A 133,597-nucleotide genomic window follows, 5' to 3' on the forward strand; every position below is an offset into this window, starting at 1 on the left:
CTGCGCGGGGGGGCCGGGGGGGCGGGGGCCGGGGAGGCACTGGGGGGGCGCCGGTATGGCCGGGGTGCACGGCGGGGGGGCCGGGATCACCGGGGGTAGGGGTGTCCCGGGTGCACGGGCAGCAGAGAGGCGGGGAGAGGCCGCGGGGGGCCGGGGGACCTGGGGCGCCCCGGGGGACCGACCGGGGGACGCCCCGGGGGACCGACCGGGGCGCACCGGGGGGGCTGCAGCCGGCCCCGGAGCCCGCACCCCGCCGCCCCGCCCGGGTCCGGCAGGCGAGCCCCCCCGCCGCGCCGTCCGCACCGCAGCCCCCCGCCAGCCCGGGCCCGCCGCCCGGCCCGCCACCCGCCGACCCCGGCAACGCAACTCACCGACGGGCCGGCGACCGCGACGAGGACCGGCACCTGCCGCGCCCGCTCCGCCGAGCCGCGCCGCCGCCTCCCGCCCGGCGAAGTTTCGCTTTTCCACCGAGCCGCCAAGTTTCGTTTCTGGGACGTCACCGCCGCCGCCCCCCGCCCGGCCCGGCCCACCCCATCCCGCCGCGGCGGGGCCGGCAGCGGCTCGGGCCGCCTTCCCCCGGGGTCCCGCCCTGCCGCGGCTGCCGGAGCCGGGCGGGGGTCCCCGTCCCCCCCCGCCGGGGGCCCGGGCGTCTGCAGGCGGCAGCGCCCCGCGAGAGCGGGCCGGGCCGCCGGGCGTCCTGCCGGGCACCGCTGCCGGCGGGCGGGAGCGGGCGCTGTGCCCTCCCCGGGCCGCCCAAACCTCGCCCGGGTCCCCTGCAGCGGCGGCCCTCCGGCAGCCCAGCGCGGGCGGGAGGGCTCGGGAGAGGCTGTCCATTGACCTGGTGGCCAGTTCCAGCCCAGAGCTGGTCGCCCGCGGCCCGCTGCCGCTGCCCGGGGCTGGCGGGGCCGTCCCGGTGGGACCGGGCCTGGAGCTCTGCCCCTTCCCTTCCTCCCGAGCCCGGGTTCAGCCGCCCCGCATCTCCGGCAAAGCCCCTCTTTTTTTCTGCCTTTGGCTGGGGGGGGGGGGGCATACCAACGCCCCACCGCCGCCTCGATCGTTCTTGTTCCCATCTGGTCTCCGAGCTGCTGCAGTAGCAGCCACAAACCGCTCCCCAGGCTGCTGGAGTGGGGCTGTGTCAGCGCTGGGGGCGGCCGTGGGGGGTTTCACCCCTCCGGTTGAATGCAGGTGCCACCCGGACAGGGCAGGGACGCAGGACGGGGCCTGCCGGCAGCGGTGGGGAGGGCCAGTGCGTTGGGGGAAAATACATCGTGCTGGATCCAACAGTCAAAAGCGGGGACGCTGCTGTCGCCCCGGCCCCAGATCCAACTGGGACCAAGCCGGAGACAGGCTCCCAGCACCTGATCTTCACCAGCGCTCACACACTCGCTCGCACACACCAGGTTTGAGCACACGCACTATTTACGCACAACCGGCCCTTTTTACCCCGTACCCCTCTCCTTGCCCACTCTTGCTGCTCCCAGCGTCCCCGGGCAGGGGTTTACCTGAGTCCTGTCCTGCCGCTGCCTCGCTGAGCTGCTCTCCGGGCATGCAGAGCAGCTTTCACAGCACAACCCAATGCAGCGCAGGGCTGTAGACGACATCAAGAGAAATGGGTCGAATCTGCTCCATCTCTGCACTTGGGCACTCCTTGTCTGGGGAGGCAGATGGACGGGCAGAGAGGGCACATGTGCCCTTCCAATTCTGCAAATACTTCTCTGCTGCCGGTGCAGTGAGGAACTCTCCGCCCAGCGCTGCTCCGCTGCAGAAATGCTCCTCCAGCCTCCGGCGGCAGGACCTGTCGGCCCTCGCAGATTTGTGGCTCCCAGGCACCTCTGCCGCCTCTGCAAAACCTGGGAAACCTTTAGCAGGAGGAGCTGTGCCAGAGCACACCTTCCGGCACTGAGCAACCAGGCAGCCCGAGTCTGGTTTCAGTTTCTTTTCCTTGGTTTGCTCAGCCGTGCCCAGAAATTAGAGTTTAATTTTTCCCTCCCGCACAAAAGAAAAAAGCTTTCCCCAAAGGAAGGCAGAGATCACACTGACTCATTTGCAATTACTGCTTTATTATACCCTCCTTACAGGGGTGTCAGCCAAGGGCAGTCCAGGAAAACAGCTTTCCCCTGAACCCTGACCCCCCAGCCCTGCTGCCTGACAGCACTGTTGCTTTTTGCACCCATTTCACAGCAAGGCAAGCACAAGCTGGTGTCACTGTACCTGGCAGGAGTCAGGCAAGGGGCTGCACCCACGGGGGGAGCGCCCAGCCTGCCCGATGGCAGCATTTGGCAGAACACCCCACAAACCAAGAGAGATCTGTAAGGAGTAAAATCACTGATGTTTTTCATCTCCCAGCAGCCTGAGGTTGAGAGCTGCAGCATGCCCTTGGGCTTGGAGGGCAGCGCCAGCATTCTTGAAACTCACTTTGACATGAGCACACTCTGTGCTGGAGTTCAGCATGTCCCAGAATAAGAAAAGTCTCCAGAATTAAAACAGTTGATTTAAAAAAGACATCAGCTTCGAGGATGGGGAAGGCCTGGAGGAGGGATGGCTTCTTCCTGATGACCGTGATAGGGAATGGTTTTGCCCCACTAACCCCTTCCACGGACCACCCGTCCTTGGCCTTGCTCTGCCCTCCCCTGCGCGGGACATGGGGACGACAGGCATCCCACCAGCCGCCCAGGAGGCAGGACAGGGGCAGGCGGCTCCCGTGGAGGGTGTTGGTCGGATGTCACCGGGGTGTCACAGCCACCGCTCTGCATGGCACAGGACGTACAGCCCCGGTGCAATCGGAGGTGAGGAGATGGCAAGGCGATGCTGCCCCTGAGGAGGTCCCAGGCGGCCCCTCGACTCACTGGATGAGCCCCGCGGGCAGCAGCGAGCTCTCGCTGGTGCTGGTGAAGGGGGCTGCCCTGCCGTCCCCCGGCTCCGCTCCTCCGCACCGCTCTGAGCCAGGAAGGGGGAGAAGCAGGACAGAGAGTTAAGCCACGGCTCGCCACGAATCCCCGAGGCCGGGATGACCCTGCTCTCAGGAGGGGCTCCTGCTCGCCTTCCCGGGAGCCGGGCCCCTGCAGCCCCCCGCACTGCAGCTTTGGGGCCTGACGAAGGTCAGACTCCCGGGCTCGTCTTCCAGAGCCCCGCTCAGCAGCGGCCTGGGGGACCCCAGCCCCGGGAGAGCACCCGGGGCAGCCCAGATCCTCACCTGCCTCCTCCCGGCTGGGGAAATGCTGGAATCCTTCTAAGTCTGCAGACAGCAGGACTTGGAGAACAGGGTCCTGAGGGCAGAGAAAGCTCGTCTGGGGAAGCCTGCCGCTGGCTGCTTCCCATCTCTCCGGGGCTGGGAGCCCCCCAGCCAGCCCAGGATGGAGGATGCAGCCCTTCCCCACCACCCCGCATCCCGCAGCTGGACTCAGATGCTGCAGCCTCCACCTCTTTGAGATGAAGGCCCTTGAGATAATGAAGGTGCTACCAGAAGAGGCAGCAGCATCCTCGTGGCACGTGCCAGCAGCCGGTGCAGACAGCGCAGGGAAGGCAGCTGGGCTGAGCCCATGGGCGCAGAGCCTCCCCGGGGGAGCAGAGCCGACGCCAGGCGCGGGGAGAGGCAGCAGGACCCGGCACGGGGCCGGCCGAGGCTGCGTCCCACGTACCTGCAGGCTGCAGAAGGCCAGTGAGAGGCCGTGCTTGCGCAGCTCCTGCAGCAGCTCTGCCAGCCCCACCACCACCGTGTAATCGATGCTGCTGATGTGGCGACAGTCCAGGATGACGGAGCGTGGTGGAGATTCTGCTGGACGAAGAGCATACGGTCATGTCCCTGACGAGTGCAGAAATGACCAGCCCAGGGGACAGAGCCCTTAGAGCCAGAGCCGTGGCTGGAAGGGGTGAGACAGCCTCGGGAGAGCAGCAGCGGCCAGGGGCTGGTCCCTGCCGCAGGGAAGCTGTGCTGGCCCTGCTTGCACCCGCAGCCTGCAGGCCTGGGCAGCACTTGCCACCCCTCCAGCTGTGATCCAGGTGGGCACCGGGCTAGAGCCGGGTCCCCAGGACAAGCCAGCGGGCTGGGGAGCACCGTACCTGCCAAGGCGCGGCTGCACACGGCGTCCCGGAGGCACTCGATGGCTGGGAAGTGCAGGGGGCTCCCTGGCTGCACGAGGAGCATGTCCCCCTCCGACACCTGTACAAGACCCCGGAGGAGGGGGATGAGTTGCGGGCAGCTCGGGGCTGTGACCTTCCCCAGGCAGGGACAACTGCCCGTGTGACAAAGCAAAGCACTGTCCTTCCTGCTGGCAGGGGACACGCAGGAGCCCCCGTCCCTCAGGGAATCTCCCCTCCTGCACACACCCCAAGCATCAGCAGGAACAGGGACACCACTGCCTCCCTCTCCTGCTCTCAGCTCCTCGTGCTCCTTGAAAGGGGTCCCGGCAGGCTGGGGACATGGGATAGGGCGGGAGCAGGTCAGAAACATCCTGCATCCCAATGCCTCGCTGTCCTCGGGGAGCCCTCTCCCAGGTCCCCGCTCCCTGGCAAGCCCGGCTGGTCCTGCCACATCCAAGGCGAGGTGTGAAGCCCACCTTTATTGGGGGCCTGGCAATGGAGTAGAGGAGGAGAATCCCCGAGACCAGCACCCCGGCCACGATGCCGTACTGGACCTCCCAGAAGCAGAGCAGGAACGTCACGCAGAGGGGCACAAAGTCCAGCCCTGCAAGAGAGATGACGCAGGCTCAGCTGCACCTTATCCTTGTACCACAGGGCCCTCCGGGACAGTGCCTGCTCTGCACGCAGAGCCGGGTTGCATCGCGGGATCGACCGCCCCTGGCTCGTGCCCTCACTCTTAACCCGCCAGAGAGTCCTGAAGATCCCAGCATCAAACATGGGGACCACAGCCGAGATGATGACGGCGGCCAGCGCCGCTTTGGGGATGTAGTAGAAGAGTGAGGTGAGGTACGCCAGCGAGAGCAGGACCAGGGCGCCTGTGGGAGATGGGGAGCACCTGAGCCATGCAGCCCCCGATGCCCAGGGTGCCGGGGGAAGCGGGTGCTGGGCACGGCAGCCTGCAGAGCAGCCCACAGTGGGGTCGGGGGCTCTACCTGTGACGAGCCCTCCCGCGGGGGTGCAGACGCCCGATTGTGCGTTCACTGCTGTCCTGAAATGCAAAGCAATACGCTGTCCCAGGCTGCGCTGGGGCTGGCCGGGGCTGGCAGCTGCCCCCACCCGCTGCCCAGAGGCCCCACCCAGGAAAACCACCCACCCCATCAGACCCCACCGGGGAGAAACACAAGGAAGTCTGCTGCTCCCAGCCTGCGGCGGGACCGCAGAGCACACGAGATGGGAGGGAAGGTCACCGCAGGACCCATGCGTAGCCCAGCAGCCAAGGTGGGCAGCTGGAGACCAGGACATGAGCTCAGGGACCCACCGGGGTCTGCACAACCTTCCGCCCAAGACCTTGCAGAGCCCCCTCACCACACAGCCCCAGCGAGCGTCCTGCGGGCTTGGGGCTCCGCTCCCCCTCCTGCTACCCACCGGCCAAAGCTGCCCGTGATGGGATACGATGAGACGAAGGAGCCCAGGATGTTGGCGCAGCCTGCAGTGGGGAAGGAGAGAGGCTGCGGATGCAGCAGCTATGGGAGGCACTGCCCGGGGCCACGAGACTGGTCTGTGCCCCTGTCGTCACCTCCTCCACCCCCAGGCTGGTACCCGGGGCTGGATCGGAGCCCGTCCAGGTCCAGCTGTGTGAGCTGCGCTCAGGCTGCTCTGGAAATTGCTAAGCTGTGAGAAAGGCTGGGGGACACCATGCAAGATGAGAAAGGTAAAACTTCAGGAAGAGGTAGGACTGCTGAGATGGGGATCTCTGGTAGCTCAGGGGCTGTGGGACACACAGCGGTGCTCGGGACGGATCCCCACCCCCTGCCCTCCCGCTCCAAGCGCCCTCTTACCTATAGCCAGCAGCTCCTGGTTGGGGTCAATCCTGTAATCGTTCTGCGAGGCTGAAAGGAGACGAGCGGCATTGCCCTGAGCTTCCCACAGGCACGACCCGCCATGCGCGCAGAGTGAGGCCAGCAGCACCTGGGACAGCCGTGGGACCCTGTCCCGGCACCCCCCGTCCCAGCACGCCCCGAGCAGCCCAAGACAATGCTCAGCTCCTGTGCAAACTCCAACCATGCACAATGCAGGACCCCCCCCAGCCCACTCCCCCGTCAGGCGTGGGGCAGCTGCCTGGCCAGGGGAGGGGGTCAGCAGCACCCCACGGGACCCCTCCTGACAGCCCACACTAGGAACCGGGCTCAGCACTGGCAGCCCAGTCCACCCCACTGCCCCCGTGGGAACAGCAACATCCCCAGCACCCCAAGCCCCCTGCAGAGACCCCTCCTGCGAGCGCAGGCGCAGGATCCTGGCGCAGCCGTACCAAAAGCCTTGGCAATCGCAACAGTCTCCAGCAGGCCCATGAGCGGGACCACGGCCAGCCCGACCCCCATGTCCTGGGAGGGAAGGACACGGTGAGTGTTGCCACTGAGGGACGAGGGTCGCCCTGCAGCTGAGTGCTCCTCCCGCTGCGCGGGGAGCCAGCAAACGCAGGAGTAAGGAGACAGCAGCCCGCGGGGAGCCCAGCCTCCTCCAGCCAGCCTGGCACCCACCTCCACCATGCTCCGGAAGGGTATGGTGCCGTTGGGTGCAGCCATGGAGAAGCGCGGCAGCCGGAACGCGGGGAGGCCCCGGGGGATGCTGCCAGTGAGCGTGAGTGGCTGGGAGCCCATCACCTGGAAGGAGTAAGCAACCAGGCCGGCAAACAGGACTACGAGGGCGTTGCGTGCTGCGGCAGAGAAAGGAACCGTGAAAACCTGCCCGGAGCCCAGGGCAGCAGGAGGGACGGCAGGAGGTGGGTACCCGGGCTGCCGAGGTCTTCCAAGCCTTAGGAAGGGGCATGCACAGCAGCAGGGCCATCCTTGGGACTTCGTCCTCCCCGACCCACCTCCAGGTCTCAGCTCCTGCCGACCTGGGCTTTACCTGTTTCGGGCTGTCTCTTCCCCGCCCAGAAGAGACGAGACTCTGGTAGGGGAGAGGGCAGGGGCTGGCCAACGCACCGGTGGCAGAGGTCCAGACGATCAGGTAGCTGACCCTGGCAGCCAGCGGCTCCGCACGGGCAGCTTGGGGCAGGCGGCTCTTCATCGCCTGGAGTCCTGCCAGCGCGGCCAGGCAGGCCAGCCCCAGGACCGCGTCCCCAGCCCTGCAACAGGCACATCAGTACCAGCCCAAACACGCTGCGGGGCACGGGGAGAGCTACCGCAAAGCCCCGTGGGAGGAAGAGCGTGTGCCCAGGCACACGCTGCAGCTCTGCAGGGAGGTTGCATAGCTCGCAGGGGCACTGCCGGCACCTCCACGCCCCTGGCAAAATGCGTCACCTCCCTGGGGGGACAGCAGGCGAGGGAGGAGGGGCTGTCCCCCAGTCAGCGGTATGATGCTAATGGGTTTGCGTGCTCTTCATAAGAGGGAAGCAGGACCCCTGCGACAGGCAGGATCCGTGCAGGGGGATCTGCCTCCTCCCCCTCCGCTGCTGCCCCTCACAGCTGGGCAGGGAGGTCTTCTGCCAGCCACGATGAAGCTGACCCCGTGCGGCACGGTGCTGTGTGTGAAACCCAGGCTGCGGCACAGACCCTGAGCCACGGGCGCAGCTAACGGGAGCGGGCGGGGGGCACGGGGATGCCTGAGCTCCCTCTTTGACTGTCAATAATTGGAGGAGGACTTATGACACAGACAGTCCCAAGGATGTGCCTTTGGGCTGGCAAATCCTGGTGTACCTAAGTGGGAGCGGGAAAGAGGACAAGTGTCCCCCATCCTTCCCCTTTAGCAGCTTGGGAGCCCGCACGCTCCCTCATCTTCAAATTTCCAGCTCAAATGGAAATGGCTGAGAACAAGCACTTGTGTCACAGCGCTGGGCAGGGACCGAGAAATCGGTCCAAGGTGTGACCAAAAAGATGGGGAGTGAAGCAGCAGAGCCCGAGACCCCGCAGCTGCAGGGGGACGGAGCAGGGCAGGCGCAGGGACGGTGCTGACCTGGTCTCCCCGATCCTCCGCAGCGTCTCATACACCTGCAGGAAAAACTGCCGAGGGATCCCCTGCAGCCCCAGGATGTTCTGTGCAGGAAGACAAAGCCTGGTGAAAGCCCGGCACAACCCAAGCTGCCTGGTGCCACAGAGGGACTGCCAGGAGCACCGGGGCTCAGCCCTGCCCAGGGCCCTGGCACACGCATGGTGCCGGCGCTGCTGGTGGGAGAGCTGCTCAGCGACCACCCTGTGCTCCCGCATGCACTCCAGGACGGCCCTTTCCCTGCACGGCTCCCTGCGGGCAGGGCTCACAGATGCCCTGATTTTTTCCCCGTTCCCAGGCCCCAAGATGCCTCTACCCCACCTTGCACACACGACTGCACAGCTCCCGCGGTGGGGTTCAGTTTGGGGCCCCAGCCCAGCCCGCGCAGCCCTGCCTTCCCCTCGCACCCTGCCGGGAGCAGCAGCAAGGGCCCGGCGCCTTCGCAGCAGCCCCCCGCTGCAACCGCAGGCATTAGCCAACACGGGCCCGCTGGTTCCTCGCACAGCCTGACACCAGCTGCCGGAGTCTCTGATTTTGGTTAACCACAAAGGAAGCACTGCAGCCCCAGAAGAGCCGGAGGGTCTCAAGTCCCTGAGGCCAGCGAGGGACCGGCGGAGCTGCAAACCCACCACGCCTCGCATTGCTGCAAACCCACCCTGCCGCGAGAATCACCCGGCACCTCCTGCAAGTGACCAAATCAAATGTCCTGGTTTTACTGGTGCCCTGAATGCCACCGGCTGGTCACAGGCAGAGGGTGCATGCGGCTTGGTCTGCTCAGAGCAGAAGACTCCAGGACCGACCAGAACCGCTGGCAGGGGGGACCCGTGCCCCCTTTGCAGCTCCTTCCTCTCACACCGAGCACACTGCCCAGCCCGGTACTACATATACTGGCTCTGCAGCACAGCTGGCTCCAGGAGAGAGTCAGCAAGGTGGCCGGAGCAGACCAGCAGACCCTACCTTGACCTGGTTGAAGCTAATGGTGATGGAAGCAGCCGATGTAAATCCCTTAATGACTGGGCAGGAAACGAAGTCCAGAAGGAAACCTGCATGGGACAGGCGGCAGTAAGCACGCTGCTGGCCCCGACGGGGAGCACAGGATGTTTGCGTGCACACAGAGCTGGACAACCCCAGTGTCTCAGGGAGGAGGGGAACAATGACACGATGTACAGCGATAGCCTAAAACTACAACCACACAAGGCAAGAGCATCTCACCGAGGTGCAGGAGCCCCATGGCCAGCTGGATGCAGCCGGAGAGGAAGGTGAGCAGGATGGCATAGACAGGCTCGTGGAACGCGTAAGAGGAGACAAGCAGCGACATGATGGCTGTGGGACCCAGCGTCACGTCCTTGGCGGTGCCCAGGAAGCAGTAGACAAAGCAGCCCATGAAGGAAGAATAGAGGCCGTACTGCACGGGGACGAAAGCAGCACTGTCACAACGCTGGGAGCCAGGAAATGCCAGACTCCTCCAGGACCAGGGGGGCTGGGCTGCCCTCGGGTCCCTCCGGCGCCCGCAGCCGGCCCGGAGCAAACACACGGCCTCTGCGGCTTCCAGCCCCGGAAAAGGGGCGACTGCACCGGGCCAGCCCGGCCGCCGGCCGTCCAGCCCTCCCCGCCACACCGGCGGGCCGCGGGCCGGGAGCGGGTGTCCCCGGGCACCCACGGCCGCGGGGCGCTGCCACCCACCTGCGGCGGCAGCCCGGCCACCTCGGCGTAGGCCAGCGCCTGCGGCACGGCGGTCAGCCCCACCGTCAGGCCGGCGAGCAGGTCGAGCTGCAGCCAGGCCGGAGAATAGCGCGGCAGCCAGCGCAGGACGGGCAGCCTCGCCCGCGCCGCCGGGCACGGGCAGCTCTGCCCGCGCTGCCGGGGCCCCGGCATGGCCGCGACGGCGTCCCCCCGCCCGCGCCTCCCCGACACGCCGCGGGGCCCGGCGCTGCCCGCTCGCCGGCGGGGAAGAGGGACGGCGGGCTGGCAGCCGCCCCGGGAGGCGGCAGGACGCCCCGCGGAGCGGGCCGGGGCGAAGCGGTGCCGGGGGGGCGGCTCCGCCGGGGCTGCGCGGGAGCCGCCGGGGCCGCCCCGTTCCCTGCCGCGGGGCCGGCGGCGCCCGGCGCGTCCGGCGGCTCCGCCCGGGCCGGATCTCAGCCGCCGGGGCCGCCTCATGTGACCGGGGCGGAGGAGGAGCCGGGGCGGCCGGAGGAGCCGCCGAGCGCCGCCGCTGCCATGCGGCCCTGGGCGCTGGCGCTGCTGCTGGGCGCGCTGCGCACCGGCGGGGCCCCGGCCCCGGCCCCGGCCCGCAACGTGCTGCTCCTCCTGGGTGAGTGCGGCCGCCGGCCCGGCGGAGCCCCGGGACCCGGCCCGGCCCCGCGCCCGCCGCCCCCAGCCCTGGGACCGGCCCCGCGGCGGGGTACCCCTGTCCCGGGCTCAGCTCTCCCGTGGGCAGGGCCGGGACGGCCCCGGGGGTCCCGGAGCAGCCCCTCTGCTGGGACGGTCACGGCGGCAGCGGCCCCGGCCCGGGTGGTCCTCAGCCCGGGGATGCTCCCCGCGCCGCGACTGTCCCCTGGGCTTCCCCCCGCGCGCGGCTGGGGACACGCCGGGGGTCAGGCCCTCACCCTGCACCCCTCCCGCCGCAGCAGATGACGGCGGCTTTGAGAGCGGCGCCTACAACAACTCAGCCATCCGCACGCCCAACCTGGACGCGCTGGCCCGGCGCAGCGTGGTCTTCCAGAACGCCTTCACCCCCGTCAGCAGCTGCTCCCCCAGCCGGGCCAGCATCCTGACCGGCTTACCCCAGGTAGGGGCACCCGCACGCGCCGGGGTGGGGGCTGCCAGCCCGCGGCGGGCACTCGGAGATGACCAGAGCCGGCGTGCTTACAGCATGGTCACCGGACCCGGCAATCCCCCCATGCCCACTGAGCCACTCTCCCCCCTGCGACCTGCTTGCCCTGCTGGGTGCACGGCTGGCCTTGTTTTGGGGCCAGGCTGGCAGGCATCAACCAACCGTGTTGTCTTCCCCCGCCTGCAGCACCAGAATGGGATGTATGGGCTGCACCAGGACGTCCACCACTTCAACTCCTTTGACAGCGTGCGGAGCCTGCCCCGGCTACTCAGCCAAGCACGCGTCCGGACAGGTAGGGAGCCCAGGGCAAGCGACATGGCCAGGGAAATACCTCCTTCATGCACTGAGAGCTTGACGGCTCACCCACCTGCAAGCTAGACAGCACCGACTGGACCCATGCCCATGCTCGGCGCTGACGCCTGGGTTTCACTTTGCTTCCTCCCGCCGCTGCTCCTCTGCCATCCTCCTTACACCTCACTTTCACTTCTGTTCCTCATCCTGCTCCTTCCTGGTTCCCAGGTTTGCTCAAGGCTCGTGCTTGACCCAGACTTCCACCCAGGCCACTCAGCTGCTCTAGCGCTTACCCACACCCGTGACCTGGGGCAGTGTGGTCCCCGGGTGGGTCCCATTTTCTGACCAGATGTGGAAGTGCCTCTGCAACCAGCAGAAGTGACTGGAGAAGCTGGCAGCATCTTCCCCTCTCAGCAGCGTTTGCTGAGCGCAGCCCGTGCTGGAGCAGATGAGCTGCATCAGCCCCCAGGGAGGAGAAAGCAGCAGCAGCCAGCGTCCTGCCGCTCCTGGCACACCGCGTGTCTGCGTTCTTGCAGGGATAATTGGGAAGAAGCATGTCGGGCCCGAGGCTGTCTACCCCTTCGACTTCGCCTACACAGAGGAGAACAGTTCGGTCTTGCAGGTTGGGAGAAACATCACTCGAATCAAAGCCCTCGTCCGGCAGTTCCTGCAGAGCCAGGACGAGAGGTGAGACAGACCCCGCGCCCCTGGGGCAGGCTGCGAGGGGCACGGCAGAGGAGAGGGAAACCGGCCTTGCTGAAGACGTGTCTCCATGTCCCAGTTGGTCACAAATAGGAAGGGACACCTTGTCTCTGGGTCACCCCATATCCAAAAGCCCAGGTTAGGTGGGAGTCCTCCTGCCGACCCCAGCTCACCCCTGCACAGCCCAGGGAAGGTCTCGGGGGGCGAGGGCAGTCCTTTGCTACACCACCTCCACCATCTCCATCTCTAGGCCTTTCTTCCTCTACGTCGCCTTCCACGACCCCCACCGCTGCGGGCACTCCCAGCCCCAATACGGGGCCTTCTGTGAGAAATTCGGCAATGGAGAGAGCGGCATGGGCTGGATCCCAGACTGGAAACCACAGCTCTACCGCCCGGAGCAAGTGCAGGTGGGAGCCTGCAGGGCTGCATGGGGCTCTATGGGGCTATATGGGGCTATATGGGGCTGTGTGGGGCCATATGGGGACTGCACACAACAGCAGCCTCCGCCAGAGCCAGAGCGGCTGCAGGCTAACGCCCACCTCAGTCACTGCTGTCAGCGTTATGGGCGAGAGCTGGCGAAGGCCACCCTGGCGTACCCACGACCTCCTTCCCCGGGGCTGCCACGTGCCACTTTCCCTTTCTCCGTTTAGGTCCCCTACTTTGTTCCAGACACGCCGGCTGCCCGGGCGGACCTGGCAGCCCAGTACACAACCATTGGGCGCATGGACCAAGGTAGGAGCCGCGGGGGCCAGGCAGGTGCCAGTGAGCACTGCGGTCCCTCCCTCCCTCCCTCAGCTCTGCCACTCCCTCCGCAGGGATCGGGCTGGTCCTGGAGGAGCTGCGGGGTGCCGGCTTCCACAACAGCACGCTGGTGATCTACACCTCCGACAACGGCATCCCCTTCCCCAGCGGCAGGACCAACCTCTACCGGTCAGGCACCGCCGAGCCCCTGCTGATCTCCTCCCCCGAGCACACCGAGCGCTGGGGGCAGGTCAGCCAGGCCTTCGCCTCCCTCCTAGGTAAGAGCCCGTGCCCCCCAGGAGGGAGCAGAGATGTGCCAGGGAGCTGTGAGCTGGTTCCCACCCTCTCCACGCTGAAACCCAGGGTCCTGTCCCAGAGGACAGCCCGCGGCCCTCGGCATTGGCGTGGCCGGCCCTGGGAAGGGAGAGGAGGGACGATGGAGCAGCAGGGTCCCCTGCAGGGACATCATCCCGCGGCTCAGCTCTGCAGCTCAGCCCGGGACTACCCGCAGCCCACACAGCAGCAGACCCCGGGGACCTTTCTGCCCCTCTCCAGGGCTAAGTTTCCTCCCACAGGTGCCAGCCCCTCTTCTTGCCCTTCTCTTCCCCTCCAGATCTGACGCCGACCATTTTGGACTGGTTCTCCATCCCCTACCCTTCTTACAGCATCTTTGGCAGGAAGCGGGTGCAGCTCACCGGAAAGTCTCTCCTGCCAGCACTGGAGTCGGAGCAGCCCTGGGCCACCGCCTTCAGCAGCCAGAGCCACCACGAGGTGACCATGTACTACCCCATGCGAGCCATCCAGCACCAGCAGTTCCGCCTCATTCACAACCTCAACTACAAGATGCCCTTTCCCATCGACCAGGACTTCTACATCTCGCCCACTTTCCAAGACCTGCTCAACCGCACCAGGGCCAGGCAGCCAACCCACTGGAACAAGACCCTGCACCAGTACTACTACCGGGACCGCTGGGAGCTCTTTGACTGCAGCCGTGACCCCACCGAGAGCCAGAACCTGGCCCCCGACCCCCGCTACGCCGCTGTCTTCCAGCTGCTTCGCGCGCAGCTCTTGAAGTGGCAGTGGGACACGGGTGACCCCTGGGTGTGTGCCCCCGACGCTGTCCTGGAGGAGAAACTGAGTCCCCAGTGCCGGCCGCTGCACAACGAGCTGTGAGCCTCGGCTCTGCCTGGCGTCCCCCATTGCCACGGGACAGCCATGCGCTGCCTGTCGGGCATGAGGAGGGCGGAGCAGGATCCCGGCTGGGCCAGTCCCCAATTCCTGGGTGACACCCCGAGGCTCTGCTGTCTGTATTGCAAACGCCGCCTGGCCCTGGAGCATTCAGGGATCCTCTGTTCTCGGCCGGAGGAGCCACAGGGCCAAGCTGCTCCTCAATAAAGCCTCTGGAGGAGAGGTTTCCATTTTTAGCTGGAGCTGAGCACATCCCTGCCAGCTCCCGGCACTGCGGTCTCCGTGCAGCCCTGCCTGCTGCCAGCCCTGCTGCGGGGGGGGGGCGGCTGCACACCCCTGGGGGAAAACGGGCCGGTGGGTACCAGCAAGGAGGCAGCAGGCGTACGGTTTAATTCAGCAAAAGGTACAAAGCACCCAGAGTCGCTGAGGTGCGCAGGCCCAGGGGTGACGGCGTCCGCTCCCTCCCTGCACGGCTGAGGCTCGACCAGAGCTGCGCGGTGGGGGCTGGGGCCGGGGCCCCCGGAGGGCAGCAGTCCCCCAGTCAGGCCAAGGGGCTCCACGGCACGGCTGGGGGTCCCCAACGCTCTGGGAAACAGGGTGAAGCCTGCAAGGGGCGGGGACAGTCCCATTGGAGACCCCCAAGCAGGGACAAAGCTGGGGGGTCCCGGCCAGGGCGGGGGACAGCTGAGCCAGGGCTCAGCAGCACTTTCAGGACAGGCACCGGCAGAGAGGGGCACAGACACAGCCTGGGGCTGCTCCCAGCAAACAGCAACTTTATTCACAGCACTGCTCCCTCGCCCCCCTGCACAAATCCCCCTCCCCAAAAACACAGCCAGGAGACTCCCTGCAGTCCCTCGACAGGTTACCAGTTCACGTTAACAGGTTCGCAGTCTCAGAAGGCACTTGGGTGTTTTTTTCCCCGTTTTGGAGGCAATGAGGCTTTCCCCGTCCCCAGGGGTTGTGCAAGCCCCCCACCCCAATGCAAGTCCAGTGCACACATCTCCGATGAACTCACGTTAGCCAGAAAGGAAGGCAAAGCCCAGGAGCCGCGTTGCATGGGAAGAGCAGCAGCTCTGGTTTTACAAAGGACAGGACAGATTCGGCCCCAGAGCCGGAGGGAGCAGCAGCATCTCTCCCCGCTGAGCGGGCTCAGAACCAAGCGATCACAAACTGCTCCCACATCGGCAGCGACACAGGGACTCTCAGCACCTGACGGGGAGAAGGAAGGGTCAGCACGGTGAGAACCGGCTGGGATAGAGCCTAGGAGGTGTCAGAGCCGACGAGGATGTCCTGCCCCACTGGGGTGCGTGCAGAGATGCAGCCTGGCACAGCCCCAGTCCCACAGACCCCCCGGGAAGGGTGCTCATGGCAGACAGCCCCAGGAGCAGAGCCGTGCCACTGCTCCTCGCAGAGCTCCAGTCCCGTCACCACACATCCTTTCCATCCTCCATCTCCCCACCCTTGCCCCCTTGCATGGCCTAATCCTGCCCCGGTGCCAGGGCAGCGACCCAGCCCATGCTGGGCAGCCCTTTACACTCTTTGGTGTCAACAAAGCCAGTACCGTGCCGTCACCGGTGCCAAACCCTGCCAGCCCCTCGGCTGAGCCCCAGGTCCCTTCCCAGCCACCGGCCGGCAGCTCCCCCCCACCGCCGCCCCCTCCCACGGCGGGGACGTGCACTTGCCTGGGTGTCGCTGCGGTAGGAGAAGTCGCCCACAAGGACACCGTTGGCCAGGACTTGCCGGGGAGGGCTGGTGACGCCCAGTACGGTCACAGCCTCCAGCAGCACCCCATCGAGGTGGGCGCTCGCCTGCAGGAGCTGGCTGAGGACGGCGCCCTGTGGGGACAGGGGGGCCATCACCCGACGCTCCCGGGTCCCAGCCACCCCCACGCACCCAGGGCTTCTCGGTGTGCCCTGCCCAACGCGCTGCCCGTCTGCAGGGCACTGAGCCCGGGGGGACGGGCGCTCTGCCGTCACCGGAGAGTGGCAAAGCCATTTATCAGAGGGATGGGACTGGAGAGCATCCACTGCCGTGCAGCACTGCAGGTGCAAGAAGAGAGCAGCCAGCTCCCTGGCACAGCCTTTCCCCTCCTAAGGGGGCTCCTGGGGGGTTACAGTCCCCATGGGACCCACCACCCCATCAGCACACAATGCTGTAGTCGCTCGCTCTGGCACTTTTGGCACAACACAGCTTGGCTGCACCAAGGCACGGTGCTGCCCGTGACCGCATGTGCCCCAGGGGCACCAGGACCTGTGCATGGCAGCGAACACCCGTGCCCGGATGCCCCCACCAGCAGCCCCCCCTCGCTCACGTGTGTGGCCAGGAAGAGGATCTCGGTGTAGTCCCCCTTCTCAAAGGTCTGCCAGCTCTCCCCGTCATCCCAGAACAGGTCTCCCCTGGCGAAGCCGTCCGGCGTCAGTGCCACGACCAAGGCCATCCCCTTCTTGCGGGACTCGGCAGTGCTGAATGCAGGCTCCTGGGGCGCAGGGTCAGGCACAGCTCCGAGCGCTGCCGGAGTCACTTTCCCCCAGCCCCAGCCGAGCACCGCAGGCTCGAGGTTCATTTGGCAACGTCCAGTCTGCCGGTGACCGCGCTGCAGCCCTCTGCCCTGCCCCACCCAGGGCAGGGGCTGGTCAGACAGGTCACCGCGGTGTCACTGCAGCGCGGAGGGGGCTCACCTGCAGAGGCAGGATGTACCCTGCGCGGACGTGGACGTTAATGGTGTCCAAGGGAGCTGGCAAGAGGATCCACTGCCCTTTGCTATGGATGGTGGAGTCCTAAACGGCAATAAAAAGAGGCAGGAGCAGGCGTAGGGCACAGCGTGCCCAAGGGGGTCTCAGCCCAGCGCCGCGGCCCTTGAACCGCTGCAAGCAAAGGCAGGTGAGGCACAAGTCCTGAACACAGCCCTGGGGGGCCGGTACCAGTGGTGGGGTGCAGGAACGCGTGCAGGGCCCCACAGTGAAGCCCCCGCGCAGCCGCACGAGAGCCCTGCGGTGCGGTGGGGGAGCACCCACCCCCGCGAGGCTGTACCACGTCCCCGCCGGGAAGTAGCCGCTGACTTTGGTCTTTCCTGCCTCCAGCACGGGTGTGACGAGCAGCCCCCCGCCCCACATGAGCTGGCGGTCCACAGCCCAGGTGTTGGGGTCCTTGGGGAACCTGGGGAAGGATGGGGAGGGGCAGTGCAGCACCAGGGAGACCCTGCACCCACCTCCCACTGAGCCCAGCAGGGACCGGCACCCATCGGCCCCGGCCGGGCTGGCACTCACTCGAGGAAGAGGGGCCGTGCCACCGTCTCCCCGGCGGAGTGAGCCCGGTGGAAGAGGGTGTAGAGGAAGGGCAGGAGGGAGTAGCGAAGGCGGAGGGCGTTCCTCATGGCGGCCTGGGCAGCCGGGCTGAAGGCGTACGGCTCCTGCGGCTGCAGGGGAGAAGCCAAAGGGGGATGCTCAGACCGCACGGGGAGGAACAGTGGGCACCTTTTGGGTATGCGGGATTGACTCCCCGTGGCACAAGCCCAGCACCAGCAGCACGCAGCCCCACAGCTGCACCAGCCGCCTTCCCACACAGGCAGGGCAGCCCCTCGCACAGCCCCAGAGCACCCACCCTGCCCCGTCCACCCAGCCACCCCGCTGCCCGGCGGGGCGAGGGCTCCCGGTGCTCACCCGGGCGCCGTGGTCATTGTGATTCCTCATGAAGGGGTAGAAGGCACCCAGTTGGGTCCAGCGCACGCACAGCTCCTCGGACGTGTCACCCACGAAGCCGCAGATGTCGGCACCCACCAGCGGCACCCCGAAGAGGTTGAAGAGCAGCACCTCTGTGGAGGGGGCACAGAGGGCATCGGGGCTCCGCGGCACCTTGGGCAGGAGCCCAGGGAGAATCCGCCAGCTGCGAGGGAGGTGCAGGGGGGAAGCGGGGGTGGATGCGACCCCAGTGCCCCGCAGCCTACCTGGTACGGAGTAATACAGCTGCTCCCAGTCGCTGCCAACGTCCCCTGTCCAGTGCCCCGCGTAGCGCCCATGCCCAGCGAACGTGGAGCGTGAGATGACGAAGGGGCGCTTGCCCCGGACCCTCAGCAGCGCGCTGCGGGCAGGACAGGGTCAGCTCAGCACCGCCCAGCCAGGGAAGGGGCTCAGCCCCCCGCCAGCAGCTCCTGGCAGCAGCACAGAGCTGGCACATGCCAGGGCAGACTCCCAGTGCCATCTCACGCATGGGGCAGGTGACATGGGACAGTGCTCAGGACACAATCCCCCAGCACAGGAGCCAGCATGGACACACTGCACCAGCTCCAGCCCAAGGGCTGCTTCCAGCCCCCTCCAGTGCCAGGCTGGCAGCAGCAGGCAGAGCACTGGAATATAAACCAAACCCTTGCCCACCCACCGAATGCCCCCCATGTGCAAACTGCCCACGCCGCAGCACGGGGAGGGGTCTCTCCCCTGGGATGTGCATCCTCTGGGACAGCAGGAGCTGCAGCAGGAGCCCCAGGCTTACTCGTGGGAGGCGATGGCCTCGGTCAGCCCGTACAGGCTGTGCAGGTTGTAGTGGGAGGACAGGTACTGCTGGCTGGAGGCACAGATGGTCCCAGCTTGGAGGCGTCCCCCGAACACACCTGCACGGGAGAGGCGGTGGTGAGGGCGAGCTCGGAGCCCACTCGGCTGGGACCGGAGCATCCCCCGGGCTCCTCCCAGGGCTCCCCACGCACCCGGGCAGAGGCCGGTACTCGCTCCCTGTACCTGGCACATAGGGGGGCTGCTCCAGGCTGTTCTTGGGGCAGCCATCCTGGGAGCCCTCCACGAAGTTCGACGGCTCGTTCATGTCCTGGGGAGGGGAGGGAATGGATGTCCTCACTGCCACGCCGGCGCCCAGCAGAGGGGCAGGGCAGCAGCCAGGGGCCACAGCCGACAGCTTTGCTGGGGCCACTCACAATCCACATGCCATCGAAGGGCACTTCGTCGTGGAAGTCCTTCACCATGTCGTGCCACCACTCGTGAGTCTCTGGGTTGGTGAAGTCCGGGAAGGCCGTCGGGCCCGGCCAGACCTGCAGGAGGGAGGCAGCAACAGGCAAAGCCCCACTGTCCCCGGCCCCGCTGCACCCCACAGCCCCTGCATGCCACCCGCTTTGCACCACGGCCATCCCCTGAGTGTTTCCCTCTGGCTCTTGAGGTCCTGCTCCCCCGGCCCCGCTCAAGCCCCCTCCCACGGGGACCGGGGCTGCTCCCTGCACGCACCTTCCCGATCAGGGTCTGCCCCGTGGCGTTTCGGATGAACACCCCTCGCTTCAGTCCCTCATCATAGGGCTTGTAGGTGCCGGGAGGTCCAGAGCTGCTGATCCCGGGATCCTGGTGGGGCACAAAGCCAGGGCGTCACCAGCAAGGGCAGGGAACAGCCTCCCCCTCCTTCCTCGGAGGAAGCTCCATCACCGCCCTTGGGGGCAGCCAGAAACCCCGGCACCAGCCCACCCGTGCATGGCCGGGGGTGTCACTCACCACAATCATGATGTACCTCAGCCCGCGGCAGTGGAAGTCCCGCACCATCTCCGGATAGTCCTTAAAGCTTTTCTTGTTGAAGGTGAAATCCCTCTTGGCATCCATGTAATCCAGGTCGTTCCACTGCACGTCCTGTGGACGGTGGCACCGGTGCTCGGGGAGGAGCAGGGACCCCCGCACGCCGCCGTGGGACCCCCACCCCACCGGGGCTCACCATCAGCCCCCCACAGCCGCTTTCCGGCAGAGGCTCTGGGGAGCAGCCAAGACCTACCAGGGGGAAGCGGGCTGCCGTCATGTTGGCCACGACCTGCCGGGTGATGTCGGTGGAGGAGTAGCCCCAGCGGCAGAGGTGGAAGCCCAGGCCCCAGTATGGGGGCATGAAGGGGAACCCTGGAAGCCGGAAGGGTGGGTGCTTGCCAGGAGGACGCAGGGATGACCCAGCATCACGATCCCCCGCAGTCCCGCTCTGCCATGCTGCGCAGCTCACGGCATCCCGGCAAAGCCGTGCCGGGAGCACCCGTGCACCCCCACCCGTGGCTCGGCCCTACCGACAACGTCCAGGTACTGCCGCACCACGCTCTTGGGGTCGGGGCCCAGGAAGACGTAGAAGTCCAGGATCCCACCCGTCGTGCGCCAGGTCAGGGCCGGGCTGGGCTGCAGGAGCACGTCTGGGGAAGCACAAGCACCAGAAGAACAAGCTGAGGACGGGGACGGCGGCCAAGCCCGCGCCCACTGCCTCCGTGGGACTCACCCATCGCGTTGCTGTTCAGCAGAAAGACACCATGGGCCAAACCGCCGTCTTCCATCCCCAGATAGAAAGGGTGGGAGCCGTAAAGGTTGACCTGGGGCTGGAGCAGAGCACAGCGCGGTGCCGACGAGGCTCTGCCGGAGACCCCAGCGCAGCACCCACCTGCCTTGCCCCTCACAACCAGGCAGGAACATCATCATGGCTCGGGGTGCAAACCCAGGGCTTGCGGACCCAAACACCGCACACGTTGGCAGAGCTCTGCCCCGAGCGAGAGCCCTGGACTGCTGCGGGGGAAAGCAGCTCCCAAGCAGCGCAGAGCAAAGTCCCAGGGGGGGACAAAGCCTGACCTGGGGACAACGGTCCCGTGGGCTTGCCTGGGGCTGAGGCCAGGTCCCAGAGCTCAACCTGCACGGACACCTTTCCCCAGCCCCAGACAAGACGTAAGAGGCCACGGCGCTGCCCCTGCAAGCACAGATGAGCCGTCTCCCTTCCCCTCAGCCCCACTCCGTACCACAGGCGCCATGTCCCGATTCCAGAGGGTGACCCTGGTCCACGCCGTGTCGAGGACCAGTGGCGTCAGGTGCTCCCCCAGCCCAGAAATGAAATGGGAGGGCAAGGAGGTGGAGATCTGCAGGAACTGGTCTGCGAAGAAGAGGGGCGCGACGGTGGTGTTCAGCCTGCCGGAGAGAAAGGGAGACTCCGGCAAACAGCCCCGGCGGTGCCCAGCAGCCGGGGAGGAGGGAGGCATGGAGCTGGAGGACCACCAGCCCTGGGGAGGGACACGGGTGCTCGTCGCCAGGTGAAACAGAACCAGGTTTCGGCTGAGCTCTGGGATTCCTGCTTCCCTTCCCAGGCACCGAGCTGCAGAGGGGGTCAAGGCAGACCCCCGCAGCCGCCGACTGCCACCCTGCTCCCACCACCCGCGTCCCCCGCCGCACCCCCGCTCCCATCCCGCACGTGGCCGGGCCGCTGCCAGGTCCCGCGTCCCGACCGCGTCCCTTTGGGAAGGCGGGGGGAGCCTCCCCCCGGCTCGGGGCAGGCCGGGCACTTACAGGACCTGCCCGCCGCGCTGCCGGTAGACGACGAGGCCGAAGGGATCCTGGTTGACCTGCACCCCGTAGAGCGTGGAGGCGGCTCGGCCGCTCACCCGCGGCGTGGCCAGGGGCACCTCGTAGCGCTGCCGGGCCGGGTCCCGCAGCTGCGGGGCAGAGAGGCGGGGTCGGGCCGGGCTGCCGGGGCGGGGGCCGGGGCGGGGGCCGGGGCGGGGGCCGGGGCCGGGGCGCACCGTGAAGCGCAGGCGGGTGGGGGTCTCCAGCGCCACGTCCAGCCGGAGGCTGCCCACGTCCCCCGGCAGGAAGCTGGCGGCGACGCGGCGGAGCCGGGCGGTGTAGCCGCTGGCGGTGGCCGTCAGGTTCTCCGCCCGGTAGCTGCGGTAGCCGCGGGGGAAGAAGCACCAGGGCGGGCCGGGGCCGGGGCCGGGGCCGGCGGGCGCGTAGCAGCAGCCCCGCGCCTCGCAGCCCGCCCGCGACAGCAGCCGCTCGGGGCCGCAGTCGAAGCGGCCGCCCGCGGGCACCTCGCAGCCGGCGGCCCCGGGGCTGCGCGCCGCAGCGGGGACCAGCAGCGCCAGCAGCGCGGCGGCGGCGACCCGCACCCCCGGCATGGCCCCGGCCTGGCCCCGCCGCCCCGGCCTGGCCCCGCCGCCCCGGCCTCCCAGCAGGCGCGGCGGGCCCGGCCCACGTCAGGCCGCCGCCTGCGAGGCGGGCCCGGCCCCGGGCGCCGCCCCGGCCCCGCGCGGGCGCCCGCCCCTTCCCGGAGCCGCCCCGGCCCCCGCTCGGGTGTCGCTGCTGGCCGGAGGTTCGGCGCCTGCCCGCAGCCCCTGCGGCCGGGCCGGGGGAGCAGGGCCGGGGCGCCTGAGGGCCCTGCCTTTGGCAGCGAGGGGGAAAGGTAAAAAGAAGCAAAGAAAAAAATCTGCAACGCTACATCTTTGATAAATACCACACCGCACACCTTTACATTTATTCACTTGCAAAGCCTGCGGCCTCTAGAACAAGAACAGAGGGTTAGATGTGTTTTGTCCCTGTCACTGGCAGGCGAACTGCGAGCCGAGCCTGGATTCCAGGCACTGGCTGAGCCACTGGAGAGCCCTGTGGTGCTGAGGATGTTCCTGCCGGACCTGGTGGACGATGGCCTCGATGGCACGGAGCCGGTCCCACAGTTTCTGCTGCTCGTTTCTCCAGGCTTGTTCAGTGCGGCACAGGGGAGTGTACCTCCCTTCCTTCAGCGCCTGCAGATGCTTCTGGCGTGTCTGGTAGGCCACAATCTCCAAAAGGTTCTGAGAAAAGCAACAACGGAAATTGCTTTGATGGCAGACTGCACACAGAACAGAAGTAGGAAACGGAGGTGGTTCCTGTCGCAGGTACCATAACCATCACATTTTGAAGTGGAAGGGCTTCTTAGGGAGGATACCGCTATGCGGTCGCCACTGTAACAGCCAAACAGCATCCCCATTCTGTGTGCTGTAGAGGTACAGTCACGTCACAGAATTCCATAAATCAGAGAAATACCCATGCATACAAGGCAACCCTTGACAGGACAGAGATTCACCAACTTCAAAACGTCATAGGACGTCATTCACAACCTTCAGCTGCCTCTCAGATTTGTAAGATACTTATGAGTAGCCAGCTAGCGCTCACAAAGGATATTTGTTACTAGATATTTTCAAGACACAAACGATGTCCTTCAGGCTGACGTTTCCAGGTGAATGCTGCCTCGCTAAAGGTGCATCTCCAGCATCAGCTCAGGACCACTATAAGCCCTCAAAGTGTGCTCAGTTAACTGAAAGTGTTGCTAAAATTACACGCCGAGCACACCCACTTCAGGATGGCGGTGAGAGAGAGACAAGGAGCTGGCAACAGAAGAAAGCAGCAGGTTCTATTTGGCTCGTCTGCTGCAAGGAAGCAGATGTGCTCACCCATCGTTTCTTGTTCCGAAGACTTTCTGCGTCTGCACGCAGGCCATCGGACTCAGCCTGCAGCCCGCGCAATTCTTGCTGCTTTTCCGAGAAGGTGGCACTAAGGGACGCCCGGCTGCTCTCCAGCTCCAGGATGGTTTTGTTGCAGTCTTGAGCCTTCTAGTAAACAGAAGAGAAGGAAACGGCAGATTCCAGTTCTTTAGTTCACCTGCATTCCCAGCCATCCTCCCAGAACTCTCAAATTTTCTTTTATTATATTTTTTAATGAGTTTCCAAAGCCTGCGCCTGTGCAGTGCTGTACCTGCGCAGGTGCAGGGTCTGCGTACCGACAGCCCGTGTCTCTGCGCCAAGCGCGCGGGTGCTCATTACAAGGCAAATGCAGCCGACGTGAACTCTTCCAGCCCTGCTTTACTTGCTCACCTTCTGGGTTTCGCTGATCTTCTTAATCAGCTCCTGTTTCTTGCGGTGGAAGTCGCTCTTGGTGATACGTTTCTTATCCGTTTTGTTCTGACCCTCTCCACGAATCGCTATCACCTCTCTACGAGAAACAGATGCCTCCATATCACGAATCATCTTCTCCTGCTGCTTCATCAGCTGGCCATAGCGGACCTGCCATTTGTCAGGATACAGACCAGGCTGAAAATAATGAATGTTTACCAATGGCACCTAACTGAAGTCTTCTGTGTGGCACATCCCATCAACATAAACCAGATACACGTGACACATGAGCCCTGGCAAGCCAAATTTGTGCTAAATCCAAACCTGGCTTGCCCTGTGTGGATCTGGAAGGCAGAGGGCTGGATTATCAACTCGTCTAAAGTAATCTTCAAAATGTTTCACTGGAACTCATTAGCAATAGCAAGAGCAGAAGAGCAGAAGTATCCCAAGAATGAAAGGGAAGAGTTGCTTCGCCAGAAGATAGAGGACTTCCCTAACCAATGATTAAGTTGATGCAATATTTAGCAATCATCACTTCTTTGCTTATAAATTGGGGTCACAGAATAAGGTGGCAGACACATTTTAAATAGATTTCTCAGGTACATCTAGATTCTGCTGCAGCCCATTACGTAGCATGCACAAGGAACGCATAAAGTGAATGCATGCTGGATGTATTGAATTCAGTCTAGCTGCAGGGTTGTAAGATTTCCAACACTGCTATGGCCTTGAAGATGCTACTTCTCCAGCCTGTGTCTCATCTCCTGCCTCATCTTTCAGCAACTCCAAAGCTGAATATGTCGCGTGCAGCTTCCCCTCCTCAGTCCTCTTCCCCAGTGGCTTACTTGCATCCTATGAATCTCCCTTCTCATGGCTTGGATTTCGCCTTGTCCTGCCTCAGAATCCACCGCTGCACGCATCTCTCTTGTCAGCTGGATCTTCTTCTCCCACAGCATGATTTGATGCCTTCAGTGACAGAAAGGGAAAGCAGCGCCTTTGTAAACAACAGAGAGGACGCTCTCTCTGTGCATCAGTGGCAGCACACACCCGAGATCGATTCTGAACACGGAGCTGCATGGTTCAGCAGAAACTAAGAATTTGCATGCAGGACATACAAACGGGCAGCAACAGAGCAGCATGTAATCAGACAGAAAGCTCCACAATTTAGAAAATGGCATGGCGTCTGTAAAAATAAGCAAGCCCAGACTGACAGGGGGATGATGGACCCCAATTAATTGCCCAGTGCGGCACACTCGCTCTGAGTTACTGGCAGAGGAGATAGCATGCAGAATCTTCCCATACAGATCGTGGCAACGTCCAGCACAAGCACACTAGAATTGTTAAAGCCAACGTTCTCCCAGCTTTTGCTGGTTCCAGACACAGCTAAAGCACCTTTCAGTTTCTGCGTTTCAAAAATCATTAAACTCTCTTTCATCTTCCCCAAGGACAGAAGCACGTTTGCTGGTGCTGGTTCAGTTTGATGACTGGAGAAGAAAGGTAACATGGACACACATACAAAAGTTCAAAGACTGTGGCACAAAGCAAGAATCTCTCTGGTACCTACTCTGCTTCTACCAGGCTGTTCAGGAGTCTTTCCTTCTCCTCAGTCAATTGACTGTGCTTCTCCTGCATCTCAACTGATTCTTTTTCTGCTGCCTAGATTTGGGAAGCATAAAACAATAAAACATTGTCAGACCAAGAAAGACTTGCAGGATCATTGTTTGCCTCTGATCTGCATGGGAGGCTGAGGCCTGGAAATGAGATGTCAAGTCTCTGTACCTTGAGAGAGCGTACAAACTCATTCTCTGTGATAATGTTGCCATGCTGCAGCTCCTCAAAGCTGTTGTTGTTCTTGTTGATCAACACATTCAACTTTATCAAGTCATTTGACATGTTCCTCATGTGACGTTCGATGTCTTTCTGTTCTTTTGTTTCCTGCTGAATTTCATCTACAGGTGAACAGGAGAAAGTCTTAAAATTCCCAGGAGCACTGGGTTGAATACAGGCAAGGTGTGACAAACTGCTATTAGACCAGACAACACTGCATGCAGAGCCACCTGCGTCCCACAACTCAGCCAAAACGTTTTTCCACAAGCCCAAAAATCAGGTAAGGTTTTAAGGAGACTACTGTAGAAGAGTTGGTTTTGGCCAAGGAAAGCGCTATCATTGGTGGAGCCATTTACTTACCAACTACTTGTAGACTTTATTTAGGAAGTGTAACACATGACATGGTAACTTAGGGTTCGACTGTGTCAGTTAAGACAGCAGGATCAATCGTTACAGGAAATAACGACATGCAAAACAGCAAAAGGTGCCTGACTTTTAGCCCCCAAGGATAGTACTGGGACCATTTGCATTATTGCTTATACATAACATATATAGGAGCACTGAGGGCATTCTTTGGTGAAGGTCTAGCGTTACCCATCTGTAAGCCTTCACTCCCTTTTTTGTCCATTCACGGATTAACGTTTTAAGAAAGAATTAGGGAATTACTTACTTTCAGTGCGTACTTTCTTCTGCTGCATTATTGTGATCTGTTTCTTTAACATATCCAAGGAGGCTATTTGTTCCTCCCGTTCGTGTGTTAACTTGACCAGCTCTTTCTGCTGATTGAGCCAGTACTTCTCTAGTGTCATCACCTCAGAATTATATTCTTCTATCTGCTTGGTCAGCTTGTTGATCTCAATTTCCAGTGGTCCCAATTCTTGCCCCTATACGAGGGCAAGGTTTGAGATTAACTGGGCAGAAGCTGTTGGAGCTCTTGTTTACAGCATCATTGCAGAAGGCTGGTCCAACTGCTGAGATGCCTACTAAATACTTCAACTATACTGTTATTTTTTCAGTTAGTTACCTTCTGCCTCCATTTCCCATGAGTTGGATGGGATTAATAATTCCTGACTTCGCAGGAATAAATGCAACAGAAGCCCGAAAGGTTCTCGGGCTTTGTGGCGAGAGGGCCTCCTAAGCTCTTACAACAGGTACATCCAGACACTCAAAATTTTGCGAAACGTATGCCACAGTAATAATTTTCACATTGGTGTCCGTAAAGGTCTTGCAGCTCACCGTGCTAGGGACAGATCTGAGCATCATCTGAATGGGGACAACCATGAAGTGACTTAAGTCACTCTGCCTGTTCCACTCTGGTCTTGTCAGGCTTTGCAGATTTTATAATGAGATCCTATTTACTCCCAGAGTATTGATGTCATTCAACATTTTCATCAGGTGTAGATAACTCCCTGCAGAAATCTGTGCCAGGCACACCCTCATTTCACAATTCCCTAATGCCAGCTCCTCTTCGTGTGCATTAAGAACTGTCTGAAAACGTAAACATTTACATTAACTAGTGCAGCTTTTAAATCACCATACTGATGTCTGAAAGTTTTAACTATCCAGCACTTAGGCAGTTACATTTATCAAGGGCATCTGTGGTCACCACAAAGAATAAAATCGAGTTTGGGATTGAAACGTCAATGTACATACCCCCTGCTGAGAAAGAATCATCTCCAACCTCTTGTTGTACCGGCTGATGACCCCTCGCTTGTTCTCAATCAGGAGACTGCACTTTGCAATCTCACTTTCACTGTGGCTGATCAGATCATGGACATTTTTTATTTCCTTGTCCAGCTCACAAAGTGTTTTTTGGAGAATCATCAGCCTGCAGTTGGTATGAGTTGCACTCAGAATAACCTGGGCCGTATCATTCTCAACCTTGGAAAAATGCAGCTCCTAGGAGTATCAACAGACAGAAAACAAATTACTGTCACCAACAGCAACTCATTGATTTGTAATGCCCACTTATCAAAGCACAGGAATCAGGGGATTTAGATTCTACTCGCAGGTCTGTACTACAAGCTGTAAGCAAGATACTTACCCTCTCTGTACCTTTGTTTCTCCATCTATTGACAGGCGATAGCAACATTTACCTCTGCCATAGGCTGTTGAAAAGCATTAAGGAGCCTAAAGATCCCAAAACCCTTTAAGAGACGACGCTTGCCACTTCTGCAATTATTTTCCCTGCCTGTATATCTCTGATTACCTGGCTGACAGTAGTAGGACATTACTTTATGGTACCTTCTCCACCATACCTGACAAACATGTGCCTCGCCTAACAACAACCGTACTAGCTAGAAAGCGCAGCTACGCCTTTTGTTTGAGTGCAGTATGGATGCAGCCAGGTAACTTTTGAAGAGCCTGTCTGTTACTTCTGCACAGCCTGGACCACACTGCGAGAGGTTGCAATTTGGTCTGTTCCAAGTACGTAGTCTCTGCACTGTATTCTACTGCGCAACACAGATGCTAATAGGAGTCAGTGCGGAGTATCCACTTGTTTGTGTATCTGTCGGAAAGGGGGGTGGAGGGGCCTTTCTCACAGCGAAAGCCAACCCTGGCAGTCCTCCAGTTACTTAAGATATGCACCTGATTTAAAAAACCCAGGGGCAGGCTGAAGTAACCCGTGGAAATACAGAGGTGTGAGCCCGTTGTGTTAGTGCCCGCCCACACAACTCGACACGATAAATACTATGCTGAATCTTCTAGTTTTTCTATCTGTGCCAGTTACACACTCCCAAAGAGAGCAACTTAATCGTGCCATGAAGAACTGTGGGTCTGGTTTGACTGTTCCTTGGACTGTAATGCTGATTTGGAAACTGAGAGTATGCCTGCATCACCTTCCGCAATGCAGCATAGAGATATAAGTCAGTTTAATGTGAAGTATAGAAGTACCACATATCCACTGTCTTCCCGCAATGCATAAGAACTTGAACCACTTTATAGTAAACACTCCCAGGATTCATCATTCTGCCCCATTTTTTAAGAAAAGAATGGTGTATTATGTGTCAGGCCTTTTTGGCCAAACTCTCTCACATACACAAGATCAGTAAGATGCAATAAGATCACTGGAAGAACTAAATTGAAGTTGCAAACCCAGCAGAGCTTCAATTGCAGACATAAAAAACAAAATGGAGACACTGACAAAACACACTTGAGAAACACTGCTCTAGGCTGTTTCCTTCCCCTGCCCTCCCAAATGGAAGAGATACCATACCAGGTCCGTTTTTCTCCTATGAAGTTTTGCAGCCAGCTGTGAGAAGTGCTTTGTGGCTTTGCTGGACATCATCTGGTCCTGAACCTTTGCCATGATTTCATTCTCCATCTGCTCTTTGGCATCTGTCCCTTTCTCTATATCCTTACTGATGGACAGCAACTCATTCAGACGAGCAGCTTGATCCTGAAAGGTAGGGAAGAGAGACAGGATCACTACAACTGTTTGGGCAAGGATATTAAATATCCGTGACCAATTCAAAAGCATTCTTCTTCCAAGTAACTCTTCTCACCGTCTTGGTCCTGTTGAGGGCCTGCTCTGTCTCATGGAGAATGCGAGTATAGGTGCCAGATTCAACCTTCAAGGCCTCCTGCCTCGAAAGGCACTGGGCAATCAGCTTCTTTGTTGTGTTGGCATCGTTCTGTGAACGGCTCAGGGTGCTGACAAGCAACTCATTCTTCTCCTCCTCCTTCCTGATCGACTTTCTACAGCCATAGATGTCCATTTCTAGAGACTTGAGGTCATGTCTGTACTTGCTGGAGAGGCAGAGAGGATGGAAAACCATCCCAGGGATTGATTCGTGTGCTGAACGGTCTTCTACAAATTCCTCTTTTCAAACATGCTATTGCAGCAACAACTAGCCAAGAAGGAAGATCTTTTTAAAGGCTAGTCTGCTGTGACAGTGCAGAGTCATCAGAAGATGGATGGAGACATTAAGATTTAAAAGGAAATGTATGTAGGAAAATTAATTCCTTCTTTCAGTCCTGTCCCCACCCCCCCATTCTTACCCGGATGCCACCACATAAAAGCACATTGTTTGTTCTCAGAGAATCAGTCAAGCTTTAAGACTCCAGACCAAAGAAACACTTCCTTTGGCAACAATAGGAAGGTTTTACAGAAGATTTCTAAAGGCATCGCAAAACCCTAACTGAAAGTGATAGATAAATCCTTCTTGCTGTCTAGCTCTTTGGATTCAGAGATGTTGCAAAGGCGAAGGAACTCTTTTAAAGGAATAAAATATCAATAGAAAAACTCTAAACAGCTTTAAAAAACACACACATATCAAGGGAGAGTTGTGTTCTGGATAAAGCAAATAGTAACAAAGAACTGTATTTCTTATCCTTTAACCTTACTATGTGCTCCAGAGCAGTGAACTTGTACTGCCTGACATATACTGCACATACAGTAATAAACCTGACAGAAGACATACTGCCCCTTTTAGAATCCCTCCTGTCCAAATTATTTGAGGTCTCTCCTGGGACTGCTTTCAGGTACCATACCTCAACAACTCCTGTGTGGCGATATAGGCCTCATTTCTTTGCTTCATTCCAGCCAAGCTGCGATTCCAGTGGTTCATCAATTGCTTTTTCTCCATGTTAATAGCCTGTACCTCCATACAAGCCTAAGGAAGAGAAAATTGGTAGACAGGATGAATCTATACTGTGTTGAAAAACCAAATTTATGTTACAATGCAGTATTTTTCTTCTGTTCGTAATATGCTGGGCAGGAATAGCTTCAACTAATATGCATCTGGTTTACTGTCACACCAGACCACAGAGCATAGACCTCCAAGAAAAAAAAATGCTGAGAAGGTGGGGGAGGAAGTGATTTACAGGCAATTCTTAAGGACAAAGGGGAAGAAAAAAAGAAAAGAAAGAAAAAAAAGAAGTCTTCATTCCTCCAAACAGGAACAAACCATACAACTCTGGCCTACACTGTACATATCACGTGAGCATGAGCCAAAGCGGTCAGTCCTTCCAGAAGGAAATATTAACCAGAAGCAAAAAAAGCACCCTCCTACCTCATTTACTGCTTGCCGAGTTACTTTTGTGTCCTCTGCCTGAGCCACAAACTGAGCTTCAAACAGAGCAATCTGTTCTTGGAGTTCATAGGCTTTTCTTGTTAAGCGGTCTACTAGAAGATCCTACAGAGTCAGAGCCAAACAGTTCAGGAAGAGCAATATAATCTCAGTCCTAACCAACTATATTCTAGAAGAATAACATAGGCTAGAAAAGGGATTAAACTGGCAACTGGATTAGATTTGGTTCCTACTGAAACTTTTCCATTCATATACAAATGACTCATGAATGCAGCAGTGACAACTTTCAAGAGAACGAAACCTTCTTTGCTGATTTTTTATTATTTTTATTATTCCATTTGCAGTAGTAAATTGATACTTCAGATCTGAAGCAGCATTCATTCTTGTCAGCATGGATTATATCGTGCCACCTTTCCAGCAGCTAGGAATCTTAATACTTTATGTTTTGAAATCCTTTGTTAAAAAACATATAAATCCATTTGATTTCAACTGTTTGCATGCAATTCTGCATTAATGATCATTAGTCTGTGTCCTGCTGCAAGCAGAAGGCAGCAGAGGGAGCTCCAGCACACCAACCAGCCCAGTTCATTTTCAAAGTTCGCTTTTCGTTGTAAAACTCATGGTGACTCGGAGTAATTCTCGAGACTTGAACCTATGATACCTCTTTACTAAATATGTTTCTGTCCCTCTGCTTGAGTGAAGAGTGATTTACTGTTATAAGGCTTGTCAAAAACCTTTGGGCAGCACATGCCACTATCCTGGTGATGGGGATTCTTCTCATTTTTAGAAAAGTCTATGGGTTGGGGTTTATTTTTTTCAATTATTTGGGAAAAATATCCCCACAGATCTTCCGTGATTCAGTCACTATAGCCTTCCTTCTGACAAGGTAGCACCCCCTCCAAGACTCACCACTAACTGTCATCGCTATTTATTTCTTTATTTTAAAGCAGTTATACTTGATACCTGTTTTTTCTTTTCCACTTCAGCCTGAACCTTCTCTGCCTCAGCCTTCTTCGTCGACTGTTTCATTAGTAAAATATTATGACGCATATCCTGGTCCATATTCTGCATGTAGTAGAGATGCAAGGCCAGGTTTTCAACCTGGGTCTGCATTGCAGAAACTGGGGAGGCAGGAGGAAAAATATTTACAGAAAAGTACGTTTGTAGGACAGACTAAACAGAGATAAAAGGGAAAGAAATACAGAAGCACCCAAAGCCAAACCCGCACACATACCAGCTAAATCAGCCCTCCCCAAAATGAGAATTTACATCAGCTTAGAAGTATAGCTCCACAAACGAAGCTAAAAATCTTGGTAAGCGATTCCTTGATTCCCAGCACACGGAATCCCAGAAAAATCAAAGAAGGGGCCTAAGGAGGCTGTGAATCCACTCCTCTGCCCCAAAACAGAACTGTCTCTTTCTCAGTCTGTTGAATGCTTCTCTAATTTTTTTCAATAACCTGCAAAAACTTTGTAGGCAATTTATTTTAATGTTCAGCTATCCTTGCCATTGCAATTGTTTTACTGTTTCCTACCCAAATGCCTGCAACACACAAAGAATGAGTCAAGTCCATTTCTTTGGCTGGAATGGGCCGCCACACGCATAGTGCTCTCATACTTCTGGACACCCCTAATGACCTACGACCTTTGCGATCTCATCACGCCCTTACAGAGACAAGGGCAAACATAACAGAGTGCTGGGAATTTTCCTCCTGCTAAGTCACAGAGCAGCTGACCTGCCAGAAACAGTTTTAGTCCTAAAGATCTTCTTAGGAGTACAACGTAGCAACGTGGTCTTAGAAACAATAGAAATTATATGGCAACCAGGAATATCTGTGAAATTTTTCAATGAGTGCATTATACCTGATGAATTTTACTGTATTTTTCAATCTCTTGCTTGACTTATATTCAAATTAATTTCTCCACATACTACTAGAATTAGGAAATATTGCAAGGACTGCCTCAGTCACCTTTCTTGCGTTCATCATCCGTGTTCCGACATGCTTCCTTGTAAGTACGCCTGAGAGCCTCCAGTTCCTCTTCCAGCTGCCGACGCGCTGTGGCCGTCTGAGCACGGCGGTCATGGCTCTTCTCCAGTTCCATCTGCAGATGGGCCAGCTGCTGCTGCGCTCCGTAAAGAACCACCCCGAGCTCTTCTCTCTGTACTTTGCCCTTCTTCACTGCTGTCCTCTGCAAACACAAGAGGAAATCAGCTATCTGACTTCAGCTTGGGCAGGGATGGGCTGCTGTGGGAAGGCAAAGAAAGAATGCTGTATACCAGTTCCTGAAGCTCTAGGTTCACTTTTTCTATCTGCTTGGTAAGGTAGCTCTTCAGGGCAGCCTGGAATCGTCTCATCAGAGGCTGTAAAGAAGTATGATGTTGATAAACTTTAACACACTTTTGTAAATAAATTATGACAAAACCTTACTGCTATTCCCACATCATATTTTCTGCCATAGACATTCTTGTTTTAGCTACACTCACTGTAACAAGTGAGAAGAGTTATATCGTGGGTATTTGTTGACATCAGAAAGTGACTACTGAGAATATTTGAAAGTCGGGAACATACAAGAAGAGCTACATGTGAGAACCCATCCACTCACTCTGGCTGCAAGTACTTCTCTTTCAGGAGTACTGAAGAGCACCAGATTTGCCCACTACATTGCTCACTTCTGAACCTGCAACTTTGGGGTTAGTATTGAGGGAGTAGACACATTCAGGAGTTAGTACTTTTGCAAAAGCTATTGTTAAACATGTAGTTTTAGCATACAGCTAAGCCACTGCTTACAATTTACCTCGCACGTTTCACACAAATAAAAATATCAAGTCTGCAAAGAAGAATCACAAGATTTCAGGACTTCTCACATGTTCTGGATCCAAGACAACCAGTTCTGTTTCTTCTACGGCTTTCTCACTTCTTCCGCTTATTTCGTTTTCCTCAGCTCCACACTGCTGGCATTCCTTTTCCCATCTTTGGCCACCATGCTCACTAGTAAGCTGACCGAATTGCTCAAAGGCAGACTCTGAATAGAGAGAAACAGGTTCTCCAATGTCACCTGGACCCCAACCCCCAAAAAAAGAAAAAGATAAATACTTAGATTTCATAGTACTATGCCTCCAGATGGATTAACAATGATCAGAAAGGGAGAAAACTAGAAACCGTGCTTGATAGATGGTATCGAGTATTGTAGTGTTACTAAGGAACTGAATGATACCTGACTCTACACAGCTGTTCCACTCCACTGACAACACAGATGCCTGTGGAGGAGCTCCTGAAGGAAGGGAAGGGTTTCCTCTGTCTGTTATCAGCTGCTCCATTTCACCCAATTCAGGAGGCCAACTGCCTAATTCCACTTTGGACGAGAAAGTCTCAGGAGATTTTTCCTGAAACATAAAATCCATCCTTTTCAATCTAACTCTATTTGCCCCTAAAAATCCGCTTATTTTTGTCATCATGAGACATGAACAATGCAGACAAAGAATCAAGAAGAGGTCCTTGTTCTAAAATCAGCACACAGATATATTGGCAAAGCTGTGTCACTCTGGATAAAAAACCTAATACTTTACACATATATAGCACAACAAAGGAACCTCTCCAGTTTTGTCAGCGTTTTTGTTTACTTCGCGCTTGACCAATTAGCTTTTCTCTGTTCCAGTTCTGATTGGTTTTGTGTTTGCAGCAATAAAACTGCACCAGGAGAATTTGAAGTTACAAATACTGGTCATGCGTTCTGTGAATAAAATTATATATATTATTATAGTGTCTCACTTCTGCAGAACTAACGAACTCTGCAGCTCCATAGACTCCTCTTTCTGCTGGGGGAAACATCTCTTCTCGGTCCTCCAGAGGAACAGACTCTTCCTCTTCGTTGTCGTTCCCGTTCTCTGCCTCTATGGCCTAGCATACAACACAGGCGAAAAGCAGAACAGCAGCATTATAAGGAGTTGATTACCTTGTTTAATGTTAATGCTACAGCATTTTAACAACTGCTTTTTGTCACAGGGCACAGCAGTTTAATTTAGGAGTTCAATCTCATTTGCAAAAATGGTCACCTGGCAAAAATTCTACACACCACTTTTAATTTCACATGCGTTTCTACCTCACATCTACTTAAAAAAAAAGCCCTTAGGGATTCATTAAAGAAGGTCTTCCAGCTTGCACTACATGGAGCCAAATTATTCTCTTCTTTCTTTCTTTTTAAAGAGACACTGTTTTATCCCATATCATTATTTGCCAAATTCAAGTATTGCGCAGTACCAACGGAAGAGGAAAACTTGTCACCAACAAACCTCAAAAAAAGAGCCTGAATATGTGCACCTGTGAAATGTGGATAACTTCCTTTTTAAAGTGTCTACAGCAGCAACGTGCTAAGAGCTGACTGAGAAACACCTACTTGGAGATGCTGCCGATACACAGGACAGTAACTAAATTTACTGTCTAGTGGCTTTTTTTTTTTATGCAGGGCAAGACTGCAATAATTGCCCACTTGTTTTACTTCTGCCTATCAAAACTGCCTCTGTGAAGGCATCGCTCTGTAAGGAACGCATGGGAACACGCTGCCCTGTGAAGGTTTCAAAGGAAATCACCTCCATAGCGAGATGGGACGGAACTCTGATTACATCCCGCTCAGCGGAGCCGAATCCCCCCCCAGATCCCTCTGCTGCGGCACCGGGGGCTCCTCCGTGGGGCTGGGGCCGGCCTGCGCCTGCAACCGGAGCGTCCCGCAGGAGGGAGAGAGAAAGAAAGAGACAGAGAGAGAGAGAGTGAGTACCAGCGCCGCCGTTTGCAGGCCGCCCCTCCGCCGCGGGGCTGGGCACGGGCACGGGCACGGGCACGACCGGGGGGCCGGGCGGTGTCGGGCCGCGGCCCAGCCCCGCACTCACCCACCGGCGGCTGCACCATCTTCCCGTTGCCAGGCGACGCGACAACACCGGGTCACGTGAGCGCTGCGGACCGCACCACCTCAACCCGCGAGGGGGTACTCGGGCCGCTCCACCTCAGCCCGGGGCGGGGGGGGGGCGGTGGGACGCGGGCCGCACTACCTCAGCCCGCCGCTGCCCGCCGTATCCCAGCGAGGCCCGCGGCGCCCCGACCGCCATGGCCGCGCCAGCCCCGGTGCGGGGCAGCAGGTAAGGGCGCCGGGGGCCGGGCGGGGCGAGGCCGGGTGTGCCGTGCCGTGCCGGGGGGTCCCTCTTTGCCCTTCCCTCGCGGAGGCGGCCCCGCCTGAGGCGGCTGCCGGGCAGCCCCTGGTCACGCCGGGGGCGGGGCGGGGCCGCCGGGCGGGCACACCCCCGCCGGGCCGGGCCGGGCCGGGCGGAGCGGGGCGGCGGCAGCGGCGCCCGCGCGGGGCCCGGCGGGGGCGCGGGGGACGGCGGTTCGGAGCCCGCCCGGGGCCGGTCCGGGCCGTGCAGCCGCCGGAAGTTTCCCCGGGCTCGTCTTTGCCGGTAAAAGCGCCGGGGCCGCGCGGGGCTTCGCTCGCCGCGGGCGCGTTGAGCGGCGGGTAGCGCCGGCTCCGTGCGGCCGGGCCGGGGCCGTGCTTCTGGGCTGCGGTGGGCGGCAGCGGCTGCCCGAGCCCACCCGGGTCCCGGGGCCGGCTGCTCGTCACGCGTGTCTCTCCCCGCGGGTTGGTGCCCGGGGACGAGGCACCCGGGTATCCCGCCCGGCAGCCTGGCGGTGCATCCATGTTGGTATCCCACTCTTTGTCCTCCCTGCCTGCGCTCCCCGCCGCCCGCCGGGGTCCCCCGCGGGAGCCCCGCGCTGCGTGGGGGGTCGCGGAGGGGGCGGGCGGGGCGCTGCCCGCCGCCTTCGGAGCCCCCGGGGCGGTCGGTGTGCTGCGGGGCCGGGGCGGGCGGGAAGCGGCGTGCGAAACACTTCGCGAACTTTACCTTCTGCTCTTTCGGAGTGGCTCCGTACAACAAATTTTTATCATCTCCTTCCTTTTGGGGAGGCGGTCTTCCCTCAAATGACCCCAATATCTTCCTCTTCGTTTGCTGAGTTCCGTTACCAGCGGAGACGTGAAGATGGATGGTCGGGATCCTTGGCAATTATTTGATGCATGGCCTTCAGGCGCCACAGGGCAGGGGTTACGTGTTGATATATTGCTCTCCGTGTTGCTGAGGCTCTGTAAAATAACTCTGCTTCTTTCTCTCCGAGGTCTGCCCGGCTTTTCGGTTCTTGGACTGGTAACTTCTCTTGCAAAGGTATTATGTTCTTAGTTGCCACTCTGCATAGGAAGTAATAAAAATGAAAGATCTTTGAACAGAAAACAGTAGAAATGTTAACACCAGGACAGCTCAGAGTAAAGATACCGGGCTTGCTGCTTCTTTTGTAGAAGCCGCCTTCAAGTTTGTAGGCTTAGAGGAGCTTGTGTCATTCTGGTGATAACTTGGCTAAAAGCAGGGAAGTCTCTGGAAGCTGCTTCTCCGACCCTGCGTTGGGTTTGCTGAATACCCGGGTTTATTCTGCAGGTCTCGCTGTGTGGTTGGCGAAAAGCTGGAGAGCCGGGATGGGGCAGAGCGTCGAGTCCTCTGTCCTGCTGGCCAGAGGGAGGGGGCATGGCCCTGCCTGTGGCAGGGTGAAAAGGAGACTGTTTCAAAGTGTCGGAGCATGGCAGAACCATGCGGTCTGATGTCTGTTGTATTAAGAAAAGGCTTCGCAATTAGTTCATCAGTTCAGCTGTGAAACCAGGCTCCTGGCATTTTTTAGCTGCTGCTATTTAGGGATCTAGTACTGCGAGGGATCTAGTATTACGAGTCCACAGCTACAGGACGTTGGAAATAAAAAGCCATAAAAGTGTTACCTATCACACAAGGACTGTAGTTAAGTAATATGAAATGATGTTTAACCTTGGGATGGAGGGACATACGGCACAAATAATTTCTCAGCGCTAAAGCGTATGTTGCAGTTTGACTTTTAGTGCTGGAGGGGTGGTAAGCTTTTTATTTGCTTTTTTATGCCTAAGCAGGTGTGGCTGGGAGCAGCAGGCAGCCTCTGATGATAGCATTTCGTTTCCCTTTTCATCTCTGAGTCACAAACTTGCAGTATTTAGTCAGCTGTCCCTTTTTTACCTTCTCAGCTGAGATGCGTCTGAGCAAAATCTGTTCCACTGAAGTGACTGGAATTGGAGTTGTGCGAGTGTCAGGATCTCAGCCGTCGCTGGTGACTGCTGTGACTTCTCCTTTGCTCTGTACTCCACGTGCCACTGCTGCACGAGCAGGTCGGGAATGAAAGACTTTTTGGTGACCTACATAATTCTCCCCATGAAATGGGATGACTTCAGAATGGCTCCCTATGGTAAACTTTTTTTCCTTGATTTGGCTAGGTCATCTTAAATAGCTCCAGCTAATAGCTAGTAGTTTTAAAAGCTTTTTTTTTTTCCCCTAATGTAGAGGTATTGCAATACAAAGGGAAGGTCGTTACAAGGGCTCTCATGTATACATAGAGAAGTGTAGATCAAGTGAGTGACTAGCTGAGAGTTGCACAGAAAATCCAGTCAGAGGACTGGAAAGAAGCTGCGAGTCCTGACTCCCGGGCTCCTGTACTCCGTCTCCGGTCGCTCTGCCTTCCAGCACGCTGTAACCTCTGCTTGAGCTACCTGAGATGCAAACCCGGCATTTGCCCTTCCCAGGGGGAGGAGGAGGCTGGGACTTCTGCCGTGTTTGAAACTTCCCCGGTTCAGTGACTCCGTACTCCTTAAATATGTAAAATCAAATTTAAGTTATTAAGGGCAAAAAAGAAAAAAAGCCTGTTGTGTTTTTCTTACTTATGGCATTTCATGCTTAAATTTGGTGCCGATGTTTGACAGCTCGTGTTTCTCCTCCGTGCCCAGACACACTGTAGGACTCACGTTTCGCTTCAAGAGCCCTGTAGCTTGGCTTATTTTCCTTGTAAAGCTATTAAACTCTTGCACAGCAAATTTGCCCTTGGAGCCCCAAGACCCACTGCCAGGCACAAAGTGCTCAGCAGTGTGACTTGTTGGCTGCAGCCGACCCCAAAGCGCAGGCTGTCATATGCCTCTATAGGGTAAACTTATTTGCGAGAGAAGCCTTGTTCTCTCGCGTGCCCGTGAACCGCTCTGGTGTGAGCGTGTGCTGCACGGACGGGGAGTAATGTGCTGGAGCCTGCGTCAGCCCGTGCAGGAGCCCTCCATTGCCCTCCTTTGCCGGAATACAGGAATCTTGTGCAACCGGAGGCAGCAACATTTGGTCTGGCAGCATCTGCCAAGGTGATGGTGCGATCTGCCAAGCCAAACAGGATTTTGTTGTTTATCGGTTTGTGAGAAGGGGAAGGGCATTTCTCAGGGAGGCGAGCAGCCGGTGTTATTTGAGATGCTGCTGGCTGGAACTGGTCAGGCTCTTGTGAAGAGGCTCCTGGGGTGATTTCAGGAGTTGGCTCCCCAGCACGTTTCTGAGCTCTCGTGTAGCTGAGAAGTGCTGGCATTGACTGGGAGAGCAGCCAGGGGCTGCGTGAACAGACTTGGTAGCTGTAGCAAAGATTTTTAGTGGCGACAGTTGATGTGTGGGAGAAGAAAATGTATGTGTGCTTAATAAATATTGGCACTCAGCAAGAGCTTATCAGCTAATTCAGTGCTGCAGCTCCTGGAGAGCTAGGATGTCTCTGCCACATTGAAAAGAATCCCTTCAGATCAGGGGATAAATAGAAAATTAATATGAAAAATACGTTTTTTTAATGGTACTAATTTAATGCTGACTTAGCTGTAGGACGGTTCCCGCCTGCCTTCCCAAGCCCACACAAGAGGCAGCAGCAATACCTGCTTCTCCTCGCGACCCAGGCCCCGTGGACTGTGTGTGCAGATATTGCCCCACACAGAAGAGGGCTGAGAATGAGCAAACCCTGCAGATTTGGTCTCTTTGTTACTTGCTGGTTTGTGTTGCGTGAACTCCTGTCTTCTGGGAAGGAGAGGCACATTCACAAGCTGTGTTTCAGAGACCTTTGGGGTTGTATGAGTAGACTGGATGACTTTCAGAGGTCCAGTCCATCACCTGGCCCTAGCTGGGACCGACTGCCTATCTGTTTCTGCGGCCTGTCTTTGAAACCCCCCAGTGATGGAAATGGCCTCTTCAGGTTGCCCTATTCTGGTATATCTGCTGTTAGAATGACCAAACTCTATGTTCCTTGCCACAGTTCAATCACCCTACTACTTCTCCTGTCCTCCATAGACAGCTCTTCCTTTTTTTGGAGGTGTCAATTCACAGGTATGAAGACTTTTAATACATTTCCCCTTCTTTAATCTTCCCTTGGCAATCTCTTTCCAGATCACTCTTGTCACTCTCCTTGAAACTGCCCAGTGACTTGCATCTGTTTTTCTTTAATGCTGGAACCAAAACTACACAGAATTCCCTAGCCTGGGACAATGGTGAAAGGATTAATTTGAGTCTTGCTGATGATGTTTGTACATCCCAGTATATTTGGCTGTTTGCAGCATTGTAGTGGACTCTGATCTCTGATGCATAGCTCTTCTGCAAGACAAATGCAACAGACTAATTTTCTATGCTGGCAGGACATCATATTCTTCACCTCCGGTCTTTTGTTGTTGTTCTTCCCTCTTCCCAACCTGCGTATGCCTGTGCGTACCTGCAGCGCCGTCCACCTGCACATCAAGGCAGTGCTGAAGCGACAGGTGTTCTGCAGGATCAAAGGGATATTTCCCTTTAAATTCCTCCTGCTTTCCAGGGAGCAGCTTTTGATCTTTTACCTGTTGCTTTCTTCTTTCTGTGCTAGGTAAAAGCTAATTAAATGTCACCACTGTTGGCAGAGAAGTCCTGCACCTCTGCCTGCGTTCCTGAGAGCCCCTGGAGAGCTGCAGTAAGACATCACACAAGCTCTGGTTTCATACGTGCATCTCCATCTGCTGTCCTTAGTAGGAAAAGCTCACTTGTGTTTTCTGAGGAAGCATTCCCCGGTACCAGGTTCCTCCTTTGCGTATGCAGGTTTTGCGCTTCTAGAGTTCCGATGAAATAGCTGACATAGCTGAAGGCCTGGGTGTCCAGGCTGGTTTCAGTCTTGACAGAAACGGGGCAAACCTGAGCAGGCTGTACTGCCTACAAAACATTGTGGTAACAGATGACCCTCTTCAGATGTGCTGGAGGCTGAGGGGCTCTGATGCTGTAGAGATTGCTCCACGTCACCGCTCCGGACTCCCTCAACACTGTGTTGAAACCGTGTGTTGAAACTTGGTGGTGGGAAGGAGGAATTGCAGCAGAGGTTATTGTCTGTATTCTTGCAGGGTGCAATGAGAGGAAAGGTGACTTGCTCTTTAAATATGGTTGAGGCAAGTTACTTTCTCCAAGATACAACCCAGAGCCTGAAACAGTACTGTGGCTTTTGGCAGTCTGGACTAGAACAAGCATATGGCTCCATTGGTGTTTGGTTTTTTTGGGCTGAGACGTGAAGATACATGTTGTGTTTGGTGCTATAAGGAGACTTGGGTGCAAAGGACTTGCAAAGTAATTCTCTTATCCTAAACACTTGCTGGGCACCGTACATAGCAGGGTTGAGGCTTCTCCATCGAGTTCCAGCAGAGCCTGAAATGCAGAAACTGCTTATGCTGTGATTCAAATTGACAAATCTAGCAACTGCCAGTTAAACCAATAGTTTTGTCCTTTAATGAAGGCTCTGTCAACTGCTTGGCAATCTCATTTGCAATCTTCTGTATGTACAAATCTGTCAGAATCAGGACAGCTATTTTTCTTCCCTGCAGCTTTCACTCCGCTCTTCGGGAAGCGCTGGTTTCTGTTTGCCCTCTGCCTTCTCGCATCCTCATTTATCTGGAGATACTGTTAAAACCCTGTTTAAAGAAATCGGAGCTATTCAGTGTTTGATGATACTTGCTTTAGGCCCCTAAGTGTTTCCTCCATACAGTGCCCCTGATAGTACAAGTCAGGGCCTGTCTGCTTTTCTCTTTATTTCTGGCTACCCCTGTTGCGTGCTCTGCGGACCGTGGTGTGGCACTTGTCACGAGGAACACGCTGAGCTGATCTCTCCACGTGCTGCCCCTGGACTTGGCACCGTTGCAATGTGTGGTGCGTGCCAGGTCGGACTGGCCTGTTCACGAGCAAGTAAGGCTGTGTAAATACAAAGGAACAGAAGTCGATGTTTCCTCTCCTTGTGTACTTTTGGCAGACCAGAAACTGCTGTGCCTCTGATGGTCTGCTTCCCAGCTAGGGATGGCAGCAGTGGGTAGAGTCAGCTCTGTTATATTGTGTTGGGCTATCTCTGGGATTGCTTTGTGCCAGACCCACCATCAAGTCATCTTCCTGATCTGTCTGCTAAATAGTTTATAGCTTGGGTGACCCTTCTGGATTCACTGTAGAGCTCATCAGCAGCCCCGATGAGGACCACGTCTCGTTTTGAGTACAGTGCTTACTTGGTGATTGGTTGGGGACCATACTCACAGTTAGCTAAAGTTACCTGTTGAGAGAGGAAATGTTTGCCTTGACTTGGCATGCCATATGCGGCTATCGGAGTCTGCCCACTCTGTTGAACATGGGTCTCTTGCCACTTATCTCTGAAAAAGCTCTATATAACCAGCACTGCTTAAAAAACAAACCAAAACCCGAGCGCAAAACCCTCAAATGCACAGCAGGATTATGCCAAAAATTGGTAAGCACAAGATGAACTTGTTTTGATCAATGTTTTTTTGGAGATTGGTGGTTACTGAGGATGAAGCGGCAGCCCTTGTTTGATGTCGTGGTCTCAGCAGTTTTTCTGTGCTGAAGGAAGCCTCCAGGGTCTACTCTGACTCTCTTTGCCATCCCCAGGACAGTGATACATCGGGCAGCTCTGCATCGCTGAGCTGTTCCCTTAATGGGCAATATTCAGTGACAACCGTTACTTTTCTGTTTCCTGCTCGCAGTAACTATTGAAACGTGTGGGTTTTGCTGCCTTCATATTTCTTTGTTGCACAGAAAACCATCCCGGGATTCTGTACTTCAGCATCTTTAAAACACAGAGTTGATGTTACAGATCCAGAGCATATGGAGGCTCTTCCTTGAGTTGTAGGACTGATGCAGCAGTTGATGGGAGACCTCTTCCTTCTCAGACAGTGGTAGGCACATGCTGTGCTGTCGTTATATTTATTCTAATACTATTCTTTCCTCCTTCTTGGCAGATCTTCTGAATTTGGCTCCTGATTAAATCTGACAGATAATGGAAACATTTCCTTGGCGATGTCTCTGGGGCGACTCCTCCGACGTGCCTCTTCAAAAGCTTCCGACCTCCTGACCTTGAATCCTGGTAGTGGCAGCAGTTCATCTTCCATATTTGATGGGGAGATTATCTACTCTAAGAACAATGTCTGCGTCCACCCACCTGAGCTGCTACAAGGCATCGGGGAGCATCATCCAGGTGATAGGGTGTTGCAGACACTGCTCACTCACTCTTTTTTTCCTCTCCTGGGGTGTGTGTTAGTATCAGAGTCTACATCTTGGGCTCTAAAGAATGAAGAGGTGCCAGTGGGGGACAGGGCAAGGCAGTCTTAGGGAAGACTAAGGAAAGCTATCCACAAGCTGATCCATAGGCTCTCTTTTTAGTAGGAAAATTGATGATATTTCTCCTTTCTCTTCTGGTTTAGTGTGGATTTACCTGTTTCAGTAAGTCCTTTGTATTACCAGAAGATGGACAGTTGTCATTTGAGGACAATAACTTCTGTTGCTCTTTCAAATACGTGTATTGTTCAGGAAAGCCAGGTATCGTCTTGTAACTGTCGTTGCTAGAGTGGCCTCAACAACCATCGGTAAAGGGAAAAGAAAACCTGATTGTGGCTGCATGCACTGGAGTAAATGAAGATAAATACTGGCCTGTGCCTCTATTCTCGTCTGTTACTGCACTCTTTCATGTTTTCATCAAAGAGAGCCGTGGCTACTGGCTTAGCTTCACAAAACTAATTATTCTGTGAACATTGACCCACGCTTCCCTTTTTGTGTGTGTGACTTTTTTTCTGTTGGCTTTCCATGAAAATTGTAGCCCTCTAGCTACACTAAGGTAAATATTCTTCAGAAAGAAATGTTTAGCTGGCACTTGAAATTGTTTAACTAACAAACAGTAGAAGTTTTTCATGTAGCAACATACTTCAGAATTTACTCTTGATTAGCAATCAGTCCAGGAAGTTGAAGTAATTGCATGTCATTTCTATGTCCGCTTAGGCCAGAGGGAATTTAGACGATTCAAAAGCCATATGCAGGCTTGAAATTATTTGTAAATACTGAATAATGTTGAGCACTCCACAATTCATTTGGCATAATTCTCTTGTGGTAAATAAAAGGGTTTGTTTTGCCCATATGTAATGGTGGTGAAGCAGGGGGAGATGGGGAGGGGCAAACTTCAGGCTTATGCAGTTTCCTTGGAATAAACTGTGTCGTAACTGATTGCTCCTTTGCTCTCTCGAAGGCTATTTGTGCTTGTACATGGAGAAGGATGAGCTACTTGGAACCACGCTTATCCTTGCCTGGGTGCCGAACTCCCGCATTCAGAGGCAGGATGAAGAAGCCCTGCGCTATATCACTCCTGAGAGCTCCCCTGTCCGTAAAGCTCCCCGCAAACGCGGCCGCCACACTCAGGGCTTCGCCATTGTCCGGCAGGCTTCCCCCACTGAGCAGAGAGGGGCAGTGATCCTGAAAGGAGAAGACATCTTGACTGTCTCACAGCTTGTGAAAGATGTGGCTTACATCAGCTCCCCCTCTTTGGAAGGGGAGAAGCTCTCCCAGAGCTGCCCCGCGGCAGACAGCACCCACCAGTCCCCCCAGCCTGCCCGCAGTGACTCAGGAATCCTATCAACAATCAGTTCTCAGGAGGAGCAGAACAGGTCGGAGCTGTCGGTGGAGGGGACGGAGGAAGGTCTGGACTGCAGGCCAGAGCCGGGGGAGGACGAGGGCTCCTTGGAGCTGTCTGCTGATGACGTGAGCAGGGACAGTACTTTTGACTCTGATTCTGATGCCTTCTCTTCCCCCTTCTGCCTCTCTCCCATTAGCGAAGCCCTCGGGAAAAGCAGTAGTTCTGTGTTTCTGGATAACGAAAGCAGGTGAGTGCATCCTTTTCTCTAGTTTCTGGGCAAATAGCTGGGGTGCTGGCTGCTGAGCTTGGAGATGCTGAAGGAAACCGAGAAGCATCATGGTGGCATTGAGCTGAATATCCTGTCTTGCTTCAGACACCTGTATAATTTACAGGAAATTGTTTGCCAGCCAGTCCTGCTTCTGCTCAGTGAACCCTGGCCCCGAACATTCAGGGGGGTATATGTACAGTCTTTCAGGTGAACTGTCTTGAGCCCTGGAAGCAGCATTACTAAATTAAAAAGGTCCTTTGTTAGTCTAATTGGCTCTGCTGAGGAGATGTGCTAGTTACTTCTTGTGGAGAGCCACATCAAAGTGTCTGTCTGACTTCCTCTGAGCCATGGGTGCCTTTCTGCAAGGCACCATGTTGACATGAAGTCTGCAGGTATGAGCTTGTTTTGCTGGTGTTCAGAACGTGGTCCCACTTAAGACATATAAATAGTAATTCTTACATGTCTGACCTGGATAATTTAGTCAACACTGGTGTATCTAAATGTCAACGCTTCTCAGTGGCATCTGCGGTAAACTCTACGTAGGGGGAAGAGAGCGCCTTGGCAAAGGAATGATGAACAGTCGGATGCCTCTATCACTTACTGTATTGAGATGCAATGTTTCTGGTGTTCTGGTCTGTGCTCTGTGCGGTGTATCGCTCATTTCCATCTTGGGGAGGATGGGTGTGCTGCGTTCACGAAGCACCGTGGGGCTGATTTTAAGGATATAGCTCAACTTTGAAACTACACCTGAAACTAGGAAAAACTAGTTCTCCTTTTGTGTGTCAGCAATGCACAGACTACATTAAGACTTGACATTTGAAGAGATTTTGCCTCTTTATTTTATGGGCTAATCCCAAGCCCAGAGAATGCCAGTAAGGACAAGGTTTATGAAGGAAGTATTCTAATTGATTCAACTCTCTCCGGATATTTTAAAACGCTTCAGTGTGGTGATCTCAGACTTTGTATCAGCTTTGCATTTGATATGTGTCCTAGCAGTATGCTTCCAATTAACTGCACGCCCACAGGGTTTTCTGGGCTTGAGCTCTGCAGCAGCTGGGTGGGCAGCGGTTAAAGCAGTGCCTTGGCCAGGCCAGCGCGGCTGTCCCGTCCCATGTCCCGTCCCATGTCCCGTCCCATGTCCCGTCCCATGTCCCGTCCCATGTCCCGTCCCATGTCCCGTCCCATGTCCCGTCCCACCGCAGCTCTCCTCTGGCTGCAGAGCGGCATTGCAAAGCAGCCGCGGGGTGCCCAGGATGGGCCTTTGGTTTCCAAATTGTGTTGACCGTCAGTTTGACAGTGTTGCTTTTAGCTCTCTAAATACGATGCCTGACAGTCTTTTTTGACAACTGTTAATAGGAATGTGGACAGCTTTGGAAATGCCATGAATGTCATGAAACACACCTTGAAAAAATTTTACAGAGAGGCCTTTGCATGATTAAATATCATTCCTAATAACTGACTTTATTTTGATGGTTCCTAGGCTTTTTGTCCCATTCGGATTGTATTCTAGCACTGGGGTTGAAACTTTAGCTGCATACACTTTCAGAGAATGTCGTGTTGGTTTAGAAATTTCTTGGCCTTGACTTAAAAAAAAAAAAACAAAACAAAACAAAAAAAACCAAACAAACCCCACAGAAATCCCCCCAAAGCCTCTGTTTAAGGTGTGTAATTTTTTTTTCCTTGAAGCAGCACTGACAATCTGTGCGTTTGACCTGTCACTCTGAAAAAAGTGATGTTTTGGGGGGGTTTAAAAGCTTTTTTTTTCTTAAACAAATTATAATTAAAATGCTTCTGTGAACATTTCCGAGTTCCAATGGTAAGATTCTGAAAGGAAAAATGTTCCGGTCTTTTAGGATGTGTGGGGAAGCTGTGGCCTCAGCTGTGCCCCGCTTCACCCGCACACCCTGCGTACACGGTCCTTATCCCCGCCTTGGTGGTTAGAAGCAGGAGTGGCAAGGGACGCGTTCAGAATAATGTCCTCACTGCTGAAAACCAGGGGATTGAACTCATGCTGGGGAAACCCCGGTCCTCGGCCTGGGCCGCAATGCCGTGTGCTGTCCGAGGCGTGCAGCAGTCTCGCAGAGCTTTTGCAACCGACAGCGCGCAGCTGGTGCAGAAGGGTGCCGGCGCAGTGCCGGGAGCACGGCAAGCGGGCAAGGAACCTTGTGGTTTAACTGTTCTGCAACACTTGGTGCTCTGAGCTGCTAATAGCGTCAGGGAAGGAAGACAGTGCCGTTTATTGCATCTGCGCTACCTCGCTGGTGAATTCGTGCAGCGTTTCCCCGCTGTTGCGCAGCCTGGCTCGGGCGAGCCCTCTGCCGGCTTCCCTCGCCTGCCGCCGGCCCCCGGACAGCCCCGCCAGCGCAGAGACCGGCTTTGCAAACACGCTGTCATGGTCCTGCTGGACCTTTCTTTTATTATTTTTTTTTTTAACTCCTCTGGCACCAGCCTGGAAGCCTCGTACAGTGTATGCGGCACTCATAATTTGCAGCAGATTAATAAAACAGACCTTTCATTGTTTGGGACTCCAGACTTGAAAGGCTTTTATCCACTGTGTCCATTTTTTTTATGCCAATTTGTTCTTCCTTGTAGAGCCCCCTTGCATGATATCTGCAGGATCTTACAAACTGTTTGAGTCGGAGATTTTGCGAAGAATACTTTGCAGAAGTCTCATCGAAAAGCGTTCTTTTATTTCCTGCGTTCGTCCCAATGTTTTGGGGGGTGGGGGATGCTGTTTCAGAAGTCACTACAAGCATGAGAACAGCTTCCTTCTTTCTTAAGTTTTTTTTTTTTTTTCTTTTCTGCTGGCTGCTTCCCATCTGAGCCAGAATTGGAGTGCGAACAAAGTTTGTGCTGCTGGCAGATTGTTTCAACTCTTCTCCCTCCCTACCCCCCGGTCACCACCTCCTCCCTGCAAAGAGGAACGAATGTTTCTGGTTATTTCCCTCTGCACTGGGGAGTTGTTGTAAAGACAACTCTGCTTTTCCCCATGATTGTTTCAGAAGCTGAAGCAATGCGTTGCATGGGTGTTGCAGTCCAGCCACCTTTCTTTCCGTGCCATTAGATATCGTCAGAAACAGAAAAATGTGTCATTGTGGAGGAATTAGGCCATACATGTAGACTTGGATCAGATGAGATCAGGGTGGGTAACTTCCATGGCCCAGCAAGCTGCTTGCCAAAATATCCATATGACTAGGAGCCGTAAGTCCCGTATGGCTCTCAGAGCATCCTCTGAGAAGGTGGCCTGGCCGCCCGGGCAGCTGGCAGCCAACAAATACACAGCGGTGTGTGCGGGACAGGGAGGAAGAAGGGAGGTAGGCTTGGGAGCGTTTCAGTTGCACGACGAGTCAGTCATTTTAAGTCAACAACTCGCCTTGTAGAACATAAGGAAATAAAAATTTATCCATTGTGTTTTGGGTTTTTTCCCTCTTTGCTTCTCAGTTTGACAGGCTGCCAGGGATCCCATGCAGCGATCGATGCTTTCCTCCCATTTACACAGTTCCTCAGGCTAGGAGCTATGGGAGTGTCCCATCACCAGCATACACATTCTTGCTTCTCTTTTTAGACGAGCCTGGCACTTCTTCTGCATAGTGCACTCTTCTCTCGTGGAAAGGTGGCTTTGCTCTCTTGGGTTTTGTGTCCTTGTTAACTTTGGGGGCCGCTTTCTGCTCATAGTACGTGGTTCCTGCAGGGAGGTAGCTAACGTGGGAAATGCCTGCATTGATCGCGGCTTTGTCATTGACCGCACTTCTGTAGGAAAGGAGGGATACTGGAAATAAAATCGTTCCATTCTGTTCCTTTTCTCCCCGTCACCATTGCTTGCTGTCTCTCAGGAAACGTTTGCCTTGTGGTCCGAAAGGCACTGATTCAGGACAACTGTACTCTGTACCCAGCTCTGCCTTGTTGCTGCCCTGCTAAATTACTCAGCTTCCATTTTCCCCATCAGTAAAGTGAAACTAAAAGCCTTTTGTTACATCCTGGCGACCAAATAGCATCTGACATCTATATAATGTCTTTCAACAGATGCTTCTGAAGTTACTTTAACTGACCATGACATCAGATCTATACCAATCAGCTACAGAAGCACTTAGTGCTCTGTAAGTTGGGTTGTTGGGGTTTTTTGGGCCGTGCCAGAGTGATCCCTGGTTAACAGCAGCTTTCCCTAGCAATGGGTGGTAGGGCTGCTAAAGGCTTTTCGCTTCGGTATTAAACTGCAGTTGCTGTTACCTGATGAGCACCATACAAAAACGCTGCAGAGGACAAATAAATGCTGGCATGGGTTTCTTCGCTAACTTCAGGTTGGGATGTAGATCGATACAGTCAGAATTTGGACCAAGAAGCCTCACTGGTGGAATTGTACGAGAAGAGCTTGGGGCAACATCTGGCCAGAGGCTGGAGCTCTGCAAACGGTCGCGCAGGTGATGGAACAGATGCCAGCTCATGCTTCCACAGCACTTGCTTTAAAGGACAAGCAGAAGCGATGTGACCAATGCGGTCACGGATATCGATGCAAGAAGGAAACGTCTTTCATAAGAAGGTGGTAATTTTAGCAACCAGTAATAAAAATAATGAAACATTTTCAAAATGGAGCTAAAGGATGGTACAGTTCTCATGTTCTTCAGCAGACATGAATTCACGTAACAGAACTATTACAGGCGGTCTAGGCAAAGCACATAACACAAGGAAAAACTCCTTTGGCGTCGCAGTTGATGCAATTTTTACAGATGTGTTGCACATCCTGTTGTTAAGCCTCTTCCCAGGGAGCTAATCAGTAAATTACCTTCTCACGAGGGAGCGGAGGCGCAGCGTTACGGACGGTGGCAGCAGCTGCAGGAGCGGGTGGTAACAGAGCGTACGGTGTTGCATCATGTTGTTTTGGCAGCTCACCTGAAAGGCTTGGTGCTGTTCAGACCTCTGCAGAATAAACAGGAGGCAAAATTATAGGGGAAATGAGCTGAAATTAGTGTGAACTGGCAGGAGCTCTGGAGTCATCAAGAGGTTGGGAATTCATCGCTGTTGTAACAGAAGTGATTATATTCTTAGAACCAGGGGAATTGGTCACAGACTTCCAAATCGCCTGTAACTTCTTGCAGCATCTTGTGTCATGCTATCTTACTTTTGATGATTTCAGCCTTGGGAGTGAGTGCATGGGGTGCCTCGGCGCTTCTGCTTCAGGCTCCAATTCCCCAGGACCTTGCCTGAACTAGCGCGATTTATGATGTAAGACGCTGAAGCACCTAATTCCATTCATACCCAAACCCATGTCCAGGAAAAAAAAATATCCCCAAATCCTTCTTCCATCAGAAGGGATGGTCCTTTTTCCCTTCTCTTGGAGTCATGGGGTAGGTGTAACCTTCGTCTAAGACAGTACTTTCAGGTGCTGTGCACGGAGCCGGGAACTGGGAAGGGGAGCTGGCCTTAAGCTGTTTGCCGTCAGCAATGCTGTGTCATCAATTAAAGTTGTTACCGGCTGCAAAGCTGAGAAGGTTGGATGGATCCAAGAGATTGCGGAGGCATACGGCTCTATCTTGCTTTACATAAATATTTGAACAGCAAGAACGTTAATTATAGCAGGTTTGTTTTTTTCCCTCCGTTGGTTCACTGCCAGATTTCCGTGGAAGAAAATAGTGACAGCTAACTTGAGATCAGGAATTGCAGTTAGCGGGATGGCGAAGCTCTTCATTTGGGATTTCGGGGGAGGGACAGTCAGTGCGGAGAGCAGGCGATGCCCAAGAAAGACCCCACGGCCACGCAAACGGGAGCGGTGGGGGAGCAGAGAGGAACCGCTTTGCCCCCCCGGGTTTCTGGGGCGCCAGGCCTTGTTCGGGTTTGCCTACGAGGAGGGGGATGCTCTGAACTCCCGCTTCGGACGCGGCTCCGCTCTCGCAGCGCCCGCGGAAAGGGGCCGTGGGGCCGTGGGGCCGTGGGGCCGTGAGCGCGGGGCCGGGCCGTGGGCGCGGCGCGGCCGCCAGGGGGCGGGCTCCGCCCAGCGGCGCGGCCCGGCGCTCCCCGGCCCCGGCGGCCGCTCGCCCCCCGCCCCGGCCCGGCACCCCCGGCCCTGCTGCCCGCCCGGCCCTGCGGCGAGCAGCCGTTCCCCTCTGGGCTGGTGAAGCTGAGGGCCCGTCTCCTCCCGGTCCTGCCTCGGGAGAGCGGCGTCGGGGAGCGCTTCGCCCGAGGGCGCAGGTCGAGCGCTGGACGCCTCAGGCTGAGGGGCGGCGGCTCCGTAGCAGTGTCCTTCGCGTGCGTCGTTGCGGTGAAGGAGAATTCTTCACAGAAAATGACGGCGTGGGCTTGTCCTAGAGAAGCAGAGCGGCCCGCGGGGAGCGCGGGGCTCCTCTGCCCCAGCGGGCAGCGGCCCGGGTGCGGGGCGGGCGGCCCGGCCTGGTCTGGCCTGGCCCGGCTGCCCGGGGCGGGGGTGCCGGTGGCGCGACGGTGGCCCTTTTCCCCGGGAGGCGTTGCGGAGGAGCGCCTTTCCCCCCGATAGTCTTGCATTTCTGCTGTTCCTTATTTATACCGTCGTAACGCCCAGAAATCCTAATTGAGAGCGGAGATAAATGGTGCTGGCAGGTATCCATAGCTTTGTGAGGGAAGAATTGCGCTAACGGGATCAAAATAAAGAGCATGTCCCCTCTAAGAAGCACAACAGTATATGCAAATAAATCTGCATAGTCTCTGTCCTCTTGGCTCGGTCCTCCCAATTATAACAGCATTTAGCGTTTACAATGACTCTGAAACATGCTTTTAGTCAGCTCTCCTTTTTCCTCTCCCTTTTCTGCTACTTGAAGAAAGCTCTCCCCTTGGGAAATCCGCATTGTATTGTGGAAACAGTGAAATTCTCTCTGGGTGGTGTTGGCTCTGCTAGTACTGGGTCAGCAGCAGTGCAGAGTCCGGGGAGTTGGTTAACTTTGCCTGTCAGTGAAAAGTCCCCCTGAAATTCCCAATTCATTGCTTAGAGCCAAGGATATAAGAACAAAGGTAATCTTCAGGGCTTTCAAGGGACCAGGGTTTTGAAGGCTTGATTGTAATTAGCATAATTAGTGTAGATTTTTATTTTTGCATGGGTAGAACTGAAAGAAAAAAGCAAAATAATCCACTGATTTTAAATATAAAATAAACACTGGTAAGAAAGGTCCCCTTTTCCAGTCTGGAATAGGCTGAAAAGCAAACATTCTTTTTCGGGCTTTGCTGAGAAATCACTTTTTCCGTCTAAGGAATTTTTTTTTTTTTTTTCAGTGTTGCATTTCGATTGATTTATTAATGAGCTAAAGCCTAGGCATGAGGTGCCCCTTCTCTGTATGGACTGTAAAAATTTGCCATTCAGCTTTTTGAATATTTTCCTTCCTTAAAATGAAGGTAACATTTGCATCACTGAGCAGTGTACGCTCGGCTCTAAATGATTTGTTGTGTTTGGCTTCTCGGGAGCTATGTGTATTTTATTCATAATCCTCGAACTGCTAACTCTGCCCCCACGGCCTTGCTGCAACAAGAAGCCCCAGAGAAAAACCTTCCTTGGGTTTTACCTAAGTAGCCTACACCTGCCTGGAAGTCTCATCTGGGACAAACAGATTGCTTGTCTTTTAACTGAAGGGATATGTGTATCACGTTCCAGACTTTGATTGGGTAAAACAGATTAAAACGCACATTAATTCACTACAAAGTTTTGATTCTGCCCCCCCTTCCCATTTACATTCAAAAAAACTAACGCAAGACTTCTGGGTTTGTTTTGTTTTCCTTTTGGTTTAATTCACAGCAGTTGAGGGGAACCCTTCAGAGGTGAGCGGGGCTGTTTTTCTAATGCCCCCTCTTGCTGGCTAAAATCGCTCGGCCCTTCAGGCCGCGAGGACTTGGAGGAATGAATTAGGAGCAACAAAGCCCCCAGTGTAGTGAGGCTTCTCGCTCGGCTGCCGCCCTCCTCGGCGGAGCAGGGCAGGAAGGCAGCACCCAGTGCTGCCGCAGAGGTGGGTCACCCTGGGGCGCCGGCCGCTCTGCCGCACAGGTTGGCTTTTGTCCGCCGAGATTTGGGGTGAGGCAGCGGCGGCAGAGGTGGACGCTGCCTGTCTGCCGGCGCTGGGTTGTTGCACGTGCTCTGGGAAGGCAGTCAGGGTGCTGTAAAAGCAGATTGCAATAGCCCCGTAAAGCATAACAAATTGTTTTGATCTTTATTTCTCAAGGACAAACCAATTACGCCTATCAGAAGGCAAAGCTGCATAATCGGGTTTCCTTGAGTCCCTCGTTCCGTTGTGTTAAAACGTTTTATTTGTCGGGCTTGTGTTGGCAGAGTTGATGTTCATTCAGAGCCCCGTCCCTGATCACGAACTCGCTGCTACAGTCCAAGGTCAGAGGGTGAGTGTAGAAGTTGCTGCCCTCCCCGCGGCGTGTGCCAGTGAGGTGGCTGACGCGTAGATGGCTGGTAACCACAAACCCTCTTCGGTTCTTTTCCTGTACAGGGGGTGGGAGGGATTCCAGCGCTTTTAAGATGTAAATAGCTTGTTCTTTGAATATCGTTAATAACATTAACAATATGAAGAGTGACTAACAATAATATGCTGACTTTTAGAAGCGCTGTTGAATCTGCTTCCTGCTGCCGAGCATGAAAGGATACCATTATTTTTCATAACCTTTTATTTTCCCTTTACGGCAAGCTAAGCAAAGCAAGTTTGTCAGAGGCAGAACGCTCCTAATTTGGTCTCCAGTGACCTCTGCAGCCGTGATTGGCAGTCTGGTGTCAGGACGGAACTTGTGCCTGTGAGATAGAAATGAGCAGAACAAATGCCGTAGGACAGCTTGAGTTCCCTGGAGGACACAGGCTAAAAAAGGTGAAAGAAGTGCAATTACAGGAGGTTTTCAGCACAGAAAGTTAATTAGCTACTAAATAGCATTTAGTGCAGTTCAGTGTGGGGAAATTTATGTTTTGAAAGCAAACAGATCAATGGAAAGCCTGTGGAACAAGCTTTTGGAAAGTCCACGATGACGTTGTGTACTTTGTACTGTAACATCCTGGACAGTTGTTCGCAGGTTTTCCCCAACAAATGGGAAGAATTGTTGGATTTGTTTCCACGCGTGTGCGCAGACATACAGATGCGCTTCCACATGAGGATGTTTTGACATTTAATTTCAGAAATTCTGGTTAGGCTTTCATCCAGACTATCTAACACCTTTTTCCCCTATTCACCAAGGTCAGTGTAAATCCAATTCTGTTCCAGCTCTCTGAGGCAAAGGAACTTCAAGTTCCAAATATTTTCAGCCAAAGGGTGGATTTAACACAGTTCTTAACCTAGTTACCTGTCTGTGCTGATCAGATGCGAGTAGCTGGTGCAACCGCAGCGTTTCACTGTCAATGTCTGGCTCTGCGTGGCCACCCTCCTCTGGAAGCTGGTGCCATCCCACGATGTCCTTCAGTCCTTCTCTGCAGTGCCACTGGCAGCGACCGGGAGGATTTCAACACTTTTTTTTTAATCCCAAATTACCAAACTGTTTTCTTTTGCACTTCTTCTGTGTATTGCTGAAGTCGGCATGTTTCACAATTCATAATATATGAATATTGTCAAGGATGCTTTTTTTATCAGACAATAGATTGGGTTCCAGCTGCCCGATGCTACCTCACTTTGTACAGTCACTGCACTAAATTTTTAGGCATTTCAGGATAGCTTTGAACTTTTATTGATAGAATACTTATTTGAAGCTATCTGTCTTAGATGTTTTAGGCAGCTGATGCTGCCATGAGCAGTTTCACCTTGCTGGAAGGAAGAGGAACCTAGAAGGTCAGTGCCTGTGGGGAATAGTGGAGAAACAGAGAAATGCTAACCCCTGGGGAGGAAAAGGGGCATGTAATTCCCATTACATGGATGCTCATACATTATGATGATACTTATTGTCTGTAAGTGATGCTTCACAAGCCGGCGTGGAAGAATAGCTCGGGCTGTAAGGAAAGCTGTTATTAGCAAAGGCGTGCTTTAGTACAATGGTGATGGAGAGCCAACTGAGGAGGGTTTGGCTCTTGCAAGAGGCTCTCTGGTGCGCCCTGACAGCTTAGGTAACTGCCACATCATGGCTGTAATCTTCAGGCCCTTTCCCTCTTATAATTACATTTGTCACATCATGTCATAAAATGAGTTATTAGATCTTTGTTGCTGAAATAGTCTTCCCATGTAATTGGTGCAGGTGTCTGCCCTGGCTCTATAACAGAAATAATAATTGGTTTTATCTCTCTTTATGCTGTAGGTGTGTACAAATGCTTTGACTGAACAGTAAGTCAGGTCCCATTACTATATTACTGCATGTTGAAAGTCTCACTTGCCGAGTGGCCGACCTCCTCGATCGGGCGTGCGAGAGAGTTCCCGTGCAGTGGGAGGGGGGCGGTGGCTGCTTTACGCAAGGGCTTGCTTTCTGAGGGGCTACAAAAGCTCGAGGAATGTAGATATGGGTGATTGCTGTGGTTGATTGTTGAGTGGAGAAAATACATTACCACCTGGTCTTGCTCACCAGCAAGAATGAGATGTATTTTGAGACAAAAGAGTTGACAAAAGAGCTTCAGAAAGGGGAAAAGGCTTACGTGGAGTCACAAATATGTCCGTGGGTTTCCTGCCTTAGGTTTTGCTAATCCTCCTTATTCTTTTTTCCTTGTCCCTTTTATTCCCGTGGACCATGGCACTTGTTCTCTTGTTTTGCGGAGCAGTGCTGTGTACTAGCTGGTGCTCTGTTTTTCCTGGATCCCGCAACCCAAAGTCTCTCTGGAATGTTCCTCCAGCTATTTGCCTTGCAGTGCTTCAGCTCCCTGCTTTTGCAGGGCACTCTGGTATAAATCCCTCATCTAACAGATACAATGGTCTGACTTTGAGAAATAATAAGTTGGAGAATTCTTCCCTTGCATCTGTGTATCTTGTGTGCATATTTAGAGGACTATCCAAAATCCACAAAATTAGCATTGATCATGTTGTACTTGTTGTTACTTAAGTACAGAATGATATCAATATTAAAATTATTTTTAAAAGTAGTCCAACAGATTAGAATATTTTAATTTTTTTTTCAATGAATACATACAGGAAAAAGTAATTTTAAACACAATGAAGTTTTTTTCTTAATTTTCACAATGACTAAGTATGCACTAATGTATGAGGTGGTACTCTGTCTGCATCTGTACTGTGTATGAATGTATGTGTTTATCGACCTCTCCGAAGGGCATGGGGCGCACAGATGTCTCTTTCACATTTCATCTTCTACATCAGTAAAAACATTGAAAATTCCCTGGGCTGCACACTCTGAGGCACCGTGCTTACACTCGCTGGCATTCTGCTGTCCAGAATGGGTAAATCCACTTACACACGTTGCTTCAGATTGCTTCCGTGTATGTTGGATGCGTGTACAAGCTTGTAACTAGTGGCTAAATGTGAACTGTAAACATTTGTCTTGAAGAAGCATTTCCAGAAAATATAACATTGCCAGCACCTTTGTGACGGGGCTCTCCAGCATCTGAGTTTTAGTGTAGTCAGATACTGTATCTGACGCAGATCTTGGTTACGTAGCATAAGTAACTGCAACTGGCAGTAGCGTTCTGCATTTAGAAGCTACACGATTCGTGGGATCAAAGCAAGCCTGCCCAGCTCTACTGGTAACTATCGTTTCTTGGCAGTCGTCTCTCTGCCACTGGTTGTTTGAGATGATGCTCTTGAAGAATGGGCACGTTGGTCTCTATGATGAGGGAACCGCAGGACAATGATCCTCGCAGCCAACGCGTCTTCCAGCCCTTTGTCGTACTGACTAGTTCATCTTTGCAAGAGTTTTAGAAAATTGGTGGCCTCTGCTTAGTCTTCGAGCTAGTTTGAGTCATCTCTTCCAGGAAAATCCTGTGTAACCAGCTGTGGCTGTTATGAAGTGTTGCTCCATAAATACCAGCTGCTTACAGCAAGCAGTCCAGCACAAGTATCTCATACCAGGACTCCTATTACTTTTGCATTAACATGAGATACTGAATGTTTTAGAAAGTGTTATATTTTGCAGCTTTATCAGAAAGTAACGCTTGATTTTTCACAAAGGCCGGTACAATTTTCATGGAAAAATTCACAAGGTGCAGGTGATGGTGTATAGCTGCGCTTGAGACTGGAAGTATCCCCATGTCTAACCTAGAAAAACTGCTGTCGTTCCTCTCTGAGTGAGTTTGGGTATGTCGTTATGATCCCTTCTCACATGGCGATGTTGCCATGTCACTTCTAAGACCTCAACCTCCACATGGCTTGAGTCTAAGTTTTGCTTTGATGCTTTCTTTCAGAAAAATGGACCAGCAGAACTTCATGAAGAGAGTAGCGAAGCCGCTCTTTTAGCTGAAAGTAAAACAGACTTGGTCTCATCTACATAATGCTGCAGGACTAGAGAAGGGGGCTCGGGGATTTATTTCCCATGCGTGTGGGCGCTAAGGTTTTGAGTCATGCATTTGAACTGGGCGGCTTGCAGGGGCTCGGTTAAAAATTTAACCCACAACTAACTGGGATGTCCGGAGACCTGTCCATTGGAATGCAATGACCTGAACCATGGGTAGATGCTGCAAAGAAGGCTCGTCCCTGTGGAAGAGGCACTGTAGCCAGGCTTGGAAAGCATACTGATGTGGTGTGCTGCAGATGCATGCTGAGTGTGTGATTTTCAGCGTTCAGTGCCTACATTGTTAGATAAGCGGATTAGAAAACATTGCATAAAGTGGCATTGCAGGGGGCTGTCTTTATACCTGCTACTTGCCTTGTTTTGCAAACCCTGATTTCACAGCGGAACCCATTCAGAGCTTGCGCTGAGATTGTTCACACGTATTGGCCTTTTTAAGAATCAAGGGGTCACAGTTTCAGATTCACTTAATTCTCAAAGCAGTGATATTTTTCTTTTGGGATCAGGGCTGGTGATGGGAAGTGTTTTTTTCTAATCTAAACTCAGTTTATTCTTGAAGATAAATATCTGGGGCACAGTGAGCTCCTAGCTTATTGGAAAACGTTTGGGTTCACTTTCTCTACTTTGCGGTGTGTTAAAGAGCTTGTGTCATTTCCCACTCCGTAACTCTCTGAAGTTTCAAGTTTGCAAGTGGAAACCATTTGTCTGAAGTTCATACACACGAATCCAGGCTTGCCAGGTCCACTTGCGAAGGCATAATGGGAAGCTCGAGTTCAGGGGAAATATCTTTGGATCTTACTGGTCACAGAGGGAATTTGCCAGGTGAGATCCCTAGTCCATACTGCTGTCTGAATGCGCTCGCTCTTCCTGTCCCCGGCCGGGCGCAGAGCAGCTGAGCTGTGTGCTGAGGAGGTTGCTCGAGCTGTGAGGCAAGAAGTCTCTTCCTTGGGAAGTTACCCGCCGAGTGCTGCTGGAGCTGCTGAAGCAGCCTGGCGAGCAGCTGTGCTTCTGCAGTCATGTTTTTTCAATGGCCCAATGCTTTCCATCCCAAGGGGTCATCAGTCCCGGAGGCATAATGGTTGAAGGGATCCTGCAGCTTAGGGCTCTGTGGGGTGGGCTGGAGGGCAGGCAAGTGCCTGCTGGGCTGGCGGGATCCCCGGGCTGGTCCTTGTGCTGCGCCGAAGGAGCAGGGGACGGGCCGTTCCTCGGAGCAGTCTGGGCTGTTCCCACTCCAGGGTTCTTAATTTCGCCTTCTCAAAAGTCAGTATTTTGAGGAATGGTTTTCGCTCTCCCCGGTTCTATGTGGAATTCAGGAACAGACCAAAAATAGGATTGTTTTTTGGGATGGTAGGGAATTAATTTAAATAAAAACAATTCAGTCTCTTATGTGGGCTGTCGGTTATTGACTCCTTAGACCTGCACGGAATTCCAATTTCAGACCTCTGTCAAAGGATTTTTAACTTGGAGCATTTGTGGTTATTGCACGTAACTGTAGTCTTCCTCGGCTGATGTCTTGTGGGGCTTTCTTCCTCCACACTCTTGTCTGCAGGGACACGTGTGACAATCGCATGACCTGCTCCACCAGCTCTGCCTCCAGCCTCGACACCAGTGCCCAGTTCCAGGAGAATAATGGGCAAACGCCGAGCACCAGATGGGACGAACAGCAGAAAGTATTTGCCCTCGAGCAGGTCTGTGGTGTCTTTAGAGTGGACCTGGGACAAATGAGATCCCTTCGCCTCTTCTTTAGGTAATGTAATATTGTGTGCGATATTTGTGTGTGCTCCGGATCAGTGCGCACTGGGCTCTGGAGGCAGATGGCTTCTGCAGTCCTCCTTGGAAGTCTTTCCCTAGTGGGTGTCTCCAGGAAAGCAAGTGTCAGCTTTCCCCAGGAGAGCCTCTGAATTACAGTTATGGAGCCTAAAGCATTTTTTTCCCAAGTAAGGTAAAGGTTGCTCTTAGCTATCATACCAAAAATGTTTAAAATAACCTGGAGGTGTGGAAAACATCTCTTTATCTATGGTACCTTCTCCCTTGCCTGCCCCTCACCGGGGCTCCTCTAGGGTCTTGCTGCTCTTAGTCTCTTCAGTTATCTTCCAAATTATTACAAAAATTACTAAAAAAATTTTTACTCTCTCTTTTTGCTCTCACTCCCTGCTTCTTTAGACAATGCTCTGTGCGACCAAGTCAGCTTATTGCTAGGACCTGACTTTGTGTACTGCCTTAATGTTGCTGGGGCAGACTTCTTGGGTTTTTTTCTCCAGGGAAGACAAAATTTAACTCCTTCACGTGATAGAAAGGTAAAAGCATGCCGTTACCAGGCACGAGTGGCACTTCTTGGAGGAAATGAGGGTTACTGTGGGCTTGTCCAGAGCTGTAAGATAACTTCTGTGATGTGTTTTAAGGGACAACTTGATGCTGCGCTTCTTCGTAATTTGCTGTCCTCTCTCTCATCTGATGTTCCCCCTTCCTACTGGGCCCCTCCTTATCCTGGGTGATAAATGCAGGTTATTCTCCCCTGTTGTTTTGTCCCACAGCGATGAGGCATGCACCTGTGGACAGCTGGTTGTCGCGAGCAGGGAGAGCCAGTACAAGATCTTCCATTTTCACCATGGTGGCCTGGATAAACTGTCCGAGGTGTTTCAGCAATGGAAATACTGCACAGAGACCCATCTCAAGGACCAGGTACCTGAGCAAGGCTCATCGAGCAAAGAGGGGTTTTCCAGCCAACATTTCACGGTTTTTAGTCAGGGGAGCGCATTGGAGAAACGATGCTGTGAGTTCACATCACTAAGTCAGGCAGAAAGCTACAATGTGTTGGACGTTGTTTAGGATGCAACTGCGAGTCGGACACGAGGTCTCTGTTGTACTTGCTTATCCCCATCCATTCCTGTTCTGCCTGTGGAATATGGGGGAAGATAATCCAGAAGACTTGCTTAGGTAGTTATTTTGCTAGACCCGGCAGGTCAGCACTATGCTTTAGGCATGGAAGGTGGCTGGGAAATCTGCAGTGGTAGGTCTGAAATTCTGTCAGAGGCTTTCATCCATTTTGTGAAGTGTAGCACACTGCATTGGAAAATGTTTTGACAAGGCATCTTGCCATATTTTGTTCAATCTACATACAAATGTGATAAGAGCTCTTTAATTATCTGTTTAAGATACTGTATGTGCTTATTAGAAACAGTGATTTTTAAATTTCCATCCTTCCCACAGAGCCCCCTGCTGCTTTTCTTATTATGGTCGCATGGGCTCACTTTTTGCATTGAACAACCTTTGATTTTTAAATTAAATGTCAGCTGCAGTCTTGCACTGGGATCATGAGTGCCCTTAGAGAGCCTGGCAGTGCAGTTCCCTGCTTGCCTAACAGCAATCCCTTTGTATATGGCCAATCATATGTAATTTATTGCAGGCATTCCTGGCAGGGTGAAGTTTTGCTGTAAGCAGCATTAATTCAGTTTCAGGTCAGGGATAAGATTGGGGGAGGAATGGAAACAATTTTTTTTTAAGATGAAGCTGTTTTGTGGTACTCAGATTTTTAATTATTCTAATCACTCTTGCTATTGTAACGGTTGGAATTTAAAAAAAAAAACCTCCCCAAGTGCAGCGCCTCAGTGCTTAATCCTACGCGAACCATGCAAAAAGGCTTTCCTGCTCTGAAAATTGCTGGGTTTCGTACTCTGCTGCTATCTCTGGCTCCTACCTCCAGTTTTTTGTTTTGTTTTCCCCCATTCAGCAGCTTACTGATGAGAAAACATGTATGCAGTTCTCCATCCGCCGTCCCAAGCTGCCCTCCTCGGAAACCCACCCGGAGGAGAACACGTACAAGCGTCTTGATGTGTCTGCCTGGCTCCATCACCTGAATGAATCCGGACAGGTGGAAGAGGAGTACAAGCTGCAGAAGGTGAGAGGGGTGGCTGCTGCAGTTTTGGTCTGTTCTCTCCTGCCGTGGAGTGCGAGTCCCCAGGTGGAAGCTGGAAGAGTTTGCTTTCGTGCGGGGGGCAAGAAATGGGCGTTTGAGAGTATAAAAACTGGCGTATAGTGTTTGGCTGGACGTCTTGCTGGGACTGCAGATGAGACTGCTACAGGCAGGATGGTAGAGCATCTCTCTGACAGAGGAGAGCGAGCTGTCCAGCTTCTGCTGCCGGTTGGAATTAGGAAAGCAAAGTGTCCAGTGCTAGACGTGTTTGCAAAACGCAGTGTGAACAAATCAAAGAAAGAAAAATTGAGATTACTGTATGAAATAATGCAGGGCTTGCGGGGGAGCACTGGGTCCAAGTCCTGAGAGAGAAGTTTGCAGTGAAATGCAGTGTCTCCAAGATTGGGGATTAAGCCGTGACATGAGAACGACACGTTAATCATAGAGCCTCTCCAGGGGGGGTTATTGACATTGAAATGAGCCCGATTTGTGTCTCGTCTGGGAATAGAAGGCCAGCACTTTCCCTCTAAACATGTGCAAATTGCAGGAGCTTGAATCAAGGCGTCACTTGTCAGGAAAGAACTGCAAAGCCACCAAAGCATAGTAGCGGGCAGTTTCTTGTTGCTGTTTTTGGGAATGTTAAAACTGTACCAGTCATAACTTTTGCTCCTTCTTGCAGGCCATTTTCTTTGGTGGGATTGATATTTCCATCCGTGGGGAGGTGTGGCCCTTCCTGCTGCACTACTACAGCTACGAGTCCACCTCTGAAGAGAGGGAGGCACTGAGACTGCAGAAGAGGAAAGAATACTTTGAGATCCAGGAGAAAAGGTAACAGACCAGCTTCATCCTCTGCTGCTCATCTCTCCTCAGGACTGACGTCGCAGTAAAACCGCTGGTGACGTACAGCGTCTCTGCCTCCTTCGCTTCAAGAGAAGCTGATTGGAGTAGAGAAGCAAGCGAGATGGTAAAGGAGGTGCATCAGGCACAGCTGGCCTCTTGAGGGTCTGGAGCTAATACCACATAGCTCAAATATTGTCTTACTTGGGGTCTTGAAACAGGCTCATCAGTACCACGTAGGGACACTTATCTCACAGGCAAAACTACAAGCTTAGCATGCTTGGTTTAGAACACTGAAGGTGAAAATGGGATCTTATATTTCTTTATAAATGTATCCAGATGTAAAAATAGGCAAGAAGAAGGGATATCTAATTCAAGGAAATTATTACTGCAAGAACTGTATGCTGTAAACCAGATGTGGGTACATTTAAGCTGGAGAGGGACAGTAGTATTATTAATTAGGGGACAATCAAGACAGAGTGGTGAGTTTTGGTTTGCTACTCACAAGAAGCAGTGGAGAGCAGCGTCCGACTGCTTCTGAAGTGGAGTTTATCACAGAAAACACATCACATCATCCCATTTATAACCCAGGAGGCTCCTTAGTAATCCGTTTGGACGGAAAATCTGCTGTTCAGAACAGACCTGCTTGTCTGTTATTCGGGTGATGAGACAACTCTGTACAGGAATAGTTTGTCTCTGAAAGCTAAAGCTGAAATAAGGCTTTTTGTTCCTCATGGCAATCACATTCCTCTCTTGGCAATGCACTCCTCTTGCTGCTCAATTTTCAGGCTTTCGATGACTTCAGATGAACAGAAGGATTTTTGGCGTAAAGTACAGTTCACGGTAGATAAAGACGTCGTGAGGACTGACCGCAGCAATCAGTTTTTTCGAGGGGAGGACAACCCAAATGTGGAAACCATGAGGTGAAGTGTCTGATTCTAGTGTCCCAAACAACGTGAATGTATAGAAAACTCGGTAAGCCCCCCTGGCCCAGGCTGCCTAGGTCACTGCCTTGGGAATGCTGAAGAGCACCGTGCGTACGGTGATGGGTACCAAGTGATGCAAAAACAAAGACTTCTTCCCCAGTGCTTTCACTGCTGCTTTAGCCATTTACTTCTTGATATAATAACCCTGCTCCCATCACCTAGCTTCCCTGCAGACGTAGGCATACAAGAGGTGTGAGCTTTTTGTGGCTATGGGAGGGTCATGGCTGCTGCAGCAGGGTTGTAGGAAGTTGCTTGGGTCTGTGGTTCTCCTGATGGGGTGGAGGACAAGCACACCAGAGTCTGCTTCAAGGGTGTGTGACTTGTAAATGCGTGCCTACAAAACAGTTGGATTTCATCTAACAGTATGGCTTGGAGCCTCATGGATGTGCAGGCATCATCCCGCCTTTCCCGTGGGCCCTTCATTTCTGTCCTCTTAGTCTTTTTAAATTCTCATTGTCTTTTTATGTTTTGGTGTCTGTGTATGCAAAACCTTCTCCTGGAGTTTATTTCGCTGGACGGATGTTTGCACCAGGGTTTATCTGTATGTGTTAAAAGCACCTTACAGTAGGGTCGTGTGTCTTTGTACCTGAGATGAACGGTGTTGCTTGTTCCTACTGCACTGCTCCCAGTGGGCTGGCCTTTGGTTGGAAGACAGGAGCCTAAGGAGTTCTGTTCAAATCCGTTGTCCTAGGCTGCTGTATGCTATTCAGAGTTCTTGTTGCCCGTCCAGGAGCCTCTCTGGATCGATGCAAAATGTTGTAAACCCCAAAAATAAGGAGAGTTCCAGTAAGGTATAGTGTTAGTGTATCTTTGTTATGCTTCTAGATATAGTTCTTTTAGGGGAAGCGATTCTGTGGGATGCAACATGCTGCATAGGTGCTCAAAAGTTCACAAGCCTCTGGGTGCAATTGCACGTTAATCTTTTAGATGGCAGGAGTGATCTGTTGCTCTTCTGCACTTTGCCTGACTCAGCCTGTACGGTGGGAGTTGGGGTAGAAGGGAAAGGGCGCTGCGCCCAGCTGTGATCCGCCCTCTCCATGTCTCACCTCTCCATTTGCATCTCTTCTCCAGGAGGATCTTGCTGAACTATGCAGTATTTAACCCAACAATTGGATACTCCCAGGGGATGTCTGACCTGGTTGCCCCACTCCTGGCAGAGGTCCTAGATGAGTCGGATACTTTCTGGTGCTTTGTAGGATTGATGCAGAACACGATCTTCATCAGTTCACCCCGGGATGAGGATATGGAGAAACAGCTGGTGAGGCTGACTGCTGCGCTCCCTTTAGCCCTGTCTTTAGCTTCTCCTCTCCCCAGTCAGGTTAGAAGAATGCCATAGAGCAGTTACCTGGGCTGTTGGGTCCCAGCATGCCGAATCACACTCCAAAGCCACAAAATACCCGATGGATAAAATTGGTCCTGGGTGATTTGGGCACTCCAGAGGCAGTTATAGCCAATAAATTTTCAGGGTAAAGTTACCTTGGCTATGGCTAAAGGGTGCTGATTCAAGGAATCTTTTATGATCAGATGTATTTAGGATGCTGCTTGCTTTGTCTTTGCACTTCTCTCAGGCAGTGAAGACTCACTGGTTTGTTTTTGTCCTGATTCTGGGGCATTTGGTGTGAATGAGACAGGGGAGTTCATTGAGCTGCAGCCCTCTTTGTGGTTTTTTTTTTTAAGGTCTTAGTATTTTTAATAGATTTTTTTTAATTATCTCCAAATGAAAAGCCTTATATATGTGACAGAGTTTCTTAAAATAAGGTGATCTTGTTTAAAAATGGGAACTTTTTAGTTTTTAACGTGAATGTTAGTTATTTTCTGGTTAAGATCCTGAAAAATCCATTCTAAACCTGAACAATCCTGTCCAGGTCACGATGGCACCAACTTAAAGAGGTAAACTTGTGGTGGAAACCCCATGGGAGGCTGCTGGTGAGGTGCAGTTAGTTAATGTACAGATTTATGCACTGTAATGTGCCTGTATAGTCAGGCTTTCCAAAATCACTTCCATATTGCTCGGCCTGTACTGAAATGAAATATTGCCAGAGATAGCGATGTCCTTTCTTTTCTCTAGTTTTTAAGGCTCTAGCTGCTTTCCTCAGCCTGAATCTCTCCCCTTCTTTATTTTCACAATGTAGCTGTCATGGGATTTTCTTTTCACCCTCCGTCTTTCTGTGTGAAATAGCTGCCATGGCCTGTGAGCTCTGGCCTTTAATGATAGATCCAAGTGTGCTCCTGGCTGTGCTGTAATAAACAGGCTGTAAAGCCGGAGCTTTTTTGCGAGAGAAGAGAAGCGTGGCCAGCTCTGTGGGAGCCCAGGTCTGGCACATGGCGGGGGGCTCCCCGGGATGGTGGGTGAGGGCAGCGCAAGTCCTTTTGCACAAGGCGGTGGCTCAGCTGAGAGCATCTTTTCCAGATGTACCTGCGGGAGCTGCTACGGCTCATGCACCCACGCTTCTACCAACACCTTGCTTCCTTGGGAGAGGATGGCCTGCAGATGCTTTTCTGTCACCGTTGGATCCTCCTCTGTTTTAAACGTGAATTTCCAGATGCTGAGGCTTTGCGCATGTGGGAAGCGTGCTGGGCTCACTATCAGGTCAGACATCTGGAGATGGGCACAGCGCGCACTGGGCAGCAGTGTGTTCTTTGCTGGATCCTCACCAATCCAGCAAGTGTTGCAGAATTTCCTTAAAGGCTCTTAGTAGCACAGTATCCAAAATAAGTAGGTGTTACAGAGGGTCTGTAACTATCAAAGAGATTTATCTGTGTAGCAGGAGGATAGAAGCCTGCTTCTCGTGCCTGAGGATGTCTGGGTTTCAAAAAGAGGTTTTTCAGAAAGTGCTGAACATCCACTTCTGAAGTTCAGACTTCTCTTACACAGCTGGAAAATGTCTTCCCAAAAATCACTCGTCTGCTTTGAAAGCTGTGGCCCAAACCTTGCTGCCATGCTCTAAAGGCAAGAGACTTTGACTCAGCTGTGGTTCAGAATTCACCAATAACTCCCTTTCTGAATATCACTAGGCAAAACTGGAAGGAGCACAAAATCTCTGCTAAGAACGTGCTTGTGGAGGGTGGGGAGGTTAAGTCAGACCTCTGCCTCCACCTGCTGTACTCCAGCCCCTGTTTTCTCATTGCAGACTGACTATTTCCACCTCTTTATCTGTGTGGCTATTGTGGTGATTTATGGGGATGATGTCATTGAACAACAGCTGGCCACTGACCAGATGCTGCTGCATTTCGGCAACCTGGCTATGCACATGAACGGAGAGCTTGTACTCAGGAAGGTAAATGCCTGTGTGCTGATGTGGCTGAGTCTCAGGTGCAAGAGATGAGTCAGAAGACTGAAAAAATCAGGGACTGATGCTTCATCTTCTGCATCTCCTGTATCCCCCTGCTTGTCTGGAGCCTGGGAGGGTAGGATGCTGCCGTTTGCCTGGAAACAAGTTTTGCAGAAATAAGAGGTAGTTGTAGAGTGCTTAGGAGGTAACAGTGTGGTTGGGGTAACCCTTGCGCATGTTCAGGGGGAACGGCAGACAGAGCTGTTTGTCTTCATGCCACAGTCCCCAGTCCATCTCGGGCTGGGAGCGACTGCAGGCCGTGGGACGTGCTACAGCCTGCGGCAGCTCCTGCGACCTGGCAGTGTCCCCAGTGCCTCGCTTAACCTGCAGGTTTGTGTCCAGGAGGGATGCTCCTTTGCTGAAGCTTTGACTCTTCTAAGGTAGCCAAACAGGAGGATGGGACAGGAGGGTACCCCTGCTCTCCATGTTCGTCCCCTGGTGAGGAGTGAATGACTTTGTCTCTCTCTCCCCTCTAGGCAAGGAGTCTGCTCTATCAGTTCCACCTGTTACCCCGCATCCCCTGCAGCCTGCATGACCTGTGCAAGCTGTGTGGGACAGGAATGTGGGACAGTGGCTTCATCCCCGCTGTGGAGTGCTCAGGCCATCACCCAGCGTCCGAGAGCTGTCCGTATGGGGGACTGGCGGAAGCGTCTTCTCCTAAACCAGGAAGCGAAGGCAAGAGAGGCTTGAAAACACGGGACGTCTTTGCTTTCCGGAAATAGCTGTAGAGGAACAGGGTGTGACAGCGGAAGAGGGAAGGGCGGGAAGGATGTGCATAGGAAAAAATGTTGAAGACAAGAATGGAGGGATAACTTGTCAAGACTCCTGAGAAGACCAAAAGGTGGAGAATGGATGAGGAATGAAATCACTCTACAGGGAAAGCAAATTCCAGTGCACTGGTGGTGGATCCTGAACGAAATGCATCAAACCAGGAACACTGTTTGCATGTGTTTGGATTTGATTTTGTTAGAAACATGAAGCTTTTCTAGGTCTTAACAAAGACTTTTTATTCTGCCTCTGGGATTGGACTGGTTAGCAACCAGAACTTTGTTAACTTGCTGATGAGAAATGAGAACACTAAAGAGAGCCAAGTACAACCAGCAGCGTTTGTGGGTCAGGTGGAAGGAGCAGAGCTGTGGCAAGACCTCTCTCTGCGATGTCCCTTCATCCAGAGCATACCACACACGCGCACTTTCTGCTTCAACCAAAACGCGCAGCTTGGTGGCTTCTCTCTAAAGCCATAAAGACCGTTTTAATTATAATCTGCCAAAAATAAAACTGCAGACTACTGGGATTGCAGGGAAGGTGTCTGCTTTGTTGGCAAGGAAGAACTGGTCACCTAAAGGTCTTGTCTCTCGCCTTTTCTTTTTTTTATATGGTATACTGCCTGGCATGATTTTTTTTCCATTTGTACAGAAAGTGTACAGCCGCAGGTCTTAAAGCACTGCTCTTCTGTAGTCAGGGTATTTCATAGACACCTTTCAAAGTTTACTTCTTCATGACATTACAGCAAAGCTGTTTCTTTATGCTGACAACTACAGACTTTAGACACTTGTTTATGGGAGTCTGTTGTTCCCAGTATGTTTTCCAATGCGTCTCCTTTGGCTCTTCTCAGTTACTGAATATTTGCTGTCCATACCTACCTTTGCCATAGACTGTAACACACACACTCCAAGAGGGCTGTAGGCTCTTCAGCTGGTGCCAGTAGTGCACCCTCTTCCCTATCCCAAAGTGAAAATGAAACTTGGTTTGTTGCAGCCATTTTTGCTGAGCTCCGTCCCTGATAAAGGTTTCCCTTAAAGTATTTTTGAAAGGACAGCATGTCTTTCCTCTTGTCTTCTATAAAATTTGCCAACTAGAAGTAGGGCTGGGGCCTTGAGCACAGCCGTGTTGTCAAATATCCTTCCCAAATTCAGTGGCATCTAAAGGTGTGTCCTGAGCCAGCATTTGTGCCAAACAGAGCCGGGGGAATGGTTTCCTTGGAAGAATTAAAAAGGAGATGAGGTGACAGTGGGCTGTACTGGCTTTGCTGCATCCCTCTGCATGGCGTATGAAGTCTTGCAGCCTTTCCTGGTTGTCTTGCTCCCTCTCACTTCAACCACACTGCTTCTCTTACACAACTGTGTCTTGGTCTGGTGGGGTGCGAAGTCCATGCTCACTTTTCAGCTTTGCCTGTCAGGCATGTTTGTCCCGTTAGCAGCACGTGTGAAAAACCCCGTACCCTCATGCGTAGTGCTGCAGCACATTCCTGCATCTGACAAGCAGGTTTCTCAAAAAATCTTGTTGCGAGGTCTTACCCACAGCCTGTTGTGGGGCCCACGTGCTGCATACCTGCTGGGAAGGGAGGTGGGCAACTGGGTTGCTTTGTGTGAAACCAACGCACACCAAGTCCACGCTGTGTTCATAAGGGGAAGAAGACTTGACCCTATGCAGGCATCACGCCAAAGAGTGGCTGTTGTGTGGCAGAAGGACAGTTTGGCTCCTGATCTGCATGCCTTTAATTCAGAGAATGAAAACCTTCCCCTTGATGAGAGCAATGGTGAAACCTACTGCAGTATCGCACACCTCCAGAACAGCCCGGCTTTGAGAAGTACCGAGGCCGCAAGGCTGCAGGTGCGTGCTGGGGTTGTAGGAGGTGGCACCTCGCATAAGGGCTGGTGGCTGCTTTGCTGTGAAGCAGGGAGTTCTTTGAGATCTATGATGTTTCAGTGAATAATAAAAGTTTGTGTGAGGCATTTGTGTGGTACGTTGCTGTACAGGCTGGGTGCTGTACCTTATAGTCGGGGGACAGCACTTGGCTAGACACCGTCCCCTCAGCTTGAGCCACTCCTTTTGCAGCTGTACAAAGAGACGTGTTGGGTGTTGGGTGCAGGGTCTGCGTTGCTCTCCCCAGGCTCCGCTGCCTTCAGCCTGGGACATGCGGCAGAACTCGATGTATTCACCTAGATGCAAGCTCTGAGTGGCGGTGGCTGAATTAGGGTCAGAAAAGCCACACGTAAGGAAATGCCAGAAGCATCTTCCTGCAGAGCGGCTTGGTGGCACGCGGGCAGGCGCCAGCTCCCCATGGGGACAGCAGGAGCCAGGCACCGCCAGCTGCCGCCTGCCTCCTCGCGCGGGACGGGCATCACCGCGAGCCCTTCGCACCGCTGTGCCTCATCTACCAGCGCCAAGGCAGCCGGCTGCCTCCCCGGGAGCACTGCGTGAGGAGCAGCCGGCACGTGGGCAGCTCTGCCGGGCTCTGCGCGCCGGGCACGGGGCGGGCAGACCCCACCTGGGCTCCTGGGCTGCTTGCAGCGGGCTGGGAGGCACCAGCAAACACCGCCCAGAAGATCTGGAGCTGGTTTTGCTGCAGCAGTCATTCCCAGCCAGTAAAAAACAATAGGAAGAGATGAAGTAGATAATTTTGAGCATTATTTTTCCACTATTAAAATGTCATTCAGCAATGTGGAAATCACTCAGGATTTGTTTAGTTAAAGACCCTGCTCTGCGGTTTTCCAGCATGTGGAAAAAGCTGTTTTTTCTCTTTGAAGTGGTGCTCAGCTGGTGGGAGCGCATCGCCGGGACCAGCGTGCCTGCCGCCCCTCGGCCAGCTCTCCTCTGCCTGCTGTCCCCTGCGGGTCCCACGGCCAGCGGGAGATTTCAGGTGTCTTTCTACTGCAGCAGCCCTTGTGCTCACCATGGGGAGCTCCCCGAGCTCCCATCGTACACTGACCCCCGCTTTGCAGTAGTCAAAGAAATAAAGAGGCAGAGCTGAGAACCTGGCTGCTCCCCGTTTACCAGCCACGGTCATGTCCCGCGTGACTTGATTCCAGTCTCAGCCTGTTCATTAACTCCCAATGCCATTATTAAATTCGCACTGGCTATCCACAAACTTCCGAGCTTGTTTTGGGTGGAAGGTCCGGGGACAGGAGAGTGTGTGGAGCCAACCTGGAGCCTTCGTGCAGCAGCTGGGATAGGGTCAGGAGCAACCTTGGGATTCTTCTGCAGTGAAAGAAAGCCAACAAGTCGAGCAATGGACAGGGCAGCGGGTTTCCGAGGTCCTTCTGACCTGTCCCCAAGATCCCCTTTTCCTTTGTGACACTCTTTGCCATCTGAAAAAAACAAAGGAACAAAAAAAGAAGCAAGGCTTCTGGCCCCTGCAAAGGAGTGAAGTGGATCCTAGAAACAATGACCCTCATGTGGCTTCTCTCCTGAATCGCTGCCCTGTTCATTGAATTAGCTGCAGCTGAGCAGCCAAAAATAGACCCTTGCAAAGGTAAATAGTCAGCATAAGCCTCTTTAGACTCAGCCTTGAGCTGACACATCCTTCTGCCTCCTGGTGCCGGGGGGAAGGGGAGCAGGGTGAGCAGGAAAAAAGGAAAACTGAGTCCTCGCTCCTGGCAGCGGTAACGCTACGCTTCGTCATCCCGGCGGGGAACCTGATCGCCTGCATCTGGAAAGCCGAGGAGAGCGGCGTGAGCCGCGCAGCCCAACACCTCCCGCGATGGGGACTGGGCCATGCCAGCCGCGTCCCGTCCCAGGATGCCTGGGCTGCTGTTGGGCACGGGGGAGAGGGGAGCGTTGTCCGCACCGTCCCAGAATGGGAGGAGGCAGCCAGCCGCCCCGCGCATGGGCGCATGGCAGGGATCGATGAAACGGCTTCATTTGTCGCCGGCATTAAGCATTAACCACGCAGGCGGCCGAGGCCCCTGGAGCGGCGCCGGGCGCGGAGCGGCGATGTTCAGCCAAACTGCTCTGGAATCTCCTGCGCTGGGAGAAAATTTGCGTTTGTGAACTGGAGCAGAGAGGCAGCTGGGTTAGCTCGGTCTCGCTTCCCGGGCACGGGGTGTGTTTGGACATGGCTGTTTGGCTGTTGTGTTCAAGGGACGCTGTCTGTCAAATGAAAAATTACAGTTCACAAGAACAAAGAGACTCACCTGAGTTATTACAAGCACCAAAGAATTTAAAACCCAACTTCGCTTGTCCCCCGTGGGCTGGCTGATTAATCCCCATGTCTCTCCGCTTGGGTCGTAAAAATAGACCAGTCTGGCCGGCTGTAGTTCATGGTCACATCCCGCTCCAGGGCGCTGGCCCAGCCCTGCCCTGCTTGTGCTCAGCACTTTGGGGAAGGCTCCGCACGCCGGTTATTTCCCTCATTTAAACATTTAGAAACACAACGCGCAATGAGGTTTCACACCACCTGGGAAGAAAAGCCGAGCCGGCTTGGACGTGCCAGGGGGCTGCTGGTGACTCTGCGGCGAGGAGCTCCCTTGGGAGCGGCCGGGCTGGTGCTGCCGTCCCAGGGCCACCAGAGAACCGGTGGGGAAAGCCCTCCTCCGGCAGCGCCTGGCTCAGCCCCGTGCCCAGCCCTTTCCCTACCTGAGTCACACCCCAAAAGCTGCAGGGTCCCCCCCTTCCCCCTCTCCCCGTAGGCTGCTCCAGAACCAGGTTGCTCTAACTGTGAGGCTGGAAATTTAGAGGAAGCTCCTTAAATATTTTTGTGGCCAATTTTATTGCAGTCTGTGCTTCAGCCAAGAGCTTCAGCATCATCCAAGTACCCAAAAATCGCTGCTCTTTGAACGGAGTTCATTTCTTCTTCTGGTTATGAAAGGCAACTCTCTCTTAGTTCGAGCTTAAAAAGGGCTTTGAAAAATAGTTCTGCTGTGAAGATCCGGGCTCCCCCGCTTCAAAACCTCTCCGGGTCACAGAGCTGAGCTCTGGCCTCTGGCCTCCCTTCGGGCCGTGCCTGCTGCCGAGCTTGGCTCTTTACCGTGTCCCGCATCCCTCACGGCGGGTGCGTGAGGTCCCGGTTCACTTTCCTCCTCCCCACACTGAAGTTTCCTAAGAAAAAAGCAGGATCTTTTCAGAGCTTGTCTCCTGCCCGCGCCTCGCAGCCGGTGGCCATCACCGCTGCTCCTGGCCGCCGTGCCCCCCTCTTGCATTGCTGGTCTCTGCCCGCGGCTCCCCCTCCCCGGCTGAGCTAACCTGGGGCGGAAGGAAGGTAGCAAAGTGCACGGATGATCCCCTGAGGTGTTCAGCCAGGGAATTGGGCTCTTCCTCACATTTCATAGGGTTTCTGCCTTCAAAAAAACAATTTTTAGGCAATTTTGATGCTGTAGTCTGGAAATTGCAGTGGTCGAGTGCTATGTGTGGTACCTTAACTGCTGAAATGTAGTGTCTAAGAGTGCAGCGGGAGCGCCATGACCGCTCGTGCCCACAGGGCCAGCCTCAAACAGGTTAAAAACGGCCAAAATTTTCAATTTAAGAATATTTGCTGAGCCTGTCTACAGCCATCTGCCTTGATGTGGACTTGAGAGGACTCCTTTCTGGCAGCACGAGGTCTACAGGACAGCGACCGCCCTCCCCAGACAGCCACGCCAGTTCCTCGCAGGGCAAGGAGATGCTGCAGCGGCTGCAGTGGGTGCTGGGGCAGAGCAGTGGGTGCTGGGGCAGAGCTGGGGCTCACAGCGGGGCAGAGCACCCCGGGGTGCCGCAGCGCTCAGCCCTGGGCTCCTCCACCATCCACTGGTGAGCTAGACACCGTTTTCTATTTTGAGACCTACCTGAAGGTCCCGTGGCTTGGGGAGGCTTCTCCAGCCCGGTTTTGTAAGAGCACATTGACCGGCCGGGCGGAGAGCAGCGTGTGTTTGGATGCTGCTAGGTTTAATAAGAAAATATTTGGGTAATGTTGTCATGAAGCAAGTCTCGGTAATGAACACAACAGGCTGGTTTGGTTTTGGGGCGAGATGCTTGAATGCACCGAGCTCTCGCCCGGGTCACCTGCTAAAGGCGACCTGCAGGGCTCTCCTTGTCGGGGCTGGGTTTCGGGGCTGGGGCAGCGCCCGAGGACCCGCTTCGCTGTCACATCCCTCATCGGTCCGGGGGGGGAATGCCACCCTTGTGCTTCAACCCAGGGGCAGTTAAAATAAATGTTATGCTTGGAACTGTTAAAGGAAATACAACTGATCGAAATAGCCAGCGCTGGAGAGGTTCTCCAGCAGCTTTTGGCTGTGCAAGCCTTTGAGCTCTCCAGCTGCCGGCCAGGCGTGGGGCGCGGGGCTTGGAGAGGGAAGCAGGGGCTACGCCGGGCGCTCACCCGCGGCATCAGGACGAGGCATCCCCGGGGCAGGGACTGTCCCCAGCCCCTCTCCCTCTCTTGGAAGGCTGGGCTCGGCCCCGGGAGGCAGGGGGATCCCTGCCCACCCTCCTGGCTTTGGTGGTTTGTTTCCAAACCCATCGTTGTCTGCAAGCTGCTGTCATTTAAACTGATGTTCCGCAGCTCACCTTTAAAACAAAGCCCCAGCCGCTCTCAGGGGAAGGGAATATCAAAGGTGGTTGGGTTTTTTTCCTCTGTTTCCCCTCGCAAGCCTGGCTCTGTTTTGTTCAGCCAGGTTGCATCTCTGCAAATAAATAAATAAATAGAGCCACACCGTGGTGCAGTGGTACAAAAAGCAGAAAAACAAAGCAAAATCAAAATGCATCCTCCTGTTAAAGTCCCCGGGGCCACGACGCATGAGCGTGAACACCCAGGTTAGGATTTGTTTTCACAAACCTGCTCCACCCCGTTGTTGCTCTGGCTGCACCACGAAATACCCTCCTGTGTTTTGCTGGGCTCGAGGGTTGGAGGTGCACCCCAACGAAATAATAGCAACTCTTTTACAGGTGCTTTTTCTAAGCAGAATTAACCAAGTGACTGTCCTTGCGCGAGGTCTTCTCAACAAAGGAAAATTGCCGTTACGGGGCTGGGGTCTGCCTGCAGCCCGGCTGGATGCGTGGAGCCCTCCGTGTCTCCTGGGGCCCACGACGGACCCAGCGACGCCAGGCGCGCTCCAAAACCACCGCAGCAAGCATGGTGACAGCTCAGGCAATCCAGTAAAAGGGACCCGGTGGCAGCTGGCACTTTTATTAGTGCTTTTCGCTGACTGCAAGAGATTCTCCAGGTGCCCCCGACCCTCCACCACGCCCGGACACGCCAGGTCCCTCCGAATTCAGCCGGCTGCAAGTTCGGTCCCTGCCAAAGCTCCTGCTTCATGTGGCAAAGCAGCAGCAGGGACCCGGAGAAGGAGCAGCTTGAAGACTCTTCCTGGGATTTTTGGTTTTGTTTGGCTTCAGTTTGTCATTCAGGAACCACAAACAAGTTAAGCTGCTTCTGTCTGCGGCTGGTGCTTGACTAACCTTGGCGGTGGCAGAGGCAGCTGGGGAGGTGGCTCGGCCACAGCGGCTGGGTTGTGGGCATCCTCCCAAGTCCTCTGCTCTCCAGAGGTTTCTCAGGTGCTTTCACATGTTGGAGAGGTCAATGTCCCACCAAGACACACAGGGCTGGGGAGGGGTCTTGCTGTGTCCTGCCCGCGCTGAGCCAAGAGTGTATCTTGCCTTTCACAGACTTACACAACAAAGAAAAATAGTCTAAAAATCTAAACTCTAAAGCGACCGTCCCGGGAGCGGCGCTGGTAAGAGCCCCACTGCCGTCCCAGAGCACCCGCTCTCGCCGCTGGTCTCCTCCCCACCCTGGCTGAGCCCCCGCGGAGCTGCGGCTCTTCGGTGTGCCGAGTTGGTGTTTATACACATCAGGGGTCCCCCGGCTTCTGCTCTTGCAATACCTCCAGCTCTTCCCGGCTCCTGGAGGGAGGCAGACCAGCATTGCTGATACACCTGGAGATCCGGCGAATGGCTCCTTGCCCAACATGGAGCCTGGGATGTATTGGCAGCCAGGCTCCGAACGGGTGCGTTCCCCCCTTAAGACTCAGCTCCGCCGGCTGCCAGCCCCATCGGCCCCACCTTGCCCAGGGACCACAATCCACTGCGGGCACAGCCCTCAAATCCCATCCCTTGGCCACCACGATGCTCTTCACAAGCCCCAAAACAGCCCATCCCAGCCAGCCCGCACGCTCGGGGCTCTGCAGCGGCGATGCTGGCCGGGTCTGCAGCCACTTGCAGCACCAAGCTGCCCTTCCCCTCCGGCTCGCTGCACCCCAGGGTGCACGGGGTGCCCTGCCGGAGCCTGGGTGTTGCGGGAACACGGCAAACATGCCGGCAGAGTGATCCCAACCCCCTGTGTGACCCCGAGCCCTCAGCACCCGGCAGAGCCCATGCTGCAGATGAAGGCAGAGAGCCCTTTGGTACTGCTCGTGCTGGGGAGTAAGGGCACCCGCCGGGAGGGCTGCCTGGCCCAAATCGGCTCCGGCAGCCAGGTCCCAGCTCCAAGAACCCAATTCCCACATTTTGCGTGGGAGAGTGGGCGCTGAAAAACCTCCAGCAGTGACTAGAAACCCTGGAAACAGCCCAAACACCAGCTGGCCTTTAGGCCTTCTGCCAAGGTGATAAATCTGCCCCAGCGCCGGCGCTGCAGCCGTGAGCGCTGGGAAGGTGCTCGGTGAGCGGCAGCCACCGTGCTGACGGCTCTCCCCGGGGATCGGGGCCAGCGGGGAGAGCGCGCCCCGGCCCCCGGAGCAGCCCCGTACCACGGCAGTGCCCAGCCCTGGCTCGGTGCGCAGGGATGCGGTACAGCCAGGACTGGGCTGGGAAAAGGGTGTGTGTCACGCAAAGGTTGCAGGAGAGCTGGGGGCACCAAGAGGGTGCGGAGCAGCTTCCCCAAGCTGGAAAATCACTGCGTCCCCTCCTGCAGGTGTGTGGGAACAGGGTCAGGCCCGGCTGCTGCAGCCAGCCTGCACCCAGAGGGTCACAGCCGCCGTGACGCAAGCTCCAAGAAGCCTGGGTGCTCAGCCGTGCCTCTTCGCAGCGCAGCTGCCGGGAGGAAGGGGTTAAGGAGCTGCCAGAGTGGGGAATGAGATCAGGGAATTCAGCTGCTGACGCAGGTAGGAGATCTGCAGGCGAAGCATCCCTGTACAGACACAGCAGCGTCACAGTCACCGCTCTGCTGTGCTGCTTTGGAGCTCCCCCCGCAAGCAGGAGCAGCACAGAGAGTGGGCGACCGACTCAGCTCCACGCAGGCAGCGGACTGGGGGCCCTCCCTGGGCTGCCACCCCACACAGCGCTGCCTGGGTCACCCAGGACCACCCCGGGGTGCCCACCCCTCTCCTTGCTGCCACAAACACAGCCTGACCCACCCCTTCTCCTCCAAACTGCTGCTGGAAGGACGCTCCATGGCACCTGGTTGCTCACGGGCATCACGGAGGCGTGGGGCAGAGCCGAGCTGGAGCCCTGCCAGGCGGGTGGGCAGTCGATGAGGGTCCGCACATGCTGACCTTTCTGTTCTTGAAAAATTGTTCGTCAGCAGTTTGGATAATAAAAAGAGTCGGAACGAGCAAGGCTGAAACTGGTGACACAGGAAGAAACGGGCCACCCGAGACTTGGTGCTTTTGGGGCTGTTCCCTTGCGTGGGATGGGACGGGATGGGATGGGATAAGGGAGCCCGCCGGACCCCATCACTTGGCTTCTCCTGGGCTTCACAGGCAACACACGAGAGGAAGAGCTGGCAGTGCTTCTGCCATGGCTGGCCAGGGGGAAGCAATGAGGGGAGAAGGGGGACCTGGGAGGGGATACAGCCCCGAAGAAAGCGGGGTGCAGAGAGGACACGGCCCCCAGGCCCGTGCAAACAGCCGGAGCAAGTCCCGAGCTTGCCAGAGCTGGGATGGCCCCCGAGAGCTCTGCGGGGATGGGGATGTTCCCCTGAAACAGGGGCTGTTTCCCTTGCAGGTGCATCACCACTGGCGCATGGGCTCTGCCGCGCCATCCCTGCCGGAGGACGGGGCAGCGGCTGAGGCGGGGCCATGGACCCGGCGTTACCGGGATGCACGGCGCATCGGGCTCAGGGCTCTGCAGAGCAGAACCAAGCAAGGGGCTGTTCGCACCGAGCCCCTGCCCAGGCCACGCGTGCTGCCCCTCCAGGAGCCAGCTGTGAAGTCAGGCCCGATGGAAATATAATGGGATAATCGATGGCCCATTGTTGCCGGGCTTAATTTAGCCGTTCAGGCAGGGAACGAACAGTGTGAACGTACATAAGCAGAAGCCAAGGCAAGAGATGAATCAGCCCCATGTCCTCTGTAGCACAGGGGGGCTGAGCGGGCACAGGCAGCCGCTCTCACCTGCAACCACCAGCCCCGAGGCTGCAGCCCCCAGACCCCCGCGGCAGCCGCGCATGGGGTACAGGGAGGTGCCGTTAATGGGGATTTACTTTGCTTTGTGTAATGCCAGCTCTAAAATGGCTGCAGCTGGGCTTAGCGTTACATGTCTGCGTTGCCAAAACCCCCTTGCAAGCTGAAGCAGGAGCAAGGAAGCTGCTGGGTGTGCTGGGAGGGGGGCCTGAGCTGAGCTGGGGACACGGCTCGGGAAGGACACGGCTGCCGCCATGGCCCTGCTCGGCCACTGCCCCGGAGCACCGGCAGCACTGTCCCGGGAGAGCCTTCCAGCCATTGCCCAACCCAACTCGAAAGGCCCCAATAAATGCCATTTGGGGAGAGTTCCCCCACCCCATCCACATCACCAGCTGGAAGCATGTCTCAATGCACGGCCCCAGCTTTCCAGCCTCCACACTTTGCCCTGCTGCTCGGCGGTGCCCACCCCGATACCTGGGGAATCGCCCTTCCTTCTCACTGTTTATCTTCCTCACATTCCTCCACGCTGGCTCACACCCCACCCCGGCCGGCCGGCCGGCAGCACCGCAGCACATTCGGGCTTTCCTCATAAATTAGTCACTCTTCTGTGATGGGTCTGTTATCTGCCCATCTCTGCTGTTCTCTCTGGGCTTTGGTCAGTGTTTCAATCGCTGCCGTCCCTGGGGTCAGCCGGAGCAAGTCCCCGGAGGGAATGAGTCCTTCTGCATCACCCCAAAATATCCCTGCCTCCACTTTTTTCCCCACTGTTGCCCTCTGGAGCGGGCTGGTTTGACTGCATTTGCTGCACACCTGCTGGAGCTCAGCTGACGGAACACCTCCCGGCTCTGGTCCTCAGCTTGAGTTACAGAAGGTCCTACATCAGCTCGGTTCGGCCGACACACCTGCGTGGAGTTCGCCACCGGTGTATCTGCCACCCTGATGCATAACGAGCTCTCTCGAGCTTGCTGCTCCTTCCCCTCCGCCTCAGCTCCTGCCCCATCCTCCACCCCTCGAGGCGCCTCCGAGCCCGAGCATCCCCCGGGATGGATTAGCAGTGTGGCTTCAGCCTGGATTTCATTTCCGTGCTTTCAGCCCATGACAGTCTCTCCTGGTCCCTCTGATTCCCATGTCTTGGCATCAGCAACACCTCCTGAGTGAGTCTCAGCTGCAAATACCTCCCTGTGCCATGGACTGCCACTGCCCTCCGCGAAGGACGACGCTAGGTAAGAGCAGGCCAGGGTCCCCAGCCCTGGGGCGGGCACGTGAGACTAATTCAGCGAGCCCCTTCCCGGGGCTGTGTGACCGGCTGGGGCACGGCTGTGGCTGGGGCACGGCTGTGGCTCTGGCCATACCCACGCAGCACCAGCCAGACGCACTCCCCAGCACCCTGGGCACCCGTGGGTATTGGGGTGGGGGCCTGCCCACAGGCACAGGGGCTGCCCGGCTCTTTCCCGGGGCCAGCGGGGCACAGGCTGTTCTGCAGGGCAGAAACGGGCTGGGGGAGGCCCACAGCATCCCCTCCGTGGGGCGGCCCCACAGCCCCGGGAGCAGCCCCAGCCCCCAGCCCCAATTCCCAGCGGCAGCCCCCCGGGACGCCCCCAGCACGGTGGCCCCGATGCAGTGGGCCCAGCGCCAGCGCCCTCCCCACGCTGCCTTTTATGGCCCTGCTGCAGCCGCGGCCCAAACATGGGCTGCGGGAACGCGGAGCTGGGAGCCTCCCCGGGGCTGGCCCTGACGGCCCCCCAGCCCGGGCAGCCGCGCTCGGGGAGCTGGGGCTGAATGGCAAAGTGCCCCGTGTCGGCAGCACCCCGCTTACCTGGGGGCTCCCCAAGCACCCTGCAGCTCTGCAACCCTGTCCCTCTGCCCCACACAGCCCCCCATCCCTGCCCCACACAGCCCCCATCCCCGCCTCGGACAATGCGGCATCCTCGTGCTCCACCCTGGGCCAGTCTGCGGGTGTGCGCAGTGTCACTTCGCACCTCCCCGTCCCCCCCAGCTGCACGGTCCCTGCAGCCCTGCCGTGCCCCAGACCAGTGTGGCACAGCTTGCACCAAGCCGGGGCAGAGACACGGTCCCGGTTTTGCTCACAGCGCTGCGGAGAAATGAGCTGCCCGTGGGCCGACCGGCACCGCCAGCCCTGGGAAACCTCCTCCCGCCTGGTACCGGGCAGGGCTCGCGGGGAGCCTGCAGCCGGGCGAGCTGGGTTCCCCGTCGGAGGAAAGGGTGTGCCCCACCGAGCGACACAGGGTGTGTCGGAAACCAAATGACTCGACTGTCCCCGCGGTGTCACCCCCCAAGAGCGGGCTCCTGCCTCCTGACTTGCTGCCTGTCACCATGGGGCTCCAGCGGCTCCTCACCTCCATTTCAGACCCAGCCAGGCGGGAGCCGAGCCCGGGCTCCGCCACGGGTCATCACAGGCTGGGACACGCGTGAGACCTCACTGGTCAGTGCTGGCCGTGCCGGGGGCCGGGGAACGCAGTGTGGGCTCAGCGTGGACATCGGGGCAGAAAAGGGAGAGGGAGCGGGAGCAGGGCAGCTGGGCAAGGCCGCTGCAAGGGGGAGTCTGGGACTGAGCCCCGGGTTGCTCCTGAGCTCCCGGCTGTCCCCTCCGGCGTGAGCAACGCAAGGAGGATGCGTTTGCTGTATTTCCTGGCTGCGGGCAGTAAATCCTCGGGGACTAAGACAGTGGCTGTGATTTTAATGACAGAGCTCCATGAATCAGCGTTGCAGTTGTCTGCGCGCCCTGCGATCCCGTCTGCCCGGGCAGACCATCAGCATCATCAAAGCCCCTGGACCAAGGCTGAAGCCGCGGCCCTTCCCCGGGCTAACGCTCGCCTGTGTCCCCTCTGCTCTCACACAGGGCCCTGCTGCTCTTTGCTGGTCAAAGAGGCAAAGCCGTGTTGCTTGGCTCATTTCTCAGATTTTCCTCACTCTTCCCAGCTGCTGGAAGCCTGAGGCTTTCTCAGCCCCCAGAGAGTCCAGTGTCGGGGGTTTACCCCAGCGAGCGATCAAGCACGGGAGTGACGCAGCCCTGATGGCAGCCTGCAGTGCCAACCTGGGAGGATGCTCCTGGGGGAGCTCCTTAATCCATCGCAAGGAAACCCAACTGGATCCAACAGCTGGAACTTGAAATTGTCCCCACTGTGAATGGAAACAGAGCCTGTTTCCAACAAGGGCTCTCGACCTCTTCCACTGGGCTGGTGGAGCTCCCCACTGCAGGAATTCCTCTGTGAAGATCCGTGGCCAACCTAAAAACCGCTCTGCTGCTCGGCTGGAGGCTGGGGGCCGGCGCCGCTGGGTGACGGGCTGTGCGGAGGAGGAGGGGAGGGAGTGCAGTGTTCCCTTGGGTCCTTGGCACGTGGCTCCCCAGGCACCGCGGGGGCTGGTGGGCTGCCCTCGGACAGCACCCATGACGTGGAGCGAGTGTGCACGCATGGCAGTGACAGCTGTCCCGAACGGCATCCTGCGTGTCCCCGTCCCAGACTCGCCCCAGCCCGTGTGTGAGTGTGGGTGAGCGGACCCTCACGTTCACCCCAGAGACTGTGGCAATCACAAGGTACAAAATCCAGAAGAGCCCTGGAGCGGGGAAATGCACTTGGGGTGAAGTTCCACCATCCCAGTAGAGCTGGCCCTGCCAGCCCTGGCAAGGGGGGTGTGGGAGGGTCTCCGGTGCCAGGGTGGCTGCAGGAGAGCAGCAGAGCTGGTGCATGTGTTGAGGAGCGAAGGACCGAGCCCAGGAAGCGAAGCATCTCTCGTGCTACCCGAGAGACAGCTGGAGTTCCCAGAACCTGCTCAGCATCCCCAGGGGAAACCAGACAGCGAGCGGCAGCCTAAAAATAGCTGCCCAGGGCACACACACTTGCCCGAGAGAAGGGGAAGTGAAAAGGGAGATGGTCTGCAGCTTTCCAAGGAACAGCCCCCAGCCCAGCCGCAGCCCCGCTCAGCCTCGCGCAAGGAGGGACATCTCCATCCTTCCAAGGGACAGCAGCTCTGTCCCTTCGCCTGCTAACTGCTCTCCCGAGACATGCCAAGGTCTCCCCTTGCCACAGCCAAATCGCTTGCTGCCGTTTTCCCATGGGTGACTCGCAGCACTGCAGGGTGGCTGGTGCTGGGCCCCTTTCACAGCACCATTGCTGCTGCCCGGACGCTGCCGGTAGCCCCTGCCAGCCGTGCTGGGCTCCTCTCCTCCAGCCCAGGGTGAGTCTTGCTCAGGTGAAAACAGTGCATGCAGTTTGTGAGACTGTGTGCTTGTGCCGTCCTGGCAGCTCATCCTAGGGACACGGTGCCTGGAGGGCCCAGCCTTCCCATGGAGCTGCCATCCCTCTGCTGAGAAGACATCGTTCCCATTAAAACATCCCAGTGAACGACAAGCAAAAGGAGAGGACTCAGTGGAGAGGTTTCCCCTGCCCAGAGAGGTCCTTGGTGTGGGGCTTCCTCAGGCTGCAGGACTCTCTGGACGGGAGCAGCTTGCTTTCACCGTGCTGCTTTGCCACTCTCCCATGTGTGAATTGCAAAGTCTTTCCTGACCCACGTTCACCTGAACATTCAGCATGACAAAGCATCCGAGGGTCAGGCACCGGCACCCGCAGAGCCCAGGACAACGTCACTATGGGACAGGACCACTCTGCCAGACAGAAGCAGTGCGGGATCCCAGGAGTCCAGTTTGAGTCCCTGAGCAAATACTCGGCTCTATGTAACCAAACACAGGTAGCCCAAGGAGGGGCAGAGGTTGGAGGAGCCAGTCTAACCAGTCAGCGACCAGTCTGCATCTCCCCAGCAGTGCTCACCAGCTCCTGCGTGACCATTTCCAGTCGCCTAAACCCAGCGTGAGCCGGTGCGCCCGCGGCAGCGGCCGGCCGGCAGCCCAGCGCCTGCTCTGCCCTGTTTGACACGTGTGCAATGGACTTGCAGATGATCAGCCTTTTGGTTTAAGGAATTTATAGGCTGTGCAAATCGCATCCAGGCCCAGGGCTGAGCGACCCACACCGGGTGTGGTGCTGAAGCCCCACAGGTCGGCAGGAGTGGGGGCACGGAGCAGACCCCCCGCTGTGTGATGCACAGCCTGCGGCTGCCCTTGGGAGAGGGGATTGAGGCCATCGACCCTCCGGGTTTCTGCCCTGCAAATGCAGATGGGCTCCCACCCCCAGGCAAACGCGTACACTTCCTAATGGGTTTAATGCAGTTCGACTTGGGTTGAACTAAGCAGCTTTATAGCAGAGAGCTCTCTGGTGACAGTGTAACGCATGGAGGGCGGACAGCACGCCCAGTAAACCTTTCCGAAACCTTTGAAAACATAAATACTTGGTGTAATCCGCTGAGAGGATAAAGTGTCAGGGCAGTCGCTGGGTTGGTGAAATCATCTTGCAGTCAGCCATGGGCTCCGGCTAAACCTGCCGAGGCAACACTCGCAGAGCAGCGCGGGCGGAAGGAAGCCGGCCGGCGCCTCAAGGCAGGCAGCCGGAGGGAAGGGCTGCTGGGGAGCTGCGCCGCTGCCTCGACTCAGGTGCAGGGAGGATGGAAACTGCCTGACCACAGAGCCACGCACGCTTCCTCCCTCTGCCTGCACACAGCAGCGGCGTGCACGCAGGCGAGACTCCCCAGCCTCGCTGCTCAGGCGCGAACCAGCAGCACTCTTTCGAAACCGAGACGCCCCTGTCAAACGCTGCATTTTGTGGCTGCCGGATGCCAGCGATGGATCTGCCAGAGGGGAGAAGCACAGGGGCCACTGCCTCTCGCTCTGCGCAGATGCATAGCGTCCCCATCCATGGCACGACTGCCGGATCCAGCCCAGCAGTTCCCAGCTCACGCCCAAGGGAACCGCGTGCCTGGAGCAAGGATCCCGTAGCCGTTCATGTAAGGAGAGACCCAAGAGCGCAGCCCCGAACCCACCCGCTACACAGCCACTACGCTGTGTGCCGGCTGCTCCATGGGAGCTGCAGCTCGTGGTGCCACCGGCCAGGATGCCGCAGCCCTGGGGACACCAAAGGGTCCCCGGGTGATTCACAGCACCCAGAGCTGCCGAGACCGAAGGTCCCCATCACCGGCTCTGCGGTGGCAGTCACCACCTCTGTAGTCCTCGCATCAGCTCAGCCCAGGGCTCAGCTCTGCCACGCTTGGGAAAGGACAGGCAATTTGCCACAACCACCAGCGCTTTGCCCGTGTGCCAGCCTCCACCGTGTGCCATTCCCGGACCGCGAGGCGGGACGTGTGCTGACAGGGCCCTCACCTGCTCCTCTTCCTGCAGCTCCCTGAGCTGCCCGGCCCAAACCAGTAATTATCACTTCTGTCTGTGGGCGATTACCGATCTCATCGCCACGCTGCCCGGGGAGGGGAGGCCGGGCGTCAGTTTGGATCAGCGCCACGTGGTGTCTAATCACTCTGCCAGAGGAGCTGGTCCCGGCAGCGGGTGAGAGCCGGAGTCGTGGCTCGGCAGTGCCGGGTGCTGCACAAACGCTACCGGGCGGCCACGGGAGCAGAACCCCTGCATGGTGCCAAGCACGGACATAAAAGCTCTGCTGCCAGGAGCCTGCGTGGTCCCGGCATAGGAGGGCTGTAGCTTTCCACGCTTCCCTTTCTCTCCCTCCTCCCCACATCCCATATGCCAGGAGCAGCTCTCCGCGGGGCCTGTCACCCTGCCCTTCCCAGGCAGCTCACAGCAGCACCTGAGTGCAGGCACACTCTCCTCAGCTGTAATCTTAGCAAATCAATCAATTAATCAGTCTCTGTGCTTAAATAGCTTGGCATGACCAGCTCAGCTTCCTCTGCAGCTGGGGAAAGCCTTATGGATACTTGTCCCTCCCTGGAGGATTTGCTTGTGTGGGTGGGAGCCGGGAGAGTTCGTGCACGGGACGAGGCAGCCGGGCTGCACCGCTGGGCATGCTGGGCTCGCTGCGCCCCAGAACGCCGGGCTGAAGCCCCTTCTCCTGGGGCTTAGCCCAGCTCCTGCCCAAGAGGGAGAAGTGGTGGCAAGTGCCTGGGGGCTCAGTGGGGAGGAACGGGCATGGGGCCATCCCCACTCCGGCGGGGACGAGCGTGTGGGTCAGAGGAGCAGCCTGGTGTGGGGTGAGCCGCAGCCGGTGCTGGCATCCCTGTGGGTGTGGGCAGACCAAGCTGGCTTTGCAGCCACGTGAGGTGGAGGAATCAGGTTTTGCTGCATATGGCAATTCCAGCAGCATGTATTACTGCTGAGGTTCAGGTGGTGGTTTGTCTCCTGAAGATGTTTTTGGGACTGGTTTTCCCTGTGTTTAATCTTCTCTGAGAGGTGGTGCTTTTAAAAGAAACTTCAGGTAGAGCTGCTCCGATCTGCTTTGAGTTTTATTCCTGAAATGTCAAGATAATGCTTTTGTGTTTCAAAACCATAGCCCTTCCAGCGACGCTGGCTGCCCCTGCAGAGCTGGAGTCACCCGAGAGGCTCCGGCTGAACTCCTTCCCTGGAAGCTCAGGTTAACTGTCCGGCAGCACAGCTGCATCGTCCGCCCTTATCCTGCCATCACACCGCGCAGGGCAAACCCCTGTGCCCGGTGACTCCTTTGCGCGGTCAAGACTTTGTACTAGATACAAATCTTCAATTGCCTTCCTAGAAAGGGATAAGGACCCTCCCAGAGGTAGGTACTTTGACTCACTTTATTAGTAGTAGTTTGGTGGTTTCGCTCATTAAAGAGCACGATCGGAGGCCAGGCTTCTGGTTGCTGTGATGGTGGGAGCATCTGCCTGGAGGCTTTCGTCCTTGCCCCTTCAGTGTGAAATGAGCTGCAGCTTCTCAGCCCGGCTCCTAAGAAAAAGGGAATTTCTTGCTCTCCTCTTGAGTGTGTGGGAGAGGGGAAAAGCCCTGGGAAGCCACAGAGGACAGTTTCTTCCTAGCACCTCCGTTGATGGCGTTCCCAAACCACCACCCCAAGACGTCCTGGAGCCTCCGACTTTCTCACGCTCTCTGCAGCGGGTGCAGGGCAGGTGTTGTCGTAGCTCCCGTCTACCTGGAGAATGGAGAGGGGAGAGGAGAGGGAATCCCAGAGCCCCCTCCAGGCTGTTATGCCTGGGCCAGGGCCAGCCGGAGCCATCCCAGCTCCTGGCCTGGGTGTGGGACTCCAGTGTGCCCTGTGTGGCTTTTGTTGCAGAGGAACCTTTGTTCAATATGTTTTACTTGGGGTTTTGTGTCCAAAGTTAAATCTGTCTCCAGCAGCTTCTTGTTTTATTTTTGTGGAGCGGCTCAAAAGTTGAGCTGTCTGGGGCTTGCAGCGTGTTGGCACTGTTTTTTTTATGGAAGTTTTTGTGATTCCAGTGGATGGAGAAGACTGGAAAAGCTTGCATAAAACATCTCAATCCTTTCACAACTTGCTGGGCAGCTGAGCAGCCCCTTGCTGCTGCCACCAGTGGATCGCAGCCTTGCCAGGAGACACGCGCAGACCCATCTCTGATGGAGAAAATCTCCTAATTACACTCAGCTGCCAAGGAACAGCATCAGCTTAAGTGATAAGAGGAGGGAGAGAGCTCCGAGTACAGCCCTCTCCAGGGCTGCTGGAGGAGCCAAGGGGGACGGCAGAGAAGGTGCTGGGCAGGATGATGAGGCGCACCAGGCTCCCTGTGCTGCACAGGGGACGGGATTCCCATCTATCTCCCTCTGCCCCAGACCCATAGCCTCCCCACTCCCACCGGGCTTGGGGGACACCCTCGCGGATGGGGATGCTTCCTGGGTGGGAGTGCTTCCCTGGTGCTCACTGGTGTCCCAGGCAGCCTGCGTTGCTCTGGGGACGTGGGGCAGGCGGGACCTGCTCCCACTGGGGGGGTGCTGAGCCCTGTGCCGGGGAAGGAGGGTCATGGCCAGGGACAGAGGGACCTCAGTGCCTCTTTCCTCTGAATTTCTCCTGACTTGCCTGACTCTAATAAGATTAAAGACAGATGGTCTCCGAGGCTCCCTCGCTGGCACCCATGCTTGAGGCTGAGAGTAAGGCACAGCGGAAAAGGGCCCGGGGAAGGGGGGTTATTCCCATCCGAGTCTCCTGGGAACCTGCTGTTTGGTGCTGCCCACCCTGCTTGCACTGCCTGCGGCCCTGCAGAGCAGGGCTGTTGCCCCCTTCCTCGTAGGGGGGCTCGGGAGGTGGGAGAGGGGAGCCCAGCCATGCCCCAAAACAGCTGCTCTGGCTAACGGTGCCACGTCTCGGCCCCTCCATCAGCCACACACTGTGCATCGTTACACCACTGTGGAAGCGCGCTGTGTGCTCCTGACAAGTGTCTCGTTCGGGGGGATTCTCCATGCAGCCTCCCCCGGTTTGTGTTGGAAGCAGCACCAGAAAAGAGAATTCACCCAACGTGGCCCCGTGCTCACCCGCAGCCATGCGCTGGTGAAGCCATTTGAATTCCCATGCCATGACCCAGTTCAGGGTGGGTTTGCCACTGGATTTTCCCACTGCTGCTGCCTCCGGCTGGGAGGTGGCAGCTCCAGACCCTGCTGCTGTGCTTGCTTTTAAGGCCACCACGCTGGCTCCGCGCTGACAGCCCCAGCCTTAACTGCTCGGACTCCGTGGTGCTTTCCTGCGCGTTACAAAATGCTGGGCACTCTGCGCGCCGGTTTTCCTCCCACAGCAGTGCCTGAAAATACTCTCGTGTGCTCCATGGTCCTGTATGTTTTACTGAAAGCTTTGAAGAGTAAACGGTTGCAAAGGGGTTTTTGCTGCTTTAGAAAGCCTGTTAGCTGGGGGCTGGGCAGTGTCACTTCAGCTGCAGGAGTGAAGGTGGTGGGGATGCTCCCGGGGTTTTCAGTGCGTGTGGAGTAAATTCCAGCCCAGCTTCCAGCAGAGCTGACTCTTCCCTCACCATTTTGAAGCAGCCCTGGCCAGCCATCGATGAGCTTCTCAGCACCAGCGTTGGGTTTGAACTGCGAGGCAAAGGGGCAGCTTGTATTTAGAAGGAGACAATAATTGCAAGTCAGATTTGCTTGTTCAATACTCTATTGACAGATTTGCCTTGGCAACCTGGAACAAGGTTTCATTGTGTGCATCTTACCTCATGGCATCCTATTGATTGGGTGGGTGGGTTTTGTTTTTTGTGGGTTTTGGCGTTTTGTTTTTTTTCCAAGCCTACCTACTCATCCTTTTCTTGTCTTTCTCCGGCACAGTGTTGACCTCAGCAAGGGCTATGTTTATAATCCGGTTTTCAGACTGGCCTCAACTTCAAATGCAAGCCAGAGCTGACAAAAGCAGAAGGGCAAACCACGAGCCCGGCTGGCCAAGGCTGCGGGCGGCCAGGTAGGAGTGAATGGGGCCAGCGCCCTCCCCCTCCCTCCAAGGACACTGTCACGCAAGAGAGTCGCAAAGTCCGTGCCTGGCCGCATGCGAGAGCGGCCTTGAAGGAGATGCTGTAACTACTCATGAATTAACTTTCTGTCACTGTTTGGTGCTGAGCCGGGCGTGCTCCTGGCCTGTTGGGGCTCCAGGAGGAGCCGTTGGCCCCGCCGGGGCAGGTGGGGGGCAGAGCTGAGCACCCAAACTGCAGCCTTGGAATCTTCGTGGTGGAATTGGAGGATTACAGCTGAAAAAGAATTGCTGGTTTGAATTGCTAATAATGATACAGACTAATGAGCAACATCAGAAATGATGGCATGTGTAATCAGTGCTGCGTGATAGCGAACATACAGCAGGTCTGCAGGAGCTACTGGCATTAAGAGGCGAGGGGAAGCAGAGCATCTTGTGCTTTGGAGTGGCAGAACCCAACCCAAGTGAGGCACTGCCACAGAGCTGGCTCTGTCTCTGGGGTGAGAACTTTATAAATAATGATGAAAGGAATAAACCTAGACAGACATCAGCTCTGGGTAGCAGGAGGGAACATGGCCAGCAAGTATTTGAGGGGAAATTGCCTTGGTATGCTTCCTAGTACCTGCAGGAAGCCCATCTGTCTCCGGCTGTTAAAGGTTTTGTCTTACAGCTGCACCCCGGCAGCCCCCACTGGGGATCGGGCCCTCGCCGGGCTGCCCGCTGCAGAGGTGCCCGGGGGGTGGCCGGAGCCCCCACACTCGGTCTGCCCACTCTCGCCCCTCCGCCGGGGACAGATCCTCCTGCTGCGAGGAGCGGTGTTCCTGTCGACGATGCTCTGCAGAAAAAGAGGAATCTGCGTTTCTGCACAGGTGTGTGGCAGGGGGCAGGGATACCCACGGAGTGTCTGTCAGCACCTGGGACCCGCCTTTTGAACGGGCAAATCATAAACAAAATGCAGGATATTAAACAACCGCTGTCTTGGCTGTAAAAGGCAGGGGTTGGCTTTTGTTTCTTTTGGTTGGAAACCCTTTTTCTTTCCTCATCCCTGTGATATGCCCCGGCCAGTCAAGAAGAGGCAGCAGTTGGAAGCGTTTCCTGCTTTCCTTATTTAGGATATTTTACGTGGTTCAAATAAGGTGTCCTCTTTCGAACTGACAAAGGGAAAGACATATCAGTTCACAAACTGCTGGTATCTGAGCAAGGTAAGAGATAGAAAATCACCACCATTACAATCATTACTGCGAATCGTGTGCAATCAGCCCGGTAACAGAAAGCAGATGAACATCTTGCAGAAAACGACAGGACGGGAGCTGGTGCTGAGCTGCGGGAGCCACGAGCCAGGCAATGATTAAAATGCTTTTAATACTGCTTTTCACTGTTGCTTTCACCTTTTATATATATCATATCAATGGCCTCTCATACTGCTCCCGAGGCAGGTTCTACATGTGTCTGGTCACACGTTTAAAATCCCTGTATTTGATACCTATCTAGCTGTATGCAGGCAGCCAGCCCCTGCCCTCGCTACCTCCCAGGCCCGGCTGTGGCCCGGGGAGAGCCGAGCCCACCCAGCCGCGCTGGGCCAAGGCTGGACGCGCTCCGCAGCCTGCCCAGATTGGAGGGGAATTGCACCAAATCGCGCTCGTCCCTGGGCGTTTAGTTTTATTGCAGGCATTAGTGGTTTGTGCTCGGCTTGTCTCCTCTGGCAACAGGAGAAGCTTGAAATGTCAAAGGGGAGGGTTAACAAACTCCGCTGGCATAAATTTCAATGAATGTGTGTTTCTTAGGAAAACTGCTAAGTTAAAAAAAAAAAATTTAAATCTTCCTGCCTGTGCTTTCTTTCAGCTGCTGTTCACAATGGATAATAATTCTTACATTAAGTCCCTTCGGCCCTCCAGGGAAATCAAAATTGTAATATCAGTTTGCTTTTTATTGGCTCGGCTCTCCGATCGCGGCGGCTGCGTCTTTGTTATGGTCCCCGGCGCGGTGACACTCGGCGGTGCCCCCCCCCGGTGCCCCCGCACCTCCACGCCCGGGAAAAGCCCCCGAAGGCGCAGGCTGCTGCGGGCCGGGCGACGGCGAGCGCGCAGGGATGCCGCGGGCTGGGGCGGGACCGGGACCGGGACCGGCCCCGGGGGGACGGGGAGCAGCCCCGGGGGCGCGGGCGCTGCGGCCCGACCCGCGGCAGAGGAGCCGCTCCGGGCGCCGGTGCCGCACCCCGGCGAAAGCTGCCGGCAGCCCCGGCCGCGGGGGGCCCGGCCCTGCGGGGAGCGGCCGCCCCGTCCGGGAACCGGCGGGACGCCGCGGCCCGGCAGAGCCCGGGCGGGGGCGGCGGCGCCGGGACCCCCGGCACCGGGGCGGCCTCGCTGCGCGCCGGGCGCGGTGGCTCCGGTCCCGCCCCGGGCGGGAATGCCCTCCGCGGCGCCCCGCGCGTCCCCCTGCCCCGGCGGCGGCTCGGGGGCGCAGCCCGGCACCTGCGGGGACCGAGCGCGGCCGGCCCCGGGAGCCGAGGCCCCCGGGAGGGTCTGGGGGCTGTACGCGGCGCCACCCCCCCGCCGGCAGCGCCTTCCCGGGAACAGCCCCACGCGCGTCCGCGCCCCGCCGTCGTCCTGCCCCGCGGGGTGCCGTGCCCGGGGCGCGGTTCCCGCAGCGGCGGCGGGGAAGGCCCGGGGCTGCCCGCCCCCCCGGCGGGGGCTGCGCGGGGCCGCCGCGGCCCGGCAGCGGGAAGGCGGACGGCTGCTGGCGCGGCCCGGAGCGGGCACGGGCACGGGCGGACGGCTCCACCTGCCCGGGGGAAGGTCGCTTTTCGTTCCGGCACCGCCACGCTTCCCGGGGCAGAGCGCGGAACGGCTGGGGGTCCCCCGCTGGCAGCCCGCGGCGCAGCGCGGACACGCGTGGGCCTCAGCGTGCTGCCCTCAATCCGCCCAAGCGAGCAGCGGGGACGCGGAGCCGCCCGCCCCGCGGGCCCCGCGCGCCGCCGCCGTTTGCGGCTTCCGGCACCGGGCGAGGGAAACTCGCCGCCACCTGCCCCCGGCCCCCTCCCCGGGCGCCCCGGCCATCTTGCAACGGGGGGGGCCCGGCGCTGGGTGCCCCCGGCCCGGGCTCCCCGCGGCCACACGGACCCGCCGAGCAGCGCAGCGCCGGGCCCGGGGCCGCTCCCTCGCACCCGCCTCCCGCTGCGGGCCGGGCCCCACGGGAGGAAACGGTGGGCCCGGGGGGGTGGGGGGCACCGCCGGGCCCAGGGCAGCCCGCGACGTGGCGCGGCGTGGAGCGCTCCCGGGGGGGTGCTCGTCCCCGCTCCGGGAGCCTGCCGCGCATCCCACGACCCCCCCGCCCCACACACACACCCCCCCGGGGCGGCGCGGTGCGCGCACCTGCCCCGCGGGCTCTGCCGCCCCCCGCCGGCCGCCGGGCCCGTGGGGGCCGTGCTGAGTCACGCGTGGGGCGGGGGCCGGGCTGCCCGCGCGCCCCCCCCGCCGCTCCCCGCGCCGCTGCCGCCCGGCCCCCGCCCGCCCCCTCCCCGCCTCGCTCCCCGGCAGGTCTGCGCCAATCCCCCGGCCCCGCCGTTGACGGGCAGCCGGGCCCGGGAGGCGCCGCCTCCCTGACGTCTCGCTCCGGGATTTGCACGGGTTGCGGTGCCGCGGCGGCCGGGGCTCAGTGTCTGTCGGGTCGGCGGCGGGAGCTGCCGGAGCCGGAGCCCAGCTCGGCTGCAGCGGCGGCCGCGGACGCCCGGCCCGGCCCCTCCCGGCTGCAGCATGGAGCTGCCGGCGGTGGGGGAGCACGTCTTCGCGGTGGAGAGCATCGAGAAGAAGCGGATCCGAAAGGTGAGGAGGGCGGGGGCGGCGGGGGGCGGCCGGGCGGGCGGCGGGTCCAGCTGACGCCGTGTCTTTGCCTCCCGCGCTCCGCAGGGCAGAGTCGAGTACCTGGTGAAATGGAGGGGATGGTCGCCCAAGTGAGTACCGAGCGGGGACGGGGACGGCGGTGGGGCGGCCCGGCGGCGGGGCTCCGCCGCGCTCGGCGCCCCGGGAAGGGCCCCGGCCGGGGCGGCGGGCGGGCGGGCGGCGAGAAGCGGCGGCGGGGCCCGGCGGCGGCGGCGGCGGGAGCCGAGCGAGGCGGGCAGGCGGCGGCTGATGTGCACCAGAAAATGGCTCCTTCCCCCTTTCCCTCCTCGGGAGCCGGGCTCCATATTGCAGAACCGAGCGGGGGGGGCGGGGGGGGGGGGGGAATAACCGCAAAAATAACCCGCGCCGCCCCGCAGCCCGCGGCGGGCGGGCGGCCCCCGAGAGCCGCCCGCGGAGGCGGAGGCACCGGCCGCGGAGCGAGGGCGGCCGCTGCGGGCTGCGGGGTCTTCGGGGTGTGCATGACAGTGCCGGCGGGGGGGCGCGGGGGGGGGGGGGGTCCGCGCCGCTGTTCCGGACTCGGCGGCCGGGTCCCTCCTCCGCGCCGCGGCCGCTTTCCTGGGTCCGGGAAAGGGGGTTTGGAAAATTTCATCATGACATGCCTAGAATTCCTCCGGAATAATAACTGCGCTAAATAAACAGTTCCGTCCCCGTGCCCCCCCCCGGCCCATCCCCCTCCCCCGGGACCCCAGCCCGCGCCGCCCGCTCCCGGGCGGGCCCGGTGCTCCGGGCCGGCGGCGGGGCGCCCCTGCCCGGGACCCCGGCCCCCGCCCGGCGGGGCCCCGCGGCTGACGGCCGCTCTCCTCCCCTCTCGCAAGATATAACACGTGGGAGCCGGAGGAGAACATCCTGGACCCCCGGCTGCTCATCGCCTTCCAGAACAGGTGAGCGGCGGGGGGGGCCGGAGGGGCGGCGGGCACCGCGCCCCGCGCCCGCTTCGGCAATTGCAGATGCGTCACGGCGGCGGGGGCCGCGGCGGGGGCGGGCGCGGGACGGGCCCGGGCCCGGGCTGGGGGGCGCGGCCCCGGCGGGGCGGGCGGCGCCTCCGGTTCAAGGTCCCCCGCGCCGCGCTCCCCCCACGCCGCGCCTTGCGCTCCTGCCTGCCCGGGGATTTGATGCGGGCGAGTGGAGGAGGCGGCGCTGCTGCTGCTGCTGCTGCGCTTGGACGGGCTGCTGCTTTTTTTTTTTTTGCCTTTTTTTTTTTTTTTCCCCTTTCCGTGCATTTATTTCCTGTAGTATTTTGGCGCAAACTGTAAACTTCAGCCCCTCGCTGCAGCGGGGGGAGGCGGGAGCGGGGAAGCCGCCTCGCCAGGCACCTCCCGCCTCAGCGGGCCGGCCGTGCCCCCGTCCCGCCGCCTCCTGCGGGACCCCCGGCCTGCGGCTCCACACCTGCGGGGCCCCGGCTCCCCTCCCGCACCCCCCCCAGCGCGCTGCACCCATGTAGGGCCATTGGCACCGCAGGAGCTGCCGTGCGTGGGGCGCGGGGGGGCGTGCACCCCAGGGGGCTGCGTGCCGCTGCTTGGGCCTCGCCGTGACTCTGTGTTCCCGCAGGGAGCGGCAGGAGCAGCTGATGGGATACCGCAAGCGGGGGCCCAAGCCAAAGCCACTGGTCGTGCAGGTAAATGCGCGGTGGAGCCCGGCCCCGCACCTCCCGGGCAGCCTGTTTGCAGTGCGGCCCCGTCCCTGGGGAGCCGCTTTCAGCGGGTTTCATCATGCTGAGGAGCCGTGCGCCCAGCCCGGGCGCTTCACAGTGCCCCAGGGACCCCCAGGCCCCAGCGCTGAGCTCATTGGGCAGCCCCAGCCCCCCCGTCCCCTGCGGGCTGTGGGGCAGACCCACTGCGCCCACAGCCGGGCGACATTTGCAGGCTGCTCGCAAGCTCGGCAGCAGCGGTCCCGCTTGGCCCCTGTTCCCAGACCGCTGATTGAAGGGTGCTTTTCTTCTTTTCATTGCTTCATTAATCTGGAGCAATGCATGGCCTGTAAGTTGGAGCGGGCTGGGGCTGTCTGCTCGGGGACGTGGCGCCCTGTGATGCCGCGTCCTGTAAGGAGAGCTGCTGGAGGGGCGGGAGTTTCACCGGAGCCTTCGGCACCTGCCGGAGCACCGGCATCTCCTTCTCCGGCCCCAGCTGACCGTAGCCCCTGGTTTTCTGTTGCAGCTTCCCTCCTTCGCCCGCCGCTCGAACATCCTCACGGGGCTGCAGGACCCTGCCGTGGACAACAGGCCAAAGCTGGATCTCGGCTCCTCCGGCAAGAGCCAGCAGCACCAGTATGAACTCAACAGCAAGAAGCACCACCAGTACCAGCCCAACGGCAAGGAGAGCAGCATGAAGCACCAGTCCCACAGCAAAGGGAAGTATTACTACCAGCTGAACAGCAAGAAGCACCACCACTACCAGCCGGACCCCAAGATGTACGAGCCCCATTACCAGCCCAGCAGCAAGGAGCCGCAGAGCCAGGCCTGCTTGGACAGTAACAAGAGCCCCCTGGTCACCCACCCGGACAAGTGGGCTCATGGCCCGGCCAAAAACCTGCTGGGCCCGGTCAAGAACCTCGCGGCAGAGAGCAAGAACGGGGCCGAGAAGAACCTGTCCAGTGGTACCGGGCCTCCCCCCCGGGACAGGGTGACCAGCAATGGCCTCGGGGGCAAGATGAAGATCGTCAAGAACAAAAACAAGAACGGGCGCATTGTGATCGTCATGAGCAAGTACATGGAGAATGGGATGCAGGCGGTGAAGATCAAGTCCGGGGAGCCGCCCCGGAAGCGGGCCGCGGAGGAGAGGACTCCTAAGAAGGGTGGGGAGGAGAAGCTGGAGGCTTGGAGGAAGCCGGGGGAGGAGAGGGTGGTGGGCAGCAACGCCCTGAGCAAAGCAGAGGGCGAGGGCCGGCAGCCCCCCGCGGAGCTCGAGGAAAGTCCCCGAAAGACTCCCCTGGCCAAGGAGCTGCCCCTTCCTCCGGCGGAGCAGCCCCTGCAGCTCACCACCAAGCCGGACCTCGTGCCCTGGTCCCTGAGTCCCGTCTGCGAGCACAGCCCTTCCTCCATGGGACTGAACCTCTCCAGCCCCGGCTCGCGGAAGCGCTGCCTGTCGGAGCCGCACACGGAGCGGGAGCCGGGCAAGAAGCGCCTGACCTCTCGGAGCATCAGTGCCCCCACCTGCCTCAGCCCCCCGGCCCCGGAGCAGCCGGAGCCGCCCGCCCCCACCCAGCCGGAGGTCATCCTGCTGGATTCGGACCTGGACGAGCCCATAGACTTGCGCTGCGTGAAACCGCGGGCGGAGGGCGAGCTGGCCTTGGCGCAAGTGAAGCCGGAGCTGCCGCCGGCACCGGCTGAGAAGCCGGCCGTGGAGCCTCCGCCGCCCCAGGAGGCTGCGGAGGAGGAGGAGGAGGCCGAGTCCCTGCAGGAATTCAAGCCCTTCTTTGGGAATATAATTATCACAGACGTGACCGCAAACTGCCTGACCGTGACCTTCAAGGAGTACGTGACGGTGTGAGGTGGGACGGCGGCTGCTCCCCGTGGGAGCTGCCTGCCCGTCCCGGGGCTGCCAGCCCCGCAGCCTCCCTCGAAGGTACTGGTGCCCCTTCCCCGGAGCCCGCGTGCCCTCTGCCCGCACCGCGGCGGCTGAGCCTGCCGTCTCCGCCGAGGGGACGCCGGGGCGGGGCCGGGCACAGCGGCTGTCCCTGCCATGCGGGGTGTCCTCGCCGCTGCTCCCGCCTGCGGTTGGGGGCTGCCCCAGGACCTGTGGGCGCCGGGATGGGTGAGGATGGGGCCCGCCAGTTACTCAGAGTTATAGTATTATATTTTAACAGTGCTAACTTGTCGAGTGATTCTTGCTCCCGTTTGTACGTGGTGTTATTGAAATGTATTGTTTGAGCTGAAAGCTGGTCGCTCTCCGGCCACGCTAATATATTTATTTGTAGGTATTTATATAATGAAATATAAAGCCTAGATTTATGGAGTCCCTAGATCACCTTATAAACTATATCAAACGAATATTTTCTGTTCTCCTTTTTAACCATTCAGCATTTGTTAGTCTCGTCCCCTTGCCCTCCTTAACGACCCGCAGGACCATCCCCGGTATATATTTTTTGATACTGTACACATGTGGTGTTTCTATGTGCAAAAAAAAAAAAATCGTTATCTAAAGCTAAACAAGCTATTATAGAAATTGCTGCTATTAGAAATGTCTAAACTATAAGCTTCCAATTATTAATTGCTTGAATGTAAATATTAAATGGAGATGTTGAAAGTGCATTTGATGTTCCGCAGCTAGTGTAGATGGGATTGCAAAGCCCAGCTGCCGGGAGGTGGAGCGCGAGCTGCCAGCGGCGCTTCCTGGTCCGAGGGCTGTGTCACGGGGGAAGAAATGTATCATGCAATCATGGCAAAGGACTATAAACCTTTACAAAAACTACCAGGATTTGGAGTGCGTTTGTTACTGCATACGGACGGCAGAGAAGGCGTCCCTGTGCGGGCAGGCTGTGGCTGGGGTGTGCCGGCGCAGGTGCTGGCAGGTTAAAATTGGCTCCGGGATGCAGCGTATCGAATGTAGTTCTGGCTTGCCCCCAAAAGCACAGACGACCGCGTGCCGCCCGCGGTGCATAAGGGCACCCCGTTTTCTCCTGGTGCCGCCCAGGCGGGCAGCGAGGCCGTAGGAGCCGGTGGTTCGGTGGTTCCCTCTCCCCGCGGTGCCGAGGCAGGGCTGGGCTTCTCCAAAGCAAAACGGGCTGCGTGAGGTTTGCGGTGGGAGACCCGGAATGCTGCTGGGAATGCAGGCCGGGAAGGCGGCTGCAATGGATGGGCGATTGCTAGTTGTCAGCCTGCCGCTGCCACCCCAGCAGCGTCATCCCCAGCGCTGGGATGGAGCGCAATTAGATGAGGAGTTGGACTTCTCCAGAAAGTTCAAATGGACGATGGTCCAAATTCCACAAAAAAGCCTGCAGACGTCTCTGAACTAGATTAATAATTGCTGGAGTCCACTGAAAATACAGTGCAGGGCTAATTCTTTACAAAATGGCTCACAGGACGGTGGCGACCTAGCAGCGTGCCTGTGGAGCCCGTCTGCTCCCCGCTCCCCCCGGGATTCCCTGTGACGTTCCCAAGCGGAGTCAAGCGCTCACACAGTGCCCCTGAACCTCGTGCTTGCCCAACGGGCTCAGTCGCCAGCCCTTCTCGTCTTGGGCTTGCGCTTGAAGTTGATTTCTCTTCCAGAGATCTTAGCTGAAACACTGTCGTTGGATGGCACGTTCACACGTAGGGGCAAGAGCCTCAAGCTTGCGAGAAGCAGGATTGATCGGTTTGGGTAAGGTGGGCCCTGTAGTTGCACTAGAGGTACCTGAAGCCGTGGGTGAGGTGGCCCTGCGGGGTGTGAGAGCCAAGGGGTGGGTAGCACCCCGCGGGCTCAGCCCCTGGTCCCTGCTGTGGTGTGGCGTGTGTCTGTCCGGGCGGTGCTGTTCCCAAAGCAAAAATAAACCTCTCCGTCTTGTGCTGCCCACTTTTGGGCCACCTGGTCCTCCCAGGCTTCATTTTATTTAGACAAATAACAAAAATCGTGTTGGCAACTGTTCCTTTGTAAGTCCTGAGGATGCAGAAAGATGGGGCGGCATCCAGCCAGGTGTCATCTGCCAGGGCTTGTTCACAGTGGGAACCCCTGCATGAGCTGTGTCAGCCTAAGTCTTGCCTACAGGTGTTCTTGTGCCAGAGCCAGAGAGCTTTTCCGAGGCAGCGTGGGTTAAATCGGAGGAAAAGCAACCGTTCGGTGTGTGGGTGCCATTTTCTCAGCTGGAACAGCCGCGGAGGCTTGTATCCAAGTGGAACAACCTCCACTGTGGACACCGTTGTCACCGACGTTGGTTTTGGTCTGGTGTGGCTCAGGTCTGCTACTCAGCGTGCTCGTGCGGCCGTGGGAATGGCTTCTGGGAGCTTACACCAGGAAGCTGGCTCCATCCCAGCTATTTGGTTAAACTTCTTGGTGTGGACGAGGTCAGTACTGACAGCTCGGTTCATCTCTTGTTTCAGTTGATGCTCCAAAGTCAATGGAAACTGGTGCGATGTGTTTAGTGCCTGTGATTCTCACCTGCCTGCACAGGGACCCCAAATTCTGATTGTATGTGCGCAGAGAGCAAGTGGAAATAGGTGAGCTGTGATTAAAATCGACATTTTGCCCGTTAGCTGGGTTGAATCTTAAGAGGGTTTTAATCAACTCTGTGTGTCACCGGGGCTGTGCGAGTGATGGGCAGAGGCAGCGGCGGCCGAGGGTGCTGGAGAGCGGGTGTCAGGGGCAGGCGAACCCCAGCCCGTGCCGGGGGGATGCCCAGGGACGGTTTGGTGGGAAGCGGTTCCCTGCCATCCCAGCCTTAGCTGGCAGAGCAGGCAATCAGAAATGATGCATTTCCCTTGATTAATTAAGCTAATGGTTATCTGACAACAAAAATGGCATGGAAGAGGAGACGCATGCTCAGAATGCAAAATGTGATTTATGAAAGGGGAAGTGCCGCTCGACAGACAGCGGCAGGAGCCAGTCCAGGAGCGGGGCTGGGCAGGCGGGCTCCTCTGGGGCAGAGCGTCTGCACGAGGAGAACTTTTTCTTTAGCCAGACAAAGCTAGATGAAACCAACGGGGTTCCTCACAAGTGGTAGGATGTGTCTTTTAGACACGGGCTTGCAGGCTCCTGGCCAAAGCCCGAGCATCGCCGCTGCCGTCGTGAGCCGGGTCAGCAGCTCCCTTCTCTAGTCTATAGGTGTGGGGGACTCCTGGCAATTAATAACTGTTTGCAGGTTTACAGTGAGCTTAGCTCATTAACATCTCACAAAATGGATTGTATTGTGTTGCCCGGTTTTAAGGAAACGGGGTTCCTCTGCGTGCGTGCTTTCTGAGCTTCCTCTCCCTACGCCCGCCGCTGCTCCGTCAGCCGTAGAGGCACCTAAAATATTGTCTCTGCTGGCAGTAGCCGTGGTTTGTTTGAGGCACCATTTCCCGGAAGCCACATAGCCAGATATTTCTTAGTTTAATAGTTTGATCATGTTTATCACAACGCCAGCAGCTTCCTGTGCACTGAAAGGTGTGATGAGTAGTTACTGGTTTAAAAGATACGCCCTGCCCTTGCTTTGTGCCAGTTCGCTGGGAAATATTAAGTGTTTAGGGTATGAATTACTTATTCATACCGCTCTCTTTGCATATTAAGTGCATCAAACCTAAATGCCTGTTACGGAGCAAATTAATGTGAAGTCCACTATGACTTCCAATGGTTATCAAAGTGATCCAGGACGAGATGGAGCGTCACCACGCTCCATTAGGAAGACTGGTGTGCGCTACATTTAATGTATTTCCCAGGAATGCGTTAACCTCTGCTTGGTTTGGATTTATTCCAGACAAACATTTGCTGATTTAAAAGGAGAATTTGTGTTTGTATTTTAGCTCTTCTGAAAGGGTCTGATGCATCCATCTATAGATGGCCGTACTGAGAGGAGGGGCTGCGAATTTGTGCCGTAAACCTGCTTCCAGGTTCTCCCCTCCCCAGCTGTGGTGGTACCAGTGTCTGTAGCAGCACTGGGGTTTGAATCCAGCCGCCGGCCTGCCCTCGCTCAGCTGCATTGCTGGCGGTTGCTGTGGCCCTGTGCGGTTTCAGCAGGCGTCGGTGCGGTCCTCGCTCCATGGGAGGTGACGGAATCACCATCCCCAGGCGATGGCCGCGGGGCAACTGGCAGGAGAGGTTGCATCTCTGGGGTGAGGATGCTGTTAAGGAGAAGGATGTTAAATAAACACACGACATGCAGCTGATGTCTTTTAATCATTATAAGAAACAGCCTCGTGGGGACTGGGAGACTCCCAGGACTGGGAATGGGAGAGGAGCTCCTCCCTGGAGAAGGGCAGGAGGTGTAAGTGGCCGTATGTGGTGGGAAGCGGAGGATTTCCCAGGCATTTGGGGCACTCGGTGCTTTTGCTCATACGTGGGTGGGGGCAGCTCCTCCAGGCAGTCGCTGCATGCATTGTGTGGGGTTTTTCCTCTATTTTTCCCATTTCTGTCATTTTGCCGTGCGATGTCGGGAGCTGACCGTGACTTTGCTGAATGTGGTGGCCTCAGCACCTCTCCCCCGTTGGAGAAGCCAGCAACAAGGTAAAGCGTTCATGGTCACGTTGCGGGGGTGAAAGCCCGTTATTCGGGCTGCGTTTTTCCAGGCCCGTCCCCTTGAGCACGGCGGGGGCTGTACGGTTTGGCCGTGCACGTGTTGGCTGCTATAAACCATTTTAACAAAACCTGTTTCCAACGGGACTGGTCCAGCCGCAGAGGCCTGCCGTGGAGGATTTTTTGCTGGATTTTCTGTGGGGCTGGTGTCCCTCTGTCTGGGAGAGCGGCTGCGGGAGGGCGAGGCCAGGGTGCAGCCCCCCCCCCCCACCGAACCCGGGCAGCTGGGCGAGGGGGGACAGCGAGGAGGCGTCCCCCGGTTCTGCCCCGTCCCTGAGCCCCCTCACCTCCCCCATCCCGCGGAGCTGCCTCTGAGTTGAATAGTCAAAAATGCCTGACAGTAGGAAATCCTCAGTCTCCTCCACAGATAAGATCATTTGGATTCAGCCCAGATTCATGCGAGATCTGTGTCGGGAGGAGACGACCACAAGGACACTGCTCTGTTTACGTTTGCACCAGAAGAGGAAAAAGGCTCCACAGTGCCGGGCACAGCCCGGAGCATCTCCAGGCACTCCCAGAGCCTCGGTGAGCGGCTCCGGAGGGTCCCCTGCGTGCGGGAAAGCTCCTGCCTGCATCCTGAGCTGGGGAGAATCCCGTTAAAGGCAAAATGAAGCAGCTCACCCCTTCACGAGGCGGCTGCCTCCAGCAATGTCTGACCCAAACAGGGCTCTGCAGCATCACCCGGCCTTGGGCAGCGTTGGTGCGGCGAGGAGGAACGGTTGTGTGAGCAAGATGTTGGATGGAGGAGATGGGGGCTCAGCTCCTAGGCCCCCCCTCACTGCGCTCCCAGGGAGGGATCCCCTGATTGCTGCAGGGAGTGACAGGGGAGGGGGACGGGGCTGGAGGACGGGCGAGGGGCCGCGGCTGGGCACTGTGCAGCCAGCTGGGGGGGGACGGGAAGGAGAAGAGGGTCCTGGTGGTGTAGCTGCTCGTAGGAGCTGTCCAGGGGGTTGTGCCGGTGCGTGAGGTCTCGTGGGCGCTGAAGGGGTGTTACTGCATGACGGACCTTTGGGTGCAAACAGGAGAGAAACAAGGATGCCTGTAACAATGAGAGTTTGGGGCGAGTGCAGGCGGGGGCTGAAGGCGCCCGGGGTCTCCCCCCCGGGCTGGGACCTGCCAGTGTCTCCCGTTGCAGGGCGAGATCCCAGGCTCACCCAGGAGCAATTTGCTGGCACCTACTGAAGTCGTTTCTCAGAGGGAGCCGTCAGTTCAGCTGACACCTTGATGTAGTTTAAAGCAAACTGCAAACATGAAGATTTATTTTTATCGAACGAGCAGGCATATAAAACACGCTGTGCAATGCAGCGCAGCCTGGCAGGAAGCACCCTGAATCCCGGGAGTCGTGGCTTCGGCACACCGGGCCATGTGCCATCCCTGGCTGACCCTGCTGATAGCAGGCCCGGGGGGTTTCGGGTGGGGAGAGAAGGAAACTTAATCACCAACTGCCAAACTCTCCGGGATCACCGTCAAACACCAGGACCCTTTTGTGAGAGACGGCGCTGGCACCGGTCGGGATGACAGATCCTGACCCAGCCATGTCGCTGGGGTAGAGCTCCACTGGTGCTACTGGCTCTCTGTCCCAGGGAGGTACCGGGAAGGGGGTACGGCCACACTCACATTTTCCAGGGGGTTTATACATTGCCATAGCCCGAGCGTGGACGCAGCTTCTGTGCTTCAGTCAGATGTGCTTAGTTGGAGGTGAGAAGGGGAATAACCTAAACCTTTAGGAGGTATTGCTATTGTGCTGTAGCAGCCAGGGCAGAAAAGTCCTACAGATACAGAAAATAAATGAAAAAGACTTAGATATTATTATAAAATGCATTAACAGGCAGTCTGAATGGAGGGTCTGAGCTGATGGGAGCTTTAACAAACATGTATTTAACGTTGGATGTAAAGACTGGGCCGAGCAGAAATTCTTGGTGTGCCAATGTAAAGCCACGTCTCCCAGGAAGCCTCCGGAAGCTCCATCTTCATCTGCAGCGGAGATGCGGCCGGGGTGTACAACACGAGGAACGGCGGTGTTTGCTAACAGCCGTGAAATGAGCCGCAGGCGGATCTTCTGGAGGGAGCAACTTGCCCCCGCCGGGGTTTTGCCCAGAGAGGGGCCCTGGGTGACTCGGCCTTGCCCCTTCCCCTCTCGCTGGCGCGCGGCGGGGGCTCTGCGGGGCTTTGCCTTTAGGAAGCACAAGAATAGGAAAACCAGAGGCCTCGAGCTTCACAAGCCACCTCTCTGCTGGGGCTGAAGACGGAAAATGCTGCCCGCCAGCTGCTCCGGGAGCGGCGCAGGCCAGACCGGGAGCGCGGGCACAGCGCTTCCCCCTGCCCGCTGCCACCGGCGGCCGGGCGAGCGGCAGCCCGGGGGTGGCCAGCTGGGGCCAGCCCCGCCGAGGGGCTGCCGGCCCGTGCCGTGTCACGCCGCGTGGGCATCGCCACGCCAGCAGGATCTGTCCCCCCCCGCCGCTGCAGAGCGTGAGCAGCCGGCCCCGGGGCGGGGGGGCGAGCAGCCAGCGGGGGGGCGAGCCGGCGGGCTAAAATGGCCACGCTCGGCTGCGGGCGTGGGCTCTGCCATGCGGCAAGGGTTAACCCCCCGAAAAGGCATGCTGGGAAAGGGGAAGGCAGCCCTGCACCGGGAGAGCCCGGGCGGTGGGGGCGGGCGGGGCGGCACCGGGCGGCGGCGGGCAGCGCTCCCCGGCCGGTCCCGGCGGCGGGGGAGCCTGGAAAAGGCGCTTCGTGGAGCCTGGGCAGCGGGGTTTCAGAAGATGGGGCGCGGGGGTCCCCCCCTCTTGGCGCCGGGCGTCTGGGTCCCCGCGCTGGTGTCGCCCCGTTCCCGCTTCCCGAGCCCTTCCCAGGGCTGCCGCCGCGCAGGGGACGCGCTCCGCGGGGCACGGCCGTGGAGCTGCGCAGAGCCCGCGGGCGCGGGGACGCGAGGAAAGAAATCACTCGTGTTTTGGTTTAAAAAAAAGAGGAGCGTCAGGTTCTTTGAAATACCGACTACAAGCTCTGGGGAGGGAAGGTTTGCTGGGTCTCGGGGAGCCACCGAAGCGTCCCAAGGCACGGAATAAATGGTAATTTCACATATGTTAGTAATTCCACGCGGCTTGCAAGATGAAGGCTGAAGCGTTGTCCCTCAGCGTACCCATCCATTTGCAGTGCGGTGCGAGCCAGGCTGGCATGTCAGCCTCAGGAACGTGTTTCACGGCCGCTGCCCTCCGCGCGCGTCGGGTCCGCCCGTGGCACCGGCCCTCCTCCGCCCGTGTCCTCCCGGCACCCGAGGCCGCCGGCAGCAGATAAGCCAGGCGGGTTCCCGGCGGGCTGGGCGGGGGGCGATGCGGTGGGCAGACACCGGAGGTGCCCCGGCCGACCCCCGCGGAGCGGTGGCTTAGCTCGGGTTTAGGGGCTCAGCCTGCCCCTGGGCCGGTTTTAACCCGCGGCGGGCAGAGCCCTCCCTGGGTGTCCCTCTCCGCTTCGAACACTTCTTCACTCGCTCCGCGGTTTCTGCTTTCCCGATGCTTTTCGGTTTCGTACCTCTGCAGCCTGGAGCAGACCCACTTTCCCAGTGTTTGATGCTCTGCTTCCTGACGGCGCTTTAACTCTCAGCACTCAGAAATAACTCCTGGCAAACGCAGCGCAGAGAGACCCGGCAAGAAGACATCTAATCTAATGTATCGCATTTCCATAGTTTGCGCTGCAAGCAGCAATTTGTGGTTCAGCAGCGGCGGCTGAGCAGGGACGAGCATTATCACAGGAATTCCCTCCATCTCCCGCCTGAGTGTGCGACAAATAAGTCCTGGCCGTGGCATTGTCTTTGCTGGGGTGGGACTACCGGGCTTAACTCTTTTTTCCTCGCAGTTTCTCCTTGGCCGCGTGCACCTCCATTCCCCGCAGCTGAGAATCTGCTGCGTGTGCTCGCAGGGTGTCCCGCCGGGGTGGGAGATGGCGCAGGGGCCGGGGCCGGCAGCGCCCGCGGGGCCGTGGGCCGGGGAGAGCCGCCCGCCCGGGCGCTCGGCGCGGCTGCCTGCGCGCTGGCTCCCCGGGGGCCGGGGCAGCGGGGGGGGGGCCGGGGCTGCGTCCTGGGGGGGGCCGCATCACGAAAGGGGGTGCGGTAACCGGCGGGTTGTTGCAGGGAACCAGCCCGGCAGCCCTTTGGCGCGGGGCTGCGGGGCTCAGCCATCCTTCGGGGGGCACGGGACGTTCCCCCGCCGGTGCGGGGGGGGATCCCGAGGTGCTCCCCCCTGCCCTTCCCCCGGAGAGGGACCACAGGCAGGAGGAGCCAAGGGCTGAACCGGCGCGGGGGGCCGGGGGGGTCCCGGCCGGGAGCTGCTCCCCCGCCAGAACCGGTGCGGGGTTTGCGGGGCTCTGTGCCGCGTCCATCCCTCCCGCCGGGAGGAGTTCAAATACGAACCTCCGGGCGGGAGCCACGGCTTGGAGCCGCTCTCTCGGCCCCGCCGTGCCACCGGGCACCGGCTCCAGCCGTGCCCCCCGCGGAGCTGTGTCACACGGAGGGAGGGGGCCGGGGACAGGGACAGCACCGCGAGGGAGGAGGATTCCCCGCGTTTGCAGGGGAAATTCAAGGCGGAGCAGGCTGGCGGTACTGCCTCGGTGTGTGGCACTGGTGAGCCCGCTTTCGCCTGGAACAGTCTCCGGTAACTCGGAAGAGATACTGAACTACCGGAGAGGAGCCGGCAGCGAGGCGGAGGGATGCCGGGAGGGCGCGGAGAGCCCCCGAGGCCGGAGCCGGCGGGGCTGCCCGGCGTCTCAGCGGGGAGGTTGCGGGCGGTTTGGTCAGCCCGTAGACCTCCGCACGGGGAAGAAACTCGGGGACGCGGCTGAGCTTTCATCTGGCAGACGGGGACGCGACAGGCTCCAGCGGCTGAAGTCCGCGCCGGCAGCAGCTGGAGCTGGAGCGCGGTGCCATTTTCACCGCGTCAGAAAAAAAAAAACCCGGGTGGGAGGGCAAACCCGGGGGTGCTTGGCACCGCTCCGGGATGCGCTGCCATTCAGCCCCGGGTTGCTACGGCGGGGTTCAAAAATGCGAGGGGTGTCATCCACAGCCTGTGGGACCGGCGGCGGGCCCCCCCGTCCTAAAACGCCCCCCCCGCGCCCCGCTATTTCATGCACCCCTGTGGTCCGCCTTGCCCTGCTGGGTTTGTATCCTTACCGGCTGTGGCTTTTACAGGATTAATTCCTTCTCTCGAGGGCACTCGAGTGCTTCGCCGGCAGCCGTGCCCGCACACCACCGCACACCTGGGGCTGCCGGCCGGCGGGGCCGCCCGGGCGGAGCGGGGTGCGGGCCAGGCGGCTGCGGCGTGGGGTTCCCCTTCCCGGGTGCTCCCACGCGCGGCCGCGGTGCTGCGTGTCCCCGCGGTGTGTGTCCAAGTGTCAGAAGCCAGCCGCGGGGAAGCGGAGCGGAGGTGGGGACAGCCCCCCCGCCCGCGGTCCCGCGTGGGACGCTCAGCGCTGTTTGCAGCGGGACCGGGGGGAGGAGAGCGGGGACGGGGCGAAGCACCGGCTCATACGACGGCGAGGGTGGGGGGCCCGGAGGTAACGTGGGGAAGGGGGAGTTTCCCCCAGGAGAAGCTGGAGCGGATCAGGGCAGAGACCGGGGACCCGCCCGGAGTCGGTGCAGCACCGGGGGCTTCGCAGCGGTCCCGGCGTCGGGGGGGACCGCAGCGAGAAGCCGGGGAGTTGGCAGGGCCAGCGTGACTGCTGGTGCGGCCCCCGGGCGTCCAGCGCCGGGGGCAGGATGAGGCCCCCCCCCGGCAAACACAGGGCGGGCGGGAGGTCCCGGGGACGCCGGCCGGCTGCCTCCCGCCGCGGGAGGAAACGTCCCGCGGCCCCGGCGGGAGCGGGAGGAAAACGAAAGGGGGGCGAGAGAGCGGGGCTGAGCCGTGGCCCGGCGCGGTTGGGGCGGGGGGCGGCCCGGCGGGGCGCGGGATGCCCGGCCCGGCCCGGTTCCGCCCGGCGCGGCGCGGCTCTCACACCTGCATTGCAGCAGCGGCGGGGCGGCGGAGCGCTGCCGGGCCGCCGGGCTCGGCTCTCGGCGCGGCGCTGCATTGCAGCACTGCGGGAGCCCCCTCCTTCCCCGCTCCCTTCTCCTCCCGCCGCCGCCGCCGCTCGGCTCCGGAGGCCCAGCCCGGGGCACGGACCGGCCCCGCCGCGCTCCGCTCCCGCTCGCACGGGGCATCTGCCGCCGCCACGCTCGGGTCTCCCGCGTTGTGCCACAGCCGAGCCCCCGCCCGGCCCGGGAACGCTGCCGTGGGGCGGGGGACGCGCACCCACCCCGCTGTGTCCCCTGGTTGGTGTCTGTCGCCGGCCTTCATCAAGCCCCGCACGGGTGGAGGGAGCGGCCCGCCCCGTCGGGGCATCCGCCGCCCTGCCCGCCCGGCCCCGCACCACCGGCACAGTCCCGCGGCTCGTCCCGGCCGCCTCCCTCCCCCTCCCCGCCGGGCTGGGCGTGCTGTCCGCCCCGCCGCGCCGCCCGGCCTCGCGTGGGCCACGCACTGCCCGGCGCCGTCCCCGCGGGCTTCCCGCGAGGGCGTTTGGGCTGGTCCCGCGGGGGCCGTTGTTACCGCCACCGGGACCGGGCAGGGCTGAAGGGCGCTGCACCGGGCGGCCCGGCGCCGGGGCGGACCCTCCCCGACGGGTCGGTCCTCGCGGCCGTCGGGGCACCTGCGCTGCCCGTGGGGCGGGCGGAGGGAGGCGGCCAGCGCCGCGTCCCCGGCCCATCGGGAAGGGAGGCTGGCGACCGCGCTCCGGGGTCCCTCGCCTGGGGAGAGCGGCCCGGAGACCGCTGCCAGCCCCGCGTGACCGGGTCCTGCGTGGACCCAGACAGCCGCGACCCGCGGCTGCCGCGTGCGCGGGGCGCGAAGGGGAGCGGGGCGATCCCGGCGGGAAGGAGCCGGCGGCGGCCGGGCGTCCCGGGACCTGCCCCGCTGCCAGGTGCGGCGCCGCGGGGGCGGAGGGGAGCGGGGCCCCGGGCCGGGGGGGCCGCCCGCCCCGGCGCAACGGGGGCCCGTTCCCAAGGCTCCCGCTCTGCCTCTGCTTTGGGAAAACGCCAGCACGGTAACAAAATGGCGGGGAAAGGGTGGGATTGTCACGGCGAGCCCTGCAGCGCAGCCCGGCCGGCCCCCGGCCCCGCCCGGCCGGGCTCGGGGCGTCCGTGCCGGCGGCAGGCAGCGGGGCGGGGGGCCCCCCCGGGCTGTGCCGCCGCCCGGCCCCGCCGCCCGGCAGAGCTCCGGTGGAGCCGCAGCTGCAGAAAATGGCTGCTCGGCGGAGCCCGCTGAATCCTGCCATGGCGGGGGGGGACACACACGGCAAGGAAGCAGCGCAGCCCGCCCCGCCGGCCGCGCCCCCCCCCCCGCCCCGGCAGCCCCGGGGCAGGCGGCGCGGGGGGCGGCCGGAGGCCCCGCGGGGCGGCGGGACCGGAGCGGAGCCCGCGGCGCGGCGGGGCCCGGCGGCCGGCGCGGAGCCTCCCCGGCGGGGCCTCACCTGCGGCGCGGCGGGGGGCGCGGGGCAGCCCGCCCCGATCGCTGCCAGCCCGCCCCGGCGCCGGGACGGCACGTGCCGGCAGCCCCGGCCCGGTGCCCGCCGAGGCGGAGGGCAGGGGCGGCCCCGAGCCCCGGGGCGGGCCGGCCGCCCCCCGGAGCCCGCCTCGCCGGAGGTGCCCCGCAGCCGCTCCCGCAGCGCCCGGTTTGGCGGTCGGCTTCAAATAAAATACGAGGGAAACAAACACCGCCGGGGCGGGAGCGCGGCGGGGGAGGCGGCTCGGCCGCGGCACCGGCTCCGCGGCGAGAGGCAACGAAAACTCGCCCCCGCCGCCGCCCCCCGCCCGCCGCGGCGGCCGCCCCCCGGCGCCTGCCCGCGGGGCCGCGCAGGCACGCGTGGGTGCGCGGCTGACGTCCGCGCCGCCCCTCCCGCGCGCAGACGGAGGTTCGCTCCCCGCCGGCGGTCTCCGCGGGTGTCCGCGGGGCCGTCCCACAAACGCGAGTGTGGGAGCCGGGCTGGGGCGATCCTCCCCCCACGGGACGGCGGCCGCGGGGGGTCGGGGCGGGCTGGGGCGGTCGGTCCGCACCGTGGCGGCTGGACACGGGAAGGCGCTTTGCCGCGCCGGGGGTGTACGCAGCCCGCGTGGCGCCCGCGTGCGCGGAAGCCGCCGTCTGCGCCGCGCACGGTGCGAAGGACGGCGGTGCCTCCCGGGAAGCCCCCGCCCGGCGCAGCGCCCCCCGGTCCGCGCACCTCTGCGGGAGGAGGAGGGGGCCCGGCCCCGCGGGGTTACCCGCCGCCGCTTTGTGTGCCCCGCATCGGTGTCACCCGTGTTCGCGGAGCGCCGCGGCTCCCCGCTCCGCCTGCCCACGCGTGGCCCCGTGTCGCCTCCGGGACCCGTCGGCCCCGCCACCGCCCCTTCCCCGCCGGACGCTCCGCCGCGGGTGGGACGGACACGGTCTCCTCCGTGACCCGCCTTCGGGGAGCCGCGCCCGCTGTGCCGTCGGCGCCCACGGAAGACGGCGCTGCGTCCACCGCGTCCCGCCGCGTGTGGCGGGGCGGCCCGGCCGGGACCCCCGGGGCGGGAAGGTGCAGCGAGGCGGCACCGGGGGTCGGGCGGGACGGGGGGGGGGGGGGGGCACACCGGCGGGGGGGTGTGTCCCGACGAGGGTCACCCGTGGGAGCGGGGGGTGTCAGCTCCCTCCCCCCGCCCCCGGGGGTCCCGTCCCGGCGGGGGGGGCCGCGGGGCCGTTCCACTCGTGAGAGCCGGTTGCTGCGATACCGACGGGCCAATGAGCGCTCACCAGCTCACCCCGGGCTCTGGCACCGCTTCCTTATATGGTGCGCGCCGTCCGCGGGGCGCCGCGCTCATCGCCATATAAGGGCATGAACCTAAATACAGCATCTACCTTGCGCGGAGCGGGCGGGGCCGGGGCGGCGGGACGGGGCGGGCGGGGGCCGCGGCCGGGGCCGGGGACCGGGGCCGGGGACCGGGCCGGGCCCCGCCGCAGATGCCGCCCCCCGCGCCGGGGGAAGCCGCCGCCGGTCATTAGGCGGAATGCAAATGGGCCGCGTTTCACCTCTAATTGCTTTTGTTAAAAGCGGAGTCGCGGGGCCGCGCGCGAGCGGGCGGGGCCGGGCGGGGCCGGGCGGGGCCAGAGCAGCGCAGGGGTAGGGGCAGGGCCGGGCCGTCCCGGTCGCACCCCATGTCCTCTGTCACATCCCAGCTGAGATCTCCCCCGGCGGGAGCGGGAGTGCCGGGCCGGGCACCGCGGTCCGACTCGCCCCGGCGGGGCCGTCGGCTGCTCCCTGCCCACTCGTGCTGCTTCCGTGGCCGCTGCAGCCGGAGGCGCGAGGGAGCGGATTCGTCCTTCCGCCGTCCTTGCGGGCCGAGCAGCGCGGCACCGACGTGGGCAGCACCGCGGGCGGGACGGAGCCGCGCCGGTTAGACGGGGCGGGGCGGGGGGGGGGGAAGTCCCGAAGCGTTCAGGTCTCCTCGCCCGACGCCGCGGTCGGGCCGGTTCCCCCTTCGCCCCCCTCGGCAAACAGCTCGTATTTATGTTCCTACAAATAATCAGCAAATTCAGAAACCCCGGAAACAAAAGCTCTTTTGTGCGGAGCGCTCGCCGCCTGGAGCGGGGCGATAAAGCGGCGCCCCCCCGCCTTGCCCCCGGCAGCGGCCCTTTCCTCGCACGGGGGTTTCGGCGCGGCTGCGGGGGGGCGGCCCCGGGGCCGGGGGCGACGGGCGGCTCCGGCTGCGTGTCGGCATGCCTGGAAAATGGGGAGTGGGCGCTCTGCCGTGGGCGCTGCGGGCTCCCCGTGGGCGCTCCCCGCAGCGGGACCCGGGCGGGGACTGCGCCGCTCAACCCCGCCGGAGCAGGGGGTGTGCTCGGGACACGCCGCCCCCCCCCCGGTCCCTGCTGGGGAGTGTGCACCAGTGGCTGCGGGGACACGCGTGGGACGGCTCCCACGCGCAACTCCGACGCGGCAGACCCCCCGCCGGCTCGCGGGTGTGTGCTCCGGGAGAGGACGGCGGCTGCTCTCCCCCGTGGGGACCGCAGAGGGGACCCCCCCCCGCACCGCCCGGGGCCGCGGGGCCTGGCACAGCTCCCGGAGCCTCCTGCGGGCGCTTCGCCCTGCTGAAGCCCGCGGTGCGGGGGGGCTCCCCGGGGCGGAGGGGGCGGCAGTGCCCCCCGGGGGTGGCGGGAGCGCCGCCGACTGCGCGGCGGCCGCAGCCGCCATTTCCAGTAGGACGGTGCCACCTATGGAAAGCACCTGGAATTAATCGGGCGGCGGGGCCGCGCCGGGAAGCGTCGCCTTCCCCTGCGGCACCCCGGGGTCGCGCCCGCCGCTCCCCGCGCCCGCCCCCGGGGGCCGAACCGGGCCGGGCCGGGCCGGGCCGGGGGGCGGCAGACGGGGCTCGGCCGCCCCGGTCGGCGGGGCCGCTGCTGTCCTTCAGCACCGCCGCCCCGGGCCCCGCCGCCCCGGGGAGGATGCTCGGCTCGGTCCCGGGGCTGCGCCGCGCCGGGGCGGTCCCCTCGCCGACTGGCCAAGGCCCTGATAACCGGGGGATAACGACTAACGGGGCGGAGAGAAGCCGCCCTGCCCAGGGCCCCGCTGCCCCGGCCCGAGCCGGGGGACTCGGCGTGCTGCGGCCAGCGCAGTCCGACGGGGGTCCCCGGGGCGGCGGCTCCGCGGAGCGTGTCCCGCAGGGGACCGAGCCCTGTCGCGGCGGCTCCATCCCGAGCCCCGGCGGAGTGAGAGCAGCGCCGGGCACCTGGACGAGCGGGGGCCTCGGCCGGGGGAAGACGGGGGGATGGCCCCGGGACGGGCGGAGGGCGGCGGCGGGGCCGCACCACTGCGGGCGGGAAGCGCGGACCGCTCCGCACCCGCGCAGTGCGGTGCCCGGCGGCCGTCCCGAGGGGAGCTGCCTGCCCTGGGGGAGCTCCCCCGGCCCGGCCCGGCTGCCCGCCCCGCACACCCTGCCCTCACCCTCCCCTTCTCGCCGTCCCCGGTCTCAGGGGAAGGGGCAGCAGCGGTGCCCGCTGCCCTCCCGGGGTCCGCCGGGCCTGAGCCGTGCCCGCCGGGGCACGCCGCCTCCCCCCGCCGGCCCTGGGCGCCGGGGCCTCCGGGGCCGTCGGGGAAGCCCTGCCCGGGCCTGAATTCGATGTCACCCACGTCGACAGCAAAACTTCCTCGCACGGAAATTCCTGGGCTGCGGGGAGTGGGCAGTAGCGGCCCCGCGGGGGCACGGCTGCCCGGGCACCCCCTGAGATCTCCCCTCCCCGGACCGGGGGCCCCCGCGCTGCGGACAGCAGCCTGGGCGGCACCGGGGGATCCCGGGGGTTGTCCCGGGGGAAAGAGGTGGGAAAGGCGGGCGGCCCGCTCCCGCTGCAGCGAGCCCACGTGTGACCGCCGCTGCGTGTACGGCCCCGTCTCCGGGCCCGCCCTCGCTCCCGGGGGGCCGGGGAAGCCCCGGCCCCCGCTCCCGCGTGGGGTGCAGGTGCCGCAGCCCGGGGCCGGTCGTCGCCTCCCGGCTTCGCCCCGAGCTGCTCGGAAACGAAAAGGCAGCGCGCCGGCGGCCGGGCTGCCCCCCGCCCACGGCGGGGCTGGGGGCCGGCGGTGCCGCGGGTCCCCGGGTCCGCGCCCGCCCCGCCGGGACAGCCCGGCACCGGCCCGGGGGGGCGTGAATTTGCCCCGAGGCTCGTCCCGCCTCCGGTCAGCCGCCGGTGGAAGGAATCGTTTTCCCGCCCGGCTCGGGAGTGGCCCCGGGCCGGGGGAAGCCCGGAGCCGCACCGGGCGGCGGGAAGGGTTGGGAACCCGGGGCCGGCCGCCCCGAGGGTGCGGGAGGGCGTCCACGAACGCAGAGAGCTCGCGTGGAATGGGGCTCCGGGGCGCGCTCTGCGCTGCCCGGCGGTGCCCACGGCCCGGCCGCGCTGCAGGACGCCTCTCCCGGGACACAAGGTCCGGCCCGGCGGCAGGGTCGGTTCGGGGACTCGCAGGCGCTGGGGCCCTGCCGGGGGGGCGACTTTCTCCGCCCCCGCTTCCCCCCGCGGTCCCAGCGCTGGGGCCCTGCTCGGGCCGCCCAGGAGAAGGGGACACGGGGGAGCGCGACCGTGGCGTAGCTGTGTCTCCGACCGGCACCGGCATCCTCGGACGCCCGCGGAACCGGGCCGGAGCGGGAGCTGGGCTGGATCTTAGCCGTCCCGGGCGTGGGTATCCGTGGGGCGGAGCAGCTTCTGAAGCACGGTCGCGGGAGCGCCCGGGAGGCTGCGGGGAAGAGCCCGGCTGCGGCGCGGGGATCGATCGTACCGGCGGCTGGGTTGGAGCCAGCTCCCTCCCGCCCCGCCGCCGCCCCCGGCTCAGCCGCGCTCGGACACGCGTGCTCGCCCCGCCGCCCCCACGCGCGGCTCCGGGAGGGGCAGGAGCCCCCCGCTTTCGTTGCAAAGCTCGGAGCCGTGGAAGCCCCCGCACAGCGAGAAACGAGGGGGGAGCCGGGCACTCAGCCCCGCGGCGGCCCGCTGAGCCCCGAGGAGCTCATCACACGAGTCCGGGCTGGGGGAGCGGAGATCCGGCGGCCGAGGGGCGGATTTGGGGTCAGATGGGCGGAAACGGGGTTTGCCGCGGCGGCACACGCCCTCGCCGGGCCGGAGCCGGCCCCGAGCCCGCGCTGAGCCCCGGGACCCCGGGGCAGGGCCGGGGCCGGGCGGGGGCGGTGGGGCGCGGGGGCGAGCGGCCCCCCTCGGCCGAGAGCCCGTGGGGCGCCCAGGCAGCTTCTGCCGTTGACCTCGGGATCGTGGAGGGCGGCCCGTGCCCGGGCTCCGTTCCTGCTCCCGCTGGCCCGGCCGGGCGGGAGGGGCCCCCGCAGAGCCGCCGGCCCGGGGCGAGGGGGGGTCCCCGGGCCCCCTCCGGCAGCGGGAGGAACTGCCCGGGAGAGCCGGGGACGCTCGCGCCCGCCGCTGTCTCGTCCCGCGGCGCCGGGGCGGCTCCGTCCCGCGTCTCCATCCGGGCCAAGACCCCCACGAGCGGCCGCAGCCCCGGCCCTGGCTCGCCCACGGCCCGTGGGCTCTGGCCGGAGCCCCACGCAGCGGCGGTCGCTCCCCGCTGCTTTCCCCGCGCCGTTCTCGTTTGCGTCTCGCCTTCTTCCTGCCCCCCCGCACCGCAACCGGGGACCCAGCCCCGGCCCCGCCCGGGTCCCGCGTGGATCACGGCGGGGGACGGAGCGATTCCCTCCGCTGATGCCCGCGCGGGAGGCAGCTCGAGCCGCGGCCTCTCCCCTCTCCCCCCACGCGTGACTGTGGGGATCCGCGGAGCCGCGTAGCTCCGCGCAGGCGACGGGGCAGAGGCCGCTGCGCAGCCGGGAGCGGGGCCTCGGGGCTCCCGTGCGGCGCCGGTGCGGGGAGGCTCGGCCCCGCCGCCGTGCTTCCCACCTGCACCGGGGACACCGGCAGCGGAGGGGCGGGGCAAACGCCCGCTGCCCCGGGCTGCGGCAGCCCCACGGCCACGGGGAAGGGCCCCGCTCGGCCCCACTGCGCCACCGCGGACGCTGCCCCGGGAGCCCCGGGCAGCGGAGCGAGGCGGGGCGGTGGCACCGCCCGGCCCGGGAGGACGTTTCCCCCCCGGCCCCGCGCCCCCCCGGCCGGGCTTTGCTCCCCCCGGGACCCTCTTCGGCGCGGCACCTTCCCGGGAGCGGGATCGGGGCCGCCGCGTCCACGCCAATCCACGAGCTGTCCCGCGACCTGCCTTAATTAACGCCGATTAATTCGACATTAACGAAAAACTCCCCGGGACGCCGCTGGCCGGGGGCCGGGCGGGCGCGGGGGGTGCGCTCCCCCCGCCCGGCCCCTCCGCGCCAGCGCCGCGCCCCGCGCCGCGCCGGGGACGCCGCGCCAAACCCGCGGGGCCGGAGGCGTGGGGCTGGGAGCCCACGGGAGCCGCGGCGTGGAAGTCTGCCGCCTCCTCCCGTGAGCGCGGTTTCACCGCGGCCAGCGGCGGCGGGAGGAAGGCTCTGCCCGCGGAGACCCGACCCACACGCGCCCCGCCAGTCCCCCGTGGGGCCGAGGGGCTGCAGCCCCCGGCGCTGCCCGCGGGGGCCCAGGGACCCCCCCCGTGTCCCCCCCACCGCAGGGGAACCCTGGCCCCCGTGACCGCCGTTGCAGGTCCCTGCCCGCCCGGCTGGCGGGACCGGGCAGGCCTTCGCGGCGGCGGGCGGGAGCCCCGGGAGACAGCGGTCCCCGGGACGGGGACAGCGCCGGGGCCCTCGGGTCCCCGCTGCCGGGCCCGGCGCACCCCGGGGCCGGCGGCTCCCCCCGGGCGGCGTCCCAGGCCGGGGGACGGCAAGTGCCTCGTGGCCCCCGCACCGGGCAGGCGCACCGGGGAGACGGTCCCGCAGCCGCGCGGCCCTCGCCATCCCCGCCGCGGGTGACCCGGCGCCCCCCCGGCGGCAAACCGCAGCCAGACCGGAGCCCCGGGGCGAGGCAGCGGCCGCCGCATTTGCCAGAGAGGAGGTGCAGCCGCATCCTCGGGGCCACGCCCACCGTGGGGTCTCCCACGCGAGAGCGCGGCGGCGGCCGAGGCCCGCTACCCGTCGGCTTCGAGCTCCTTAGCTGAGGAGAGCCGGGGCGGGGGGGGGGCGGGTACGCCCACGAGAGCCCTCGCCTGGCCTCGTCCCGCGTGGACGGGGCCGCAGAAGCCCACGCAGCCCCGGGCCGTGGTGCTGCGGGTCCCACTCGCGGGGCAGCCCCGGGCGGCGCTGCTGTCCCCGGGCTCGGGAACTGCTTCACTCCGCGGGACGGGGCTGAAGCGCTGCCGGGCCCCGCCGGAGCCTCCCCCGACGACCCCGGGGGGGCGGGTTGGGCCGCTGCCCGGCTGCGGGCGGGGGCCGGTCGCTTTGGATCTCCGGAGTCCCGGAGGCTGGGCCCGACCCCCGCCGCCCCGCCGCGCGTGTCTCGGTCTCCCGTGGCCGCCTCGGCGGCGGACTCGCGGCGGGAGAAGGCGACGGCTCCCGGGCGGGACGCGCTGCGGCGAGGCGAGCGGCAGAGCCAGGGAGGGGTCCCGGGGGGGTCCCGGTACCGGCTGGCAGCCCCGCACTGCCACCCGCGCACCCGCGCCACTTTGGTGACAGGTAACGCGGGGGGACACACCAAATCCCGCGTGGGGCCGCCCCGCTGGCCCCGGGGCCACCCCTCCGCCCCCCCGGGGGCTGCCGGCGCGGGGAAACCGGAGGCCGCTGAGCTCCGCTCTGCCGGTACCGCCCGCGCCGCCGGGAAGGACTCGCACTCCCGCAGGAGCAGCGGCGCCCAGCGCCCCGCGCGACCGCGTGTCTCCGTGGACGGTGGTCACAGCCGCGGTGGTGGTGACCCGCCGTAGTCGGGGCGGTTCGTGCCTGAGCGCTCCCGCCGCCGCCACCGTTCCCTTTGTCCGAGCACCGGCCGCGGAGCGCCGGGGAACGGCCCGCGGCGCCCCGGTCCGCCCCGTCCAGGTGCTTGCGGGGGCCGGGTCCGCCCCGTCCCCGGGGCCGAGGGGGGCGGTGGCGGCGGCGGCGCCTCCCCGCGCTCCCGGGGCGCCTTTGTGCTCCGCTCCCCCCCCCCCCCGCGCCCCCCCCCGCGCCGGGGCCGCCCCCCCCGGAGCGGAGCGGGGCGGGGCGTGGCGTGGAGGGCGTGGCGGGGCGTGGCATCCCGGCCCCCCTCCCTCCCCGCGCGCCCCCGCCGCCGGCCCCGCCCCGCGCTCATCGGGACGCGGCGCACGTCGGGGGGCGGGGCGGCGGCGCGGGCCAATGCGGCGCGGGCGGAATATTCCACCCGGCTCCGCCAGCAACAAGTGCGGGGGGGGCGGCGCGGGGGGGCCGCGGCGCTGACGTCAGCGGGCGGAGTATTATGGTCTGGGCTGCGCTGGCGGCTGCCTGTGTGCTGCGAGCGGCCGCGTAAACATGGAGCTCTCGGCCGTCGGGGAGCGCGTCTTCGCGGCCGAGGCCCTGCTCAAGCGCCGCATCCGCAAAGTAGGTGCCCCCCGCCCCCTTCCCGGCCCCGCGCGCCCCCCCCCCTCCACCCCCCCCGGCCCCGCACCTTCCCCCGGCCCCGCCGCTGCGGCGGCCCCGCCGGCCCCGGCCCGGTTGCGGCTGGGCGCCCGCTGGGGGCGGCTCTTTCTCCCCGCCGCATGCCCGGGCGCTCCCCGCCGGCGGGGCGGGCGTGCTCCGCCGCTGCCCGCCCGCCCGCCGGGCCGCGCAACCCTCCGGGGCTTTTTAATCATTATTATTTTTTTTGTTGTTGCATACCCCCCCCCCCCCCGCGCTCCCTCCGCTCCCCCCCCCCCGTGTTTCCGACACGCACCGCGGGCGCGTGTTTGTTGCACGCGTGGAATTGCGGGTGTATCTTTGTTGCGGGCGTTTATCGCGGTTTCCCTCCATGCATATTTATTTTTCTCTTTGCATCTGCAGGGGCGCATGGAATATCTCGTAAAATGGAAGGGCTGGTCTCAGAAGTAAGTCGGCCGTTTGTCCGTAGGGTTCCGCAGCCGGAGAGCTGCGGGGAGACGGGTGGCTGCAGCCCCGCTCTCCCCTTGTAGTAGGGAGGAAACTTGGGTCCCTTCCTTTATGCCCCATATTTTTTATTTCATTTATTTTCCCTGCTTCTGGCTCCTCACGCTGTTCCCTCTCTCTGTGCCCCCCTCCCCAGGTACAGCACTTGGGAACCCGAGGAGAACATCCTGGATGCCCGGCTGCTCGCAGCCTTCGAGGAAAGGTACAAGGCCCTTGCTAGCCGCAGCCCTTGCGCTTGTAAATATGTTGCTGTCTTGTAGCTATGCTGAATTGAAGCTTTGGTTTTTTTGACACCTCTAGGGAGCGAGAAATGGAGCTATACGGGCCCAAAAAGCGAGGCCCCAAGCCCAAAACCTTCCTGTTAAAGGTAAGGAGGCCGGAGCCCCGCGCATGCCGGTGCCGGCCAGGGCTGCGTGCCGCAGCGGGGAGCGGGTCCCTCTCCGGCCCCCGTGGAGGATGCTCCTTGCAAAGGCGGCCTCTTGTCTTGTAAGTTGTCATTACGCAGCCGGATGGCAGGATAATAAAGTCACCGGTTGATTTATCTTCTTTGCAGGCCCAGGCAAAAGCAAAAGCCAAAACCTATGAATTCCGCAGCGACTCTTCCAGGGCGATCCGGGTGCCGTATCCCGGCAGGTCCCCCCAGGAGCTGGGCTCCACGTCCCGGGCTAGGGAAGGACTGAGAAACATAGCCCTGGCTCCCCAGGGCAGCTCCAGCACCAGCACCCCCAAGGCAGACAGCATCCGGGACCGGGTGATCCGCGTGGAGGAGAAACCCGGGGAGACCCCCAAAAAGAGAGGCCCGAAGCCCAGGAAGGAGCTTTACAAGGACCTGGCGGAGACTCTGGATGCCTCCAAGAGGAAACTGGGGGAGCCGGGGGACAAGGTGGGGGACTACCTGAAGGCCAGGAAGATGGAGGAGGCGGGGGCGGCCAAGTTCGGCTCGGGACACAGCGTCATCCAGCTGGCCAGGCGGCAGGACCCCGACCTCGCCGGCGCCCTGCCCGGCCCCAACCGAGCCGAGGCGGGCGCCAAGCTGGGAGCCGCCGAGACCTACCCTCCCCGGCTGGCCAAGCACCGGGCGGACTTTCTGGACCCCAAGGGGCAGGGGGGGCTGGACCCCGGCGGGCCCAAGCTCCTGCACGGCGCAGTGAGCCCGGGCACCGTGGGCAGCCTGTACCGCGACGGCGTGGGGGGCCAGGCGGGGCGGCCCTCCCTCATCGCCAGGATCCCCGTCTCCAGGATCCTGGGGGACCCCGAGGAGGAGTCCTGGAGCCCCTCTCTCAACAACCTGGAGAAGGTGGTGGTAACTGATGTGACCTCTAACTTTTTGACCGTCACCATCAAGGAGAGCAGCACGGACCAAGGATTCTTTAAAGAGAAGCGATGAGGTTGTCGGAGGTGGTGCTGGGGTTTTCTTCGGTCAGATCCAGACAAAAGCTTGGTTAGAGCTTGGTGGGCCTCTTTTTTATTTTATTTTTTCTTTTTTTTTTTTTTGTCCTGGAGAGGATTTAGAAACTGTCCTAAATTCATTAACTCATTCTTTTTTTTTTTTTTTTTTTTACATCTTCTATTTCGTTGGAAAGATTATCTCTAGAGTTATATTTTCTATTAGATGTAAATATGTTATTTAAGAAAAAAATGCTTATATATATATCTATATATATATTTCAACTCTGAGTTGTTTTATTTAAATGGAGACAACAGTGACTGCTCAGTTGCTCTTAGAAAGGACAATAAAACTGAGAACTAACGGAGTTCATGCATCTGTTGCAGGAGCCGGTGTACATAATGAACGATGTTCATAGCTAATTACGTTCTGGGTTTTTTTAACTATTATTTTTCATATGATGCTATGGATGGTGGAGGGGGGAGTGTTACTCCCCCGGAGGGCGAAGTGCCCCGATTTCTTGATTGTGATATAAGGTGTTGCTTGTACAATCAAGTGTGCTGTATCCAGAACTGTTGCCCTTGACGGTTGAAGTAAGCACTTGAATTTACAGTGTTGTTGGGGAGGGGGCGTTTCCAGTTTAACAAAAAATAATGTTGCTACAAAGCCAGGGCGGGGAAAAGCAGAAATCCATAAAAAGCCTAAAACTGTTCTAGCGGAGTATTAACTTGAATTACCTTTTCTTGCGGCAGAAGAGGAGGTTTGTGTGTGTAAGGTTCCTGAGAGGGGTGATACTGAAATGCACTTTAATAGAGTTGTCGTAGCAGTTGTGGGAGATGGGACTGAGCTGAGAATCTGTTTTCATTTCGTCTGGTTGCTTGATTCTGTTCCCCCACCCGCTTTAAAGGAAAAAAAAAAAAAAAAAAAAACAAAAAACAAAACCCAACAAAAAAACCCTCTGTTTACATTCCTGAAATGCCAGAGAGGTTTGGGAGGGTAGCATGTCACTGCCCATATTTAGATGCTTTATACTGCTATAGAAAGTGGATTATTATTTTATTTTATTTTTTTCCCCAACACAGTTCACTTCAGACTGTTGGAAGACTCCAGATAAAGGGTTTTGTAATAGCTGCATCTTGGACGAATCCCAGAGCCACCTTTATGCATTCAGAGACAATAAATATTTCCCTTTTCTTATGCTAGTTAAACAATAGCCAAGAGGCGAAATATTCCCCTGCGCGAGCGGCCCCGCTGACGCGGGTGGCTTTTTGTGGTCTCTTTGCCCGCGTTATTCCTCCCGGCGCGAGCACCCTGCCGCTGTTCTGCCCGGGCTGGGGCAGGGCATGGCCGTGGGGTTGCGTGGCTCTGAGCAAAGTGCAGCGGCCGTGGGGGCTGCACCCCCCACTCCGCTCGCTCCTTCTGCCCCAGCTGGGTTGCAGCCTGAGCCGGGCGGGGAGCGGGTCCCTCGCCCGCGTGCTGGTTTCGGTTGAGGTGGAGCAGGTGTCCCCGTCCTGACGCCTTGGCCTGAGCATCTCTCTGGGTTGGAAAGCACAAGTCTGGCCGGCAGCGGCCGTGGGCCAGGCTGCCCTCGTCCCTCCCGGCCGGCTGCCCCAGCCGAGCTCCTGAGGGCTCCCGGTTCGGGGGGTGAAAGCACACAGGGCCTGGCGGGTGGGGAAAGGGGCTGGGGCGAGGAGCAGCCCTCCGCTCTCGGCCCGGCTGCGGCTCCACCTTGCTCCGGCTCCTTCCCCATCCTTCTTTTGGGACCTTTGTCAGATGACCTGGCAGGACGATGCGGCATTGACTGTACAAAGGGAGCCATGTCTGCGAGTTCTGGATTTTTGTTGGTTTTTTTGGTTGTTGTTTGTTCCTTTTTTTTTTTTTAAGGCATATTTCGTAAAATTGAGATTTTTTTAACTTGGTTTGTACAAGGAACCAATGTGCTGGTTCCGGGGCCAGGGGCAGCCGACATGGGACGTGTGTCGTTGCAGGGATGATGATGGGACTGAGCTGCCCGTCCTCCCGCTGCCGCCGTGCCAGGGCTGGAAGATGCCTCCCTGCGCGAAAGAGCCCAGCCCCGCGGTCCTGCCCGCCGGGACGCGCTCGGGATCTGGTGTGCTTCGCTCCGGCCCTGTGTCTATGTGTGCGTCCAGACACACGCGTATATGGAGCAAAACGTACATGTGGGTGTATATGTGTGTATGTATATAGCGACGTATATACTGAGTGTGTGTGCGTGGGGCTGTGTGCGTGAATTATTTAAATCTAAGACTTGTACAAAAACGATTTGGCTAAATCTCAGTCTCAGAAGTGAAGCTTAACTACGTGTCTTCTGCCAGCCGTGAATGTCCATATGAGACCTGCTTTTTATGTGAGTTTAAATATATACTTTGTAAATAGAAACGTGTCTGTCTTCCCTTGGTGGCCCGGGGGTTGTGGGGCCGGGGGTGCCCGGGAGGGTGGCGGGTGGGCAGAGGTGCCGCCGGACCGGGCCGCCCCCCCGGGGGTCCCACGGTGCCTGGACGGGGCGGCGGCAGGCGCCGTCTGCGGCTCCGCTCCGAGGAACAGGCCCGGGGCCGCCGCCCCGCCCGTGGGGAAAGCGCCCGGGTACCGGGCCGGGCCCCGGGCCGCCGCGCTCCGCCCTTCCGACGGGACGGGCGGCGCGGCGGGGGTGCGGGTCGGGGCCCGGGGCGCGGCGGCCGCTCCTGCCCGGCGAGCCCGGCCTTTGTATTCAAATCTGCGCAGGCGGAGGGGAGCGGGGGGCTGGTTTGGGGGGGGGGTGTGAAGCTGTGTCCTCATTAACCTCCTTTCTCTGCCCCGCCGGGTGAAAGGCGCGGAGCCCCGCATTATGGGAGCTGTCAGCGGCTGGGCGCGGAAAATGAGCGTCAAGGAGGAGCGGGAGAAAGGGCCGCACAATGGCGCCTTTCTCCCCCGGCCCAGCGGGGGGGCCCTTTCACACGGGCCGCGGCGGGGCCCCCGGCGGGGCGGGGGCGGCGGGGGAACCGGCTGGCGGAGCCCCCGGACGCGGCCCGCAGCAGCCGACCCCCCCCGTGCCCGGGCGGCTCCGCGCCCCGCCGGGGCTCTGCTCCCTCCCGACGGCAGCCCCGACGGCGGAGCCCCGGGGGCCGCTTGGCCCCCGACCCGCCCCGGCGGCCGCAGCCGGGGAGCGGCCGCTGCCCGCGCCCTTCCGCGGCCGCGCAGCGCCCTCCCCAGGCCGGTCGGGCCCAGCGCGGCCCCCGGGCGGGTCCCGGCCCCGCAGGTGGGGGCGGCCGGGCGGGTCCCGGGGCGGGCCGGTGCCGAGCGGAGGCACCTGCGGCCCCCCCCGGGCAGGCGCAGCTCCAGCCGCAGCGGAGGCCGGCGGACCGCGCTCAGCCGCCCGGTAGGAGCCGGGGCCCGGGGGGGGGCCGCGTCCTGCCCGGACCCTCGGGGGAGGGGGGGAAGTGGTTGCCCGGCCCCGGTTCCCCTCAGCCTCGCCCGTCCCCAGCCCGGGGGCCCCGCTGCAGCCGGGCCGGCAGCCCGCGGGCAGGGGCGGGACACGGTGCCGGGGCGGGGGGGGGGAAGCGAGGCGGTGTCGCAAGGCAGCGGCAGCCCCCGGGGGGGTGGTGCGCGTGGAGGGGGTGGGGAGGGCCCGCTCCCGGAGCGGCGAGCGCTCCAGGCTGAAAAGTTTTAAAAAAAGTTTATTGATATGCTAAAAGAGAGCAGTGGAAAAGTTATTAAACACCCCCCCCGACGTAACCATCTCCTAGTGTTTTCCTGCAAATAAATTAAAAGCAGCCTCGAGCCCTGGGCCTGCTCTAGCGCGGGTGTCCAGAAGCGCTAGCGTACACACCGCACGCAGGGCGCGGTGCCGGGAGGGCGACCGGGGGGGCGGCGAGCGTAGCCCCGCAGCCCCGCGTCGCTCGGCGGGCTGGGCGCCCGGCCTGCACAGCAAAGCCCTTAAGCTTTCCCAGGGTAATAATACCGCCAACTTTTGTTCTCTGAAAATAAAAGCAAACAAACAGCTGTAGTTTAAAGCAATTGTAAGTGTCATACGGAACGATTTGGCTCTCTCTTTAATTAAAACATACAAATCAGACCAGTGACTGGCACAAGTTACAAGAACAATTGTTTGTTTTCACCCATCCCTCAATTTCTTTCAGTAACAACCCCCTCTCTGGCTCTGGAGCCCTTCACACCCAGCTCAGAAACTCAAAGCCAACTGAGCCCCCTGCACCATCCCCATCCCTCCGTGAACTCCAGTTTTTTGGTACAAAATATATATATATAAAAATAGACTAAGTTTCTAGGGAAGATGGCTGAATTGGCCACCTCTTCCAGTCCAATGGAAAACAACAAGTATGCTTAACCAGATTATGCCTGGAGAAAAATATCCATTCAATATACAAATACTGCAGGGCTTTCCACATCGGAAACCCCTTAGAAAATGACAAGTGACAAACCTTTAATTGGCTGTTTGAGACACGGCTGAACACTCCAACCCATAGCAGCAAACTTAAAAAAAAAAAAGAAAAAAAAAAAAAGATAGACCTTGAATGCTAATGGTACTGACTGGTAAACAGGGTCTGCACCGGCTTTCAACCCCTGTCCACAAAAGATTACAGTAAATCACTCCCATAATGTGCCTTTGAGAGGCAAACTCCAACAGGAACCGTTCGCTCAGACGCCCCAGCGCTGCTGGGAGAGCCGAGATCCTGAAAGACGAGGTCGGGAAGGGGCTGGGGAAGGAGCGCAGGAGGAGACATAAGTCAGAAAGATTTCTGGATTATCACTTTCACCATCCTTAGACCTTTGGAATCGAACCAGCTGGTGAGCAAAAGGCACAATACCAAGTGGTGACAGCAGAGTCCTGCCGCTGCCGGGAGGGGCCACGCCTGGGAAGGGTGGGTGGTGGAGGAAAGCCGCTGGCTGTTGGGATACGTATTCCCCTGGGTGCAAGCCCCGGCCCAGCGAGCCTTCGCCTGGCCGGGCGGCAGGAGCAAGCTCCTGCATGGAGAAACGCACGTGAGCTTTGACGGGGGCTCTGGGGGGAGCAGCCGGCTCGGAGCCGGCATGCAGCGAGCACAGCACCCACCATCGCGGCCGTCTCCTGCACCCTCTGTGGATGATTGGTGCCCGACCCCTTCTCGGATCATCCTCAGGTGCGTTTTCCCCCTGGGAGACCCAGCCCTCTAGGCAAGAGCATCCCTGCCGGGCCGGCTTCCTCTCAGTGGGCATCCCTCAGCTGCCCTCAGCCCTGTGGCAGGGCTCCGCGCGACGGCTGGGTGTCCCGCTGGGGACAAGGGCACCTCTCCCCATCGGTGTCACTGCTGTCCCCAGGACCCTGTGACCACCCCGCTTTGCATAGGCACAAACCTGTCGTGGGACCGGTGTCGCAGACAAGGCTGAGATAAGGACGGTCTGAAAGGCACATTGTCGTTCCGTTTGGATTTGCAAAGGCCAAGTAGCAAACATTTGGTGTGTGAGGAAGAGCGTTACCCCCGCGCTCCCGGATTCCTTGATTCTTCTCCCAAAACGCTCGTATTCCCAGCACAAAAGCACACCCAGCAGAGACCATGCCCAGTGCATTCGTTTCTGCTGACACAGGCTAACGTTTCCTTGGACTGCTCGAAGCAACGGTAGCTCGTTTGGCAAAGTTAAAGACTAGAAGGTAAACAGCACAGACTGTGATGTTTTGGCATCACGGAGCTCGTCGGAAACTGTCCTCGGGACCCTCCTCCATGGCCAATGCTCCCTCCTCTCCCCTCGGCCCTTTGCCTGGCAGAACAAGGTGCAGCGCGTTGCTGGGCCGGGCGGCCAGCAGCAGAGCAGGGCTGCGCCAGTCCTCTGCAAACCCCCTGCCCCAGGCTGCCCGACAGCGTGGCGAGGCGACGTTCAAGGCTGCTGGCTGCGCTGGGGCAGAACTGGAGCTGGCCGAGAACCTGCACAGGTCCTGCTGCAAGGCATAGCTACGCCTCCACCCGCCGCAGCTCACCGTCGGCAGGATGCCGTGCTCAGCTCCATGACACGAACTCACAGCCACGACCAACAGGACAGCTGGGGATTAACTACAAAAGCTAAGGGAGAGCGTCTCTGGAGCACAGGCGGGGAACAGCCATCCATCCCTTGAACAACCGGGCAGCACGTGCAGCTAGCGCTGGCTTTTCATTTCACCTGAGAATTGCGCTGCCACCAGGCAGCGGCAGCAAAAGCAACTGCAGTGGGCTGATGCGTTGGGGGGGTCAGAAGGACCTGTACCCCCAGTTTGGTCCATTTATCTCCGCACTCCTAAGTGTGATGACGCTGCGAGTGCCCCTGCCTGTGGCCAAGTAAGGTGCCCGATCTGGTGCCAGATCAGTCACCTAGCAAGCAGTGACCCCCGAAGCGGTGCCTGTTCACGCACACATCGAGCAGCCGCCCCGGAGACGCTGGCGGGACGGCCTTCGGGCACCTCCTAGCCCCGCACCGAGACCTGGCAGACTGCAAGCTTTCTACCTCCTCCGAGAAAGGAGTTCAGCGCTAACAGAACTAAAATGACCTCGAATGCTACTGAACTCTGCCTGAACTACTGCTGCTAATTTTGGCTTGTAAGAGTAAGCTATAGTAGGGAAGAAGACCTCCATAAAAAAAGCCATTATTGGTTGCGAGTACAAGCCAAAATGAAAACCCCGGCTGCTGGCACAGGATGGCAAGACAAAGACCGGCTGCTGCAGGCCCTCCGGCTCCTTGGGGAACAGCGGCACAAGGCACCCGCTGCCGCTGCCTGGCCCTGCCCGTTCTCCCTCTCCTCTCCTTCCCTTTCCCACTGCTCCAGACCACCCGTGCAGGTGTCCTCGATCAGCTCCTGAGCCCTCCGGTGGGACAAAAATGTGGATGATCAGCGCAAGTCAAACCCAGCGAGCATCCAAGGCTGGGTCTGGCCGGGCTCCCGGCAGGAAGGGCTCACTCACCCCCGGCTCTGCCCGGGCGCTGCTCTGTAGCTGAACTGCAGCACCGACCTCACGGACACCTGACAGCCCGAGTGCCAACCTACCTGCCGCTGGAAGGGTTTGCATGTTCTGCAAGACTTAGAAAATATTCCCCAGCTCGGTCCCTGTGAGAGCCTGGAAACTGCTGAACGGGAGGGGAAGATGCTGGCGATGCTGGGACGAGGCAGAGGAGTGGCGTGGGGCTCCCTGGGCTGCACAGCAATTCGGCCTTCATTTTCCTCTGAAAGTCAAGTCACTGCAAAGAAGCCAGCAGCTCTCGCTGGCTCCCAAGGCAGGACCCTCCCCAGGCGGCAAGGAGACGCCCACTGCCAGCCGCCCCTTGCTCTGAAAGAGGCACCTTTGACGCCCGTATCGACAGTGGCATCCAGGACTCAGTCTTCCCTAGACTGGGTTTATTCCCCTCCCTCAAAAAAAGGGGTTTTCCTTAATAAAAAAATGTAAACAATATTTCCCTATCAGCTGGAAACCACAACAGAAACGTCGTGGACTTCACCATCATTGGAAGTGACCTTGCCCAGGGGGGTGGCTGGGCTGAGTGTACCCTGAAAAACCCCCGTGTACAGCCACCCCCCAGCAGCCCCCGAGGGCTGGGAGCAGCGGCTGCCTCATTTGGATTGACTTGCGACTCCGCACGGCTCACAGACAGATTCACAGGGAGCCCAGAGGAAAGAAAAGGATCTCCTCTTCCTCTCCCGAGTATAAGCCTGGCCCGTCGCGGCTCCACACCCGCGCCCTGCTGCCAGAGAGCCGCAGACCTTGTCATCTGCCATATCAAGCTGTAAAGCAAAGAAACCTGTGTACAGTGAAGCCTGGCTCAAAACTTGCCAGCCTGTCACCCCCAGCAGCACCGGTGCCCCTGCTCCCAGAGAACAGCATCAGCCACCTCCGCTCGGGGCACCGGCTCCGGAGAGGATGGAGAGAAGCCGGGAAGGAGCCATCAACCCACTGGCAGTTCTGAGCAGGTTTCACTGTGTCTTTCTCAAGCCTCTCTAAACACGAGTCCCAGCAGATCTCACGAGGTCTCCGTGTTCACTTGAAGAAAGAAAAACCTGATGGAAGAGCTGGGCAAAGTCGAGGGAGAGGCTGAAGGACCTTCTCCCTCCTCTCACGCTTCCGGGCTCAGTATTGCCGTAGGTTGAAAAACCCAACGCTGGTGGGGGACTCCTTGACCGTCACTGTGATCAGGTTAGCGGTGACATCGGTGACAAAGACGTGCTCGATCAGGCTGCGGGTGGGTTTCCAGTCCTGGCTCGTCTGGATAGAGACAGACATGTTCTGACCCACGCCCGGGAAGGAAGCCGAATCCCGGTCTGAATCCGAGCTGGTCTCTTCGCCTGTGCTCATTTCGGAAGGGGAGCCTGGCTTGCGGTTCTCCGCGGCCGCGTGCCCCTCCTGCGTGCCGGCTGTGCCGCTTTTGGCCAAGTCCCTGTCGCCTGCTCGGTGCACCTGCTTCTCGCTCTTGCCGCCGTCCCCCCCTGAGACCACGCCGGCACTAGCAGCATTCAACCCGGCACCTGCCGCACCGCCCTTTGTGCCGGCAGCACCCGCGCTCACCGCCGCGCTGCCGGCAGAGCCTTTAGACAGGGCGCTGCAAAGGTGGCGAGGGAGGCTGCTCCCGCCGGCCGCGCTTGGCCCGTTTTTGACGCTCTGCAGGTTTAGAGCTTGGAGGTTCAGCTCCTGACTGGAGGCTGGCTGGCTGCTGGCCCCGGACGAGCCGGCCGGCGTCTTGCTGCCGTTGTGCATTGTTTGGCCTCCCGCAGCAAACCCCGATTTCTGGTCCCCTCCAGCGCCGCTGCTAGGAGCCTTGGCAGTCTTGGGTCCCTGCGCGCTCAGCCCAAGCTCCCCAGATCCTTTCTGGTTCCTCATTTTTAAGTCCAGCCCTAAGCCGCTCTTACTGGATGCCTGGGACTTCAGCGCCAGCCTGCCCAGGGGCGAGGTCTCTGCCGAGTTCTGGCTTTGGGACATCCTGTTCATGTAGTGCACGATGGAGCTCTGCCAGCTGATGGCCCGGTTTGGGCTCGCGGAGCCGCTCTTCATCATGTTGGGCAGGTTTTCTGCGGACGAACCCCCCGAGCTGAGCCCAGCCAAGGCACCCGGCGGGTCCTTCAGCACGGCCATACCCGAGCCCTGCGTGCTGTGCTGGGGCTGCAGCTTCCCCATCAGCTTGGCACTGCCGCCCACCTCCTTCCGGGACGATTTCAGCACCTTTGTCAGGTTCACGGTCCTTCGAGCCGCTTTCTGCTCCGGGGGAAGAGGTTTCCGCCCACGCTTCTTCCTGGAAGCGTCTTTCATTTCGGGCTTCGCCACCAGGATCTGAGCTTTCTTCTGCGGTACCGGGTGAGTCTCTCTGCTGCGGGGACCTCTCTTTGCTTCCAGGTCACTTTCATCCTCTTCATCAGAGGAGGAGGAAGAGGAGGATGTGGAGGAAGAGGAGCTACTTGACTTAGTTTTTGCAGGCATCTCTGGTTCCTGCAAAGCAATGAAGAGAGACGGGGAAAGAGTTAACACACATTACCAAAGAACTGTTAAGGACATTGCAAAGCCTTCAGTGTTGCCTGGCCCGGTGCCTCAGGCACGCACAGGTTCTTTCCCCGCATTAGCCGACCTGCTCGTCCGCTACTATAAAACCAGTTAGGGAGCGTACAGTACAAAACCGACCAGGCTTTGATACCAGGTGGGACCCTGGTGCCAGGGGAGTCTTCTGTCTCCTTCTACGCCATCGCAGCGATGAAGAGACGTCCTCCTCGCAGGCATCCTCATCGACCCACCCATCACTGCAATCTGCCAAGCCCCTCACCCGGGGTCTGCAGGCGTCGCTGTGTCCTCACCACCCTCCAGAGGCTGAGCACCCACCGCACCCTGCGCTGTGGACAGACACTCACTGGTGCCTTCCAAGGCCGGAGCCCCTCCAGCGCCGTCGCGGCCGTGGATTTCCACTGCCACCAGGACTCACCACATGTTTCCTGGGCCTGCCCCTGGGCCGCTTCCCCCTCTTCCGATTCTGCACTTCTTTTTCGTGTTCCCTGAAAAAACAACGATTAAGCACAGTGTTTGTAGGGAAGAAGAGAACATCCAAAATCATCCTGGTTCCTCCCTTTCTTCTGTCACTAAAAAACGCCCTTGTTTGGGATGCTGTAGGCTCAGCTCCCGTCCCAGTGCCTGCGCAGTGGCTCGGAGGTGTCCTTAAGCCCTATCGACGTGCAATGATCTTACAGGCTCCCAGCACATCGCTTGAGCCCATGCCATTACAGGCACGCCACACTCAAGTGCAGTCAAAGAGCCCCAAGAACTGTACGGAAACCCGGGGACTTGTGCAGTTCAGCCTCCCCCACGTGGCACCCGGACCGTTTACCCTGCGGGGCTGGCACAGGTCACTGGAAGACTCGGGCCATGAATGTGATGCAATGCAAGAAAAAGAACTACAAAGTGAAGAAAGGGTTATGAGAATTGCGGCCTTAGAACAAGGACAGCTATCTGGACGCCGGGGTACCCAGCTGGCTCCGCAGCAGGCATCTGCCCCGATTTACTGGAGAGGTGAAAGGGAAGAGAAACTCTCTTGCACGCAGCATGGGATTGAACTGCATGGATGGCTGAAATATATTTACCAAACTGCTCACAGAGCCAAAATCCTTCGCCGTGCAGGACCTTCCCGCTGGCTACCCCAGTCCTAGTCCCTTTGTCCCACCGGTGCCAGTCACAGGCCTTCCAAAGGGAAGCATCAAGTTCTGTGACGCTGCCTCTCAGAGCGGCTCCCTGCTCCGCTCACACCTGGGGGAACCGAGGTGGGCCGGGCAGATGGGACAGCATCCCTGTTTGCTACAATACATCCCCACAGCGAGAAGCTTCCAGCGGTCAGCGATGGACTGCAGGGCACTGCTCATCCTGAGCCAGTGGCTCTTCCAGTTCATGGTGAGACTCGCAGTTTTTCTGGGATCAGGCAAACGGAACCACCTGCCCCGTCTCTGCTCAGCCTTGCCTCACCGACACGCTTGCGGAGCTGAGCTTCCCCTCTGCTCGCAGCGAGCAGCAGTACAGCCTCCGTGCGGAGGAAAAGCAAATGCGTTCCCTGGAAACTCTGCAAGTCCTCGCCTTCGCTGGGCTCATTTCACCTCTCCTGCACCTCCTGGTCTGGATGTGGTGGCCCAGGCTGGCAGCCACGCAAAGCCCAAGGCGACTGTACGGGGAATGTTTTCAGGTCACTATACTATTTTGCAGTTCTCTGTTTAAAAAGGACAGTGTTAACCTGTAATACATATGGCTAATTAAACACCGTGCTGTCTGCACTAACCACCAGATTCCATTCTTGAAAAAATGGATCCAGAAACGAATTATAACTAAATCCTATCATAAACTTTAATGATTTTTATTAATATGGAGCCAAAATATTTGGCAGCGCTGTGCTTACCGTAGCCAGCTGGCTACTTTTTTACCTCCGTGTGTGATTCCTGGTGTGTAATAGCTGCAGGACAATTGCTGGTCCCCGCTCGGCTCTGGGCAGTAGCCCCGGCCCTGACAGAGGACACCATTTTCTCCCACCCGTTACGTCCTTGCCCCTCTCATAGCTGTGCCCCCCAGAAGGGCATTTTGGTGCCCCCCAAGCCCCGGGCGCTGTCTCCCCACCGGGGCCTGCCGTCGCCCCCCCAAGCACAGCCGAGGCCCCGGCCGCTGGACGGGGAACGAGAGGCCAAGGTCTCTGATGGGCGCTGCTGCGCTCCCGGTGCACAGCCAGCGCAACACCCGCTTGTGCACCGGGCCATAAATTCTTCGTGTTTACCCAGCGTGGGGAGGGACGTCCTAGGTGGACCTGAACTGTGATTTCAGGAGATGAACAAAAGGGCTGGGCCACAAAGGCACGGCGAGCTTCACGCTGTTGTTTCTGCAACTTCCACCGCACGCGCAGCCAATTAGAAGTTAATGGACTTTATCGTTCGCTTAGAAATATTTATAGTTTGCTCACTTCTTTTGGAAAGCGAGGAGGAGTCTTGGATCAAGGATGTTCTCCTCGGGCTCCCAGCTGTTGTGCCTGCAACAGAAGACACGGACTGGGCGAGAGCGGGGGGCCGGCGCTCCCCGCCGCCCCCGTTACCGGCCCGGCACCGGGGAGTTCATCCGAGGACAAACGGGCCCTTCCTGCCGCCCGGGACGAGCACCCGGCGCCGGGCCCCGCCGGGACCGGGGCGTCCCCGCACCGGGGGCCGGTACAGCCCCGTCCCCGCGGGGCGGGCAGGGGAGAAGGGGCCGGGGCGGGGGGGGGGGGGCAGATCGGGGAGCGGGCGGCCACGCCGCCGCGGGGCGAGGGGAGCCCCGCGCATCCGGGGGAGCTCCGGTTTCCGCGGGGGGCGCGGGGCCGGTGCCCGTCGGCCGCGGGGGGGTTCTCTGGGGGGGGCGGCCCGGCCGGGGGGGGGGGGGGGAGCGGAGCCCCACGCGGCGGCGGGGAGGGCCGGCCGCGGCCGCGCTTATTTGTAAACAAAAGGAGCGGCGCGACCCGAACAAAAGCGCCGGGCGGGCGGCACCCCCGCGGCCGCGCACCGCTCCGCGCACCGCCCCGCGCAGCCCCGCACCGCGCAGAGCCGCTCACTTGGAGGACCAGCCTCGCCACTTGACCAGGTACTCCAGCTTGCCCTGCGGAGAGAGACGGGGAGAGGCGCGTTAGCGGCGGCCGGGGCGGCGGGGCGCGGCGGGGGGCGCGGCGGGTCCCACCTTGCGGAGCCGCTTGCTGAGGATGCACTCGGCGGCGAAGACCTGCTCTCCCACGCTGCTCAGCTCCTCCATGGCCCCGGCCCCGCACGCACACGCACACGCGCGCACACGCACACACAAGGGGAGCCCCCGGGCGCGCCCCCGACGGCGGCCGCGCGCGCCCCCGCCCCCCCATCTCCGCGCGCCCCTCGGCACAATGCGGCGCGCGCGCCCCCGCCGGGGGGGGGGGAGCTGGAGCGAGGAGGAGGAGGAGGAGGGGGGGTCCCCAAATTCCCCGCCGGCCAATGGGGAGCGGAGGGCGGGGCGTGCCGGCGGGGGGGTGGGGGGGAGGCATTGTCTGCGCGCGACCCCTCCCCTTCCTGCCCGCGCGGGGGGCGGCCGCTGCCCGGCCGGAGCGGGGACAATGGGGCCGGCCCGGCCCGGGGCTTTGTTCCCCTGGGCGCGGGGGGGGGGCCCGGCCCGGCCCCGCGGGGCTCGCTGCCTGCACGGGCTCGGGCTCGGGCTCCGCCGCCCCGCCCGCGCTGCCCGGCTCGGGCCGCCGAGGTCCCTCCCGGGGACAAAGCAGCGGCGGGGGCGCAGCCCGGGGCCGGCGGCGCAGCCCCCCCCCCCCCCGGTCCCTGCCGCGCCGGTTCTGAAGTGGTTGATCATAAAGGAATAAAGCGTGTTTCCTCGGAGGGGGGCGGCTGCGCTCGTGCCCGTCCCGCGGTGTCGGCCCGGGCCGGGGGCCGGCCGCGGCCTGGCCCACCCTCCTCTCCCCGCTCCCCCGCCGCGCCGGCGAACGTGCCGCGGCGACGACCGCGCCATCGGGGCGTGCGGGGCGGCGCGAGGAGCTGCTGCCCCGCGGTTGTGCGCGGTGGGCGTGGAGCGATGAAATATGGTGCTTTACAGGCATGGAAGAAGATGAGTCAGCACCTCGGGGAGTTTGCAACCGCGGGCCCGGAGCCTGCGCTTAACCGTGCGGGAGCCGGAGGGAAATGAACCCCCGTGGCCCCCGCGCTGGGGTGCCCGCGGCGCGCGGGGACTGAGCGGGAGCCGGACGGGCGATGGGGTGTCCTGCGCGCGGGGCCTCACGCAAACCCCGGGCAGCGGCGTCTCCGGTAAGCGATGCCGAATTCCGACGAGCGTTCCGCACGCACTGCGTGAGCCGCAGGCTGGCGCGCTGGGCTGTGCCCGCTGCAGGCGGCGGCGGCGCTGCTGGGGAGCCCCTGCGGGACGGAAGGGGAAAACCGCCGCTTCGGGGCCGACGCGGGGTCCGTGGGACACTGGATGCGCCCGGGGTGCTGGGACAGTGCGGGGTGATCGGCCTAGGTCGCGCTATCACGTTTTATTGTTTTCTTTCTACAATTACTGCGGTTGTTCGCTGACCGGGAGAACTGCTAGAAGCGGTTTTTTAACCAAAGGTGACGCAGAAACGCAACCCAGCACGGCACTTTTTCTTTCTTTAGCATTAATTCACCTTTCGTCAGCTCTGCTCTTTGTGTGCAGCACGTCTTAAATTTTAGTAAAAAAACGTGTGCGACTTTCCATCCCCGCGCGCATGAGCCGTGTGTGCGCACAATACGGCATTCACGGCGGCGTGTCTGCAGCTCGAGTGACCGGCCGTGCCGAGTGCATGGGGCGAGCAGCGCGTGGGGCTCGCCCGGCTGCCGGGATCTGGCTCAGCGGCGCCGAGAGACAAACACCGCTGGGAAATGAGCCCCAATTTGGGGAACGCCAGGTGGGCTCTTCTCCCAGCCGACCCTTGGTGCTGGTGGTCCTGAGCTCCCCGCGAGGATGCAGGAATAGGGTAGCTGTTCTCTTCCTTCCTGGAGCAAAGAAGAAAAGGCTGGTGTGAGCGGAGGTGCTCTGTTGGCTGCTCGCCGAGCTGAGAGACGTCGGGGAGAGGCAGCGGGAGCAGCCCTCGGCATTCGGGTCTCTTTGGGGACTGAGTGTGTGCAGCGCCAGTGCCTGGCACGGGGCTGGGCCAGCAGCTTTGTCCCTGACCGCTCATGGCCAGCCCTGAGCACTTCGTTTCCAGCAATGACCCGCGTTTCTTTAACGCTGTGTGGCTCCAACACCGCCCGCATTCCTGCTTGTGCCTCCACATCAACGGGGAGCTGAGTCCCCTTCGCCTTTCGGGGCGAAAAGGGCTGTGCTGCTCCGTGGACTGGAAATCTTTATATCCTCTGGGGTTTACTGGGAAACGGTCCTGGTCAGCATCTGGGCTGCAGTGGGCTCCGTGCTTTCGCCCAGTTCTCCCCAGTTTGGAGCTGCGGGTTATTTTCCATAGTTTAAAAGCCGCGTGGTATGGCCGGGGCAGAGCGGGTTTTTCCTCGGAGTGCAAAGCACGCCAAGCCCTGGCTGTCGTCCGTTCTGGGGTGGGAGCTTTCTCAGGTTGATCACAGGTTTCTCATTATTTGTTGTCTTTAATGGAGCTGTTTGGTTAAATGAAAAATCTCACTTTTTCTCGGAAAAGAAAAAGGAAGAGGACAAATCACCCTAAGCATTAAAAAAGCCTGAACTCCTGGCTTTGAAGATTTACAAAACCAGGAAGAGACTAAAACAATCTTACATTTGTTTGCATGTTAAAATCTCATGCGCTTTTATATTGCGATTCAGATCAACGATCTGAATCTCTGAACGCTCTTGGGCTCAGCCACGGCAAAAGGATCTTGCTGGAAGCGTAGCTGCCTGCCCCTTCCCAGTGCCGGCCCAGCGTTGTCTGGCTTTCTCTTTGGCATTTAGGATGTTTTGGTGATGAAAACAAAGAAAATCATCCGCGAGTGCCTGTCACCCTGCCCGTCTGACTTCTGCTGCTGCCTCCCGCTCCCCTGGGAAGGGCAGGGAGGGCGTCTGCACGATGGGACCCGGGGCAAGGAGGGCTTGGGGCTGCGAAGGGGAAACCCGGGGGCAGTTATGGCTCCTGGCACAGCGGGATGTCCCCATTCTCCTGAGTTGCCCAGAGGGGACCGTCCCCGCAACGGCGCTTCCCTGGGTTGCACCGGCTCTGGCTGCGGGCTGGGGCAGAGCTCCCGGGGAGGTGCAGGAGATGCCCGCCCGCTGCTGCTGAAGCTGCGGCTCTGCCGGCCAGTGCCTTTGGGCCAAATTCAGCGTTCTCCATCCCTGACAGGGACTTCACCTTCCCAGAGAAACTTGGGAACGTGCTGGGAATAGCTTGGCTGCCACATTCCCCAGCTCCAGCCGAGCTAGGTGACAGCGGAGCCAGTAAACTCAGCAGGCACTGAGAAAACCTTTGGCATCTTAAAAATGAGATTCAGGCTCCTGAACTAATCTGGTGGAATATAATTTTGTAGCTCTTCCCAAGTATGCCAGACATCCCAGGAATGCCGTGTATCCTGCGTTATGTCGGTAGCGGGGGGCTGTCACGCTGGGCTGGAGGTTTGCTGTCAGAGGAAGGGGTTCACCCCAAGACCTGCTGAACTCCACGGTGCTTCTGGCAGGTCAGAGGGTTTGGAGCAGGCACGCAAGCAGGGCTGCAGGAGCGAGTGTGGCGGGGGCCAGGGCCAAGAGCCCGTCCTGTCGGGCTTTGTACCAGTGGCGAGGGATACGGCCGCTCCCCTGGGACTTGCAGAGCCAAGAGCCCCGGCCGGGGAGGCGCAGGGTGGGGTCAGGGCCGGGGCGGTTTCCATGGGGCGCTTGGCCTCTGTCTTTGTGCCTGGACCCACCAGGAAGAAGGAGCGTTGGCCAGGGTGCCCCGGGCTTCCCTCCGGCGCTGCAGGCTCGGGGCTCTCCTGGGTCAGGGCTAATAGTGACGGGGTTTTCGGAGGGGGTGCCAAGTGCGTGTGATATTCCTGGCTTCAGAGGATGAAGCTGGGGCCAGCCCGGCGAGCGGCTGGGCCACGGTAGCCATGTTTGTTGTG

The 133,597-nt window shown here is 59.1% G+C and overlaps 8 protein-coding genes across 11 annotated transcripts; 4 read left to right on the forward strand and 4 right to left on the reverse strand.

Moving 5' to 3' along the window:
* Positions 1 to 2,059: 2,059 nt before the first annotated feature.
* SLC26A11 (solute carrier family 26 member 11) lies at positions 2,060 to 9,942 on the reverse strand. Of its 2 annotated transcripts, XR_009484416.1 has the most exons (17): positions 9,751 to 9,942; positions 9,280 to 9,472; positions 9,025 to 9,110; positions 8,035 to 8,114; positions 7,065 to 7,207; positions 6,618 to 6,793; positions 6,389 to 6,461; positions 5,919 to 5,969; positions 5,506 to 5,566; positions 5,073 to 5,128; positions 4,815 to 4,955; positions 4,557 to 4,684; positions 4,060 to 4,159; positions 3,639 to 3,772; positions 3,194 to 3,266; positions 2,416 to 2,937; positions 2,291 to 2,307 (listed from the first exon to the last, which is right to left on the reverse strand). XR_009484416.1 is itself a non-coding variant. In XM_059827972.1 (16 exons), exons 1-16 carry the CDS (start codon positions 9,940 to 9,942, stop codon positions 2,843 to 2,845), a joined length of 1,782 nt encoding a protein of 593 aa, XP_059683955.1. In that variant the 3' UTR covers positions 2,060 to 2,842. The 2 variants fall into 2 exon arrangements, 1 of the variants encoding a protein (XP_059683955.1); XM_059827972.1 differs by having other exon boundaries at positions 2,060 to 2,937.
* A 327-nt stretch (positions 9,943 to 10,269) lies between these two features.
* On the forward strand, positions 10,270 to 13,993 carry SGSH (N-sulfoglucosamine sulfohydrolase). The gene is made up of 8 exons (XM_059827973.1): positions 10,270 to 10,378; positions 10,695 to 10,855; positions 11,087 to 11,192; positions 11,728 to 11,878; positions 12,144 to 12,300; positions 12,544 to 12,625; positions 12,709 to 12,912; positions 13,248 to 13,993. Exons 1-8 carry the CDS (start codon positions 10,285 to 10,287, stop codon positions 13,805 to 13,807), a joined length of 1,515 nt encoding a protein of 504 aa, XP_059683956.1. The 5' UTR covers positions 10,270 to 10,284; the 3' UTR covers positions 13,808 to 13,993.
* Positions 13,994 to 14,621: 628 nt separating this feature from the next.
* Positions 14,622 to 21,710, reverse strand: GAA (alpha glucosidase). Its single transcript, XM_059828404.1, has 19 exons — positions 21,336 to 21,710; positions 21,103 to 21,248; positions 20,562 to 20,727; positions 20,054 to 20,150; positions 19,851 to 19,970; positions 19,574 to 19,692; positions 19,303 to 19,434; positions 19,045 to 19,155; positions 18,741 to 18,854; positions 18,550 to 18,634; positions 18,308 to 18,425; positions 17,766 to 17,899; positions 17,482 to 17,633; positions 17,089 to 17,237; positions 16,837 to 16,978; positions 16,501 to 16,599; positions 16,134 to 16,298; positions 15,505 to 15,657; positions 14,622 to 15,031 (listed from the first exon to the last, which is right to left on the reverse strand). Exons 1-19 carry the CDS (start codon positions 21,708 to 21,710, stop codon positions 14,972 to 14,974), a joined length of 2,637 nt encoding a protein of 878 aa, XP_059684387.1. The 3' UTR covers positions 14,622 to 14,971.
* A 405-nt stretch (positions 21,711 to 22,115) lies between these two features.
* CCDC40 (coiled-coil domain containing 40) lies at positions 22,116 to 35,416 on the reverse strand. The gene is made up of 19 exons (XM_059828405.1): positions 35,360 to 35,416; positions 34,086 to 34,214; positions 33,532 to 33,700; positions 33,182 to 33,339; positions 32,594 to 32,677; positions 32,286 to 32,505; positions 31,280 to 31,437; positions 30,299 to 30,421; positions 29,778 to 29,899; positions 28,790 to 29,033; positions 28,501 to 28,683; positions 26,937 to 27,182; positions 25,954 to 26,167; positions 25,236 to 25,405; positions 25,021 to 25,112; positions 24,302 to 24,422; positions 23,442 to 23,630; positions 23,022 to 23,180; positions 22,116 to 22,382 (listed from the first exon to the last, which is right to left on the reverse strand). The coding sequence occupies exons 1-19, from the start codon at positions 35,414 to 35,416 to the stop codon at positions 22,131 to 22,133; spliced, it is 3,090 nt and encodes a 1,029-aa protein (XP_059684388.1). The 3' UTR covers positions 22,116 to 22,130.
* Positions 35,417 to 35,719: 303 nt separating this feature from the next.
* On the forward strand, positions 35,720 to 68,542 carry TBC1D16 (TBC1 domain family member 16). 3 transcript variants are annotated; one of them, XM_059828066.1, is made up of 12 exons: positions 35,720 to 35,761; positions 42,448 to 42,683; positions 43,725 to 44,355; positions 58,295 to 58,492; positions 59,280 to 59,427; positions 60,476 to 60,643; positions 61,338 to 61,486; positions 62,284 to 62,418; positions 63,553 to 63,739; positions 64,892 to 65,071; positions 65,613 to 65,759; positions 66,290 to 68,542. In XM_059828066.1, the coding sequence occupies exons 2-12, from the start codon at positions 42,506 to 42,508 to the stop codon at positions 66,533 to 66,535; spliced, it is 2,367 nt and encodes a 788-aa protein (XP_059684049.1). In that variant the 5' UTR covers positions 35,720 to 35,761; positions 42,448 to 42,505; the 3' UTR covers positions 66,536 to 68,542. The 3 variants fall into 3 exon arrangements, with proteins under 3 accessions (XP_059684049.1, XP_059684050.1, XP_059684051.1); XM_059828067.1 differs by having other exon boundaries at positions 60,479 to 60,643; XM_059828068.1 differs by lacking the exon at positions 58,295 to 58,492.
* A 22,303-nt stretch (positions 68,543 to 90,845) lies between these two features.
* Positions 90,846 to 94,483, forward strand: CBX4 (chromobox 4). Its single transcript, XM_059828205.1, has 5 exons — positions 90,846 to 90,914; positions 90,999 to 91,042; positions 91,808 to 91,873; positions 92,541 to 92,607; positions 93,146 to 94,483. Exons 1-5 carry the CDS (start codon positions 90,846 to 90,848, stop codon positions 94,475 to 94,477), a joined length of 1,578 nt encoding a protein of 525 aa, XP_059684188.1. The 3' UTR covers positions 94,478 to 94,483.
* A 20,596-nt stretch (positions 94,484 to 115,079) lies between these two features.
* CBX8 (chromobox 8) lies at positions 115,080 to 117,135 on the forward strand. Its single transcript, XM_059828206.1, has 5 exons — positions 115,080 to 115,148; positions 115,587 to 115,630; positions 115,825 to 115,890; positions 115,989 to 116,055; positions 116,242 to 117,135. The coding sequence occupies exons 1-5, from the start codon at positions 115,080 to 115,082 to the stop codon at positions 117,073 to 117,075; spliced, it is 1,080 nt and encodes a 359-aa protein (XP_059684189.1). The 3' UTR covers positions 117,076 to 117,135.
* Positions 117,136 to 125,156: 8,021 nt separating this feature from the next.
* CBX2 (chromobox 2) lies at positions 125,157 to 129,809 on the reverse strand. The gene is made up of 5 exons (XM_059828351.1): positions 129,738 to 129,809; positions 129,616 to 129,659; positions 128,995 to 129,060; positions 126,991 to 127,060; positions 125,157 to 126,506 (listed from the first exon to the last, which is right to left on the reverse strand). The coding sequence occupies exons 1-5, from the start codon at positions 129,807 to 129,809 to the stop codon at positions 125,157 to 125,159; spliced, it is 1,602 nt and encodes a 533-aa protein (XP_059684334.1).
* Between the last annotated feature and the right edge of the window lie 3,788 nt (positions 129,810 to 133,597).

Source organism: Gavia stellata, chromosome 22 (assembly GCF_030936135.1).
Source record: "Gavia stellata isolate bGavSte3 chromosome 22, bGavSte3.hap2, whole genome shotgun sequence".
Lineage (NCBI taxonomy): Eukaryota > Metazoa > Chordata > Aves > Gaviiformes > Gaviidae > Gavia > Gavia stellata.

What these genes read in the sequence shown, in the direction of transcription:
- CBX2 (XM_059828351.1), bottom strand. Translation starts at nt 129,809, where the DNA reads ATGGAGGAGCTGAGCAGCGTGGGAGAGCAGGTCTTCGCCGCCGAGTGC. An exon ending in TCAGCAAGCGGCTCCGCAAG is followed by an intron (nt 129,660 to 129,737) that starts GTGGGACCCGCC and finishes CTCTCTCCGCAG; the next exon opens with GGCAAGCTGGAGTACCTGGT. An exon ending in GCAGGCCCAGGAAACATGTG is followed by an intron (nt 126,507 to 126,990) that starts GTGAGTCCTGGT and finishes ATTGCTTTGCAG; the next exon opens with GAACCAGAGATGCCTGCAAA.
- TBC1D16 (XM_059828066.1), top strand. Translation starts at nt 42,506, where the DNA reads ATGTCTCTGGGGCGACTCCTCCGACGTGCCTCTTCAAAAGCTTCCGAC. An exon ending in TTTCTGGATAACGAAAGCAG is followed by an intron (nt 44,356 to 58,294) that starts GTGAGTGCATCC and finishes TCTTGTCTGCAG; the next exon opens with GGACACGTGTGACAATCGCA. An exon ending in TCCCTTCGCCTCTTCTTTAG is followed by an intron (nt 58,493 to 59,279) that starts GTAATGTAATAT and finishes TTTGTCCCACAG; the next exon opens with CGATGAGGCATGCACCTGTG.
- SLC26A11 (XM_059827972.1), bottom strand. Translation starts at nt 9,942, where the DNA reads ATGCCGGGGCCCCGGCAGCGCGGGCAGAGCTGCCCGTGCCCGGCGGCG. An exon ending in TGGCCGGGCTGCCGCCGCAG is followed by an intron (nt 9,473 to 9,750) that starts GTGGGTGGCAGC and finishes GTCCCCGTGCAG; the next exon opens with TACGGCCTCTATTCTTCCTT. An exon ending in TGCGATTGCCAAGGCTTTTG is followed by an intron (nt 5,970 to 6,388) that starts GTACGGCTGCGC and finishes GTCTCCTTTCAG; the next exon opens with CCTCGCAGAACGATTACAGG.
- CCDC40 (XM_059828405.1), bottom strand. Translation starts at nt 35,416, where the DNA reads ATGGCGGTCGGGGCGCCGCGGGCCTCGCTGGGATACGGCGGGCAGCGG. An exon ending in CCCTCAACAGGACCAAGACG is followed by an intron (nt 28,684 to 28,789) that starts GTGAGAAGAGTT and finishes CCTACCTTTCAG; the next exon opens with GATCAAGCTGCTCGTCTGAA. An exon ending in GGGAGATTCATAGGATGCAA is followed by an intron (nt 23,631 to 24,301) that starts GTAAGCCACTGG and finishes GACAAATGGCAG; the next exon opens with GTCCGCTATGGCCAGCTGAT.
- SGSH (XM_059827973.1), top strand. Translation starts at nt 10,285, where the DNA reads ATGCGGCCCTGGGCGCTGGCGCTGCTGCTGGGCGCGCTGCGCACCGGC. An exon ending in CAACGTGCTGCTCCTCCTGG is followed by an intron (nt 10,379 to 10,694) that starts GTGAGTGCGGCC and finishes CTCCCGCCGCAG; the next exon opens with CAGATGACGGCGGCTTTGAG. An exon ending in TCCTGACCGGCTTACCCCAG is followed by an intron (nt 10,856 to 11,086) that starts GTAGGGGCACCC and finishes CCCCGCCTGCAG; the next exon opens with CACCAGAATGGGATGTATGG.
- GAA (XM_059828404.1), bottom strand. Translation starts at nt 21,710, where the DNA reads ATGCCGGGGGTGCGGGTCGCCGCCGCCGCGCTGCTGGCGCTGCTGGTC. An exon ending in ATCGGGACATGGCGCCTGTG is followed by an intron (nt 20,151 to 20,561) that starts GTACGGAGTGGG and finishes GCTCTGCTCCAG; the next exon opens with CCCCAGGTCAACCTTTACGG. An exon ending in CGTGGTACAGCCTCGCGGGG is followed by an intron (nt 16,600 to 16,836) that starts GTGGGTGCTCCC and finishes ATTGCCGTTTAG; the next exon opens with GACTCCACCATCCATAGCAA.
- CBX8 (XM_059828206.1), top strand. Translation starts at nt 115,080, where the DNA reads ATGGAGCTCTCGGCCGTCGGGGAGCGCGTCTTCGCGGCCGAGGCCCTG. An exon ending in TCAAGCGCCGCATCCGCAAA is followed by an intron (nt 115,149 to 115,586) that starts GTAGGTGCCCCC and finishes TTGCATCTGCAG; the next exon opens with GGGCGCATGGAATATCTCGT. An exon ending in CCAAAACCTTCCTGTTAAAG is followed by an intron (nt 116,056 to 116,241) that starts GTAAGGAGGCCG and finishes TCTTCTTTGCAG; the next exon opens with GCCCAGGCAAAAGCAAAAGC.
- CBX4 (XM_059828205.1), top strand. Translation starts at nt 90,846, where the DNA reads ATGGAGCTGCCGGCGGTGGGGGAGCACGTCTTCGCGGTGGAGAGCATC. An exon ending in TGGAGGGGATGGTCGCCCAA is followed by an intron (nt 91,043 to 91,807) that starts GTGAGTACCGAG and finishes CCCTCTCGCAAG; the next exon opens with ATATAACACGTGGGAGCCGG. An exon ending in CTCATCGCCTTCCAGAACAG is followed by an intron (nt 91,874 to 92,540) that starts GTGAGCGGCGGG and finishes GTGTTCCCGCAG; the next exon opens with GGAGCGGCAGGAGCAGCTGA.